This window comes from Daucus carota, chromosome 4 (assembly GCF_001625215.2).
Source record: "Daucus carota subsp. sativus chromosome 4, DH1 v3.0, whole genome shotgun sequence".
Lineage (NCBI taxonomy): Eukaryota > Viridiplantae > Streptophyta > Magnoliopsida > Apiales > Apiaceae > Daucus > Daucus carota.
Window position 1 is genome coordinate 33,267,068 of NC_030384.2, and position 130,256 is coordinate 33,397,323.

The following is a 130,256-nucleotide window of genomic DNA, read 5'->3' on the forward strand; positions in this document are numbered from 1 at the left end:
CGATAAAATGCCTCTACGCTCTCATATGGCTTTGAGAGGAGTAAGTATATTGTTATAAAAGATCATGAATTCCTGATGCAATCACTAATCCACTTCTGATGTGGCATGATATTTGAGTTAGCCCGAAACAGATAGGTCATGTACTAAGATTGTACCTCTCCGTTGTGTGAATAATATCGGCTAGTTCATGCAAACAGATTGCACCTCTCCTCTATGTGAATAATATAGACTAGTTTCGAGTCTATCTTGTACAGTTTAATGAATTAATCTTTCAAAATGTGACAATCCATATCAACTCTCAAAACAAAACAATCTAGAACCGATCAGATAGAAGACAAAATAAATCATTTTATCTTTTTTGAATAACAACAAATTATTTTAATAATATAAAAGCATTAACGAAAGATACAACAATTCATTTTAATACTAATTTGGTTACAACCCTAGCGAATACCATGGGCCATTCTAGCAAATACCATTGGCCATGGGGTAATCTTCCAACGGTATCCTACTGGGAATGGGATGGTGACTGACTGGTGCATGTATGATGCATGTTCATCTCCTCGCCAACAATTGCTCATATTATTCCATCCACGACTAAGAAAATTAAAGATCGGAAGCTAACATGTAGTATTAGTTTAGGATTTGGTAGCTTGTAATTTGTAAAATCCGACTAAAATGTACAAGATTTTGGAGGATTTGCGGAAAATCTTCCTTAATCGGTGAGACTCCACATCAATTCTACGAGATTTTATATCAATCATTTTCAATTCATTAAAATTTGCATATTTTCCTAAATTCATTAAAATATTTAACAATCTGAACCGAATACACCCGCTTAATATCTTGCTCCAACAAGGCCAGTGGAGAAAGTATAAAACTACTGGTGAAATTCTGGAAGCCTATTTTCAAAGAAGCAGTATTCTTTTCCAGTTGCAGCTACTGCGACCTCTCCGCTAAAAACAAGTTAGCTTATTATAAGTCTGAATCTAAACTACACCACTCACCACACTTGCCTAACTACTACTACACTTCTGTCATCTAACCACTACAAGCCCTGAGGTTCTTCGCAGAATGTATATTTTTGAGAAATGATCAATTGTTAGCTAAAGTTCAATTCCATGTTTGGGAATTAGCGGTTAGCGGTTAGCTGTTAGCGGATTGAATTGGATGTTTTGACTAGCCGATTGAATTAAATGTTTTGACCAGTGGATTGAATTAGTAGTTTCTTGTAAAACCATTTGGTAAATAGCTGATTGATTAGTTTTTTCTGACATAAACCAAAATCTCTAAACCAAAAAATTCCTCAAAGTAGCTTTTTCAAAATTGGCTTTTGATCCAAACCTCTAATTCAATCCGCTAACTACCAAACACTAATATTAGCGGATTCTAATGCCCAAAACCCCTAACTTCCTGCCTAAATCTTCTTGTGCAAGTCATGATCAACAATCTCAGCTTCTCTTTAATCATTGTACTTAATAATATTAATAACCTATCATTATCATGATGTTCTTTTTTTCTTGACAACTATTTTCTATTTACATCATGATGTTACTCCTTCACTATAACCATATTTATAATACTACTGCTGTGCTGTAGAATATGACTGAGCTTTGTAGATATATACCAAGGATGCATTTTATAGTTCCAGGTCAATTTTATTAACCCCAAAGTACAATTTCTTGCAAATTGCTGTTTTTATATTCATGAATTCGATCATTTGCTGCACATAACTCCTACCCATCACATGCGCAATTTATATAATGTATGCGGGTTGGAAGCATTAGGTGTCGAAAAGAGAACAACTAAAACAATAATTCAGTTCCTTGAATATATAATGCAAGAACAGAAGAAGTTTGGAAACGTGTAAATTTATTTATTTGAAGTCAACTGTAAGTGTTACTTGATCATTCTTTTTCTATTGAATAGAGCCTGTTTTTTGACAGCTCAATATAAGATATGAAAGTATTCAGTGGAGACGCTGAAATGATATGCAGAATCCAGAAGCGCTCTGCAATTGAATAACCTGAAATGAAATCTCCGGTTGAGACGCAAACAAGTGTTAAAGTACCAGGTTAGTAGATGTTATTTAATATTTATACGTAACAATGAGTATTATAATGAAGTTTTGTCTGGAACATGTTCGACCATTAAGCTAACAAACCGAACCTAATCACACTGGGATCGTGATAAACTGATCCATCCTCATATTATATCTTAAGAACCCCACATGGAGCTGTAGATTAAGTATATACAGTGACTTCATACGGATTTTAAATTATTGGACTGATCATGAGGCATTGCAATACACATCTGTAATGAAAACGATTGTTGATCTACTAATGTAGTTTATTCAGTCTATTTGTTTTCATATTTATATACATTAAAGTACTTGAGTAGGCTTTTGGGATCGAATCCGAGACATATTATTAGTATGTAGAAAACTGATCCTCGCTTGAACTTTATACGACAAAGTCTTTCAGAATCATCATAATCAGGGATAGTAGTTAGTTAAGTAGCCAAGCTGCCGGACCACTGAATAAAAGATGGTACCTGATATATATAGATCACAGAAAACTGATTGTCCTGCCTAATTTAGGTAATAGTTGGAATTTTTTAGCCTCTGATGTATATATGAAACAAATCCAGCCTTACTAATCTGAATCCTTTTAGCTGAATATATTTCTCAAGAATTTGTTTTTTTGCAATCATTATTTCCTGATGTCATAGTACATGTATATTTTAATACATAGCTTCCAGATTAGAATTTTCATTTGATAATGGTGCAGTAAACGTGGGTTTACGTGCATCGGCTGTGCAATACATAGTTGTTCTTCTCAAAGGACATTAGTATATAATCAAGAAAATTTTATACAATTTGTCTTTTCTGCGCCAACTCTGGCTATAAATATGAAGGTGCCATGTTCTGTAATGAACACCTACCTGTGAATCTCTCTCTCTCTCTCTCTCATTGCATTTTTTCTTGAGTCAAATTCTTAAAGCTGATTTGGAAGATGAAAGAGAACAGGGGAAATCCTTTACAATTGAAATCTCTGAACCATATCTCTGTAGTCTGTAGATCAGTTTCAGAATCCCTTGACTTCTACCAGAATGTTCTTGGTTTCTTTCCTATCCGACGGCCTGGATCATTCAATTTTGACGGAGCTTGGTACATTTATACGTTATCCTTTTGAACTGAAATTACATTCTGAGTTTATGCATATGTTTATAGTTTGTTTTAAATTTTTACACATGCTAAAAATTTGCATTTGTGTTTGCAGGTTGTTCAATTACAGTATTGGCATTCATCTGTTGCAATCTGAAGACCCCGGGAGGATGCCCAAGACCAGCCCTATAAATCCCAAAGACAATCACATCTCCTTCCAAGTATATACTCCTATCATACTTGATCAAACATAGACCGATTCAACTAAAATTTGAAACTAAACATAAGTGAGCTTGTCTTAAGTCGGAAAATGAATATTTAAATACAGAAAGAAATGGATTAACATTAAGGTTTATAATCATTTCTAGCTTAAGGCCTAGTATTTACCAATAACTGAACATTGATAGTTAAACTTTCAAGGAGACAGAGTATGTACTAAGGTGTGAGTATATATATTCATCTAGCTTATATTTAAAGTAATTAATTTTCTTATGCAGTGCGAAAGCATGTCGGCTGTTGAGAAAAAACTGACAGAAATGAAGATAGAGTACGTGAAGGCAAGGGTTGAAGAAGGTGGAGTTTACGTAGATCAACTCTTTTTCCATGATCCAGACGGTCTAATGATTGAAATCTGTAACTGCGACAACATACCAGTCGTACCCCTAGCTGGAGAATCCCTCCGTATGTGCTCTCTTGTTAGCTGTAGTGTGCAACAGAAGCAGCTACTTGATACTATCTCAGCACTTCATATTGAAGATGACCATTTCTTGCCTTAAATCCTAGTCGGATCATTATTGGCGATTAAGCAATCAACATCAGTATCATTATTGTATTAATTTTGTTAATCTGTATCTGTGAGCTGTGACATTACGTAGAGTTTTTACGTGAAAGAGAGAGGACAAGTTGGCAAATTTGATTTACCAATTTGTGAGATCATGTGCTTTATTTTAGTATTATTTTGTTTTTGTTGTTGTTCGATCATGCTTAGTTATTATATATCAATGATATTACGTTTCTGTAACTCGGCTTCCTTGTGGATAAAGACGTTCTTGCTTACTGATCCGCTTAAAATTGTAAGTAACTTAACAGCCCAATCGGATAATACTATTGTTTTGTTTACATGATGTTCGTTTTCTCTGAAAGCGCGAAAAGCATTGGATTATCTTCGTTAACTAACAACAGTAAATCGGACCTCGGAGCAATAATATCCTCAATAACAGAGTAATCAGAAATGAGATTGCATCCCAAGCTATCAGCTAGATACTTGAAGGAACTTCATCTATGGAGGAGAAATGCGTTACTGTTCTAGTACGAGTCTGCACTCTGAATATCACAGAGCTCAGTTCCGAAGTGGTATAAGATTTTCTTTTCGGTGGATAACATGTCTAATTATTAGGAAAAAAAGAAGACCTGAGAGCAGGAAAGGAAAGCTTCGAATAAACCACGGTTTTTTAAATTAGTCGAACCGAAACCGTAAACCTCATTTCGGTTTCGATTTGGATCGGATTAATATCGGATTGGTTTATGCGGATTTTGCGATTTAAACCGGACCGTGATCACCCTACTAGAAATTACAGGTAACAATATATTTTTAACAAAAATGACAAGAAGAAAGCCTCGACCAAGTCAGTCTAAATACAATGCTAGCATGTCAGACTCCGAAAGTGCCTAATATTTGATCAATGAACAATACTGACAGATACATCACAAATCACAAGTTTACAAGCGAGAATGCATACAAATTGTTTCAATCAATAAGTTAGAAGCACTCGGATCCAAATGGGTCACTGCATCTTTAGTACATATAAAGACCGGAGGACAACATCTCCCATGCCATTTGTCTATCTCCGATTGTTATAAAAATTCGCATTATTGCTGTAGAAATTTCTTCATGACAGAACTAAACACTAAGTTCTAATTATATTGCTTCAAATGTCATAATCATTCTTACAAGTCTCGCTTGCATCGAGTGTATTAATAATTACATATCAGTATTCGAGTATGCGATATTCGATAACCATGCCAAAATCCTCAGTGAGGCACTGAACTGTTGCAATATTAGTTTTCCGCTAATTTTTTAAAAAAAGAGCGGTGCTAGGGACCTGAAATGATTCATGAATGTCAAGTGACGTGATTTAATTTTATTGGAACAACTTTTGGGGTGTCTAGCACTTTCCTTGTAGAATTCGAACATCAATTTATATTAATAATTCTAGTAAAATCTTGTGCAACCCATTAAGTTATTTTGGGGATGACAGGCACTTGATGTCAAGGAGGTATCTATTTATGTGCAGTAATGCAGGGTGGGGAAAATAAAAATCAATCAAGAAAGCAAGTGGTTGCGGAATATAAAAGATATTCAGAAACAATAGATATGTAAGAAGGTTATTCTCTGACTACCAACCAAGAACTCTACCATGTGCCCCATTTGTCTTCTTCCACAAGGTTGGAATTCTGAAAGATGGTGATAAATGCTGTCTTACATTATTATGTTTCTGTTTTGATAGTTGGAGTATTCAACGGTAGGCATTAAAGCAACCAAAAAAGTGATAGCAGTGTGCAGCTGATGATCATGTTGTAGATTCCCCAAATATTACATGATTGAACATTCGGAGGTGTTTGGTTCATGGTTTATTAGCCCGGTTAACAAAAATCAAAATGTCAAACTCATGTGTTGGAGTTTGGATTAGTAATTTCGTGACATGAAATAGAAATCCTAAATATCACTTAGAGGGTAAATTATTACTTACATTCTTATCTTAGGATACTCATTCTCGTACCTTTCATTCTTATTACCGATTCTCATTCTCACTTACGGTACAAACGGCCCCTCTGTGTTGCCTACATACAATATTTTTGTTTATCACTTTATCTTATTTTTTGGTATTTTGGCTTTTTGTTTCTTCTGTAGAATGTTGGACAAAAGTACACTGTTATATAAGTAATCAGATCTTTTCCAAATTATAGAGTATACTCACTAAGCTCAGTATTTATTCAGTTCTCATCAAGATTTTAAAGTGGGAAATCACCCATTTTGAGGTGCTTTGGCTCCAGAAAAGAATATTGAGCTGCCAGCCTGCCACAGATGGGTTTGAGGGCCAAATACTCCTGAAGAAATTGTATGCAGAGGTCTCGAGCTTACTGAATAAGGCCACTGTTGGAAGAAGGCGAGTCAAGTGTTTAAATAATTTGTGTATCGTCTCGATGCAGAATTACTGGCTACACAAGTCACTAGGGATGTTTGATGGAGTAATGAGAAGCTCCTTCAACACCCTAAACTGCCCGCAAGTCCATGTAAGGAACGTAAACAAGAGAAGAGCTCTTCGCAAGACGAGAACAGACTCGTCTCTGGCTATACAAGTTTCTTCTACAGTGTTACAAACTGAAGAAGGCGGAGAATCCACAAAATTAAGTCAGGTTCCAGGTTCATTCTTGTCAGGAGAAAGATGCAGGATTCCAGTTGGTATCATTGGTGGAGTATCTGTGGTATCAACTCTCATCTTTTTGGAAAAGCTTGTTTGGTGGAGTTCAAGAAGTGGGGGTGAATCAGCCTCATTTATTGTCTGCAATGATCCCGCGATCACCAGACTTCGTCATCCCTCCACGGATTCTGACCAAAAAGGAATTGATCACTATGACCGTTACTCTGTCATTGAGAATTTGAGACAAAAAAGGGTGTTCCTCGAGCAATCAGGAGTGCGTTGTATTGTTATGCCATGCCATGTTTCGCATTTGTGGCACAGAGAGGTGTCACTAGGATGTTCCGTGCCTTTTCTTAATATAGGAGACTGTGTTGCCCGGGAGCTCAAAGAAGCTAAGTTTAGACCACTTGAAGCTGGGAGTTGTGTCCAAATCGGGGTCCTGGCAAATAGCTCAAGTTCAACAGCAGCCTTCTACAAGAAAAAACTACAGAGCCAGGTATGTTTCTTAACGTATGAAAATCTCAAACCTTTCGACAGACATAACACATGACATGTTATTGTGTAACTAGAAATGTTTCTCCAACTCATACAGAGAACACGTGTTTTTTGGGACAGGGATTTGAGGTTGTGTTACCAGACAATCCAACAATGGAGCACGCAGTGCTCCCAGCAATAGAAGCATTACAGAAGAAAGACGTCGAAGGAGCACAGAATCTGTTAAGAATTGCAATCCACTTACTTTTAATGAGCGCGGTGAACACCATAATCCTTGCTGCTGATGAGCTGAGAAATATTTTGCCGCCTAATGATCCACTTCTCAAGAGATGCGTCGACCCTATGGATGCTTTGGTGCGATCAACTATAAGCCGGGGAAGGACTTCTCAGAAAGCTGTATATCACAAGAAAAACTAATGTAAAAATCAAGAAATCAAGATTCACGAACGATAAGTAGCATTGCCTATGTTCAGATCACCTGCACCTCTTCCTGTGTTTCGTTGTCTGATGACCCGAAGAAACAACACAATTGCGCAGATAATGAACGTCTGTCAATATAGATTAGCATCTCTTCTTGTTTAAGAATCCCCCTGTTATATAAATGTAATATATATTGGCACAATAACTTATCCAGGCTAATGAATACTCATTATAACATATCTACCTAAATAAAACTGATAACTGGTGTTTATTAAATTGAATGCTTGTTCTAGACATTTTAAAATAGTTATTAATATTAGGTCTGCATTCAAGTGAAATTACAAGTCCAAAGCAGTGACAGTATGTTACCTCAACTGGAGCCTAGTTATAACATAAGTGATGTAGATGTCAATTATTAAGTTAAACATCCTTCATCTAATATCTTTCAGTTTTTTTTGTGCCTCTTAAAATTTTAATGGAAGTGATATGTTTTGGTGTGGACTAGGTCACAAGTCCCGCTAATCAGTGGAAACTTATAAACATCACAAATCCCTAATAGTTTTATATAGCAGCACTCAACTATACAGAGAATTACGAAGAAATACTCATTGTTCGTAGACACAAGATCGATAAGAGGGTAAAGATACTATGGTAAGAGGGCAATGACGCCATGGCACAAGGAGAAATTACAAGAATGGATTCTTAAAGACTTAGGTTTAGGGTTTTACTAGTATTTACGCCTGCCGAAATCTTAGGCCCGCCAGTAGATCTGTACATTTTTTGGACCAGAGCGCGCGCGCACACACATATATATTTCCATTAAAATCGATCTCTTGAGAATCTGTTTGTGCTGTCAAGTGAATCCTGATATCAAATTACACCCCAAAAATAATTATGGCAGGCAATGATTCTGCTTAAAGCATGAATCCTTTTCGATTAAACCCGATCTTCATTTAGTGTAGAATCCAGTGATTGTAATGCTATCTATGAAGTTGTTCATACATATAAACATATAAGTACACTTAAAGTAGCTAACCGGGCAAAGCATTAAAACTTGAAATTAAAGAGTAATATCAATCAAGTCAGTAACCCCTTCATTTGTTGAAAAAACATTAAGAGCATCCAGAAAGGCATTACTGTAGGTAGGGGTTATACCGCAACTGCCAGAGTTTGCCGGTCTAGAAGTATAGATGATACAAAGTAACATAGGAGGAATTGTTCCGTCCTCAACCAACTGGGAAATTTCTAATAACAACCACTTCTATAGAAAGTTCTTACAGTAACTGGGGTCTCTACAGCTCAGGAATCCTTTGTGTTTGGCTACTTATTATCCGGTAAACTGTAACCCTCAGGCCAATCACCATAGATTCCAGCAATCTTTCTGGGTGGTTTCCATTTCAAGGACTTTGTCTCAATAACCTCTGCAGGAGAACAATTTTCACGCGGACCACCACTGTTTGAAGGAAGTAGCATTTCCTTACCTCTAATAGAGCTATTGATCGTCAGACTGGACATTCTCCGGGAGCAAGGTGTCATTAACTCTGATAATAAAAATGGACAAATCATACCTTCACGAGTAAACAGAAAGAGACTACTAATATGACAATAATCTAAACTTAATAATTTAGCTCATGGAATAGTGATTCAGCAAAACGACAAATTCTGCAATGATGTAAAGATAAACATAAACGCCATTTTCTGACAGTATGTTAAGCAGCAACATCACAGGAGAAAGATTATTAGCATGATATTATTTTGACACCGGTGGTAGTAAGCAGACATATATTATCTACATACTGGAGCAAGAAAAGAACAGTGAGATAACAATGAAGTGGAGTAGAGTAAACAACAAACACATACCAGATTTCCCAGTATCATTTCTCATCTCCAACATTGGTACGGTGGCTTTAATGCTTAGTGTTCTTGGATGATTATCCGATGCCCGTTTGCTTTTAGCATGCACCAATTCTTCCCAATTGGGCGGTGGATCATGCAGCTCCTCCAAGCCATGGGCAAAGGTACATTTCTCCCCTTTCGGGCAATTACCCTGCATTTGTTTCCTGCACAACCGGGTCTTGTAAAAAATATTTCCAGTTTCTTTATTTATCAGAGGATTTTTTGGAGACTGGCTTATCCTTTGTTCGTCTTGGAACCTTGGTCTCTTAGAGGGAGAAGGCCCATGCTGAGATGCTGAACCAGAACCAGAACGTTCTTTGCCTGGTTGAAATAGAGGCTTGGAGCTATCCACATTTCTCACAGGGGAACTCATGACTCAGTTTTGATACTGTTTAAAAGGTGATTGTTTACTAGTACTTAAATTGTGCACTTGTGATCAGAATTATGAAGGTAACAATGAAGTTCTAATAAACAAGAGTAATAAAATCATTCACGGCATAACAAGAATAATCTACAGGCTAATCATGAGGATTGGCAGTTACCGAAACAAAGTTGGATCTGCTTGCGGAGGACTTTCTAAAAAATTGTACAATAAACCTTTTAGTATGAAATATATAGAAATTATAATAGGCCTCCAACCTTTGAAACAGTTGACAAAAAGAAAATTTTAAATTGAATGATATTTAAGCTTAAGTAGTATTTTCAGCATACATATACAGCATTGGCTATCTGATCTGCACAGGGAAAACTGATATTAATTGGAATTGTAGAGACAAGTCAGCCAAAAACCGGTGTCGACAGAATAATATAACAATGTTATAAACTTAAAGGGTTAAAATACATACATTACTTGTGTTCAAATGTATCAAGCGAGTCACTCGTTACAAATATGACTCAACAGTCACTAAGGTGAAAATTTCTATCAAATTAGCTATTAAAAAGTTGGAATTTTGTATCAATTTAGTCCTCTACAGATGGTGTCCTTCACTCAACTTTTCATAGTACTGACTAAATCAAGTCACTTTTGTAATGAATGACTCATTTGATATATTTGGATACAATGAGTGATGTATTTGATACTTAAATTTAAACTACATCCCACACCCTTCTGATGATTACTCAATTAATCACTAGAAGGTGTGAAAATTTCCCCAATTGGGGATTATCAGATCCAATGTGTTTTTCTGATAAATCCATTCCACATGAGAAAAAAAATGTAACAGATAGAAAATGTGTAATAATCAGACATCGGCCAGAAATGAGCCAAGGCAGAATTATTTATAAAATACTTTTAACAAATTAGAAATAAAAATTTACTTAATCCTAATTATCCATAAATTACAAGGAGGGCAAGAAGGTTTAAAAATGCATCGATTTGGAAATAATCGATCTCCAAGGTGTTGTCATGATAAATCAGATCTACACAAGAAAAGTAATCTGATATCTGACTTGATCAGACAAAACAGCCATAAGGTGTAGGTGGAATTAATAATCCAAAAAATATTTAAATCTTAAGAATCTTCCGATTTATTACCAAAAGTGCAAGAAGGTATAAATACCCTGATTCGGGAATAATCAGCTCTCACGTGTTTTTTCAAAGATCAGATTTTTGCAGGAAAAACTAAAATTAATCATTAATTTTAAAAAAAAGCCACTATTCACACAAATTTGACAATAATATAAAACTAAAAATGATACTACAGTACATTCGAATTATCCATCCAATGACCCAATTAATTAGTTGAAGGGTAAGAAGGTGCAACAATACCTTGTTTGGCGATGAACCAGGCTCCAAGGTGTGCTTTTTTGTTGAAAGGTCGAATCTGCGCGGGAAAAATTGCAATTGATTGAAAAATCGATATTAGTCACTCAAATTGGCCAAGAATCATACTAAAGAGAAGAAAAAATAAAATAATTTTACAAAATTAATGATCTAGTTATAGTAAATATGATTTATTCTTCGGATCACCCGATCAATCACTAAAAGGCTAAGGTGTAAAAAAATCCCTCTCCGACATTCTCCAAGGGGTTTTAGTTCTTTTAAATGATTAAATTTAAGCGAGAAATATTGCAATGAATTCTAAATCAGAATCAAGCACACAAATCAGCCAAATTCAGATAAAATATTGATGACAAAATCTTTTTAGAAATTCAGATTACATCTGATTCATCCTTCAAGTGACTCAATTAACCATAAATCTCAATCAAGGAAGATGAGAAGATCCGGTATCTTATTGGGAATACACAAACTAGAGATTTAGCAAGCAAAAGATAACGAACCTTATTGTTGATTAAAGTAATTCAAAGCTTAGTAGAGCCCTCAGATTGATAAGAAACTTAGTAATGCTTCACAAGAGCTTCTTGGAACAGAAATCAAGAATAACCATTAATACTAGAAGAAAAACATTTTGCAGCAGGGACTTGAGAGTGTGCCAACTGGAAGAGGGCCCACATAGAATTTTACTAAAAATAAAATTTAAGATACTATATAAAAATCCTTGACCGTCTATCTTTATGTAGAAATTAAACATTTTAATTTAAATGAAAATGTTAGACATCACACTATTGGTGTACCCTTACAAATAGATAAGTGATAAGTTACCATCATCCCGATTCACCTAATTTACATAATCACATTATATAAAACATATTGCTCGTTCTTGTTTTTTGATTCAATAACACAAAAATCAACATTTCTGATATTCCGATAACAAATGATACAATTTCCTTTCCCCAAATTGGTCAAAAGATATATTATCTACATAGATCATATTATGGTACGTTTTGTTTATTGAAAATGATTTCTTTTAAAATTAACCTTCTGCAAGAATCTTTTCAATCTGGTTGAGAACCGTGGATTTCACAGAGAAATAAATCTCCATGCTATTAGCTATACATATGAGTTGTAGCCCGATTTTATTAGGGAGTCCTGCGAGTCTTTCCACTTCAAAAATCTTGTCAAACTGGTTGGGAACCATGGAAATGTGAATTCACAGAGAAATAAATCTTCATGTTATTAGCTATACATCTGAGTTGTAATTTTATTAGGGAGTCCTGCGAGTCTTTCCACTTTATCTACACTTATTTCCTGACAGAAATGTTCATGAAGACTTTATACTAGTTGAATATTATACATGACATCAATTAGATAAGAGATATATTGTAAAGGTTAGTGGCCAAAACCAAGACTTGCTTACTAAAATAACAAGTTTTGAAGAGCCCGGACTTATAGCTTAGCTTCTTTAATACATGATAAACATCATCAAGATTCTTATAAACCCTTTGTAATATTTGAACTGTATAATAATAATCATCTAATAGCCAAAGAAAAAAAAGAAGAATAAGAATGTGCAACTGAAAGCAAAATATACATATCAAATCTAATGCATGCTTGCTCTCTCCAACCCATGACAAAACAGGTTAACAACTGTTGAGAAAGATAAGTCATGTATGATTATTCATCACTAATATTATTCTCACAGTGATATGTTTATGTTGTGTATAATCACTGAATTTTTAAAAGTTCCCTCAAAGAATAAAATGCAGGAAATTATTGAAAAAGCAGTTGATCCCCAAAGGAGCTTGAGCAGTTGATCCCCAAAGGAGCTTGTAGCATTTTATTTGTGATTATGTAGTTATCAACAGATAAGTTTGTCATAAGTTGTATATGACATGACCTTATATTCTAACACTATTTGGAAACCAAAATTATAAGTTACAATGAATCTAGAAGTCGATTGGTGTCTTTGCTAATAAACAAATTCTGACTTCTAACGAGACTCGGCAGTTTTCCGTACAACACGTTTTGAATTTCAGTACATGAAACTAGGGGTTTAAATGGATTAAACTCTTTGTAGCCAATTCAAATTCAGATTGTAAAATATTCAATTTGGACTTGACAAAAATTAAGCGGAACTCTAGCTCGAGGTCTTCGATTACTTTATCGAGCCAAGCTTACTCGGCTCATGAGCCTAATCAAGCCTTTAGTATTTGAATTTTTTTATATATATTGCAAATATATTATTATATGAATATCTAAAATCGTACATATTAAATCCAGCTCAGCTTAACATTCGAGCTTTTTTCAATAAAAGTGAATTCGTTTTGAGCTTTTGAGCCGAGTTTGAACCCATCAAGCTTTTGGGAGCCGATCTCCGAGCTTAAACATTATGGCTCAATCGATCTCGAGTGGAGCTAGATCCTAAACCATTTAGTCGAGCTCAGACTAACCAATATATATAAAATTTGATCACATTTTACTTATAGAACTTAACTCACTAATATATAATTATAATACACATAAAACTTCAATGAAGTAAGTGATATAGATTACTTATTGGAGACCTATGTAACAAGTTTGCATATAATATATTATTGACTATCTTATTTGGAGTGTGTGTATATATATCCACCCCGGGCCCACTAGAGCCTCACCAAGACTGTGGACTCCATGGTCCCACGAGGCCCCACCAAGACTTTACTAGGTCCCACCCCTATCTAGGCCCACTTCAGGGTCCATCCTGGGCTCCAAAACCCTTCACTTTATATTTAATTGTATTGGTTTTTATTTTGTTTTTATTTCAGTGGTATATGGGCAATTGCCTATATATATATGCCAATATTCCATGGAAGTCTTTTTTATATGGAATTCCATAGTGCACCTTTATAAATCATTAATTTTATTATAGAAAACATATAAAATATAATCTAGTGTAGAATACTAAATATCTATATTATATTATTAAAGCTAAAAATGCAAAAGTTTAGTTGTTGGTTTGTAGTTCGATACAGTGCATTATAACTGTTGGATCACAAAATCAAATTGATGCAAACCGTTGGATTTAATTTTTTATATTTCACAAAGATGCTAGTAGAACTCTAAGGTTCGAATCCCGCCAACAACATACTAAAATAAATTCTTAATTTGAACACATAAAAAATATTAACTATAAAAATACACTCGTGCATCGCACTAGTATATTATATATATAGAGTAAATAGCACTTTGGTGGCTTATACTATTTTGTTTTTGCACTTTGGTGGCCAAACAATAAAAGTCATCAATTGTGTGGCCACACAAATCTTTTTTTAACAATTGAAGGGCTCCGCTCGCTGAGACTGAACGGCGTTAACGGGCGTTAAGGTTAGTTTAGTCATTTCAACCTCTAACGTCTCTTTTTGGGCACTATATGTATAGCTTTTGTGTGCAGCAGTGGTTCTTCTAACCCTAGAAATTGAATCTTACTTTCCCAAACCACTTCAAAATCAGCAAGATGAATCAGCAATGTTCGTGTGGGAACTGGGCAGTGGAGAAGACGTCATGGACGGAATATAATCCGGGGCGACGATTCCTCACTTGTGTCAACGGTAGGTGTAACTTTTTCAGGTGGAATGAACCAGAGTTCGATGCGCGCAGTAAGAGTGTGATAAACGGACTACTCCGGCGGTTGAAGAACAAGGACGACGAGCATTTCGCTGAGATGATCAAGGCTAAAGATGAGTACCAACATTTCTACAAGGAGGAGCTCACAGAGACACAAAATGAAGCTGCCATTTACAAGGAGAAGATGTCTGAGTTGAAGAAAGAAGCGAGACAGTGGAAATTTGTGTGTGTGTTATTGTTGTTGTACGTTTTCCATTACTGGTTTGCACCAGTTGGTAGGGATGAAACCAATGTGTAAACCTGTATGTGCAATGCAGTGTAGACATTCCAGTAATGTGATGTAATGCAGTTGTGGTAATAAAATGCTAGTTCTTTTGTCGAAAGCAACAACAAAATGTGTCCAAAACAAACTCAAATTTCATACCATAGTGGATTTTAATCTTCCATACATAATCCAAAAGAGCATAATCGTTTCTAAATGTCATACATAGCATTGGTAGAAGATTACAAAAGGAAATTGTTCTTAAATAACAATCAGATGACATAACAAAGTCACTATATCCTTGGTAAGCAACTGGCTCTTTAGGTGTTGGTTCAACATACTGCACATCAGGTTCATCAAGGTTTGTCTCAGGAGGAGGTGCAGTATTTATATGTGGCATTGTGGACACATAAATCTCTATGAACTTAGATGGGGGTATAAGTTCACACATGGTCAACAACTCTGCATCACGGTCTATTGGAAACAATCCCTTGTCAAAATTAGTACCAGGAAGCTTATACCACAGTACATGAAATCCACCTTCTACCTCTATTTCTTTGAGCATACTAAATATCTCAATAAGACTAATCTGATCAGCATTACAGAAGTCAATGTAATCTATATCACCACCAACATAAGTCCTAGGCTCATCAGTCATTTTGCCACCATGAAATATTTTAAGTGTAAAGTCATCAGGTTCTGCAAGTAAGGCACACATTTGACAATAACCCACTTAGGGCACTGAATAAACAAAGACTAAATAGCAATTCAGTGGATCAATAAACAAGCATAGACATTTTAATAAACAAGCACATCTTGAAATGTGTAAAAGCCCTAAATATAAAATCCCTAATGTGAAGTTCCAAACTGTAAAGGCTACGCAATTAACAATAGAAAACGACTAATAATAGACAGCAAGTCGACAACATAGGTTATATACACAGATTTCACATGCAAGAAGTTAGGTTTAGAAGCTCACCAGAGTAATCGGGGCACTCGCGAGGGTGATACACAGCAGCATCCTCCTTAAGTCTTCGAATCCAACTCATTTTCCTTTAACAGCGAACTGATAGATTTCTTTCCTTGCTCGATCGCGCTTTGAGCTAAAATGGGGGTAATAGGTCTTGGATTTGGAGGGAAAGACGAATGGGTTTTTTATGTTATGTCTGTGTCAATACATTATTTGACTCACGGCGTTTGTTTCGTTTTGACGGAGAATGGGCGGAGCCCTTCAATTGTTAAAAAAAGATTTGTGTGGCCACACAATTGATGACTTTTATTGTTTGGCCACCAAAGTGCAAAAACAAAATAGTATAAGCCACCAAAGTGCTATTTACTCTATATATATAATTAACAAATAAAAATTTGAACTTAAAGGTAGATTTTCAAAATTGCTTCTATAGTAGAATAATTACGGATACTTATTATTCTGTTGTAGTTACATGTTGGAGTATTGCATAATTTTTAATAATTTTTGAAATAAAAAAGTTGAATGATTTCGTTTCTGATTTACTAATTAAACTTTGTAATTATAATTCATAAAAAATATGATAAATACATGTAATACATACATACATATATATATATATATATATATATATATATATATACATATGCACATATATATATATAAGCTAGTGATCAAATACAAACCAAAATTAAAATACAAACTACAAACTAATCTAAGCCATTAGATCAATCTAATCTAATGGCCCCCTAGAATTCACCACACAATAAACCTGTACCCTCCACAGAATCTCTCTGTTTTTAATTTGATTTTTCTCGTCCATCGGTTCATTTTTTTGAAATTCGACTTCACTGTATTTTTCCTCATCTCCTAACGAACAATTTCCATACCATATTTGATATATTTCGATGTGATTTTAAATTTTTTTTATTTTGGTTTTCAGTTTTTATTCTAGGAGAGGTTTGTAGTGGATTAAAACCCAATATATATATATATATATATATATATATATATATATGGTTAATTATCAAGTTAGTCACTAAAGTGGGCTTAATGTATCAAGTTGGTCACTGAACTCAAAACGTTATCAAAATGGTCACTAAAGTCACCATAAATATCAAACAAGTACCTTGAAATATGAATTCAAGTAGTAAAAATATTATTTATAAAGTTCTACACGTTATTTTTAAATGTTACCACAACCAACTAAAAGGTTATGACTTCTAGTATTTAAAATAATATATTTATTTTTTATCAAATTCATTTATTATTTATATTTTATTATATAGTTATTTTCTTTGTTAATTAAAAATAAATAATAAATAAACTTGATAAAATCTAAATATATTATCATAAATATTAGAAGTCATAACCTTTTACTTAGTTTTGGTAACATTCGAAAATAATGTGTAAAACTTTACAAATAATATTTTTACTGCTTGAACTTATATTTTTAGATACTTGTTTGATATATGGCCACTTCAGTGACCATCTTGATACTGTTTTGAGTTCAGTGACCAATTTGAAACATTAAGCCCACTTCAGTGACCAACTAGATAATTAACTATATATATATATATATATATATATCTTTATAATGATACACCACGGGACTCCATATAAGAGTGTATGCTCTAGAGTGCCACCTATATGTATGTGTGTGTGTGTGTTTCGCAACATTTTCAACACATAAAATATTGCAAAGCATATGCTCAACATTTGACTCGTATTGGTAATATTGTATCTGAATATATATTACTCATATAGGTAAAAAAAATATGATATTATACATATAAACATAGGGTGCCCTCAACTTAGAACCAATCCTTAAGACAGATGCTTAGAACCACTAAGGTTCTGCTGCAGAACCCTAATTTAAAATAGACTTTCAGGATCTAAATCTAAATACATGTTTTTTGCATCATTGTGGGTGTTCAAAATAATTTCAAAATATAATACATACACATGACATTTTGCATGTGCAGTTCTGCTCCAGAGCCCTAATTACTACTAAAAATAAGGCAAAACTTTACATGTAAACTCACTCTATGTAAATATCATATTAATACTACTATTATTATGCGAATTTTTCTACAAAATGTTAAGTTTAACACCTGAACCTTATGCAAATAACACATTAATACTACACAATAAAGTGAATTCTGCTGGAGAACCCTAATTAATACTACAAATAAGGCAAATATTGTTGCAGAATCCAAAATTTTGAATAGACTCTTTGAATTCAATTGTTAAAATATCTCATAATTTCAATACAAAATACAAAGTTCAATTGAAGAATACAAAACCACAAAACAAGGCTAGTTCTGTTGCAGAATCTTATTTAACTTACCTAAGAGGTATAAGTTCTAAGAGTTCTTAGGTTAAGGGTTATAAGGGGAACATGACTTTAATACTTATATAGTGTAATATAGTGTAATACTAAAGCACGCAACAAAAAGTACATCGAATCCATTTCGTGTCGTGAATACCCTTGATACTACAGAATTGATGATGATGAAAACAAAATACTGATGTACACAGAGAAACACAAAACATGATGTTGTCTACTCATAACTGACCAACTTATTAATAAGTTAAGAAAGTAAATATGAGAAACTTATTTTATACATATACATGCAATAAGTTTTTAATTGTAAATTGATAAAAACTTATATTACTCTTAGAAGCCTCTTCAACTTATGTTTTTAATCTTCTTTGAATTTAGTAGCATATGTAAACAAACAACAGTATCCAAACATATACGAGTAATAACTTTTAAAGTAAAAAAAATAATTTCACCTAGCAAGTTTGATTGTTTTTTTTAAGTAAGCTAAGCTAAACAGGTCCAACCAAATCTTAATCATATGAATTTTCGTTTTAGCATCTCATCATAAATATTGTCAAAGCCGAACAAAAATTTAACACTCCAACGGTATTTTGGAAGTTACTTAAATCTAAAACAAGATTTAGAACTAACCATTAGAGACATGGTGCTACCAAAATTACTTTTTAATGCAAAATTATAGCAATAATTTCATTTAATTTGGCACAACCATTGAACATGCCGTGAGTAATAATCATGTGTAAAATAAAATATCAACTATGAAACTTATATATCAGAAGAATTGGAGATAAAGCCAGATAAAAACAAGGCACTTACATGAACTAAATGCAGCCATTGTTGAGTGATCTTCCCACTAAAATAGATATATCTTCTTCTTCTTCGTCACCCAGTAAAATAGATATCTCTTCTTCTTCTCTTCTTCTTCTTCACCATCATCATCATCATCATCATCATAATATTCCGGGTTGAAACCCAAATATATACCCGGAGTGTGGAGTCGGGTCTAAGTTGGGTGGATCCAAATGGGTAGACATGGGCATGGAGATGAAGTTGCAGGTAGGCTTCATGATGCTCGGAGAACAGCATGTTTTGCATAGCTTTTCGTTTGATTTGTTAACTTTTTCAATCTACTTCAACCCTATCCTACCTTTATTACACTCATCTTTCTACTTTTAAGTTTTTGAAAAGAAACTTAAAAGCTGTACAATGTATTTTATTCGTCATTCTAAAATTTTGTGATCTGGATGGGGTAATCTGCGTTTTTAATCTAATTTTTAAAATCTGATTAATTATTATAAAATTTATTAGTAACATGTTACGTCATAAATTAAATTAATATATCAAATCAGGACCTTCAAAATATATTAGAACAGCTTCTGTTAAATTGTAATTCTACTGAACCAGAAGATTAGTATAATGTTTATTTGATTTTTAGTTTTCCTATGTTTCAACTCAGAAAAAGTTAACAATCAATCTGTAAAATAATTCATATTTTTTGTGCAACACAAAATATTTTACTTTTTCTAAAACATATTGTTATTTTAATATCTATATCACAGCTTCAACCCACTGCTGCAATCTTACCACCAGGCCAATGGTCTTCCATCTTAAAAGACTTGAGCACATTGAAATATGGTGAATATAAATGCGGAGAACTGGGAAAAATGAGGAGCTGCCGGAGCTAAACAGCAAGAAAGAAGAAAACAAGGGGGATGAAGTACCAAATTAAAATAAAGATGTGCAAGCAATAGCACATGTACCAAAAGTAACAGTCCGGCGGCACACACGCCAGTGTTTTTTTCATTCATTCTTCAGCTGGAAAACTCGATAGACAAATACAGATTCACATAAAATTCATACAACTCTCCACGAGAGAACACCATATCATCGTCATCAGCAGGCCAATCACCATAAATTAAACTAACATTCCCACGTAGCTTCGAAGCTGGTAAGACCCCCCTCCTCACTCTATTCTGCGTTGGAACCTCCGTTGTTGTAGACAATGCATCGCTTACCTTTTCTGAAGGTAAGATCCCACTATTCCCTCTTTCTTGCGTTGGGAGTTCTGCTTTTGTAGACGATGCATCGTTTACCACTTGTGGAAGTGCCTTTTTTGGGAATGAGGGGGCATCTTGTGACATCTCAGCCTTGCTGTGGGAACCGGGCCCCTGCAGTTCTGCTTAAAGAATATGGATGTCAGGCATTCAAGCTCTTCACAAGAAGGGCAGGTGATATACAACAACACACATCAGTTACCTGTTTGTAATACAATTTTGAAGAATGCTTAATTAAAAATAGTAGAAGAATAACAAAATATGTATTTATTCAAGAAATTAATTAATTACTTGTAGGTGTGTGTGGGAGCTGAACAAATAATAGGTCACAAGGGCTATCAAGTTCTTCATTGCGAGTTGGTCAGAGAAATATCAGTACATTTATACCAAGGGGAAAACACTTTTGGATGTCAGTTTTGATTACTATAGCTTTATAATTATAAAGAAGACACAAATCACACACTAGTACATGAGGCACAACATGTTGCAGACCCCTAATAACAAATCGAGGGGAATGTGGTACAGGACACTAACAGAATAGCATGTGAAGTTGTAAATTGAGTGCATAATTATGAATTATGATGGATATTAAGATAGCAATTAAGATGGAGGCAAAATTTAGTAAACATGTAAATCTTATACACTGTCACACTGTAGACATCATACAGTACAGAAGCAATATATTTATCTAACTATCCATGAGACTGGCAAATTCAGTCAAGGACTTCCACATTATACTTTATATACATGTCTCCGGGAGCCAGGTGGCATTATTCTGATAATAAAAATGGACAAATGAGACCCTGATGAGCAAATATAAACAGACTCCTAGTACAACAATAATCTAAACTTAATAATATAGCTCATGGAATAAGGATTCAGCAACCGATAAATTCCGCAATAACATAAACATAAAGGCCGTTTTCCGACAGTATGTTAAACAGCAACATGTCAGGAGATATATTATTAGCATGTTATTATTTTGGCACCAGCAGTAGTAGGCAGACATATATATCTACATACTGGAGCAAGAAAAGAAACTTAAAGTAAGAGCACACACCATACGTGCATGCTTTTCCATTAAAAAAATACATATATATAATAAAAATGGACAAATCAGACCCTTATAAGTACACTTCAAGTAGCTAACCCAGCAAAGCATTAAAACTTGAAATTAAAGAGTAAAACCCAACAATCAAGTCAGTACCCCCTTCATTTGTTGAAAAAACATTAAGAGCATCCGGAAAGGCATTACTGTAGGTTGGGGTTTACACCGCAACTTCCAGAGTTTGCCAGTCTAGAAGTATAGATGATACAAAGTAACATAGGAGGATATTGTTCCGTCCTCAACCAACTGGGGAAACTCTAATATCAACCACTTTTAGAGAAAGTTCCCATTTTTAAAGCACAATTATTCAGTTCTTACAGTAACTCGGGTCTCTACAGCTCAGGAATCCTTTGTGTTTGGCTACTTATTATCCGGTAAACTGTAACCCTCAGGCCAATCACCATAGATTCCAGCAATCTTTCTGGGTGGTTTCCATTTCAAGAACTTTGTCTCAGTAACCTCTGCAGGAGAAGAATTGTCACGAGGACCTCCGCTGTTTGAAGGAAGTTGCATTTCCTTACCTCTAATAGAGCTATTAATCGTCAGACTGGACATTCTCGGGGAGCAAGGTGTCATCAACTCTGATAATAAAAATGGACAAATCATACCTTCACGAGTAAACAGAAAGAGACTCCTAATATGACAATAATCTAAACTTAATAATTTAGCTCATGGAATAATGATTCAGCAAAACGACAAATTCAGCAATAATGTAAAGATAAACATAAACGCCATTTTCTGACAGTATTTTAAGCAGCAACATCACAGGAGATAGATTATTAGCATGATATTACTTTGACACCAGTGGTATTAAGCAGACATTTATTATCTAAATACTGGAGCAAGAAAAGAACAGCGAGATAACAATAAAGTGGAGTAGAGTAAACAACAAACACATACCTGATTTCCCCGTATCATTTCTCATCTCCAACATCATTCCAGTAGTTTTAATGCTTGCTGCAGATGAATCGATAGGCAGGGACCTTGCCATCTCAGTGATATTTGAACACTTATGCGGGTAACAGCACTTCTCTCCATACGGGCATGCTTTTCCATTAAAAAAATACCTGCAAACCATCATCCCACCCATTTTTGGATAATTAACCCATGCCCGTTTACTTTTAGCATGGACCAATTCTTGCCAATTGGGCGGTGGAACACGCAGCTCTTCCACGCCATGAGCAAAGGTACATTTCTCCCCATTTGGGCAATGATCCTGCATTTGTTTCCTACACAATCGGGTCTTGTAAAAGATATTTCCGATTTCTTCATTTACCAGAGGCTTTTCTGGAGACTGGCCTGTCCTTTGATTGTCTTGGAACCTTGGTCTCTTAAAGGGACGAGGAGGCCCATGCTGAGATCCTGATTCAGAACCAAAACATTCCTTGCCTGATTGATTTTGAGGCTTCGAGCAACTCATGACTCAGTTTGCTGCTGGTATACAAATAACAAGTAAAAGGTAACTGTTTATTTGTGCTAACACTTATATTGTGCACTTGTAATTAGAATCAAGAAGTTAACAATGAAGCTCTACAAAACAAGAGTAATGAAAATGACTCACGTCTTGACAAGAATAATCTGCAGGCTGATCATGAGGATTAGTATTTACTGACACAAAGTTAGATAGATCTCCTTGAGCAGGACTTCTCAAAAACAATGTAAACCTTTAAGTTTGAAATATATAGAAATTATGCTCGGCCTCCAACCTCTAAAACAGTTGACTAAAATAAATTTTTCATTAAATGATAATTAAGCTTAAGTAGTATTTTAGTGAGTTCAGCTCGAGCAAGAGCCAAGCCCATCTCCTTGAGAATTAACTCATAATTAAAAAGGTGGCATGTGAAAGCTATTGAGCAAAGGCTGTTATCGGGGATGGAGTTCATAGTTACAGAGAATGCAGATTAGTTTTGTTGATATTTGGCCGTATTTGAGATCAAAACTAAAAGCTAGTCTTGGCCGGTTTACACCCATAGTCGAGTTTAGCAAAATTTGAACATAGTAATTACCAACCTGCCATTTCTGTAGAATCTACTATACACATACATGCACAAGGATATCTGAACTAAACGAGAAAAATTATATTTGATTGGAATCACAGAGACAAGTCGGCCAAAACCAGTGTTGACTGAATAAGATAACAATTATATATAATCAAAATAAAATCACACTACATCCTACAAAGCCTTCTGATTGTTATCCAATTAATTAATCACAAAAAGGGTGACCTGTAAACATTTCTCCTTTTAGGGTTTGTCGGATTTAAGGTGTTTTCCTGATAAATCCGATCTACATGTGGGGGGGGGGGGGGGGGGGGGGGGGGGGGGGGGGTACTGATCGAAAATTCACAATAAGCAGACAAAAAAGGCCAAAGACGAGCAAAAGCATACTATTACTAAAATACTTTTAACAAATTAAAAATAAAATTAAGTCCATCCTGTTAATCCTTCTGATTATCCATTTAATTACGAGAAGGTCAAAAAGGTTTAAAAAGGAATGATTTGGAAATATTTGATCTCCGAGGTGTTTTTATGATAAATCATATCTTCGCAGGAAAAACAGGAACTAATCTGAAATCGGACTTGATCAGACATACCAGTCATAAGGCATAGGTGGAATTAATAAATTTGAAAAAAAAAAGATCTATATGAATCTGAAGAATCCTTCTGATTTATTACTAGAAGTGTAAGGAGGTATAAATATCCCAATTCGGGAATAACCAGATCCAAAATGTTTTTTCAAAGATTGTTTCTTTCCGGGAAAATTGAAATTAAGTGTAAATCATTAAAAATAGGCATTAATCAAAAAAAATTGGTTGTAAGCAGATTTGACAATAATAAAACTAAAGTACATACGAATTATCCTTCCCATGACCCCAATAATTGCTAGAAGGGTAAGAAGGTGCAACAGTACCTTGTTTGGCGATTAACCAGGCTCCAAGGTGTGCTTCTTTGTTGAGAAGTCGAATCTGCGGGAGAAAAATTGCAATTGATTGAAAAATCGAAATTAGTCACACCAATTGGCCTAAACAGAATTAAAAATAACATACTAACGATATTGTTATAGCAAATCTGATTTATTCTTCCGATTACCAGATCAATCACTAGAAGGGTAAGGTGTAGAAAATTCCCTATTCAAGATTCTTCAAGCTGTTTTTGTTCTTTTTAAATGATTAGATCTACGCGAGAATTATTGCAATTAATTCTAAATCAGAATCAATCACACAAATCAGCCAAAAATCAGTTTAGCCAAATTCAGATACAATATTGATTACAAAACCTTTTTAAAAAATCAGAGTACATCTGATCATCCTTCCAGTGACTCAATTACCACAGATCTCAGTCAAGTTAGATGAGAAGATCAGGTATCTTACTGGGAATGCACAAACTAGAGATTTAGCAAGCAAAAGATAACGAACCTTATTGTTGATTAAAGTAATTCAAGGCTTAGTAGAGCCCTCGGATTGATAAGAAACTTAGTAATGCTTCACAAGAGCTTCGTGGTACACAAATCAAGAATAACCATTAGTAATAAAACAAAAACATTTTGCAGCAGGAACTTGAGAGTGTACGAACTGGAGGGCCCACATAGAATGGTTTTCATTATAAAAAATAAAATTTAAGATAATATATAAAAATCCTTGACCGTCTATCTTATTGTAGAAATTAAACATTTTGATTTAAGTGAAGATTTTAGACATTACACTACTGGTATACTCTTACAAATAGTAATGTGATAAGTAACTATCATCCCGGTTTACTTAATTTACGTTATATAAAACATTTTGCTCGTTCTTGTTTTTTGATTCTATAACCCAAAATTCAACTTATCTGATATTCTGATTACGAAGAATACAATTTCTTTTCACCAAATTGGTCAAGAGATATATAAAACTAAAAATGATACTATAGTACATTCGAATTATCCTTCCAATGACCCAATTAATTAGTTGATGGGAAAGAAGGTGCAACAATACCTTGTTTGGCGATTAACCAGGCTCCAAGGTGTGCTTTTGGTTGAAAAATCGAATCTGCGCGGGAAAAATTGCAACTGATTGAAAAATCGAAATTAGTCACTCAAATTGGCCAAGCATCATACTGATAAGAAGTAAAAATAAAATAATTTTACAAAATTAAAGATCTAGTTATAGTAAATCTGATTTATTCTTCGGATCACCTGATCAATCACTAAAAGGCTAAGGTGTAAAAAATTCCCTATTCGAGATTCTCCAAGGGTTTTTTGTTCTTTTAAATGATTAGATCTAAGCGAGAAATATTGCAATGAATTCTAAATCAGAATCAAGCACACAAATCAGCCAAATTCAGATAAAATATTGATTACAAAATCTTTTTAGAAAATCAGATTACATCTGATTCATCCTTCTAGTGACTCAATTAACCATAGATCTTAGTCAAGGAAGATGAGAAGATCATGTATCTTATTGGGAATACACAAACTAGAGATTTAGCAAGCAAAAGATAACGAACCTTATTGTTGATGAAAGTAATTCAAGGCTTAGTAGAGCCCTCAGATTGATAAGAAACTTAGTAATGCTTCACAAGAGCTTCTTGGTACAGAAATCAAGAATAACCATTAATACTAAAAGAAAAACATTTTGCATCAGGGACTTGAGAGTGTACCAACTGGAGGAGGGCCCACAGAATTTTACTATAAAAAAAAAAATTAAGATACTATATAAAAATCATTGACTGTCTATCTTATGTAGAAATTAAACATTTTGATTTAAATGAAAATGTTGGACATTACACTACTGGTGCTCTTACAAATAGATAAGTGATAAGTAACTATCATCCGAATTCACCTAATTCACATAATCACATTATATATAACATATTGCTTGTTCTTGTTTATTGATTCAATAACACAAAAATCAACTCATCTGATATTCTGATAACAAATGATACAATTTCCTTTCACCAAATTGGTCAAAAGATATATTATCTACATAGATCAGATTATATTTGTAGGTACGTTTTGTTTTTTGAAAATGATTTCTTTTAAAATTAACCTTCTGCAAGAATCTTTTCAAACTGGTTGAGAACCCTGGATTTCACAGAGAAATAAATCTCCATGTTATTAGCTATTCATATGAGTTGTAGCCCGATTTTATTAGGGAGTCCTGCGAGTCTTTCCACTTCAAAAATCTTGTCAAACTGGTTGGGAATTATGGAAATGTGAATTCACGGAGAAATAGATCCTCATGTTATTAGCTATACATCTGAGTTGTAACCCGATTTTATTAGGGAGTCTCGTGAGTCTTTACACTTTATCTACACTTATTTCCTGATATAAATGTTCATGAAGACTTTATACTAGTTGAATATTATACATGCCATCAATCAAATAGGAAGTCATATATTGTAAAGGTTAGTGGCCTAAACCAGGACTTGCTTACTAAAAAAAAAGTTTTGAAGAGCCCGGATTTATAGCTTAGCTTCTTTAATACATGATACACATCATCAAGATTCTTATAAACCCTTTGTAATATTTAAACTGTATAATAATAATCAACTAATAGCCAAACAAAAAAAGAAGAATAAGAATGTGCAACTGAAAGCAAAATATACATATCAAATCTAATGCATGCTTGCTCTCTCCAAACCATGACAAAATAGGTTAACAACTGTTGAGAAAGATAAGTCATGTATGATTATTCATCGCTAACATTATTCTCACAGTGATATGTTTATGTTGTGTATAATCACTGAATTTTTAAAAGTTCCCTCAAAGAATAAAATGCAGGAAATCATTGAAAACGCAGTTGATGCCCAAAAGATTTTGTAGCATTTCATTTGTGATTATATAGTTACCACCAGATAAGTTTGTCATCAATTGTATATGACACGACCTTATAGTCTAACTCTATTTGGAAAGCAAATTTATAAGTTAAAGCGAATCTAGAAGTCGACTGGTGTCTTTGCTAATTAAAAAATTCTAACTTGTAACTAGACCCGGCAGTTTTCCGTAAACCACATTTTGAATTTCTGTACATGAAACTAGGGTTTAAATGGATTCGAATTCAGATTGTAAAATATTCAAATGGGTCTTGACAAAAATTAAGTCGAACTCTAGCTCAAGCTATTCGATTACTTTATCGGGCCAAGCTCCAGTTACTCGGCTCATGAGCCTGATCGAGCCTTTATTATCAATTTTTTTTATATATTTACAAATATATTATAATATGAATATCTAAAATTTTACATACTAAATCCAGCCCAACTTATTACATTCGAGCTTTTCCAATATAACTTGAATTCGTTTTGAGCTTTTGAGCCGAGTCTGAACCCATCAAGCTTTTGTCAAGCCGAGCTCCAAGCTTAAATATTATGGCACGATCGATCTCGAGTGGAGCTCGATCCTACACAATTTAGTTAAGCTCAAACTAACCCATATATATATCGCAAAATTCTATGGAGACCTTTTTATGAGAGACCATGCAAGTTTTTCGATTAAAATATTGAATAATGTATTCTTTCACTAAACATATTATATGAAGATTACTATTTCATCGAAAATCATAAAAATCATGCATGTTCTATGAGTAGAACATGTTTTGTAACTTGTAAAACATTTTTTGCAGAACAATACGTTTTGCAATATTTTGCTTGCAAAATTTACACAATTTTCAAGATATTTACAAATTAGTGGTCTTCTTAGCATATGATTTATATGATAATATATTTTATAATGTTTTTCACAAAGAACATACATGGTCTCCACGGTCTCTGATAAAATAGTGGTCTCGATATAAATTAACTCGCATATATATATATATATACATATATATATATATATAAATATATAATACACGTTAAACGTCAATAGAGTATATTATATGGAGTACTAACTGGAGACCTATATGCCTGTAACAGATCTGCATATAATATATTATTGAATATCTTATTTGGAGTACTTATTGAATATATATGTGTGTGTGTAGATATAGTCCTACTACAATACAAACCACTAAAATAAAAACTAAATATTGTACAATACAATTAAATAGAAAGAGAAAGGTTTTGGAGTCGGGGATGGACCCCGAAGTGGACCTAGATGAGGCCGGAGTGGGGCCTAGTAAGGTCGTGGTGGGGCCAAGTTTTGGCTCCTCTCCAAGACCTGTCCGGAGTCTTGGCAAAGCTCTAGTGGACCCAGGATGGACTAAGCGGAGGCAGGGTGGTTCCTATGTGAGTTATGTCATAGGGGGGGGGGGGTGATTAATGACATATAGAAGGGATACAGGAAATGTGATCTTAAATGCGGCTCCAACAATGTGCTAGTAATTTCCTAAATCACTAAGACATCCTCAATCGTCATCCCCTATTTCTTCTTTTGGAATAAACAATTCATTTCTCTCCCTTTCTACACTTTTGGTCCCCATTATTTTATACTTCCAACATTTTGTCCCCACTTCTCCTTTACTAGTTCAAATATATTATAGTAAGAATGAGGAATAAATATAGGGATTGTTGTTGGAATTGACATACAAATTAGTGATCGTGAATCACTAAGATCCTTTATTTTATAATATATATATATATATATATATATATATATATATATATTGTACTTGGACACGGTTAGGCTTGCTGTAAGTAGTAGTGCTAAAATAGAACAATGCTATTATTATAACCCGTGCTATATTTAGAACAAAAAATAAATAAAGCTATAACTTAGGCGAGAGAAATGGATGAAGAAAAGTACATAAAGGTGTGATATATTAAAAGTTAGTTAAATTTGTACTCTCTTCGTCCCACTTTCCTTATCTTCCGTCAAAATGCACGTTTTTCCCAATCATAATAAATAAGTTGTGAGTTGTCAGAAATTTGTATTATTTTTTCTAAACAATTAACGAATTTAACATATAATTTATCATATTAAGTTATTATGGACAACATTTTTTGGACAAAGAAATTAGGAAATGGGGATTAAAAAAGTGGAACGGAGTGAGTATTTAAAAATGCAATGTACTTGAAATTTATTTAAATTTAGAACCAGGGACGGAGACATGATGCTATTTTAGCACCAAATATCATTTTCTAATGCTATATTAGAGTAAAAGCTTCATTTATTTTAGTACAACAATCGGCATGCTCTGAGTAATAGTCATGTGTAAAATAGTAGGGTCTTGCTAGACTAGAAAGACCCTACTATTTCTAGAAAGACTAGAAATTCTAGTGTATGTCCCTGCCAACCACTTTGTATTTCAGATGAAAAATTTTGATTGGTAGGAATCTCCGTCACCTCAATCATTAAAAAATGGTTGTTAGTGTGAGCCCGTCACGAACGCGGAAAATCCGAAAATAGAATATCATTTATAAAACTTTCACAAGAATTGGACCCAGAACAAAACAAGGCACTTACATGACCTGAATGCAGCCATTGCAACCAGTGTTGAGTGATATGATGATATCCCAGGTAGAACAGATATATCTTCATAATCATCATCATCATCGCAATCTTCCGGGTTGAAACCCAAATATATAAACGGAGTTTGGAGCCGGGTCCAAGCTTGGTGGATCCAAATGGGTTCCTGGAACTGTGAGGTAGACATGGGCATGGAGATGAAGTTGCGGATGGGGTTGCGGATGCTCGGAGGACATGGTGTTTGCATAGGCTTCAGTTTGATTTGTGAACTTTTTCCAATCTAGTTCAGTTCAGCCCTATCTGCCTTTATTATTAAGCCATAGTCAATGATGTTTTCAGTTTAAATTAAAATTTTAATTTTTGAATGTTTTTTTTTTTTGAGCAATTAATTTTTGAATGTTGCTAACAAAATTTGGATCATATACTATTTTAGAATCTATATACCTATATAAAGTAAAATCTAGGGCGGCTGATGTGGCACTTCCTGCACTCTTCAAATAAAATCTCTCCTTCCTGCGCTTTCTGCTGATTATTTGATTTAATTTCATTAATTTTTAATTCATCTAAATCTAAACAGGCTGCTGTGTGTACCCTCATCAATCTTCTCTGTTCTTGAGCCTGCAAAGCATTGTTTAGCTCTGCCAATGTGATTTTTGACAGATCTTTGGTACTCTCCAAAGATGAAATAGTAGCATCAAATTTTTCTGGAAGCGTAACAAGAATTTTCTGTACTATTCTGGAATCTGAAAAATCGGAGCCAAGTATCCTTATTTTATTTGCTATGTTAACAAGTTTACCTGTGTACTCCTTTATTGTTTCTGACCCATTCATTTTCTTCATCTCGAATTCTCTGACCAAATTCAAGACTTGCATTCCTTTAACTCTTTCGTCTCCTTCATATTCAGTTTTGAGAAAATTCCAGATCTCAAATGCTGATTTTTTTGTCATAACCCTTGTAAAAATTTCTGCAGAAACCGCTGCAAGCAACGTACCTCTGGCCCTTGACTTCTTTGCTTTTCTCTCTCGTATATACCTAGCCTGAGACATGGTGGAAGCATCTGTTACTTGAGGAACTTCGTAGTCCTCCTCAACAGGTTCCCAGAGATCATTCGCCTCTAGATGTGCCTCCATTCTCGCTGCCCAGAGTTGATAATTCTCACCATTGAACACCGGTGGTGCTAGAGATGTGAATGGTTTTTCGAGATCCATAGAAAAAATAGAAGTAAGGTGTGTGTGTGGCTATTTTGATTTAGTCACAGGTCCCTCAAGAAGAGGCGCTCTGATACCAATTTACAAGTCAATCACAGTGACAAAGATAAGAAGAAGAAATTTCAAAAAAAGAATTTTCATCCTCGAGATTCTTTTACAAATGCAAGCAGCACTAAAGGAGAAAGATTCAAAGAATTCCCTCCATGTAAACACTGCGGAAAGAAAGGTCATCCTCCTTTCAAGTGTTGGAAAAGGCCTGATGTAAAATGTGGAAAGTGCAACAAGATGGGGCATGATGAAAAGATATGCAGAAGCGAGTATTACCGTAAAGAAAATGCTCAAATGGCAAACGAGCAGGAGGAGGAGCAGCTGTTCGTTGCATCTTGTTTTACAAGCAGCAGCTCTAGTGATTGTTGGCTAATTGATAGTGGTTGTACCAATCACATGACCGGAGATGAAGAACTTTTCAGAGAGCTGGACAGATCACAAGTTTCGAAGGTCAGAATTGGCAACGGCGCATATATTGCTGTAAAAGGAAAGGGAACAATCGCCATTGAAAGTTGTAGAGGTACAAAACTAATTTCTGATGTGTTGTTTGTACCTGAAATTGATCAAAATCTCTTAAGTGTTCGACAACTGACTAGCAAGGGATTTAAGGTTATATTTGAGAATGAGCAATGTTTGATCAAGGATGCAAATAACGTTGATGTTTTTAGAATCAAGATGAAAGGAAAAAGCTATTCATTTGATCCAATGGAGGAGGAACAAGCTGTATATTCAGCTAACACAACTACTGCAGAATTATGGCACAAAAGGATGGGCCATTTTCATCATGCAGCATTACTAAATATGCAGAGAAAAGATTTGGCTATTGGTTTGCCGCATATAGAGACTGAATTGCCAAATTGCAGGTCATGTCAATATGGTAAACAAGCCAGAACTCCTTTCCAACAAGCAACATGGAGAGCCACCTCAAAGTTGCAATTGATTCATACAGATTTGTGCGGACCTCAAAGAACTCCTTCTCTTAATGGTAGTAGATACTACATCATTTTTATTGATGATTTCACGAGAATGTGTTGGATCTATTTTCTCAGGTTCAAGTCAGAAGTTGCAAGTGTGTTCTTCAAATTCAAGCAATGGATCGAGAATCAAAGCGGCTGCAAGATTCAAGTTTTAAGGTCTGATAATGGCAAAGAGTACACCTCTAGTGAATTCAACAAATTTTGTGAGGATTCAGGCATTGAACACCATCTTACGGCTCCATATAGTCCACAACAAAATGGAGTCAGCGAGAGGAAGAACAGGACAATAATGGAGATGTCCAGGTGCATGCTTCATGAGAAGAATTTGCCTAAAGAATATTGGGCGGAGGCTGCCAACACATCTGTGTTTTTGCTAAACAGACTCCCGACAAAAGCCGTAAATGGGAAGACTCCTTATGAGGCATGGTATGGTTATAAGCCCTTAATTAAAAATCTTAAGGTGTTTGGATGTTTGTGTTTTACTCATGTGCCACAGATCAAGAGAGACAAGTTGGACAAGAAAGCGGAGGCTGGTGTATTTATTGGATATAGCTTGATATCCAAAGCTTATAGAGTTTTTCAGCCCGATACTAAAAAAATTATTATAAGCAGGGATGTAAGCTTCATGGAGAATGATGAGTGGAGCTGGAAAAACGAAAAAGATAACTCTGGTGCAGATTATCAGCAACCGATTAATTTAAATCAAGATGAATTGGTTGATGATCCCGCTGTTCGTGGCACCAGGTCACTTGCTGATATTTATCAAAGATGCAATGTTGCTATTCTTGAACCTGATGGGTATCTACAGGCTGAAAAGGATCCTCATTGGATGGCTGCAATGCAGGAGGAGCTCTCTATGATCGAGAAAAATCAGACCTGGGAATTAGTTGAAAGACCCAAGAATCGGAAGGTGATTGGAGTGAAATGGGTGTTCAGAAAAAAGGAGAATGCAGATGGAACAATCAACAAGTATAAAGCGAGGTTAGTAGCTAAAGGGTATGCTCAAATTTTTGGAGTAGACTATTTTGATACGTTTGCTCCTGTTGCAAGGCAAGACACCACCCGAATGTTACTAGCTATCGCAGCACAAAATAAGTGGAAAATTCATCAACTTGATGTCAAATCAGCCTTCTTAAATGGCTTTCTGGAAGAAGAAATATATGTTGATCAGCCTGAAGGCTTCGTTGTAAAAGGGCAGGAGCACAAAGTGTATCGATTGAAGAAGGCGTTGTACGGTTTAAAACAGGCGCCAAGGGCCTGGTACAAAAGAATTGATGAATATTTGCTGAGTTTAGGCTTTGTTAAAAGCCTTAGTGAGTCCACGTTATATGTTAAAGTTGAGCAAAATGATCTTATTGTTGTATCATTGTATGTTGATGATCTTTTAGTAACTGGCAGCAGCAATGAACTTGTTCAGAAGTTCAAGGAAAACATGGAGCACGAATTTGAAATGGCGGACCTTGGAGAGATGTCTTATTTTCTTGGAATTGAAATCAAGCAAAAGGAAGGTGAAATTTTTATGTGTCAACAGAAGTATGCCAAGGAGATCTTGAAAAAATTTAAAATGGATGGTTGTAAAAGTGTGAGCACTCCTATGTGTCCCAAGGTGAAGCTCTTTAAAGATGATGGAGAAAAGGTACATGAATCACATTACAGGAGCCTGATTGGGTGTCTAATGTATCTTACGGCAACAAGGCCAGATGTTCTATATGCTGTTAATGTTCTGTCCAGATTCATGAATTGTGCTACCGAGACTCATTTTAAGGCTGCTAAACGAGTTCTCCGATATATCAAAGGGACCTTAAGCTTTGGGATCAAATTTTGTTCTTCGCAGAACTTTGAGTTACAAGGTTACGCTGATAGTGATTGGGGAGGATCTCTGGATGACATGAAGAGCACCTCTGGATTCTGTTTCTGCTTTGGATCAGGAATTTTTACTTGGAGTTCTAAGAAACAAGAGATAGTTGCACAATCAACAGCTGAAGCAGAATTGATAGCAGCAACAGCAGCTGTTAATCATGCTTTGTGGCTCAGAAAAATTTTATTTGATCTAAATCTGGAGCAGAAGCTAAGTACTGAAGTTAAGGTTGATAATCAGGCTGCAATATCCATCTCAAACAATCCAGTTTTTCATGGAAAAACCAAGCATTTCAGCATTAAATTGTTCTTTGTGAGAGATGTTCAGAAGGATGGTGCAGTACGTTTGAAGTATTGTAGGACTGAAGATCAGCTGGCAGACATATTTACAAAACCCCTTGCTAAGGGTAGATTTGAAGAATTAAGAGAGAGACTTGGTATTTGCACCTACTGAAGCAAGGAGGAGTGTTTGAATATTGCCTCAGTAATTGCAAAGGCTGATCTTCTGGCATAAATCATTCTAGGAATAAATTCAGCACTGATTTTTGATATTCAAATTAGAATCTATGTTAGAATCAAAATGATTATGATTTAAAAAAACATTTATAAGAAATCGTTTAATTATTCCCTTATTAAGACACATATTATGCTTTACATTATATTGGGTAATAAATTATGTATCCTATTGCATTATTTCTGGAAATATATCACACATAATCTTCTATAATTAATTCACTAAATATTTTATTTTATTTGGCCAAAAAAATCCATCAGAAATAATAAAATTTTCAATCAGAATGTATCAATCAAAACTAAATCAACCCAAAATCAAGTCGGATAACTAATTAGGAACAGATGATGTATTTATCCTTTTCTTTAGACCTGGTAATTTTTCAACGAAACGAATATTTAGTGTTTGTATTTGTATTTTGAGTACACGACACGAAAAATACACGGACACGAAGCACACGACTGAGATTTACATGAGTGTATTAGATTGAGATTTTAAAGCATTTTTTTTCATTCATGAAATCCGAAGGTATTCGATTGGGATTGTTTGAAATCTATTAAAATCTTGGGGTATTCAATTAGTATTTAATTTTATGCTACAAAATCTGGTGGTATTCAATTGGGATTGTTTAAAATCCATTAAAATCTGATAGTATTTAATTGGGATTGTTTAAAATCCATTGAAATCTGATGGTATTCAAATCCTGATTATTTTTTTGAATTTCATAAAATGATGGATTTTGTGAGATTCTTTAGCGTATTTTAAGTTTTTTGAAATCCCACCAAAATCCATGGGATTTTGAAGTATTGTACTTAAATCCTATCAACTCTACGATATTTTATCAAGGCACAATATCAAAATCACATACAATTCATTAAAATCTATGGACTAAAAACAATTGATTAAAATCACAATCAAATACACCTCTTTAGTTCAGTTTTGTATCCACTCTTTGCGTACACAACACGACACGAGGTACATGAAATAAATATAATTTTATAATTAAATATTGATATTGATATATTCTTTTTTAAAATAATGCATAGTTTATAATATTGTAAGTATAAATGATTTAAATATATATGTGTCATATAATTTTGTAAAATTTTTACTTATAAATCTAATATTTCCATTAATTTATATATTTATTTATATTTGTAATGAAATTCGATTTTACACGAAACATGACACCAGAACAATACGAAAACGAAGGTACACGAACTCTAAATGGGTCGATTTTGTGTTTGGTTTTCGAGTACACGATACGAAAAAACGAATTGTCAAGTCTTCTTTTTTGACTTCTCTTCATGTAAATTGAACCAATTTTAGCTAAAATTTGTAAGAATTACTTTAAATCTAATTTTAAAATTTTGAAAATAAATTTTAAAAAACATATTTTTTAATATTATAATTTTAAAATTATTCATTTATATCAAATTACACTGAACTGTTGTAATCAGAGAAACTCAAACTGATCAAGTATTTAAAGGGAAAAAAATATACTAATTTTGAGTATTCGGTTACGGGGGCGTAAATGTTTTCATCGGCAAAACTGAAAGGTTTCAGGATGAAGACACGTGCTGCACAAAAAGATACTCCCTCCGTCCCATTTTACATGTCCATTTTGCTTTTCGAGAAGCCAAATTGACCAACTTTTGACTAAACATTACTCCCTCCGTCCCACAATACATGACACTTTGACTTTTTTCACGTAATTTGAGGTGCAAATAAAACATAAGTCCATATATTATTTTTCAAATTTTCTTTTTCAGAATAAAAATATGGATGTTATACTTTTATTCAGAAAAAAAAATTTGAGTATGTTTTATTTGCACATCAAATTACGTGCAAAAAGTCAAAGCGACGTGTATTTTGGGACGGAGGGAGTACAAGTTATCTATCCAGTATTTCTAAAATCTAAAAATTGCATATTAATATAGACTCAATATACTTTCTAATGATATAATTTTTATTATTTTTCTCAATTATCTAATATATGTAAAGTTCAATCAAAATGTAGTCAATTTGACTGGTCAAAAGTCAAAATGTATATGTAAAAGGGGACGGAGGGAGTACTGTACTGTTTCAGAATGTTACTCCCCCGTCCCACCCATTTGTATACAAATGGTTGGGACACGGAGACCAATAAATTGTGTAAGAAATGAGTAAAATTAGATGAAAAGTGGGTATAATGGTGGGACCCATTTATATTTTAGATTTGATATAGTGGAGGAAAGTAGTGGGTGTAATAGTATTTATATTATTATATGATGGAGATAGTGGAAGAAAGTAGTTGGTGTAATGATATTTTATATTATAAAAATTTACTACTTTTGGAACGTGTATAATTGATGGAACGTCCCAAAAAAGATAAAAGTTTACTATTTTTAAAACGTTTACAATTGATGAGACGTCCCAAAAAAGAAACTGTATAAAAGATACTCTAACTACATATTTTGCTTTTGCTTTTATATTTCTAACATGATTAACTTCTTTATATCCACCATTAGCTTGCTACTGTTGAAAACCAAAAAACCAGGTTAATAAATGGGAGATTGAATGCAGGAGTAGTGCTGTAACACCCTGCATCTCTGTTTTAAAAGGCATCAATATTGTTGACTATGCATTTTTTTTTGTATTGTTATTAGTGGATAATTACAATATTACATACTAGTGGAAAAATCGCGCTTCGCGCGAGTGAGAAAAATAAGAATATAAAATATTTTAAAAATTGCCTGTAAATAGTTTCTTAGTTAATCGTTTGAAACAGCTACTAAAATATGTTTTACATGAGCCCTGCAACAACCAAATATTATAATTAAATTTACGACATAATAAACCATGTTAGTTCCCAAGTTCAATGCTTTCAGTGGTTCATCAAGATGCTTGGATGGGAAACCTCCGACCGAATCAAATGCAGCAGCTTCTTCCTTGCTCAAACATACCAAACAAAAAGATACTCAATAAAGAGAGATAAGAATACATAAAGATTGCACTGAAAGGTGTTAGTTACTACAAAAAAGTGCGACTCAAAAGTGACACGAGGCATCCAAATGAGAAGTCACGTGATAAACAGATTGATCCTTGTTACTTTGAATTCTCTTCAAAATATTATTTATCCAATCTTTAATTGAATGTACTGTTAAGATCTGTGTTCATTTAGTTTTGTCCTCAACTTTCGTTTTGTTATTGTGAAGTCAGTCTAAAGCTCATTGGCCACCTGACAAGAGACTAGATTAGGTTCTTCCTGTCATTCTGTCAATGCTTGAACGAAATTGAGATGAGGGATCCATGTGATTTCGATTTCCGAGTTTATAACCCCTTCTAAAATGTAATGGATCAGACCTATAAAATTATGCACCTAATTGTGTTGCTTGGCTCTTAAATGCAATTTGACTCTATCCATCCTATTTTTCTGGAAGCGTAACAAGAATTTTCTGTACTATTCTGGAATCTGAAAAATCGGAGCCAAGTATCCTTATTTTATTTGCTATGTTAACAAGTTTACCTGTGTACTCCTTTATTGTTTCTGACCCATTCATTTTCTGCATCTCGAATTCTCTGACCAAATTCAAGACTTGCATTCCTTTAACTCTTTCGTCTCCTTCATATTCAGTTTTGAGAAAATTCCAGATCTCAAATGCTGATTTTTTTGTCATAACCCTTGTAAAAATTTCTGCAGAAACCGCTGCAAGTAACGTACCTCTGGCCCTTGACTTCTTTGCTTTTCTCTCTCGTATATACCTAGCCTGAGACATGGTGGAAGCATCTGTTACTTGAGGAACTTCGTAGTCCTCCTCAACAGGTTCCCAGAGATCATTCGCCTCTAGATGTGCCTCCATTCTCGCTGCCCAGAGTTGATAATTCTCACCATTGAACACCGGTGGTGCTAGAGATGTGAATGGTTTTTCGAGATCCATAGAAAAAATAGAAGTAAGGTGTGTGTGTGGCTATTTTGATTTAGTCACAGGTCCCTCAAGAAGAGGCGCTCTGATACCAAGTTACAAGTCAATCACAGTGACAAAGATAAGAAGAAGAAATTTCAAAAAAAGAATTTTCATCCTCGAGATTCTTTTACAAATGCAAGCAGCACCAAAGGAGAAAGATACAAAGAATTTCCTCCATGTAAACACTGCGGAAAGAAAGGTCATCCTCCTTTCAAGTGTTGGAAAAGGCCTGATGTAAAATGTGGAAAGTGCAACAAGATGGGGCATGATGAAAAGATATGCAGAAGCGAGTATTACCGTAAAGAAAATGCTCAAATGGCAAACGAGCAGGAGGAGGAGCAGCTGTTCGTTGCATCTTGTTTTACAAGCAGCAGCTCTAGTGATTGTTGGCTAATTGATAGTGGCTGTACCAATCACATGACCGGAGATGAAGAACTTTTCAGAGAGCTGGACAGATCACAAGTTTCGAAGGTCAGAATTGGCAACGGCGCATATATTGCTGTAAAAGGAAAGGGAACAATCGCCATTGAAAGTTGTAGAGGTACAAAACTAATTTCTGATGTGTTGTTTGTACCTGAAATTGATCAAAATCTCTTAAGTGTTCGACAACTGACTAGCAAGGGATTTAAGGTTATATTTGAGAATGAGCAATGTTTGATCAAGGATGCAAATAACGTTGATGTTTTTAGAATCAAGATGAAAGGAAAAAGCTATTCATTTGATCCAATGGAGGAGGAACAAGCTGTATATTCAGCTAACACAACTACTGCAGAATTATGGCACAAAAGGATGGGCCATTTTCATCATGCAGCATTACTAAATATGCAGAGAAAAGATTTGGCTATTGGTTTGCCGCATATAGAGACTGAATTGCCAAATTGCAGGTCATGTCAATATGGTAAACAAGCCAGAACTCCTTTCCAACAAGCAACATGGAGAGCCACCTCAAAGTTGCAATTGATTCATACAGATTTGTGCGGACCTCAAAGAACTCCTTCTCTTAATGGTAGTAAATACTACATCATTTTTATTGATGATTTCACGAGAATGTGTTGGATCTATTTTCTCAGGTTCAAGTCAGAAGTTGCAAGTGTGTTCTTTAAATTCAAGCAATGGATCGAGAATCAAAGTGGCTGCAAGATTCAAGTTTTAAGGTCTGATAATGGCAAAGAGTACACCTCTAGTGAATTCAACAAATTTTGTGAGGATTCAGGCATTGAACACCATCTTACGGCTCCGTATAGTCCACAACAAAATGGAGTCAGCGAGAGGAAGAACAGGACAATAATGGAGATGTCCAGGTGCATGCTTCATGAGAAGAATTTGCCTAAAGAATATTGGGCGGAGGCTGCCAACACATCTGTGTTTTTGCTAAACAGACTCCCGACAAAAGCCGTAAATGGGAAGACTCCTTATGAGGCATGGTATGGTTATAAGCCCTTAATTAAAAATCTTAAGGTGTTTGGATGTTTGTGTTTTACTCATGTGCCACAGATCAAGAGAGACAAGTTGGACAAGAAAGCGGAGGCTGGTGTATTTATTGGATATAGCTTGATATCCAAAGCTTATAGAGTTTTTCAGCCCGATACTAAAAAAATTATTATAAGCAGGGATGTAAGCTTCATGGAGAATGATGAGTGGAGCTGGAAAAACGAAAAAGATAACTCTGGTGCAGATTATCAGCAACCGATTAATTTAAATCAAGATGAATTGGTTGATGATCCCGCTGTTCGTGGCACCAGGTCACTTGCTGATATTTATCAAAGATGCAATGTTTCTATTCTTGAACCTGATGGGTATCTACAGGCTGAAAAGGATCCTCATTGGATGGCTGCAATGCAGGAGGAGCTCTCTATGATCGAGAAAAATCAGACCTGGGAATTAGTTGAAAGACCCAAGAATCGGAAGGTGATTGGAGTGAAATGGGTGTTCAGAAAAAAGGAGAATGCAGATGGAACAATCAACAAGTATAAAGCGAGGTTAGTAGCTAAAGGGTATGCTCAAATTTTTGGAGTAGACTATTTTGATACGTTTGCTCCTGTTGCAAGGCAAGACACCACCCGAATGTTACTAGCTATCGCAGCACAAAATAAGTGGAAAATTCATCAACTTGATGTCAAATCAGCCTTCTTAAATGGCTTTCTGGAAGAAGAAATATATGTTGATCAGCCTGAAGGCTTCGTTGTAAAAGGGCAGGAGCACAAAGTGTATCGATTGAAGAAGGCGTTGTACGGTTTAAAACAGGCGCCAAGGGCCTGGTACAAAAGAATTGATGAATATTTGCTGAGTTTAGGCTTTGTTAAAAGCCTTAGTGAGTCCACGTTATATGTTAAAGTTGAGCAAAATGATCTTATTGTTGTATCATTGTATGTTGATGATCTTTTAGTAACTGGCAGCAGCAATGAACTTGTTCAGAAGTTCAAGGAAAACATGGAGCAAGAATTTGAAATGGCGGACCTTGGAGAGATGTCTTATTTTCTTGGAATTGAAATCAAGCAAAAGGAAGGTGAAATTTTTATGTGTCAACAGAAGTATGCCAAGGAGATCTTGAAAAAATTTAAAATGGATGGTTGTAAAAGTGTGAGCACTCCTATGTGTCCCAAGGTGAAGCTCTTTAAAGATGATGGAGAAAAGGTACATGAATCACATTACAGGAGCCTGATTGGGTGTCTAATGTATCTTACGGCAACAAGGCCAGATGTTCTATATGCTGTTAATGTTCTGTCCAGATTCATGAATTGTGCTACTGTGACTCACTTTAAGGCTGCTAAACGAGTTCTCCGGTATATCAAAGGGACCTTAAGCTTTGGGATCAAATTTTGTTCTTCGCAGAACTTTGAGTTACAAGGTTACGCTGATAGTGATTGGGGAGGATCTCTGGATGACATGAAGAGCACCTCTGGATTCTGTTTCTGCTTTGGATCAGGAATTTTTACTTGGAGTTCTAAGAAACAAGAGATAGTTGCACAATCAACAGCTGAAGCAGAATTGATAGCAGCAACAGCAGCTGTTAATCATGCTTTGTGGCTCAGAAAAATTTTATTTGATCTAAATCTGGAGCAGAAGCTAAGTACTGAAGTTAAGGTTGATAATCAGGCTGCAATATCCATCTCAAACAATCCGGTTTTTCATGGAAAAACCAAGCATTTCAGCATTAAATTGTTCTTTGTGAGAGATGTTCAGAAGGATGGTGCAGTACGTTTGAAGTATTGTAGGACTGAAGATCAGCTGGCGGAGATATATATGGCCACTTCAGTGACGATTTTGATACCGTTTTGAGTTCAGTAACCAATTTGATACATTAAGCCCACTTCAATGACCAACTTGATAATTAACTAAATTTTGTCTATTAAATTTTTGTTAGTGTAGCACTGTATATGCAAAAATTCATTATTATTAAGAAATTCCGTTCTACAAGTCGGTGATTAACGATCAATCTATGTTTCCTTATTTGTTGAACTGATTAAATCTTAATTGGATTAATCTCGATCAATTTAATTATTTTCCGATTAATTCTTGTTCTGTTACTTGACCGATTACTTTCGATTTCGTCTGTTTACGTAGAATTTAAAAATTAGTCCATATAAATTAAATTTATAAAATTCTATATGTAGCATGTGATCATGATAACACTAGAAAAATTGTATTTTTTTTCTTACTATTGTTTCTATCCGTGTACTCTCTTATATTACATTTTATTTTTGCACTATTTTTTCTTTGTGTACTCCATAATATTACATTTTAAAATACTCTTCATGTTTTTATATGTTACTTTTATGTTTTTTTATTATTCAGAAAATAATAATTTAAATATGAGATCAAATTCCTTAAAAACACGTAGAAGTCTCCAACAAATAATTTTAATTGTTATAGTATCCAAATCTCTTCATTAGCAGAAAATCCGAATCGTGTATAAAAATATTTTTTCAAAATAAATATAATATGATAGAAAGTGTATGAATAATTTTGATTGATGATGTTGATTTTAGTTTGATACTGAGATTTAATTTGCACTCACATATTTTTTTCATCAATTTAACTTAATTTAACTTGAAGTACAAGGGCATGTCTGTAATTGGACAAGAATAGATAACTATGCTACATTTATATTTTTGTAAAAAGAGTATGCATTAATGAAGAGTGATCACACCTATTTTGGAAGAATATAATTCATGCATATGATACCCGCATTAAAGTGATCTAAGTAACTCATGCAAAACAAAGCTTGCGAAAATTCCAGGAAATTGCACTACTCTACCCGTTGTTACACATACAGTATTTATGTGACTATATAAACTGTGCTTCCCCTGCATATTCTGTTGTGATCATACAAATAAATTACACAAAAGATGGGCTCACAAGAAAATATTACATGGGATGTTGAAGAAGCTGGAGAGATCAGGGTTTCAAGCAGGGAGCATCATTACCGGTCGGCACAGACCTTATCGGCTTCATTGTTGCGAACGAAGTCCGACCCTGAGCTTGTTAACAAAGTTCGGTTTCGGTGTCTGAAGAATTTTGTAGCTAATTTGCAACAAGTGATATTTGGAACCAAGCTTATTGTGTTATTTCCGGCAATCCCAGCTGCAATTGCTGCCCAGTCTTATAATTTAGGAAGAGTGAGTGTTTAGATAACTGTATACTGTCACTTAACATTTTATTTATCCATTTTGCACTTAAATACATAGAATTTTAATTTGCGTTTTGAAATTTTTAAATGATTGTCAGCCTTGGATATTTGCTCTGAGTTTACTTGGACTCGCTCTACTTGCTGAACGTATTAGCTTTGTAACTGAGTGAGTTTGGTTCAGTTTGATTTCCGCCTTTGTTTTATACATATGATATGATTCTTGATAAGTTTCTCTCTTCTTTTCCGAATGCTGTAGGCAAGTTTCATTCTACACTGGTCCAACAGGTATGTTCAGCATATAACACTTAAGTAAAATTATGATGATAATTTTGATGGCTTATAACTTATAAGTTATACCTTTGCTGATATATAAGAAACATGCTTGCATGAGTATCTGTTCATCTGTTCATGTGATTGATATTTTCAAATTGTTATTTGTACTGTACTGATTCTGTTAATTTGAGTTTGGCATTCGACATGAGGTTTAAACTTTAACTTTGTAATATATTTGCAGTGGGGGGACTTTTGAATGCGACATGTGGTAATGCAACAGAGCTGATTATTGCTTTATTGGCAATACGCCAAGGGAAAATTGATGTGCTAAAGTATTCACTTTATGGTTCTGTTCTATCGAACCTTCTGCTTGTTCTTGGAAGCTCCCTTTTATGTGGAGGATTGGCAAACCTATACAAAGAGCAGAAATATGACCGAGTAAGATATATGTAGATTTTGAAGATAAAAGTGAGCCAATTGAGCTAAACTGGTTGTATACGTTTTTTAATTACTTATTCTGTTTGGAATTTAACAGAAGCAGGCTGATGTGAATTCATTGCTTTTGTTTCTGGGATTGATTTGCCATCTGCTGCCATTGATGTTCAAGTATGCTGTAAAGCCGTCTAGTGATATAGTGCAGGGATCAATTCTTCAGTTGTCTAGAGCAAGCAGCATTGTTATGCTTATAGCATATGTTGCATATCTCGTCTTCCAGTTAAAGACTCATCACCAGCTATTTGAAGCACAGGTGACTATTACGGCCCTACCATTGTCCTAATTCCTGAATTAGATAAGTAACGGGCTCTAATACCGAATTGTAGAATATTCAGTTAAATGTTTTAATATGGTATCATGAATCATGGTGGTTATTGCCAGGAAGACGAAGGTAACAAGGAAACAGAAGAGAAGCCTGAGATAGGAATCTCAAGCGGACTCGTTTGGTTGGTTGGTATGACAATTACGATTGCTCTGCTATCAGAGTATGTTGTGGGTACCATAGAGGTATATATACAATAAATTTAGCACTGATCAAAACTTCAGTGTTTCAACAAAATAAGTATACACGTGTCATCATTCATGGATATGTATTATACTTTCTTAATCAGGATGCTTCAGCTTCTTGGGGTATTTCTGTAAGCTTTATCAGCATTATATTGCTACCGATAGTTGGAAATGCAGCAGAACACGCTGGATCAGTCATATTTGCATTCAAGAACAAGCTGGTATCTTGCACATTCTTGACTTCAATTACTTCATTAAGCACCAGGTGTTTCATGACCCTGACATTGTAATCATACAGGATATATCTTTAGGTGTTTCTCTGGGGTCTTATAAATGACCTTCCCTGGTAACTATTTTACTTTGTATGTTGATTGATCGAGCGGGACTCTTCGGGTTGGTCGAGCAGGGCTCTTCGGGACGATGCTGATGGATCTCCTCACTTCGGATTCTACGTGGGTAACGCCTGTGCTTTAGCTTTGGACGATTGCACCAGAACTGTTTGATAGAGTGCCTCAATGAAGATTTGAATTAGCTTTCGACGATTTTTTTATTTTATTTTATACGGTAATCATACTGTTCTTGTGGTGTAGATTAAAAGTGATTTGAGGCTTTGGCACTCTCCTGGTCTAGAAGAAATTTTGAGTTCTTAGTTTCAGTTTATTATGGAGAGGAGGTCTAGGTAGAAATTGCAGTTTTAAAAAGTTTGTTTCGCGCCTGGTTTTATTATTCGATTATGTTGGCGGTGTTAGGACTTATACGCTGGTTTCAAGTGCCTCTGTACTTTTAGAGCGACTCCTAAGAGCTGCATTTCATGTGGGTAAAAAGGTTTTTGATATTGATGTTTGCAAACCTATTGTTTCTCTGTTTATGCTGCAGTGACTCGAATGATAGTAGGCAGGCCGCAGGAATAGGAATAGAATTTATTGTTAAGCAAAAGAAATTGAAAGGGAAAAGATTGTAAAGAGATTCTGGGTCAAATGACGGATTCAGCTAGATGATCAAAGCGGGTATGTATGTTATTCATCTCCACACTAGCAAATCACGTATGTACTTTTGCTAAAATTCAGGGTTGATTTATGTTATATGATCATGATCATGGGCAATTATCTGTTTTTCAAATTTTGAAGTTATAGCAGGGAATTACTGTGCAACGGGTTAAAGAGGAAAAAGTGTGATGAGAAACACAATCTTTTGGAGAGACTCCTAGGAGCTGCATTTCATGTGGGTAAAAAAGTTTTTGATATTGATGTTTGCAAACATACTGTTTCTCTGTTTTTGCTGCAGTGACTCGAATGATAGTAGGCAGGATTAGGAATAGAATTTATTTTTAAGCAAAAGGAATTGAAAGGGAAAAGATTGTGAAGAGACTCTGGATCAAATGACGGATTCAGCTAGAGGATCAAAGCAGGTATGTATGTTATTCATCTCCACGCTAGCAGCAAATCACGTATATACTTTTGCTAATTTTCAGGGTTGATTTGTGTTATATGATCATGATCGTGGGCAGTTATCTGTTTTTGATTTATCTGGAGAGCATAGCAGCAGATTTTTAGAATCAAAACATTCTCTGGTTTATAATTATGCATCTGTAAAGTTCATTAGAATAATGTATATAGATAAGCTTAGCTGCCGTTACTGTAACATACAAAGAACAGACTCATGACCTGCCTTTATGTCTCCACTTGAATCTTTTTATTACTCTAGAGTGTTCTACTGTAATTGTTATAGTTTTTATATGTGGTTATAGTTATGTAATTAAATCATGCATGGTTGCATCATGTTCCAGGATATGATGCTGCTGGAGTTGAAGAAATTTGGTTGACAAGAAGCTGCTTAACAAAATGCCCCCAGGTGACAACTCTGCTCCAGCAGAACTGCAGTCGCTGATGGGCAAGAAATATGTGTTGAAGTTGTCACAAAACAAGTATAATATTGTTGATGACAGATCGAGAGAATCATGGGTGCAAGAGAAAGCTCGCACCTGATCTCAGGTTGCTTCTTAGAGCCAGACCTTGCACAGCACTTAAGGCCTTATTAGCTTCATCCATGTTACAGTGCCAACTTTTATGACTCATGCATGCCATAAAACAAGGCATATGTAATTAGAACCTGGCTTCTCCTTTTATTTTTACCCTGTGACTGATGTTTCCCTTACCCTCTGCATTGTGGCTCTTCTAAAGTTGACTGCATGTTTGGTATAAAAATTAGCAAAAGCATTCTGCCGTTTATCAGCCTAGGAAATTAATGAGACTTTGTCCTTTGAGAGAAAAAAAAGGGTGATATTCCTAGATTTACTAAGATTTGTAAATAATAATTATGTAAATTTAATATCCAAGCAAAAAAGATTAATGATTACAGAAATATAAATATATTAGCCCAAAAAATTTATTATTAATAGAAAACTATTTTGGCCAAAATGATATGATAACCAAAAAAAGAATATAAAGATACTATCAAAATATCTAAATATATGTGTGAAGGGAGATATTCAAATTAGAATCTATGTTAGAATCAAAATGATTATGATTTAAAAAAACATTTATAAGAAATCGTTTAATTATTCCCTTATTAAGACACATATTATGCTTTACATTATATTGGGTAATAAATTATGTATCCTATTGCATTATTTCTGGAAATATATCACACATAATCTTCTATAATTAATTCACTAAATATTTTATTTTATTTGGCCAAAAAAATCCATCAGAAATAATAAAATTTTCAATCAGAATGTATCAATCAAAACTAAATCAACCCAAAATCAAGTCGGATAACTAATTAGGAACAGATGATGTATTTATCCTTTTCTTTAGACCTGGTAATTTTTCAACGAAACGAATATTTAGTGTTTGTATTTGTATTTTGAGTACACGACACGAAAAATACACGGACACGAAGCACACGACTGAGATTTACATGAGTGTATTAGATTGAGATTTTAAAGCATTTTTTTTCATTCATGAAATCCGAAGGTATTCGATTGGGATTGTTTGAAATCTATTAAAATCTTGGGGTATTCAATTAGTATTTAATTTTATGCTACAAAATCTGGTGGTATTCAATTGGGATTGTTTAAAATCCATTAAAATCTGATAGTATTTAATTGGGATTGTTTAAAATCCATTGAAATCTGATGGTATTCAAATCCTGATTATTTTTTTGAATTTCATAAAATGATGGATTTTGTGAGATTCTTTAGCGTATTTTAAGTTTTTTGAAATCCCACCAAAATCCATGGGATTTTGAAGTATTGTACTTAAATCCTATCAACTCTACGATATTTTATCAAGGCACAATATCAAAATCACATACAATTCATTAAAATCTATGGACTAAAAACAATTGATTAAAATCACAATCAAATACACCTCTTTAGTTCAGTTTTGTATCCACTCTTTGCGTACACAACACGACACGAGGTACATGAAATAAATATAATTTTATAATTAAATATTGATATTGATATATTCTTTTTTAAAATAATGCATAGTTTATAATATTGTAAGTATAAATGATTTAAATATATATGTGTCATATAATTTTGTAAAATTTTTACTTATAAATCTAATATTTCCATTAATTTATATATTTATTTATATTTGTAATGAAATTCGATTTTACACGAAACATGACACCAGAACAATACGAAAACGAAGGTACACGAACTCTAAATGGGTCGATTTTGTGTTTGGTTTTCGAGTACACGATACGAAAAAACGAATTGTCAAGTCTTCTTTTTTGACTTCTCTTCATGTAAATTGAACCAATTTTAGCTAAAATTTGTAAGAATTACTTTAAATCTAATTTTAAAATTTTGAAAATAAATTTTAAAAAACATATTTTTTAATATTATAATTTTAAAATTATTCATTTATATCAAATTACACTGAACTGTTGTAATCAGAGAAACTCAAACTGATCAAGTATTTAAAGGGAAAAAAATATACTAATTTTGAGTATTCGGTTACGGGGGCGTAAATGTTTTCATCGGCAAAACTGAAAGGTTTCAGGATGAAGACACGTGCTGCACAAAAAGATACTCCCTCCGTCCCATTTTACATGTCCATTTTGCTTTTCGAGAAGCCAAATTGACCAACTTTTGACTAAACATTACTCCCTCCGTCCCACAATACATGACACTTTGACTTTTTTCACGTAATTTGAGGTGCAAATAAAACATAAGTCCATATATTATTTTTCAAATTTTCTTTTTCAGAATAAAAATATGGATGTTATACTTTTATTCAGAAAAAAAAATTTGAGTATGTTTTATTTGCACATCAAATTACGTGCAAAAAGTCAAAGCGACGTGTATTTTGGGACGGAGGGAGTACAAGTTATCTATCCAGTATTTCTAAAATCTAAAAATTGCATATTAATATAGACTCAATATACTTTCTAATGATATAATTTTTATTATTTTTCTCAATTATCTAATATATGTAAAGTTCAATCAAAATGTAGTCAATTTGACTGGTCAAAAGTCAAAATGTATATGTAAAAGGGGACGGAGGGAGTACTGTACTGTTTCAGAATGTTACTCCCCCGTCCCACCCATTTGTATACAAATGGTTGGGACACGGAGACCAATAAATTGTGTAAGAAATGAGTAAAATTAGATGAAAAGTGGGTATAATGGTGGGACCCATTTATATTTTAGATTTGATATAGTGGAGGAAAGTAGTGGGTGTAATAGTATTTATATTATTATATGATGGAGATAGTGGAAGAAAGTAGTTGGTGTAATGATATTTTATATTATAAAAATTTACTACTTTTGGAACGTGTATAATTGATGGAACGTCCCAAAAAAGATAAAAGTTTACTATTTTTAAAACGTTTACAATTGATGAGACGTCCCAAAAAAGAAACTGTATAAAAGATACTCTAACTACATATTTTGCTTTTGCTTTTATATTTCTAACATGATTAACTTCTTTATATCCACCATTAGCTTGCTACTGTTGAAAACCAAAAAACCAGGTTAATAAATGGGAGATTGAATGCAGGAGTAGTGCTGTAACACCCTGCATCTCTGTTTTAAAAGGCATCAATATTGTTGACTATGCATTTTTTTTTGTATTGTTATTAGTGGATAATTACAATATTACATACTAGTGGAAAAATCGCGCTTCGCGCGAGTGAGAAAAATAAGAATATAAAATATTTTAAAAATTGCCTGTAAATAGTTTCTTAGTTAATCGTTTGAAACAGCTACTAAAATATGTTTTGAAAATTCCTGGAAAAATATTAAATGTTTTAAAAATATTCTCTCTTTTTTTGTCAAATATTAATTAACAATATTTGATTGATTTCACTCACATTCATAATAATTAGCTTTATGCCCGTGCTTCGCACACGGATACTAAAGCCTTGGTCAATAAAACTTAGAGACTACTATCATCTTTGCAAATCAATTCTGAGGCCTTGGCATACTCATTTCAGCTGGCTCGTGTTATGAATATACCTACCTTCCTTGTTGGACCAAGTGATAAAAGCAAATCCATGAATAAGATTTGAAGGTACTTTGAAACTCACGTGTATTAACCTGACAAAGAATGACTAAACCATAAGTATAAAATATGATGAGAAAATTGAGTTTTTTATAAGATTTTATATTAACATAACTTATACATAAACTTACCTGACCAAAAAAAGTTATACATTAATTTCATCCAAATCATAAATTTCATCCAAATCATGATAAGTTCTTATAAACTTTACAGCCCGAAATGAGATTCACTCAAAGTTAAGAGACAAATTTTCCTTTATACACATTGTTTCTGTATGAACTGCTATGTGCATAAGCACTTAACATTTATGTTACAGGAAGGTGCTCCACATATTTCATATTATTTTTCTTATTATAAAGAATGTTCTACATCTACTCAGGTCATACACTCTAAATAAAACATAGTCATTTGTCATAATCCAAGCTAGTCACTAATCTATCACAAAATATAATCTTAAGCTCCACCAGTTTAAGCCCTTCCAGTGATTTAATAAGTTTATCTTTTTCTTACCGCAAAGAATTGGCCCCAAGCCCATAAGACTCCACCTTATTTCTTAAACTGTTTTTACTTTTTTGTCAACCTCATCGGTTCGATTTGTTGGTTACAGTCGCTACACGAATTCACAATTCAGTATCAGTTTTGTATTACATAAAACTATATCAAATGGTGTCATTGTGAATTTGAAATCTTTACTTGAAAAATACTCACCATTAGAAACACACTATTGGATACATCTGAGTTTGCATTTGATAATGTCGTACAAAGCTCGTTACTCGATGCGGAAAATTTACCTGAATTAAGAAAAAGACGGTATACAATTAAATTTTCCAGAGTTTTATGTTATGCCAAATAAATTAAGAGTTGTCCAAGAACTCTTAGATACATGAAGTATAGCTTAGTTTATTTTTTATGTTATGCCAAATAAATTAAGAGTTGTCCAAGAACTCTTACATACATGCTTTATAAAATGCAATTTATGAAACCCGGCTTCAGGAATTAGAAAAATGACAATCAATACACACAAAATATCACCATGTGTTTTTCTTCTTTTAATGCATTCTAATAATATTTACAACTTTTTAAAAGAAAACATTGTGTAAGAACCGATCATTAAAAATCATCTTCGCACACGGAAATTCTTAATGTTTCATCCAATTTTTATAAATTTCAACAGGTTATCGATGATGACAAAAAAATATATCACTAACATTATTAATTTTCGAACAGAAATTACTTCTTTTAGTAACATGTAAATAAATAATTTTCGAACATCAAAGGTATACAACTCAAAACATTGTGATCTTCACACACCAATGCAAATAGGATAACAAACCAATGCGAATAGGATAGAACGATGTACAATAAATACTATACTGAATTCTTGACGCCAAAATTCGAGAGAATATTAAATACTGTACTGAAATATAATAAATATTTTTTCAGGAGTAAAATTAAGGTCTCTTTAATTTTTCCATTTTATTTTTAAAAAATAAGCATATAGTTTTTCCCGTTAAATAACTCATTTCTACAAAATAAGTAATACTAAGAATTTTAAATACTTATTTATGAAAAAATATATTTAAATATGTATTTTTTTCAGAAATAGTTACTTATTTTTCTTATATAGGTTTTTTTTTGTCTTAACTCGATATTAAGTTAAAATTTCTTTGTTCATGTAGTAACCCTAGAAAATTCATTTCATTCTTATTAGTTTATATAATAAAAATTCTCATCAACACGAATAAGCTATCAAATTTATATATATTATTATATATTTAACATTTCATAAATTATTTTTAATAGAAAAATTATAAATCACTATTTTAGATATAGACTCTGCCATATTTGCCAAACATGCTCCAAGTCTCAATAAGTCTTATTATGCATAAGAAATTTATAAAATGAATAAATCAATTATTATATATATAAGAAAAATTGATTTTTCATATATAATTTTAAATATTTTTTCATTAAAAATCCAAATTGAGAAAAGAATATATAAAATGTGATAATCTAATTCTGAACATTATATTTTTTTTGGAAAGGATCTAATTTTAAACACTTTATATTAACATGAATTTTTTTATTGTCATACATTAAATAACACCGGTTGATATGCCAGTGCTCCGCCGCGATTAATTATAGTTGTAGATTAATTCTAATTTTTTAATTATAGCTGTCAAATAGATATATTTTACAACCTTTAACATGAGATGACTTGTAAAACAAATTAAAAACGGTGAAACATGAAGTAATATCATTACAGACATTGAAATGCAGAATCCAAATGCTGCTTCAGTTCAGAAGTTCAGAAAATCAGAAGATATAGTTTTATTCATGAGTGGAAACAGTCCAAACAAACCAACAAAAAACATCAAAGAAAAACTTATGCGGACCATCGCAAAGCCATTAAGAACTCCGTTGAAAAGAAAAACACAAAACACAACCAACACCCTCTTGTTCTGCTCAAACGACCTGATAAGTACTTTTGTGATGCTTGTGGTCAGCGTGTCAAGTTCTCTTACGCATGCGATGATTGTCAATTTGATGTGTGTCTGATTTGTGATTTTCAAGAAAAAGTGCTTCATCATCAAGGTCACCCTGAGCACCCACTCACATTGATGCCCAGGAAATTCTCTTTTACTTGTGATGCTTGTTATGAAAAAGCCGAAGACTATGTATGCACCACCTGAGACTTTTGCATCCACAAGGAATGTGCTCTTTCTCCATTCACTATCCCAGCTCCTGCTTTTCACCATCATCTTCTCCATCTTCTTCTTTTCTTCTTCTTGCTGATGCTCACCTTTTCTTCTTGCTGATGCCAAAGTCTCCAAGATGCGTGGATCAGTTTGAGTTTGATAATGTGTATACTTATATGTTGAAAGATCTTCTCATCCTATATCAAATAATAAAAGATAGGTTATGAAGGCAATGTATTTAGGATAATGTTTTGTATGATAGGATAATGTATTGTGATTTCTATTATGTATGTTAATACAAAATTATCTTACTACTTAACTATCTCAACTAAAACACATTAGACCCAAGAGGCAAATAGACAAAATACTTTTTGCTCATTCTGTTAAGAACTAAACTTAGTTGCCAGAGTTTTTGACAATCTACCTTAACCTCCAAGTTGATAACTGCAAGAGGCTTCATTCGTTCATCTTCCTGACTCGCCATGTCCCATGTCCTGGTTTTAAATCTGGGCAAAGTACCCTGTAAATGAATCAAGATGAGAGAATATTTAAACTTAGTGCATCAAGTACTTGTTTCTTGATAGAAATATTTTCAGAAGACAATAACTTACCCATTTTTACTGAATATCTTCCCGCCACTCACTGTGGAATTTTTGCAAAAGAAGTGTCAATAGCTTCTGCATTTCAGGCGAGACTTCGGCAGGAAACAACTTTCGAATCTCATCCTTATAAATATTCCCATAAACACATCACCTTATCGACATGCTCAAACAAACTAAAAGCTGAAATCATAAAAAGTTCAGACACCTCAGTCAAGTTAAACTGCAATCAAACTTAATTTCTGCTCATATTTTACAAAATTACAAATACCAATCAATCAAATTGGCATACATTTAATGTAACAACAATGACAACATGTAACAACATAAACTACAAAGAAATAGGAATAAAACTTCATAAAAGCACTTGATTCCAGCCTTAAACATATTTACCCTGCCAACCTTAAGAGCTCATTTCTTGCTTAAAGAAAAACTCGAATCATTTTTTAAGTTACCTTTCTATATAGAGAGCATGCTGAGATCAAAGTAGGTTTCTAATATATTAATATGATTTTAAAAGTCATTAACCTTGATTAATAGCTGCACTCTTTGCAATATGCAATACATATATTAGAATCATTAGCAACATATATTAAAATAGAATAAAATAGGTAATCAGGTTAATGACTTTTCTAATTATTCATAAAATAGGCATAGATAGAAATAACTTTCAACTTTTCTGGAACATGACTGATATATTAAAATAGAATAGACAAAGGCCAGAATATTAGAATCATTAGCAGCTAATCATAAGATACAACATCAGGGCATGGACAAAAGAAAAAGATGAACAAAATAGGGAAAAATGAGAATTACACAAAAAATGGTTCGAGGAAGCAAAAGCACTTTCAAAAAAACAACAGACATGCTCTCAGAGTCTCAGTACTGTTCCCGTCAACTAAAAATAGTGACAAAAGCAATCACAGGAATCTTATAGAATGTCAAAACTAATTCACAACACAAATGCCTAGACAAAGAGATCATGAATGTTTATACAATATATCAGAACTTGTATGACATGCAGAGAATATATAGTATACCTTTTTTCCGAAACTGGATAACTTGCTTGGCATTTCGCAGTACACTTGAATTTTCCTTCTACAGTATAAGCTTCTTCTCCGCAGCCAATGCAACTAAAAAACCACCATGCACTTGTCTCCTCCACAACCTTCACTTTCACTTTGCAGAGGAAAAATGCATGTCTCAAAATATTGGTGTAAATATGGATATATATAAGTTAGTAGTAAAAGAATAAAAAAGAAAGTTGCTATCAGAACCAAAAGGACTCACGTCAAGCATTTCAGTACTTGTCTTCTCGCTGAGTTCTTTGAGTGAAAGAGTTTTAATAGGCGTAGCCATAGTGGAAGAGTATGTGTGTGTTGACAGACTCCTTTCAGGAGCAACATAGCCATCAGAATATAGCCTGAATAATTCGTAGATAATTACACATAAAGCAGGATAAAGTATAAACATCATATGAATCTATTCGACATTACAACGACATAATAAACAAAAGCCAGTTTTCTGATATGTTAACCTTTGCCACATTGCAGCTACAATATCAGTGTCCAAGTTCATGTAAACCCTTGATGAAGGCAGTGTACTAATCTGGACAGAATCTGGTAGTATATTTCAAGAAGCCAAAACTGTTAGATCACATAAATTTAAATATGTACAGCTATAAAAATGTTTGGACTTGACAATATTAACCCGTACGCACTATTAAAAATCTTCAGTTTGGTGCTTGACAGTATAGCTAACTTCAACCCTGAATATTGCTAGAACCAGTGAGAAATTGTTGTCCATAGCCTGTTTGTGTGGAAGATCAAATAGAACAAAACTGAGTGAAAGCAGTAATAAATAAAAGATCAGAAGACAGTAATAAAAAAACACAATCATCATGGGTTGTTGATACGTTATTATAGATCCTATTAACCATTCTATTACGCCAAAATGCATCAAAAGCATTGCCAGATTTGTACTTGGCTCACCTAATACATAGATATATTTAAAGACTTAATAGACACTCTATTGATAACCATACTTTACTGTATTATAAATTTAAGCCAAATATAGGGTGCCAAGTGAGAAGTATTACCATCACTAAAATCCTGCATATCAAATTTAAAGAGCAAAAACCAACAAAAGCACGACCAGAATCCCGTAAAGGTTAAAATCAGATATTTGAAATTATCAGAAAAACGTCACCACAAAAAAAAAAAGATGAGAAGCAATAGGGAATAATAAGTAGAAGTGAAACTGGTAATCCAACAATGTTACTTTGACCGACCACTACTGCCTTCATTCCCTTAATGCTAATACCACTTCTTGACAAAAGTTCAAGACATCCCTGCCAAAGCAAAGAAATTGTGTAAATCGGGAAAGACAAAAAACGCATCTAGTTGTGGCCATGGCCTTTCTCCAATACACAAAATTAATTTATCTGTTTCTTTGCTGCTAATACAAACATTTAAATACAACTAATCTCTATAATCCCAATCAAACTCAAAGCTAAAGAAAAGTCGGTAAATAGAGAAATTTGCAGGCAAAGAAACCCACCTTGATCAATAATACCGCAGCAAAATCCGACTGAGAAGACTAACCAGTTCGAAAGCCAAGCAAGACCCGTCGACGTTATAGGCGTGGAATAAGGAATAGATTATGAGCAAAGTTGCAATTATCTGCTGACTGATAACAATATCCTAGGCAAGACGATGGAAAAATAAATGCAAAACAAAAGATATTACACACGATGAAGCACACATGGCGAAGATTGAGTACTTACCACCATCCATGGTATCTCTGCTGAGTTTCGTATCGAATTGAGAAAATAAAGAGCATAATTATCTGCTTGAGACTCACAGGCAACTCCATAACTGTAAAGCGGTGGAGGAAACGGCTCCTGAAATCATGGGCAGACATAACCAACCAAGAATTTTAAGAAAAAACTGATGGAGCGAGCGCCCGTATTATCATGGATCATGGAAAAACTGATGTACCTGTCGGGTAATATCCATGCTAAATGGGTCAACCCAAATAAGTGAAAAAAGACAATATTAGACATGAATAGTGGGCAGTTATGTTAGCAAGAATTTAGAATATATTGAATATTGATTGATTGATATTGATGATAAGATATCTTGTATGTATATAAATCATCCGATTAAATACAATGAAATTAAATTATATAATCCAACGATTATATGTACTGTTTTATAATATTAAATTATAGTAATGTTTTATAGTATGAATATTGAACATGCTCTAACAACTGCACGTACTTAATATTAAAATCATTTTATATAAAGAAAATTAGAATCATGCAATATTGAACATGTTCTAAAAGTTGCACATATTTATTTCTTATGAAAAAAATTAGAATCATTAGCGCTAAATTGTGATTATAAATGTAGTAATATTTGCTAGGGACTAATGCAAGTTGATTGGAGCATCCTGGTGGTTTTCATCTGGTTCTCGCATTAAATACATCCAAAATTCAGGAAGTTTTTCTGATATAGATAGAAATATAGACAATTTTTTGAAAAATTGAATGTTAGGAACCGTTTTTCATATCTATGGGATTTCTATTTTTCATTCTAATTATATTCGTTTGCCCATTCGAGACCTATAATATACTATTATATATTTATATATGATTATTTAATGCTTATGCATAAATTTCTAATCTTTTTTGCATGTGCTCAAAACGTAATGAAAATCTTGATTTATTTTAGATTTTATGATAATTGACTGTTGTTGCTATCTTTTGTGTTTCAATTTTCATATTTTCATATTGCAAAAATAATTATTTAATATAATTTGTAATTTACACAAAATGGTTGTCATTTTTAACGTCATTTGATTTTTACTCTTTTTCTATAAGCTGGTCAAAAGACTTATTTACTATGTCCCGCTTTATTTTAACTATTTTTCTTTAATGTTCCAAAAAAAATTAACCTTCCACTTATAAATAATATTACAATCACATATTAATGAAGTACATTTATTTAACATCTGTCAATTTTATTTATGTAATTTAAATTAGGTCAACGATTTATTTTTTCAAATGTGTTAGTCAAAAAAAGCCGTTCAAAGTTGGATGGAGAAATATTAAGAAATAGACGATGATATTTAAATATAATTTCGGTTATAATAATAAAAATTAGTTTAAACATGTTAAGTATCTGACCAGCTAAATTTTTTAATATTTAAATTTTATAATACAATAATCTTGAATATCATAGTTCTTATATCTAATATTACATATTACATTACGTATATAAAAGATTATTTTTAATTCTAATCTTTTAATATTTGAATTATGATAAATTTTAATAATTCATGTTCTTTCCATCCCAAATTTTTTTTGGTCTGTGCTTTAATAAATTTGTTTGACCAACAAAATGTTTGAGCTATTAATTTTATATAATTTAAAATATTAATAAAAAATTATCACAACATTTTTCTATATTATTAATTTAATTTTATATTAAATAATCCATCTAATTACCTAAACAAATATAAAACTATAAAAAATAAAATTGATTGACATCTCAGGTGCCCTCCCCCGCGATAATAAACATATGTTTCCGAGTAAACTCGTACCAAGTGATTCCAGAAAAAACTTGAATAAGGGATTTCAGCGGTCGCCACCAAGTTCCATTACCCCCGTAACCAGGTACCCAAATCGTGGTATATGCATTATTTTATATATTGTAAGTTTTTGCTTCTCCTTAGCTAACTGTTCATCTGTTGTTGCTTGATGTTTAATTTTACCATACACATGTCTAGTTTTTTGTGATCATAAGAACAAGAAAATAGTGTTAGTCTTGCAATAATACAGACCACTTCTGGGCCTCTGGCCTTCCTAGCAGTATAGTTTTGGACTTTATATATAGCTTTAGACAAGAATTGAGGCTATTAGAAAAAATTTATGCAACTAAATGAAGCTGGAAGTCTAGATATATAGATGTTTCCTCTGGTGTCTAGGGAGTTGCGATTGTGAATTTTTGATTTATCTTCTGAAGCTGTAACTCTTTTCCGCGATTATTTAATAATGTGTCAAGTGTCATGCAACATTAATGCTGGACATATGCGGATTTCTATAAATACAAGTAATAAGATGATGACATGCAATTGATCTAGCTTGGTTTAGTAGGGGATTGTGTTCATGAACTGAAAGACAGTGATAGAAGCAAGTGTCCAAGCATATCAATATACTATAGTAACGGCTAATTTTTGACTAATACATCGGAATGAATATTTGTATACTAAAATTGCTGTTAAAGAAGCAGCCAGCTGTACACCGGCAATATGCTATGGGGTAATGGAGACATGTAGTTTAAGTTGAACTTGTATACTTTCCTAACATAAAATAGCATATTATGAAAACAGGAAACAAGAATCTCTTAAAAGTTATGTGGCGTAGTTTAGAGAAGACATCATGTTTCTTTCATAGCACTTTAGACTAATAATTAGCAAACTTTTTAGATTCACATCATGGCCATAAAGCCAATGAAGGTAACGTAAATACGTCAACTAAACGTCTTAGATTGAGTTAATATTTACATCCTTTTCTTAAAAGTCAAAATCAGAGGTCTTCTGGGCAATAGTCCAATGGTGTTCCTTAAGGGTGATCTTTTTACTTATAAGTTGTAAGAATCGATTCATTTTAACCCGGTGTTGGCTCGTGTGCTCATAAAGCAGCGGATCTGGTTCTTATCTTTGCTATTGTTGGGAATTTTGATAGACATGATGCTAAAAGGAATTAAAATTATTGCTCCAAGACAAGGCTAAACTGGAAACTTGTATCTTTTTTATTTTTTCTAGTTATCCTGTAATAAGTTTTTTGAGATATGCTATAATGGTGGTCCACAGCTTTGTTATTGAATTGCTATGTAGTCTTTTGAAAGCTTTGATGACAGTCATATAAATCAGAAAGCACTAGAAAAAATTGGACCACACCACACAAGTAGAACTGAATCATAATTTTTCTTACACACTCTTTGTATGTTGTGTGTAAAGAAAAGGAATGCTGTTATAAATGTGCAAAAAGTTGAGGCATTTCATTAGCTTCATGTAGAATAAGATTGCACCATACAATACACTAGGAAACCCTTTTTAGGGGAGACATGGACATGATAGTGGAACTGAAACTGAAAACCGACTATGAACTTTTAAATTAACTGGCAAGGGACATGGGGAAAAAAGATAAGTTTTTTATTTTTTTTGTTTGGGGAGAGGGGGGGGGGGGGGGGGGGGGGGGGGGTCAGAAGTCGCTGCTTATAGTAGATATCTTTCGTAGTTCATTTTCTTCACACTGCACCACCTGAAAGAAAAGGTTATGAATGTTTAAGAAGATGAATATGTAATTCAGATTGTAAATAGATAGAGGATGAGTAATGTTGGATGCTAACCATATTCCTTTGGTGTTTTGCATTTATAACATTCCATCCTACTGGCATAATTGTGTACGCCACATCCATATCTGATCCAAGCACCAAATTGTTGATATTAGATGTTAAACTCATGTAGGATGATTACATATTTTCAGGATATCATAAAAAGTTGCAACTATAATAACTGTGTGTTATTGTTGTAATCATTTGAAGTCTGCATGACATAATTTTATGCATTTTCTGCAAAATCTAGAGAGAAATAACTATATGTTCTGCATTATTAAGCTATGCAGATTGATTTAGAAAACAATGATCCCACCTGTTGCAAATCCAGTCACCACATTTCCAACCAGGAGGAACGGTATTTTCACATGCATACCCTCCTGATGCCATTACGCCAGCACCATACCCGTAAAAATCTTCTTTTGAGGCAGCACATCTAAAGCAATTTGTTCTGCTAGCATAATTATGTGCTCCACAGTTCATGACATTGCAGTACCAGTCCCCAGCCAAGACTTCTTCCCTGTTGATCCCATAGGATGCCATATCAGCCTCACTGCCAAATTTAGGGAATCTACAACGATGGCATGAATCTCGTTTCTTGAAATTCAAATGCTGGCACGAGCCACACAACCAATCTCCGCTGCTCATTTCTTTTTCTTTATATACTGAAATAAAAATTATACAATTTAAGTTAGTTTATATTTACAGATATATAAGCTGATAAACATGAACTTTATTAATGAGAAATGCATATCGCAATTTATATGCTTAAAGTTAAGACAGAGCTGATTATTCTGTGTTAAACATATATTGTGTATAAATCCATATTGATTATTTCATGAAAGATTTTGGTTCAATGGCTGACAGATGCTAGGATAGAAACCTTCATCATGCATCATTCATTCAAGGAGATTCATTCAACAGACTTTGGAACACCTTCTTACTTCTTACTATGATAATAAGAGTAGAAAAGTTGATGTGGAAGCTACATTAAGCATAGAAGAATCATCTATACAAAGAAAACAAGCTTAAATGAAAAGGACTCACCTCAAGAACTTGAAAAATGGTTCAGAAGTAGTTGATAGTATGACTGGAACAAGCTGAACAGATATGCTATGGAATTGATGATTTTAATGGACGCTTGGAATGGTTTATATACTCGCTGAGACCTTAAGCATGGGGATAAAAGTGGACCCATTCATGTCATGTGAGTTGTGAATTGACTCCTTAGTATTGGATTCTAACATTAAAAATTTAAAATTTCTGAATGTTTTAGATAAACCTTCACTTCTATGCAGCCTTGTCTTACAGAGGTAGGCTGTGAAATTAAGGGTTTGTAAATGTGCAAAATAATTAAGTTGCATGCACAGAAACACATATCTAGTTTTTTCTGATAATGCCCCCTCTTTACATGATTCCTCAGGCATTATTTGAAAGGAAGTGAAGTATTATTCTCCTTTTTACTATATCCATTTGTGGAGGTGTTATGAGGGGCAAGTGTTATTTGAGTGTTTGGAAACAGGGATATATTACCTCCATTCTTCCTCACATGGATGGCCCCACTTATGTCAGGGTGACATGGATGCTTACATGGATTCAGAGTAACCTGCATACAGACTTTCTGATTACTTGTTTTTTATTGTTTTAGTTGACATGGTTCAAGTTGGAAGGCTAGGTTACTAATAAAGGTTCTCGCAAGGAATCAGTTCTTCGTGATGCACATCCATTGTCAAATTCTATTTTTCTTATCGGTTCATTATTTCTGCAGTAATCAAAAAATCATTTCAAGATTCATAATTAGTGGCTCCCTTTAGTATTTCATATCTTATTTACTTTTTGCCTGATGGGTAGACATATGCACAGTAAAATTCTTTTCTAGACCGAAGGTATTGTAACATTTGTATGACTTATATGCTAGTTATCCCTTAATGTAGTAAATTGGTATTTTAGTCTTTCGTATCATTCAATTGCAAACTATATGAGGAAATGACCTGGCCACTTAAAAAAAAAAGATATGTTATCTTCATCTTTACCAGCCTGTGTTTAAAACAATATATAATCTGTTGAGTTTACATGGTTCCTTTTAAGAGTCTCTTTTATTCACATGCAATTTCAAGTTCTACGAGCTTTAAAGGATTTATCTGACAATTTCAGGAGACTTTTGCAAAGGAGTATAAGTTGTTCCACATCTTCAGAGTTTGCCATGTCATTATTCTCCATCTAATATCAAATTAGGCATGTTTATTTTCCTTACAACTTGCATAGACATGCTTAAAATCACAAGAATTACACTATAATAATAGTATATTATCAAAAAAGCACAAGGCTTATGCCAATCACACATTATACTTGCGCCTAATATGTAACATGGTGCATGCATCTCTACTTTGATTTATTATAACTCTGGCAGCCTAAGCTTTATGCAGATGCTGGTGGCTATGATATTAATCCCTGGAAAAATTTCGCTTAGAATGGTCATCAACAAATGCATTCTGCAACTTTCAAGGTATATATTGTTTCTTCTTCTTTCTTTCAGATAGGCTGTGTAATTTTATGTTTTAAGTTTCTCTTTTTTTTTTTGCTGTTATGAAGAACTTTGATTCGGTGGATAAATCACTTAATTTATTTATGTAGATATGTGTGCCAATTCTAATTTTTAAAAGCTCCCTCTAAAATTACTGCATATGTAGTTCTCACTGTTCACACTGTCAGCTGGGAATTCATGGCACTAGCATACTTCCTAGCAAAAATGTAGAACCCTGTAAATTATACTGCACGATATGGGGTGTGTTTTAATTTATCCCTTCTCTTTTTGGCTAAAGTCTACACTATATACACATAGCGACATCGCAATGCATATTTCCAAAGCACATCAAAAGTATGTTCTAAATGTAAGATGTTGCATACCCATGTAGGACGCCTTTTTAGTTGTCAGTAGTCAAGTTAGTGTTAATAATGTATTAGGTATTTAATCAAAATTTTATGGAATATCTTTGCTCCAAAGATATTAGAAAGAAGTGGTCCCACCTTTAGTACTCTGTTTAAACTTCAGAACAAAAATCCTATAGCCGATAGGCTATGGCTTATTCCTTCTTCAGGTTAGTACTGGACCACAAAGTCTGAATTTTGCTCAAAGATAGGGCTATGTTTGGCGGCCAGGGTTGCTATTCGACTAGACTGGAACTCACACTTAAGTTTATATTTAGATAAGTCAATTTGTTAAATGGGCTGATTATTATACTTCTGGCTGATAATTGTTTACTAACCTAAGTGAGCTAAAACAATTATGATTAGTATAGGTGGAGAAGTGATATTTATATGCATCCAGGTTTAAGTCAGTACAATATCTTAAGGTGACAATAATTCTATTTGAATTTGATTTGCTGAAAAATCTAAGATGAACCTCAGTAAACAGACCTTAAACTTCCAGAGGCCCTATGACAAACATAGTAATATTTAACATAGGTTAGCTTGGTGGGCACCAAAGAAAACCATTAATAATGAAGTCTGCATTAGGAAACAACAACTCTCCTCAGAATATACTGAAAGCTGGAACAGTTTTGGACTTCCATTGACCGTTTGCTGGCTGGGGCCGCATTTTCTGATGTGTCAAGCATAGTATATTCCACATAAGCGCTTTGGTGTTGATCTATGATTTTCTGATGAGGAATCCTAATCATCAATATTGATATTTTTGAAGTTTTATTCCCATTTGAAGAAAACCTTAGGCAAAGCATTTCTCCAAGGCTCTTTATTCTGGACATGTGACTATTCTTAATGGGGGATAATTCTCCTCAATAATACTGATGAGAATCCACATCCTATCTGTGATGCGAAAAATAGCCGCTTCTTTTGATTTTGAATATTCTCTTTTCTGCGATGCCTGTTTTAGTGTTCTTCCTGTTAATGCTACAACTGTAAACATAAATTAACATTGTTGGACACTGATTTATAAACATTTCATCTCAGCTTTTCTATATAAATAGTTCTTTAATATTTCTCTTTAAATTGATAGTTTTTACAAATAATAAATCAGGAATTATTTAGTCCTTTTCTGGTATTTCAATATTGTATAAGTAAGGGAGGTGAAAATTAAGGAGCATAAGGAGCATCTTTAATGCGACTCAGCACTGGTTCTTTTGTTTCAGCCTAATTTGGTCAATAATCAGCGCTCTAACCAACTCAGCTACATGCCCTGAGGCTTTTTCAGCCTAGTTTTATGTAATATAAGTTGGTATCTGGCATCGTTAGAAAACTACATCTTTAGATGGCACCATTAGAAAAACGAGAACTTCTTCTTTAGATGGCACCAATAAGAAAAGGAACATATAGTACAAACTGTTCGTAGATATAATTCACAATAATGTTTTAATAAATTAATATAGAATATAAAACTAATTAAAAGGTATAATGATACAGATTATGCAGATCAGACCTTCTACAGGGAATATAATATTATTACCTGTCACGAAGGATGTTCAGAGCGTTGAGGAACTGGGGATATGTTGGAGAACATGTGTGACTAAAATAACTGTAACATCTGGGTCAATCTGTATGAACCAGGCTTTTCCTTCCTCTAATTATATACTTTGGACAATTTTTGAATGTAAGTTTAGATTGCTATATACTATTGGAGTCCTTAAGTTGGGCTTCCTGTAGTTTTGGTTGTATCGGTGTATCGAGTCATTAATTGTATTTTATTTCATATCAGTAATGTTCAAAAAATAGCTAATTGGCACCACGTCCCTCTAGTGATTATCAGAGCTTATCCTGTCGCCTATACTATTTATTTTCTCTTGGTGTTCTATCTGCTGTAAGGTTTATATGTGATGGTTTAATTGTTCTTGGCTGGTCCAAGATTATGACATTATCCCAATATTACAAGAATATCAGATACCCAATATTTATCTAGCAGGCGGAGATGGGTTGTTTCGGGAAGCTGAGACTCTTATTACAACTACAGAAATGATGCCAGATGGTGTTATCGTTGTGTAGGCTTATGTGTATTATCTTTGTTGATAAAACAGGGTTGTGAATCAAGATTAATATTTATATTTCAAGGGAAACATAGCCAACGCAACTGATTACTTTTTTGCAATGTGGTTTGGTTTCTGTAGATTTACGACTGACAATCGGTTACTAGTTCAGTTGCTTGTGTTCTTATTGCAGTTAGTTTGTATATGAAAAGTAGAAATCCAGCACATCTGGTTCAGATACACACAAAAAGGATATTTGCATCCCATGCTTGGTCTATACGGTAAAACATTCAAACTTCGTTTTATTGATGCTTGATTACACTAGTACAAGCTGTTTTTTTCTATTTACACGAGCTTGCTAATTTTTAGCATCATTGTCGAACAATGTAATTTCTTAATTTCATCCTTCAATGTCAGAACCCTGGCTCTGCTTGAAGGAGTTTTGCCTCGCTGTTGCCAGAACGGTCTTGTCTGCAACTATGAAATACGCAGCACCAGCCACTGCAATAACAAGAAATAGACAACATCACATTATTACCAGACGATGAAGACCAAATCACGAAAGGTAAAGTTTCTCTGTATATTTATATCAACCTGTGGAGATAATGAGAGCCTGAGCAGTGTGGTTAAGGTAGGTTCTCCCCCACGGCAGCATCCTGGCAGTCGCAACCTGCGTGTGTTTAAATGAAACCAGGTGTCAAATTTTAGTTTCCGTAGCTGGAAAAAAATGGATATAAGATTAAAATGTTCTTCGTTGCCTTACAGTAGGAATAGCGGTTGCAATAGTAGCAACCACAGCAGCTTTTGCACCAGCAACGACGCCTTCTGCACACACAAAGAGTAGCCATTTTTAGCAATGCTGTACAGAAAAATAACGCATATTTGTAATTATACAAAATGGTAAGCAAATGTGAGAAAACGTTACGATGAGAACAATGCTTGGCCATGGCTAGCCTCTGGTCCAAGGACACCATGTTGTTTCTTTCGAGAGGCGACTGAGCCATATCTTTAGCCATTGCAGATTGAAAGGAAATGTAGATAAGTTGAGTAACTAATGAATTGATGTTGGTTTGTATTGAGGAGTAATGAAGTTGCAGGGGGGGTACTTATAGTCCAGATGGTCAGTTTTAAAGGTGAAACAGTTTGAGATGTGGCCAAAATGTAGTTGATGGTTTCAGAAAATACTAACGTCTGAGGCACTTGTTTATTGTAGATTTCCTCTTGTTTTGGTCTGCTGATGATTTTTGCCTTCTGTTGCACCTTATTCATGCTCCTCATTTCAGGTAGATTTATAAGTTTATATATTACTCCCCTCGTCTCATTATCGGGGAAGATTTTTATAAAATACAGATTTCTAAAATATTTTTAAAGAAGAAATTCTGAATAAAAATTTAATATATAAATTTTAGTCATAAATAAAATTGTAGAACTATATTTTTTAAAAATCTTAAAATACGTGTCAAGGAATAAAAAAACTGTAGATTTCATTTGATTTCAGAAATCTCAGCTCGTTGATAGATTTAGTTTGACAAAGTTACTGATATTCTGTACAGGGCTGGTTTGTTTCGTAGAAGCACTTCTGACTTATGCTTGACCGATTTATGTAAATAAGTAGAAGCACATTTAAAAAGTTAAGAATGCCATCTTTTTTTTCTTTAAAAAAAAAGAATGTTATCTTTTCTCTCACAGTTTCTGCTTTCTTTCCAATCATTTTATTAACTTATTTACTTCTCACTCCTGCTTCATTTTTTCAGTTTAAAAAAGAAATCATTTCCATTAAGCTAACTCAAACGGAACAGTTACATCCCATGAACTGATTACACTAAAATACACGTATTTATTAAAATTTTATAAAAACATTAGTATAGGAGTGCACATGTGATGTACTATGATATATCTGTTGGGAACAGAAACCGCCTCTGAAATTCTTAAACCGTGGTCTGCATTGGATGAAGTAGCAGAAACTTTGCGACGCGTGTCCCAAAAAAGATGCATAACGCTTATGCATGGGCCGGGTGATCTGAATCTGGGCTCACGGTTTTATTTAACATTGGAGGGGGTAGCTACTAACCGCTGTTGCTAGCCAGTGGTAATTGGGTGGGTAGCAGCTGCTGGACCTACATTCGTTCATTATTTTAGCTGTTTTTTCAGTTTTTGTCTTTTACTGCATCACCGGGACGTATATTTATTTTAAATTTTGATACATGGCAGGCAGCAGAAACTATACTTTGACAGGATCGTTTACTTTTACGTTCATTATTTGCACTATTTTAGTATTTTTATAAAATATAATTTCATAATTTTTATTTTTATTTTATTTTGTTGAAATTTTTTTTAAACAGTCATACTTTTGTTTAGAGAAAAGAATTTTTAAAATATTATAAAATATTAATTTATAGAAGTTTTTTTTTTTTGAAACAAAGGTGTTAATTTTAATAATAAAAAGCCATACGGCATCTACACCAATGATCGAGTCGAACAAACAGTAATTTGCAATCGCATGTTCTCATAAAGAGACAGTTAAACGATATTTTGAAGAAAATGTATATACAAATACAAGTACCCGCTTCATGCATCCTCGTTGAATTACTGGTACCCTCTTCATCATGCCCTAACAGAGCTATCGTTTGAGCTATCGACCAAAATGGCGATTCCATACAAACTTTCATCATCAAATCAAGACCCCGCTTACAATTAAGAAGCGAAAAACAAAACTCTCACCAGGGAGAGAAAACAACCTTAGATCTGAGCAGAACCACAGAAACAAGAGAAATCGGACTGAAAATCCACCCGCTTTAAACAAAGAAGAAAGACAACGAAATCTCCGATGGTTTTAGATCTAAGAATTCTTCCGAGAATAGATCCGAAATAGAACCACAAAAACAAGAGAAATCAGACCGAAACTCACCCGCTTGGAAGAGAGACAGCGAAATCTCCGATGGTTTTAGATCTAAGTTTTTCGAGAAGATGTATTATTCAAAAACTAGAAAGAAAAACAAAGCAATCAAGTGATTTGGGGCTTTCCACCGGTGAAAACCGATGGAAGCCCCAGGCGGCTACGACAAGAGAGGGGCTAGAGAGAATTAGGGTTAGGAGAGCTTTCGAGAGATGAGACTTAATTTATAGAAGTTTTAAAATGCATATCAAAAAATAATGTAAAAATCCCGGAAAAGGGAGCAGGTGGTTCGTAGTTGGGTTTAAAAGTTGATCATTCGTGTAGCTAAACGAAGTGTTTATTGGCTATTTGGCTTAACTAGACAAACTTTTATTGTTTATTCACATACTCTTTTCAAAAAATAGTAATTTTCTAATAAACAAGACAAGCCAATCGAGGTTATTGATGAACATTTAAACATATAAAACTCTCTAATAAACTCAGTGTCAAAATAAATTTTGATAAATATTATTAACATTTTGGTTGTATAACAAAAGATGTCCAAAATCAGTTGAGCCACCATTTAAACTTCTTTCTGTGATATAAGTTAATAGGGGCCCATAAATACTGATTTTTTCTCAATTATTGCCTTGAGATTATTGGACAGTATGATAGATAATACTTCAACGTAAAACTTTGAAAAAATTATGAATAGTTTAGACTAAAAATAGATGACTAACTGGACAGTAGGATAGATAATACTTCACTCGAGTCTGCATTAAATATTGCTAGTGTAATTACAGCGATGATTGGAATTCAAGGATAAGTGATCATGAAAAACAAAAAACAAAGGGTGCCGCAGATGGTAAATATCAACTCTTTTCGTTCCGTCATTCAGAAAACAAGAGTAAATAGTGACGAAAGTGGAGAATCACCACTTAAAAGTTGTATGACAAGGTCCTGATGGAACCGAAAGGGGAAAATGCACACGAGTTAACACGACAAAGAATGAGCAAGGGCGAAAATTTTAAGTTATAAGGATTCCAGTACTGCAGTAATAAAATGAAATGAGGATGGCTAGTTCAAAGGTCTACATCACCAGCAAGTTGGGTGGGAGGGTTTGGGTTAAGTGGTAAGGAGGGACTCTACGAAATAATCCCCAAGTCCTCCCGTGATTCATTAATATCTTCATACGTACACAATACCTAGCAGCAGCGAACTTATGTACTATGCATTTATGCACCAAAAGGTACCAAACAAACAGATCTCATCCAAAATACTACAAATGAGTTCACAACCAAAGGCAAAGTTGAACCACACTTTAGCAAATTGTATACATTACTTGCCATTTTATCATTTCAATACTAGATGTCCTCCTTAAGTCCATGCTGAATTATGACTGCGGCCCCTCAAGACTTAATTTTGAAGATAACCATGCACCCACATCATTTAACTCTTCTGGCAGTGTATAGTGGCCAAGTCTGCAATCCAAAAACAGAAGGAAACTTCATTTTCAATATATCTAAAAGTAGAGAAAGTCATCGCTGACAATAATTTACTCCGGGTTGGTTAAGTTTGCCTGATAGACAATGATATATAGATTACATACGCAGTGTAGGCTTTGAACGTGCAATCTTGAAAGCCACATGAACTCAGTTTCTGCGAGGACTTCTCACCAAAATTAAAACGAACAACATCATCACCTGCACCAAGTCCATACACATTATTGGTGAATTTTATAACCAGATCAGAATATCATATAAAATGCGACACAGTAAGGTGTGTGTTGATAGTAAACCATAAGCTGTGCGTTGGCAATAAACCATAAGATGTGCGTTTAGCTCATTGCATCTTAAACTTATGTGTGCGTGTGTGTGCAACACAAAAGAAAAATGCCTAGTTATAGTAGATATTATGAAATCATACAAAATTATATTTGATTTGAAATCATAACGGGCACCAAAATAACTCCCAAAAGACACATGGCACGTTTTAATTAGTGAAATGAATGTGTATACCATAGTTACATAGGTCGAGGTTCGATTCGAAACGGGGGACGAAATCGGGTACGCGAAACATTAGTTTCAGTGAATCCGGTACGACGGAACATTTGGGTACGATGGAACGTACGGGTACGATGGGTTATTTTGAAAAAAAATAATTATATGTTTAAAATATTTTTATGATAAATATACAGTTTAATCAATAATTTACACATTAATTAATATATTTTTAAAATTATATTAAATAAAATTGTTTTGAAATAAAATCGTTTTTAAATTATTATGTGCTTTATGAAGTGATTGGGCCCAAAAATGGGCTAGTTCATCAAACTCCATGTATTTGAAACAGCAAGTTAATTCGTTTAAAACTTTATTGGGCTTAATGATTTAAGGCCCAAACCTGTATATTTTAGTATCCTTTTATGTTGGTGGCCGCGTGCGTAACATATACACACAAATATCCACGCAGCGTGGCTTTTCTTCTTCACTCCTTTTCTTCTTCTTTTCCGCGTACAATCACATCAGACGAAAAGCCAGTATCATCTGAATCATAGATCCATTTATTCTCAACAAGAACTATGGTGCATACATCAAATCTGATGTTTTTCTTTTTAAAAGACTTGGTCGCCGGAGTTCGCCGGAATTGACGAACCGGATGCGAATTATGGCGACTTGGGTCGGAAACGAACCGTGTTTTGGGTCGAACGAACTTGTACGGGATACGTGGCAGCGTACCCGTTTCCTTGTAACTATGGTGTATACACCCATTATATTTTATAAGGGGGGAGTAACCAACATAGTTGCACGATTCGTGGGTCGCCCTATGGATCCGCGTACCAGATCGGACGTTCCCGAATGCGGGTCGACATCAACCCAGTTCCTTGCGGTTCGCGCTCCAGTTCGGCAAATCCGGAGAACCACTTCAACTCCGACGAATTGGTAAAATCGAAAGAAAGGAGGAAAAATAGACGAGAAGACAGGCTGACAGCAGATATGCATCTTTATACAAAGTGAAGAAGAAGTGAAGAAGACAAGAAGATGAAGTGAAGAAGACGACGACTTTTGAGTTTTGTTTCCGTACTCTGTGGTCTGTTGTCTGTAGTGTGTACGGGGTTCTGTGCCTACCTTGCTTGAGTAATGACCAAAGTTATATTTTATTATAATAAATTAGAATAAAAACTGGGCACTTCTAGTTCGGTTAGTTCTAAAAATCCCGATTTAACCAATTAATCCCACAAGATGATCGACCGATTCAATTTTTGAAATTCGATTATTTCTTATAAAATTTTTCAATCAAAGTATATATAATAAATTATTAAAATTGAATATTATATTTTTTAAAATATGACCAATCATAAAATTTATGATATAATAAATATATTTGTTATTAGATAAATAATATAATAATAACTAAATATTAAAAATAATATTTCGATTTCAAAGAAAAAATTAATATTTTAATATTTAAATACAACCGCGCACATCATAAATTTATATTTTCAAATTTAATATTTCAAACAAATTTAAATTTTTAAATTTAAAATTTAATACAAATTTAAATTTTCAAATTTTCCACAAATTTTTTTGGTCTTATTTCAAACTTTATGTATAAAATATTATTTAAAAATAATTAAAATTGGGATCCTCATTTCGACCCGCGAACCCGATTCACGACTCAACGTACCCGATTCACACAAACTGACGTTCCACGTAACAGTATTCGTACCACGCTCCGGATCGAACCAAGATCCATGCAACTATGGTAACCAATAACAACTTAACACATCACTTTTTGGGATATTTTTTTGGGACCTATTGTATTTCCCTTCTTTGATACTTATGTCTTTAACTATTAGTAGAGAATAATATATGTCACGCCATGATTTCCAAATTTGGTCGACGGAATCCGTTCCTTAGATCTAATTATTGATATATATTTTAACTGCTAGTTGGTTTTATTTTGTTGATTTTAAATTGAAAAATTAATTCGCTTTCTATGTGGTTTGGTGACTTTGGTCCAAACTTGCCCCCGTACGTAAGTACAGTAGTAAACTCGTGCACTTGTGGTACTTTTGTTATTTTTCAAAGTTTTTTCTCAATTATGCAACCACAACACTTATAGCTTAACTATGCACTATGAATTATCATAGAATAATTACCTTAAAGCTTAAGGCACAGAAACCCAATACCAATACTTTGGGAGTGATATAGAGTTATCGTATAGGTCAAGTATCCGGTTAAAAGCATCACACAATCACCAGTCATTGATACTATATTATATTAAGTCTGAACTAAGGATATACTAAAGATCTGTTGGTACATTTAATCGTCGCTATGGTCTTTCTATAGTACGGATTATTTATCTTATATATACTTTAATATCAATAATATATACCTTTCAATTAAAAAACTATTAATTACACGGTAATATGTATAATATAATACAATATATGATAGTATTAATTATTTATCCATAATTGTATATTATACTACTAGTAAATTATACTCTACCTAACCGGCAATTAGAAAGTCTAACAATATTACTGAATACTTACCACATATGATTAGTTACATGTCGGAGAGATATGATAAAGGGTTTTCCTAATAGGGCATGAATTCAGTTCTTGTATTTATGCACAATGAAGAAACTTGAAAACTCACAAGTATAACAGGTGTGTGTTTAGTGTTTACTGCCTCTAGACCTTTGGCCAGGAAGATATTGTGATACAGCGGTGAAAAGCCATATGATTGTATTTACTTGTGTTCAGAGTAGGAAAGATAACCATCTTTAGCTAAATTTAAAACATAAAACAAACACACACACACACATATTACTAAGCAGCTAACTCCCAAGAATATCACTATATAAAGTGGGGTTATATATCAAATCAGCTACCAATTGGAACGAGATATCTCAAGTAGATCACTCATTTTAACGGGTCTCATTTAAAACCCTAAAATCAAAATTACATATCGTGTCGTTAACTCTAGTTTGATAAATAATTGAAAAACATTAAAAATATTCACTCTATTTTAACAAGGATTATCAGTAAAAACATAGTGAGAGTGGGATACTGAGAATAATAGATCTCATCACTCTACTTTAATATCAGAGCCATCGCTAACCATTGCCGTCAAGACGTATTTTCAAAATACCTATATCGACGGCTGTAGCAAGTGATTTGGTAATAAACCAATTTGACGTTTTCCGTCTATTATTTAAACCGGAATTAGCAGCACGATATAAAACTTAATTTTAGTGTTTTAAATGAGACCTCGTTAGAATGGGTGGTCTGGTCTACTTGACATATTTGATTATAACAGGTGGCTGGTTTGATATAAAACCCATTTGAAATGGGAGATCAAATGGCTCTATGCCTTGTGCAGATCATTCTTAAAAATAAATGCAGCCGATACTGAGCACTTGAGAGATGTTGGTAATACCTCTACCATGACAGAGCAAAATAGGCAAGGATGTAGCACGCTGTGCAGCCTCATCCCCTTCTACTTTGTTACTCAGGCTCCTACATTAATATAGACAACACACTAGATAATATGCACCATGGTTAAGGCCAAAAATAGAAGTTTTCAATATATTACATCCCCTGAAATTTTAATAGGGATTAGGGAATGATGAAAGAATCCTCACTTTGAACAAGGCAGCCAGCCACTAAGTCCAACAACTACACTTATATTGGCAGGGTACGGGTCCCCATTCCCAAATTTTCCATGTACAAAACAAGTTGCAGAGTAAAGGGCAGATGCTGCACCCATACTGAAGCCTCCAACGCCCAGTTTGACTGCAGAATGAATAGAGAATTAGTGAGAAGCTGCAGTCATATAAATATCCTCCTTGTATATGTAGAGTAATCTGACTTATAGGTATGAATTTAATATAATCGACAGCCAGTCAAGTTAAGATCCCGCTCTCTATGACACTACAGCAACGTCATCGGCGCTATTACAACAGGTTTAGGAAAATAGAATACACATGATCTTTCATGGAGAACATTTTACAACTCCAACTCCTATTTTAAAAGATTTTGGGAAGCCCATACTTGCACAGAAAGACAGACAATGAATTCACAATAGTGAATATACAGTAGTATTCTTGGATGTAGTGGTAGAACTGAAATTGATCAATGTATCAGCCCTTTGAGCAAAATGCGGAAAAAGTTCCATAAGTAGAGTAAATATATATTTGAATTAAATAACTCGTAAAGGAAATACACATTGAGCAGCCAGTTAATGTCTGCATAAGACCATTAACAAAATAAAAAATAAAAAAAAGCAAGCTAGTTAAAACATAAATGAAAGAACAAGATCTGTAATGTCCCAACATAACCCTAAGCAATAAGCTACCACAAAAACAAATTGAACACAACTACACAAGTTATATAATGCACTTATAGTAGCATTAAAATTTATCTTGCCTAAAAAAACCACACTTCCTTTGTTACATAATACTTTATACAAATTCAAAAACATCAATCACATAAACTAAGATAGGCTACTGTGCATACCTATATTACTTACAAAGTCATTGGTGCACGCTTAATACTTGTCTCAAAATTAGGCTACCTAAGTTTACCTTACTAGTACGCACATAATATACAAGCACACTAAGCATATGTTACAACTTAATCCGACTCGGTGGTGGAGGGCGGGGCTTACTAGTGCCAGGTGTAGTTGTAGTTCTCTTACAAATAGTGACGTGAAGTATGGGTTTTCTCGGGGGGAATTCGGGACCGCAGGTGATCTTAGAAATACCTAACCCAACTCACACAAGAACTCTCTCCCCTCTTGAATTCCGTCAGGGGTGTCGTTGAGTCTCTCGTGGAGCATTAACAACTCATGTTGTCGATCCTCACCTAGGAAGCATGAGTGCGGGTACGGGGGTGCGCGGTACGGGGATACGGGAATTCGGCAAATCTAAAATTATGGGGATTCGGGTGCGGAGGGATTCGGCAAATATTAATGTATTAAAAATATATTTTATAAATGTATTTGAAGAGTTATGTACATATTTAAACCAAATAATTGAATAAATAAGTTCAATATCCTTAACAATATACAATATAATTATTTAATAACATAATTATCACATTATAAGGTAGTTAAGTGATAGAGTATTCAACTAATCACAGAATTAATCATATGAAAAGAATCCCCAAGAATCCCCAAGTATCGAAGAATCCCCAAGAATCGAGTGCGCGGTGCGGCGGGTGAGTGAAGTATCCCTGCTTTCTAGATCCTCACTCGTTTGGGAATTAAAACCTACAATGTCACTCATAAGCTCAGCTATAAATTTGTTTTGCCTCCTTTAAAAACATTTTTGTGCCTCCGGGATTTGAATCTTGTCGTAGAGAACTCTAGCTACATTCTGGCTACACTTATTCTTTTCATACCACCGATTCCGATCTACTCGATTAACTCGACTGCTGTTGATGATATATACGTACTGGTATACTCTTAGCAGAGAGGGGTGGGGAATGAGCTCCAGGACCACTGCTAATGCTCTGGATCTCAGGAGAATGGTACGAACAGCCAAAAAGTCACTAGAGGTCTCTACCGCAAGCTTCAAATCACAAAGGCAAAAAATGTGGTAATGTTGAAGGTAACGAAGGAATATAAGCTCAACATATGAGTGACCTTGAAGGTTTTAAAGCCCAAACGAGTGAGGATCCACGACGTGAGTTCCTAATGCTTCATGACAGATTCAATAGCAACCCTGCCCGTGCCCGAATTGAAGAAGGGAGAGATTTGTCAGAGATTTCGAGATCACCCTCAATCATGAATCCTCCCTATTAGAACCCCATAGGTCACCCATACTCCGCGTCGTCACTGCTTGTAAGAGAACTACCCCTGGCAATGGTAGACCTCACCCTCTAACACCGGGTCAGATTAACTAATGATGTATAGCTAGTATGCTTGTAATTTATGTGTGTACTACTTATCAGATAAATTTTGGTAATCGGAGATTAGTGTGCACCAGTGACTTTGTAACATAGGTATGCACCAATAGGCTATCTTAGTTTATGCAATTGATGTTTTTAGATCTGTATAAATTACCACGCAACAAAGAAATTGCGGTTTTATCTATGTAAGGTATGGTTTGATGTAACTATGAAAGCATTTATAATCGTGTAGTTGTGTTTAACTTGTTTTTGTGGTAGCACATGCATTGATTCGGATTCTTGTGACCCGGATTGGGCATTACAAGATCTAAAAAATGTTAAAAGTGTTAACAATGTCAAGACGAATATCTAAAACAAAAATAATCAGAGAGTATTGTTACTACTAATATTCCATATATGAAGATGCTATCAAACAATGAAATCCATACGTTAATATGCCCTAATCTAACTGGCTAGTAAAAAATATATAATTCTTTCCAGGTTGAATTAGTCATCAGAACTTCCAACAACGGATTGTTTCAGAATACAAAGCAATTATGTGTCACATACCAATACATTTCTAGTATATATTTAACAGCTCATTTTTTGAATTGTAATAAAAATCTTACTGCCAGGGGGTTCTGCAGACAACAAACTTGCAACATATGTTGCTGTAGCATCCAACCCTTCTAGATCTTCATTAGCATCTTCTGAGAGGTCGCTCACATCACACCCTAAAAGAACAATATGTACAGCAAGGGCAGAGTTAGAAACAATAAAACATTGCACATGCAACAGCATAAACCCCTGCATAAAATCATTAAAAAGTCGTGCTGTGAATTTGCAAAAAAAAATGCTGTTAATATATTCAGGTTATATAGCTGCAGTGATCGCTTTAACATTTCATTCATAGTCACGTCAACTACTACAAGCACTAATATCTCTTTAACATATTAAATTCGGTAAATTGTGGCAGACTTCTATATCAACATTAGTTCAACTTGACTAAAAAAAGATCAAGCGCCCATCCCACTTGTCATTACCTTGGTATCATTGAAAGCGCCTGTATATCCTAACAAACTTAAACTAAATGGCTGGCTGTTGGGAAAAGGTTTTACATGTTTAGTAACTACATCTGATAGTCACCTATTGACAAAAAATCCAAATTTGGAAATTGGAAAGAAATTACCTATTAAGAAGGCAACAAAGTAAATGACTTAGTTTAACCAAAATCTGCCTAATTCACAACCATGAGTACAAAGGAGTGACTTACAAGCGGTTGAAGGAAAACCACCAAATAAGGTAATTGGTTGGGAAGGGGCAGTTGGGCAGATCCACTTAATCTGCAGAATAATCATCAAGCAAACGCAGACTGTTTATCAAATAAATGGCGCACAAAAAAATTGTTTGTGTGTATAAACATGAAAAATGCAATCAAAATTTGAATGTGATTGCATATAATAAATGCACTATCCTTACATTTGGAAGAGGAAGTGTGTCCAAGAGCTCAGCCCAGCTAAAACCAAAAGCAGCATAAATGAGGAAACATAAGAACAGAATTTATAAGGAAGCTGTAGTGACAAATACATTACCTCGAACCTTCATCGCCAAGGCCATGTAGCCAGACTATAGTGGCCTGATGTCTACCTTTTGGTCCAACCACATGTGTTTTCCCATACTGAAATGCTCTTCTAGCATTTTTAGCACCTATTATGCATTATAAACGTAACAACCACATTCAACAGTAGAATAAAATGACAGAGATACGAATAAATCCCCTAAATGTTTCGGTCAATCATATACAACTTAGGAATATTATCAACAAACTTGAGATCATAATATACTATTTTTAACAAATTCCTATCAACCTAACTATATAGCCATAAACAGAAAAATCATGACACAAGTAACTCGCGGAACGGATAACTAACCGGAACCAGTAGAAGATCCACTCATAATTATACTAGTGAAGACACCGCAAGCTGCAATGATCAAGAAAACCACCTGAAAATTAAACCCCTAACTGAATTAAATATCTACATATGGTCTAAGCGAAAGCAATTACAAATTAAACCTAGCTCAGAAATGCTTATCACTAAACTTAGTAATTATTGATTAATTATAAACACAAACAAGATTAACATCGCCGGTGGAAACATTGAACTAAAGCAACAGGAAATTTACTATTAATGAACATTAATTACGAGATTGGGTAGGGTTTGAGCACTTACAGACAAGGGATGTCGGAGACGCCGATCGTCCACCTCTCTCTCTTTCGTCAAATCTATATTTTTTATTTGTGCGTTCGTCAAAATACTAGTATAAGTTTATCTTTCCGTTGAGAATTCTTTTAATTTCTGGAAGAATCTGTCCTCCATCCCGACTCCAACAATAGTCTTGTTTCTTTTTTTAGTCGATCAATTTTTATTTTAGATAAATATTAATTCTTGTATATAGATTAAATTAACAATTATATTTTCAAAATGAAAAATTTTACATTTTATTAATACGTTTTTTTCTATTTTTAATTATATAATATATATAATTATTGGTCAAGATATGATTAATTATATAATTTTTTAATATTAAAAATGAATTAAATAATGTTTATCTATTACTTATAAATAAAGAATGAAAATGAGAGGAGGATCATAATTTTGTAGGAAATGTTTTAATCATCTAAAATCTTACACTGAGATTTAATAAATTATGGGAATATTTATAAAAATATCATTTTTTTATAAATTATTTATAAAAATACTGGGAAGTTGATTTTTTTTTCTTAAATGTCATTTTCTTGCAAATTATTTACAAATATACAATTCGCAACTTCTGCAACATCCTCTTTTGCAACATCAGTTTACAATTGTTGCAAATGAGATTCTTTTTGATGAAAGAGCTAATTTAATAATAAAAAATATACGGCATCTATATAAACAGTCGCGTCGAACAAACAAAATACAGAAATAATCGCTGATTAATCCATTCTTCTTGGGGATAAAATCACGTGATTTGTGGATAAAATCACGTGATTTGTTGAAGATGATATATACACATGATTCGCCCTTTCGCTTCCACCATAACCAGTTTGAGCTATCGACTGAGAATGCAATCGCCTAACAACTTTTAATACTAAATCAAGCACCATACCCACACAAACGGTAAGAAAATAACAAAACTCACAAAAACAGTGAGACAACAAGAAAATCAAAACCAAACGTGACAAACTAGCGACCATAGATTTGCAATTACGAAAATAAAATACTAACTAAACTAAAGCAATCTCTAGATCTGAGGAACAAACTCACAAAAACAAGATAACTCAGACCACTTTCGAGAATAAAATCACTGGTAAGAACGAGAAATCTGTAACTCCGTGGAATTGAGATCTAAGAAAAAGAATGGCAAATTGGAAAAAGTTTTAAATTTTTAGATCCGAAAAAACAAACTAATGTCAAAAACTTTAGGGAAAAAAAAAGGCTAATTTTACCCAACAAAGAAGATTTGAGGGGGATCAACAAGTTTTGTCGAAGAAAAAAAAAGTTTTGAGGCTTTCCAAATTCATTATATGTAGGTTCTAAATTTCATGAAATTACTTGAAGGGTCACTTGAAATTATTTTAAGGGTCAAATGCAAAGTTACTGTTTGGGTGGGGTGGGGTGGACGCATGTGAGACGAACGTTGGATTGCTCGAACAACCATTATTTTCATTTTTAATTTTCAGAATATTTATATTCAATTAATTAAATAATTTGGAAACAAAGCAGCTAATTATTTAACTCATTTATTTGTTTTTCAACTTAGTTGCATGATCAGTAAGGGTTTTTCGATCGAGTCTCTTTCAAAATATTAATAAAATCCGTTCTAAATTTAGAGAAAAAAATGTGTAAGGAAAAAAGTAACACAGACATATCACTATTTTTACTTCCTTTGTCATTTTTTAATTGTCACTTTGACTTTTTGAATGTAATCTAAGATGATTAAAGAATATACTTCCACTCATTATTTTCAATTTTTTATAAATAAAAATATAAACTATAAATTTTAATTCATAAAAATAAAATTTTAAAAATAATAAATAAATAAATATTTTTTTAATCGTATTACGCATAAAAAATTAGAATGACAATTAAAAATGCACGGAGGAAGTACTTAGAAATTTGGTTTCGTGCCGCGGACAAAAGAGCTGCCAGCCCATTGACATATCGTGCAGATCAATGAAGATAAGCCCATTAAGCTGACGTCAGCCTGAGGTCAGTGAACCTAATATCTTCGATTTCGATTTTTTAACAAATAATTTAATTATTTGAAGAATATTGGTTTCAGTTATATATATAGTCGTGTCTCCGTGGTCCGTTGAAGAAACAACTTGCATGTTTTGTCAGTTGAAAATGTCAGTGTTATTTATTCATAATCTCATGTTAGAATTTCAATCAGCTTGTAATTTATTTATTTTTGCTATGTTATTGGGCTTTCGCGAATCAGTTCCAATCAAACAAATACTGTTGAGTTCAGTAGGTCTCAGTTATAATCTTAAGTTAAATTTACCCATCAATTTGTGTACAGGATTCTTAATACGGTTTTTGTAACGTGTGTTCATGGAAAGACACTATTTTTACTTGGATGAGAGATTTTTATTGCTCGAGATTTTTGTGTATGCAGGAATCATTATTAGTGAGACCGGAGCCAATAGAACCACCGCCTATCTAAGAAGTGGTGGGTAGAGTACGCACTACAAAATCCATTCTTAATTATGCGGGTTTGGACACAAATGGGAAGGCAACATGCGAAGTGCATTGAGAGTTCAGAATGTAGATTTTTAGGTTTCATTAAACCCTAATCAGATAAGAACTGTCTGCTAGAATATGTTCTGCCAAGCCCTCCTAACCAGGTACGGATCCAGAAATTGGTAATTGGGGGGGGGGGGGGGGGGGTATAAAACATATAACTGGTGGGATTTTATATCAATTGAAAAAATTGGGCCACAAAAGCAAGCAAAATGATAATTAGTATTTTGAGGAAAAAACATATTACGCTCCTGGGTGTCAATTTTAGGTCATTTATTATGGGGAGAATAACTAATATTTTCACAATAGAAGATATATCATACAATATATAGAATTGAGTGGGGCAAGTTCCCTCACTGGCCCCACTTTGAATCCGTCCCGCTGTCTCGGCTCCTAACGCACCTGAAGTTTTAAGAGAATTGATCACTTAACATAATATTGGTATCAGAGCTTGGACTCGTGGAGACTCGGGTTTGACTCCCCTCGACCAAAAAATTCACGATTTTGATTAACAGAACTGTTAGTGTTCTCAGAGCTTTAAAGAAGGGGTTTTAATAGGTATTTCGTCTTGAGGTACCCTATAATTCTATTCCTTTTATCAGAAACGAGGGTCATTGTATTGAGGCTGAATCTCTCTGTCCATTAGGATGTGAGGAACCTTGCCTTTCTCACTTAAAGAGGGATTGGCAGAAGAAATCCATAGACTAGAAATGCAAGCATATGGCATCACTATAAAAGCGTTGCATGCATCCGGACCATTAAGTTGGGAACAAGAAACATTAGTGACAAACCTTCAAATGCACTGTATATCAAATGACTAGCATTTGATTGAGTTGAGGAACTTAGTTTCCACTGCCATGGGGATGTAAAGTTAACACAAGTAAAGCGTCATGGTAGACATTGCACAATCAGGATTAAGTATTTTTTCTGTGGCAATTTTAGAGAAATTTTAGTGCTTGGCATGTTGATATCAAATCGTTCAGAGAGTGTCCTTACCGAATATGCGGGAACTAGCTTTCTCTTCTTGCCTCTCATTTTCTATGCTAACACTGAAGCAGATTTGAAGTTACATAATGTTTACACCTTCGAACAACTTGTGAATCACCACAACATCATCGCAAGGAAATTTGCAGCAGGGTTAGGTCTCTCCCTGTAAAATTTCTTAAAAATGTCCAGAAATGCTTTCTTCTTCTTCTTTTTATATGGGGTTTTCATGCTGCCGCCAAAAAAACCTGTTATGTGCTTTTTATATTAATAGGAATCCCACGTGAGGTCATTATTAAAGCAGTTTGCTGATGTCCATATCATTTATAGCATAATTAAGAATTACTGCCTGGCTTTGATGGTTCTGCCAATTGCCCTTCAGACTTTCTTTTTAACATAAAACGGTGGTGCTGAGTCCTCCTTCTTTTCTTTCTTTTAAGAAATGGGGAAATTCCAGCATCAAATTTTCGATGAGCGGGATGGCTTAAGGTAATCTTTCAATATTTATTGCACTTGATTGCTGCAGGCTTCTATCGTGGGCTGTTCGGGGTTTGATGTGTTTTAGAATAGTATGTAGGACTAGTTTTGGATGCTATGAATTGTGGTAATATGATTTTCCTGTCTGCCTTTTCTTTATTTTCCATATTTCTTTAATGTTCTTGAATATTAATTTCTTTTTGGTATGTTGCTGTATATAGATTATACATCTATTGCAATTCCTATTTAAAGTTCCAAAGTCTGCAAGTCATATGCAACCTAATCATTTTTACAGAGTTTAGTGCTCAATATTTGCATCATGTAGGAGATTTGAGGGTTCACATTCTTCTTTCCAGTTAATTCTGAATTTATCTGTACCTTATTACTCCTATCAGCTAAGATTTCCCAAGGTGTCTAGGGTTCATCGAGTAATTCATGTATGTGAAAGTAGCCGACTATCATTAACCTGCCCATTTTGGTTAATTCTGAATTTTATCATCTCTGTAAACCTGCCTATTCTCTTGGGGCAAATGCTAATGGCAGAGAGGGGAATAGAGATAGATAATTTATAGGTTATTGTCATGAATATTATTTAAGACAATGAATAAATAACTTTTTTGAGACATAATTGTAAGTATATATGAGTCCAGTCATGATTTGTACTTGGAAGGTTCATGTAGGGTAAGATGTGGAAATAGGAATGATTAGGTTGTTCTGGTCTGTTTATGTGATTAATTTAGCTCTTCCCTGCAGTCAAGTAAGAGTATTTTTAAAAGAAGACTTTACCAGATCAGAAGCATCCTAAAATGACAGCTTGTATTGTGTAAATAAAACTACGATTGAGTTTTCATTAATAATGGTGTTTTGCTAAAAGATTCTCACTTTTAAGCAAGGTCTGAAGAAGGTAAGGTGATGTTTTTGCAACATTAGCTTTAAATCTAAGAGCCCTTACCCGTAAATCTAATAGACTAAGGCCCAGTAACAAGCTGGATTATTGATGATCCCCCGGGTTTTAAAAATAGAAAAAAAGTAAGAATGCTTTTAAATGACATCGTTTGCTACACTTGAAAATCATAAATTGTTCATTGCTGTGGTTCCACTGGATCCCCTGTTATAGTCTTATATGCACATATAATGATTAGTGTTCCCATGTGACTATGTCTCCTTGAAGGTAAAGAGACAAAGAGATTACTGTACAACTTCTAGTTGGTCTGTCTGATCTTCTTGATCTGCATCCTGTCTTTATTGTCGATGTTTAGACTGTTTTAATAATTAAGTCAAGCACACAAACAGACACAAACACATTTACTTCCTATGTAAGAGTTAAAATATGGCTGACTCATTGCAATATTTTTCGAGCAGGCTAGGCTGAAGCAAGTGACGATAAGAATGTCATTGCTCCGATACTTGCAGCGCAGCAACAAGACCACAAGACATCCTTGGTATTTTGTTAGGCTTAGTAGTGGTACTCTAGTACTATACTTTTTCATATGTCCGTATCATCTTATTGCTCTATTATCAATTATCATTATTGACCAAGCTGAAACTTATCTGTTAGTAGTATAGTATTTGTATCCTAAGCAACTAAGCTAGCTTCCAATGGCTAAATTATGAAATAAGATGAAATCACTGGCTTTATCAACCAAATTTCATGCTTAGGATAAATTTTAATAATTGACTCACATATAAAAATATTTTATTCAGCTTTTGTGTAGCCAAATCAGTATCAGCTCGTTTGAAATAGCGTGGGAGCGGAAAATATATTGTAATTCTTTATTAACACAAGACCCTGAAATTTGGGGCTAGTCCTATTTAGCCTAATGGTTGAGACGATCATGATTTACAAAAATTCATGGATCCATTTCAAAGGAACATAAAAAAATAAACTCACCCTCTTTCTGCTAGACTGACAATGTCTTCAACAATTATATGGAGGTTCTTAGTATAAAAGGTCAGTAACTAAACTACAGTATGATGTATGGTTACAAAAATCAGTATGTACATAGATGGATGATTATAGCAGCCAATCATGGAGAGAGTGTCCTAAAAAAATCCCATTGGTTCCTGAAGAATTTAGTAATATAAAACAAATATTTGCCAGCTCAATTCTTAAATTTCAGAGGGACAGTGAGATAAATTAATTACTAGCTTGCAAACTTTTATAGTAATGTTATAACTTCTGCAACAACCCTATATAATTCTTTAGCATTTACTTGGGATCTGAATTTAATTTTTAGTCACGAGCTGGCCACTTGAATTAATAATCAAAATATTATGTCTGGCCTACCTGGTTGTCCTCTTCTTCTTCCTTCATCCATTCTTCTCAAGGATTTTTTCATGGAAACCTTGCATCATATAGTCCAAATTTGCATAAAGCTTCTCAACTTTTATGGTCACATAATTGATGCATCTGCTACCTTAGATTTTGTCAGTTATTGGCTTTTAGTTGAACAACTGTAGAAGGTATTCCTTGTACAGAACTGAATACTGCAGACAACTTTTCTGTAGTTATTCTCACTTTCCTCTCATATATAAGGAACTTGATCATCTGTATATGGATTTAAAACTGTTCTTTATTTGCACATATTAGCCCCACCAAATGTTATTAACCTTAATTAATGCATAAACATCAGTCTGATATGCTCAAAAATCTGAGGGGACATCACCAGGATGGTTGCTAGGGGCATGCTCAACGATTGTGTTCTGAATTGTAGTATAAAACTACTTCAGAAGGTATAATTAATAATTGCCAATCAAAGTAATTACTGAACTTTTTATCATTAAGAAAACTCTATGGCACAATCTTAAGCATGCTTTAACCATATATACGTGTGCGACTGTGTGTGGCTGTAACAATTTAAAGCAATAGCGTGAGAAGATCCCAAAATGTAATGGAAACAAATCAAAAGAAAGCTGCTCTCTCAAATCTTACTTTTAGTTACATTACAACTGAAGGCCTTAACCCCCATAATATATTTTCTTCAAATTAAACAAGAAAAATGTTAGAACTATATATATATATTCAAGACATGCTGGGTTAGATTTAGCTTTGCTTAAAAGAACATTAGATGATCTTGGATTCTGTAAATGTTTTAGATTTGTAGTAACACAGGAGTACATAAATGTACGAAAGATGCCGGGTTTTGGTACAAGTTACCTCGAGAAAGGCGAAACTCAACCTTCAAGAACAGCCCCAACTACATGTATTGATAGTTTGTAGTGGTATAGGGGAGTGATTTTTGGGTACTTCTGATACAAAAATACACACACTTCACGAAGTGAAACAAGCACATTAATTCGGTCCTTAAATCACACATTCACCAAGATCTAGGAGAATTGTAGTGAACACATGAGGACAGCTCTGTATTAGTTATTGGAAACTAATCATAATTACTTTGTTGCCATTTAAGCCCCACCCAGCATTCTTCTATTCACGGGAGTAAGAAAGCGACAAATGAAGCCATTTATTTCTGATAGACCAAAAACGTCTGGGAAGTTAGGTGTCTAAGTTAATCTTTGGAAGGGGGTGTATACACCTCCATAGATCCCTAAATCAGTTGATTTAATTGCGAGGAGAGTGCGGATGACCTGAAGTTTGACTAAGAGATTTAGACCTCAACTGAAGCTTATTTGTTTTTACACAATCATATCTTAAGAATTATGTCAATTCACAATAAAAAAACCAATAAATGAAAGCTTATAGAATACATACATCCAGAACAGGCTCTAGGCACTTTCTTGACTTATTGTCCAAGGGTGTATCCTTTGGAGTTTGGCCAGCCTCTCCTGCTTTCAAGCATAAGGTCTGTATACATTATTGATTATGCATGCTTTGTTTTTCCTTGATTTTAGATAATCATCTAGGTAAGTAGCTGAGGTATCAGGTATCTAGTTTCAGTTCACCAAATAAGTTGAATCCTAACTTCAATATATACCTGGCTTTTGGCTTGTAAAGAAAATATGTAGTACTATTTCTCCCCTAAATTGCAATTCATATATACAATTATACAATTTACATCAAAAGAAAGCATAGCATAGATGCACAAGTAGGTATCAAGATTTTTATGATTACTGATAATGAGTAATCCCGGACTGTGACAAACGTTGGAAGATGATCGGTGCCCCGTATTGAGGATATAGCAACATCAACACCGTTGGTGCGTGTTTATATTGTGGGGACAACCTAAATGTGAATTTTTGTAGGATTATTGCGAGGGTCAGCTTAGCTTGTAGGATTGCTAGGTTTTGACCGATACATGTTCTGACCCCAATGCTAAATGGCATGAATGCAACAGGGTGATTAGCGGCTCGGGATACCCCATCCAAAAATCGACCAGGGTTGAACTCATTTGCATCGTTACCCCATATTGCTTGATCATGATGAACTGCTAAGATCGGTATCAATAGTTCTGTCCCATGTGGGACCTTACAGCTTCCGAGCTCCAAGTCAACTTTGGGTCGTCGGATGGTTGCCACCACTGGAGGGTAAAGTCGTAAAGTCTCATTCAGAATCATGTTGAGCTGCAGATTACAAGATACAACCTAACATTAGCACTCATAGAATGAAGGGAAAACAAAATATCTAATGTTCAGGCTACTATCATGAGAGATGAACAGAAACAAATATAGCAACTTTATCCCTTGTAAATTACTTGATGAATGGGGAAACCATTCAAGAATTACCATTTTAAGCTTTGACACATTATCTTTGGTGGGGGGATCATGTGATCCGCACACCTCGAGGACCTCGTCACGTGCCATCACCTGCCACTGGGGGTGCATTGCTAGCAGAACAGTGGTCCACGTCAGCAAATTGGAGGTGGTTTGCTCGCCAGCAAAGAAAAAGCTCTTGCACTCCTCCACAATATCATGGACTGTTATAGGACTGTCATAGGATTCCTTCTCCTCTTTGATGCTGGCCTGAATCATGAGGCCTAGCAAATCCTTGGGGCCATTTTTTAGCATTTCATCCTCCCAATTCACTCTCCTTGATTCAATAACTTCCACTAGAGACTTCTTGATTTCTTTCTCCAATTTCCAAGACTTCAAGTTTCTCCTTGTCGGTAGAAATCTGATAATAAAATAGAAATAAAAATATTCATATGCATCTTGCATGGATATATATATATCTGATGTTATCCATTCCTTTTTATTTGATTAATATTTTAAATCTGTGTAGGTGGCTTACCTGTAGCCAGGAATGAACACTTTTTGAAAAGCTTGGGATGCTAATGCTGTCTGCTGAGCTTGTAGTTTAAAAATGGCTGTGCCCTCTTTATGACTCGAGCCAAATATGCTTCTGGTGACTATCTTTTCGTTCAATGTCTGATACTGCTTTGATACTTCTATTTCCACCTCAGCAGACTTGGACGATGCTGGTAGCCAATTATCCAACATTTCCATCACACTACTTGACACTGCCGGTATCAGGAGCTACAAAATTCCAAGCCCAGATAAGTAACAACTATATAACTATTGCTAGTAAATAATTATTCATATAAAGGAATTTATATTCACCAGTACAAAGTAGTGCAAACTAAGTTACTAGAAATATAACTAGATGATGGAACACCTTGAGATTATCCATATAGAAAGTGGGCGCGATGATTTTTCTGTGGTGAGCCCATTTATCGCCATTGAGGCTTAGCAAGCCTTCACCTTCAACCTGTTTCATAAGAGGGTGAGCCTCTATTTTTTCATAAAGTTCCGACTTTGAGCAGAATATTTCTCTAATAAATTCTGGATCAGCTACTGTCAGCCGAACTGTCGAACCAAACCACACCAGGAATGTTGGTCCTGCAGTTTTTTATGCACATGTATATATTAATTCAGTTAATTTATAAAATTCTATCATGCAAAAAAGCTATTACCAGAATAGAGTGTCGAGTAGAAGTTACTTTATAAAATTAGCTGAAGAACATAGAGGTAGACTAGGACAAGCAGTTAACTTGGTGAAAGACTGCCTGATAGTGTGGACCCTACAATTTAGAATGCTGACAAACAATAATATAAGAGGAGAGAAAAGAAATCAAAGAAACTGAGAAGAAGACAACCCAAAACCAAATCCCACCATCATTTGCAAATGACTCAACTGTGAACAGAAAGTCTTAAAATCCTGGAGTAAAGTTGATGATAACTCTATCATACAATGTAGCTCCAAATTTTGTTTACTTTCCGGAAAGCTGATGATGGTGATGGTTATATTTACAAAAGTGAAAGCCAGAAATTGTGAAAAAAGAGAAAATGAGGAAGTTTTGAAAAAAGTGAAGAGTAGTGGAGTTGCTGTGTGAACTTCCAGAGGGATTTTAACATCAAGTCTGATAAGAATCCTAGCTCAAAACAAAAGCCTAAACAAAGAACAGATAACTTTGTTTTATACAAACATGTTATTCAAAAATAAGTTGATAAATCATGTTTTCTGGAACTAAAAAGAAACACAGACAAATTAAGCTCATGATCCAGGATACAATCATTGATAACTCTTGATAATAAGAAAGAGCATCAATGATAACTATCAGAATGATAAAGAGTAGATAACTAAGAAGTACCGTATATTTTCTTCCAGTGGTGGTAGAAAGAGAGAACTCTTGGGAGAATATTGTGAGAGAAAGGAGGGAAAGACATGGAAGAGGCCTCGAACATAAGGCTTCCAATTTCCTTTGCATTGCCTATGAAGAAGTGATATGGGGGACCTCTTATTCCTTGTTTACTAAAATGTTGTTCTATCTTTCTTGGTCTCCACCACAGCCTTATAACCATAATCTTGACCACAAAATATATCACCATAACACACACAATCGACGAGCACCAGCTGTTCATCATATTCTTCTTCTTCTTCCCTGCCCAAACCGGCCTTCTAAATGCTTTTATGTTGACTTATGTAGATATCACACATATTCTTGTGCTCTTTTTATATTTTATATCTTTGATATATAACTAATTGCTTTGGTGAGGTGTTTCTTCTCCTATATATAGTGCAACAAGCAGCAACTAGTATATCAGTATATTGTTAAGAGAGAGAAGAAAAGTTTGTTTGACACGCCAATAGCAAACATAAGTTAAATTTTGCTCTCCATGACATGGTCCATATATCCTTTTAGTATCTGTTAAGAAAAAGAATACGACATAATTAAATGTCTAGTTCGAATATGATAAAAAAAAAAGTTAATATCTGTATAATGAACAATGAGGTTGATAAATGTAAGGAGAGGTTAGTATATTTAAAAATAATAACAAATACACATTTCATCGGATACTGCAATAAATCTAACGCCAAAGTCTCCCAACATGCAAACTTAGAGGAAATCTTTTTATCCAATTGATTATTATTGTAGTTACAACTGAAAATTAAATATAGTTGACTGCAATGTCATGAATGAAAGTTTAGAAGTCTTATACAAACTCTGCACCTTATGTCAACCTTCATTTCTATCTTAGTGGGGATGACCTATTATGTTGAAAATTCTCACAAGTATAATTGTATATTGCATCATGCCTCATGCTTTGAACCAGTATAGAGTCAAGGATGAAGGATATATCCAACAAGACTGGTCAATTGTCAAGATAGTTGAAAACTTAAATTCAAAGAGTGTACTAGGAATGAGATTTTTGATTTAGAGTTCAATGCTTTTATTTTTGGGAAAGAGAAACGCACCTGTACTCAAAGTACTGCTCTACTCTAAACAGGATTAGTGTTGTGATCTGGTGTTCATATGATTGTTCTTACAATTAATTTAAGAGTGGAGAATTATTTATTACACAATAAGTAAGATCACCAAGTAATAAAAATATATGGTAGAGAGTGTGAGAGCTGCCCCAGTGGAAACGGGTCCTTGCCTTGATCCAAAGGATCACAGTTCTGAATCCAGGAGGCCCAGTAACAGTCAAATTTTATACACTTTGCAAAAATGCCTTGCAACATTAAAAATCACATGTCGGTGCTACTGTCAAACAAATATTGTGTATCTGCTTCAGAAAAAAAAAATCTATTTTAAAAGTTAAAATAAGCAACTCCTGTGATACACATACATGATACATTCATATACCAAACTTATGCGTGTCGCATACCATATTTTTTTGTTTTTGTTCCTAAGAGAAGATGGTTTAAAGATTAGAGGTGGGGGATAAAGTGAAATTTGTTGACATTTTGGAATTTAGCTCTTAAAGAAAAGGCACATGGGATTAAAGTTTGTTTATTTCCGTGCTTTCTGGTGGGGGATATATATTATGTGTTGACCCCAGCAATGAGGTGCCTGGCAGCCTCCCTTATTCTTTGTCTTAATATTCCAAGGACATGTTTCACACTTTCAATCATGCCCCCTTCATCGACCCTACCTAAATCTGTTTTAATATGTACTCGGAGCTTGCAAGTTGGATCTTTCCTATGCTCCTATATATAAGAGGATCTATGCTAGATTATGAATTTCTTATGGGGTGGAATGTACGCAGGCTACTTAATATCTTCATCCTAAGGATTGTTTACATGAGGATTCCGTAGCAGTAAAATAAATTCATTAAAAAAAACTTAAGAAGAAGACGCATTTGAAAAACATATAATCCATATGGATATCCATATTTTCTGAATCTGCTTTAGCTCTCATTGAATGTTAAATGCTTCAGAGAAGATATGTGATGGTCCTGAAATCCCTACTTCCCTACTTGCTGACTAGAACTACTGTTCCGCAGAAACATTAAAGCAAACAATTTTATTTTAAGCGAAAAAGGAAAGTCCCCACTGATTACAAAATGAGATCAGTTGGCAGAAGATACAAGGAAAAGTACATGAGGACAAGTTAAGATATGCCACAATAAAAGATGTGGAGTTTTCCGAAATGTCCAAATGTCAATTTATTTGATAGATATATCTATCTCTCTCTTTTTCTAATGCCTAATATTTAAAATTTTAATTTCAAGGACAACTGATATATATTTTATATATCATAATAATATCTATTTATAGTGAGTGAATTTTATGTTTTTTTATCTCCCAAATAGTAGCTTTTAATTTTTATAATGATACAGTACATAAGATTAGATAATAACAGAAAAAGGCTGCCGAAAACAGTTTTCCCTTTGGCAGTGTTTTAAAACCAAGGTATGTGGCTGTGGCAGGTGGTTTGTAGAACAAGGGGGGACATTTGCATCAGGTCAGGTATGTTATGATTACCTCTTTTATGAAACTTCAATTCATTATGGATGGGGTTAATGTGCTAATATATGATCTAGAAAGAACTATTTTTGCGCATCAGCTTATCATGTTAATTTATCATCAGATTTATAATGTTTGTATTTTGTAATGGTTGAAACCTATATGATAATTTTTGAGTCAAAATAGTTGGCTCTATCATAATCTTGACACGTGTTTGTTAAATTCTCTTGTTCGAAGTATCTAACGGTGGTCATTTTTTCAACCGGTGCTCATATTTGGAAGTAATAAAGTACGAGTGAAGCTACTAGCCACAAGTCTAGCTTTATATCCATCTAAAGTGCCATGGGATATATGCTTTGTACAGCCACTTACATATTGTTCAGACGTAATAGAGATTAATGATACAGAGCAGGTATAATAACATATAATCTCCTTCTATAGTTCTATGCATTTTATATGGATTTATGAGCATATTGTCTTCTTTATCTACTCTTTGCAGTAAGAAAGCAGTTGTATTATTTATTTACTTTTACTCCTGTCAACTTTTCGACGCCGGCAAGTTTTCTTTTATTTCAACAAAGTGTTACTTTATAAAATTCATCCTTCTTTATAATACTAGGATTTCCGCATAATTTTTGTATATTCTGTAAAAACTCTGTTTCCTGGATCTCTTTTATATCAAAGAACATATTCAAGCAACGCAAATGAACTTAATTTTTTAAAAACACATATTAGTTAGTTGGGTAATATAGGTTTATGTCTTTTCAGATCAAGCTATACTATTTAGTTGTTGATTCCGGGTAAAAGATAATGCTCTCAACTTCACAAAATATCGGTAATGAGGGAGTCTAAATCTAATAGGTTGCTCATCTTCTCAATGTACTCTTGTAGTCTCCTATTGCTGGACTGATGCCTGCCTTCTCATATTCTGTTCTGGGAAAAGATTGCAGAGTCTTAGTGTGATTATTATTATTATTATTCTTAAGTATTATTATTATTATTATTATTATTATTATTATTATTATTATTATTATTATTATTATTATTATTATTATATTATTATTATTATGATTATTATTATTATTATTATTATATTATTATTATTATTATTTATTATTTATTATTATTAGTTATTATTATTTTTATTATTATTATTAGTATTAGTATATATTATTATTATTATTATTATTCTTATGATTATTTTATTATTATTATTATTATATTATTATTATTATTATTTTAGGATTAGGATTATTATTATTATTATTATTATGAATTATTATTAGTATTATTATTCTTTATTATTATAGTATTATTATTATTATTATTATTTTATGGTTATTGTTATTGTTATTATTATTATATTATTAGTATGATATTATTCTTATTATTATTATTATTATTATTATTATTATTATTATTATTCTTATTATTATTATTATTCTTATTTATCTTATTATTATTCTTATTCTTATTATTATTCTTATTATTATTATTATTAGTATTATTAGTATTATTATATTATTATTATTATTATTCTTATTATTATATTATTATTATTCTTATTATTATTATTATTATTATTATTCTTATTATTATTATTCTTCTGATTAGTATTATTATTATTATTATTATTATCTTATTATTATTATTATTATTATTATTATTATTATTATTATTATTATTATTATATTATATTATTATATTATTATTATTATTATTATTATTATTATTATTATATTATTATTATTATTATTCTTATTCTTATTATTATTATTATTATTATTATTATTATTATTATATTATTATTATTATTTCTTATTATTATTATTATTATTATTATTATTATTATTATTATTATTATTATATTATTATTATATTATTATATATATTCTTATTATTATTATTATTATTATTATTATTATTATTTTGAGTCTAGAGATTCTGGTTTCTTCATATTCTTGTCATTGTAAAGCAAAATTCGGGATGTGTTTGTGTTTTGGTGGTCTTTTTTGTTTATAAAAAAATCTTTAACATAGCTAAGTGCAAATGTGGAAGAAGAAATTTTATAATCATAGTTTTGATTAAAATATAGTATTAGGAAGGAGAAAGGGAGAGCGGAGAAGTTGAAGAGTGAGAAGCAGTAAAAGATGGCTGGTAATATTCTGGAGAGGCAGATTGGTAAGAGAAAAGAAAAAGCAGCTTGTGAGGCCTGTGTTTGAAGATGGGGATAAGTGAGGTGTAAATATCAATACATCGTAATATTATTCATTCAATAAACATTGAAGATAAAAAAACATTAGTATGATACTCTGATGACTGATATCATTCAAAATTATTGTTAAAGACGAATTTAGTGTCAAAAAATGTTGAAATTTTGCAACGTGTAGAGCTGCATTCCTAATATTTCAAGGAATATAGACGACCAAAACTGAGAAATTATTAATAAGTGGCTTATTACATTTTCTTTTATATAAAGTCGAATAGACGTCTCTATGTCCTAATGTGATTAGAGCTTGTTTTTGTATTAATCTATGTTATCGGGATATTTCATGCAGGTAGCTCACTTGGATCATACAGGACACTATTGTACTGTCAAAAATGACCAAGTAGTTCATCCACACCCATCAAACTGCCCTGATCACAGACTAGAACAGGTATTTATGTCTTGACAAGTAGGAATTCTATCCCTACTGGCGGTACTGCGGTACTGTAACAGATGTTCGTGGTGAATGGTTGATTGATATTGCTCCACGCTACTCCGATCTTTTAAAGTTTCCCCAATGTGAAGCTAAGAGCGTTCTTGAAAAGATGCAGAGGAAGATGGAGGGAGATGTTATTACCAAAAACACTTGTTAGTTGTTACAGCTTAAGCAGGACAATAATTTGCAAGACGCCCAATCACATAAACCCCAAATTTTAAAGGGCTCTCAAAATTTCTAGGCTCATTAAAAAGGTATGATTTTAGTTTTTGGTATTGCTGCAACAAAACTTGTGATAAATTTGCTTCATTGATTCGAACAAGGTTCTTTAAATAAAATTGATTATTTCTAGACGGTGTTTTAAAAAAATAGTGCTTCTGTGCAGAAATGACCCAAATTTTAGATTTAGCATGTGGTGTCCAAAATAGATGGGAACTGGGATGAGCCTGAGCCTGTGACATGCAGAGGTTCTACATAGTGAACTAAGAAGAAACTCCAAAAATTTTAACCAACAAGCTCGAGTATAATTGGAGAGTGAACCAATAAGCTGCATTTGTTTTAATGTACTGAAAATATGTAAAACTAAAACATCTATGTAGAGTGCAAATTGTAGACATATGTTCTTGAATCATTGAAATTCTTACCGAGTACATGTAAAATGAATCTAAAATTATTTTTATAAAAAAAATTGTATATTTGATATAAAACCGAAGAAATAGTTTAAACTGGTAAATTATCATGCACCTATGAGAACTTTTTTACTAAATTAATTTAAAAAGAAAATATTTGAGAAAACAACCTTTATATGATAATTTAGAGAATTAGTGATCTAAATATCATACACATTCGTTTATGATTGTCTCAAATATCATAATAAGTATCGTATGGAGTAAGACGTTATAGTATATAATATTATTATGTATGTGAATTTACTATCTTTTTTTGGCTTCAAAATGTTGTCTCCTAGAATTAGGATTCAAGAATTTCTAGTTATTATTCCGTGGATATCTTTATTTGGGCCAAAAAAAAGTTCATTTCAAAAATTATAAATTTTTACGATATAATAATAAAATAATATTTTGGATCAAACTCTAAGAATGATATTTAAGATCCTATTTTTCTGAATTGCGATGGCAACGGACTTAAGAGATGTTTTACTGCTATTTTTATCGCCTTGGACAGTTTGGTCCGATAACTCTATTGGGCTTTAAGCTTTTCATGTGAACAGAAAAGAGTACGGATTTTTATCACATTTATAATACCGTATTTTTTTGAAAAAAAATGATAAATTTTTAAGTTTTAAATCGATAAACGATTCTCAAAGGAAAAAAAATAAAAATACTGCGAGGTGGTTTTGTATGTTCGCAGGTTCCGCCCACAATATAACGCGAGCGATTAACAAATCGTAAGTTCGTAACACAAGATTACACACACATACACACGGTTTCTCTCCAGCCATGGATTCTTCCTCATCATCGGATCAATACAACCGGTATGTATGCTCTCTCTCTCCCCATCTCTCTCTCCCTCTCTCCCATACATTGAAATAAGCTGCATCGCAGTATGTGAGATTGTTATTGTTGTTTTATTCAAGGGAGCAGATTGCACTGAGACAACAGAAAAGAGCTGCCCCTATCAAGTTTCTCATACCTCTCATCTATGCACCTGTTCTTCCTCTCAGTATATTCCTCCCTCCCTATCTTTTTTTATGATTATTATTATGTTTATGTTTATATATTGTTCTGATTAAACTATTTTCTGTAGTTCGGTTGACGTTGAGGCATAAACCGGTTTTAAGGGATCGGTTGTTTACAGGGGTGTTGATTGGGGCTTTTGCTCACGGAGCTTACCTGGTGTATCCTTTTTCTCCTTTTTTGTGATTTTTTTATATTCAGGTTCTGTTAGATTTTGTTTACTGCTGAATCGAGTTTTATATGTCTATGTACTGCCAACAATGCTATGAAGTTACGAGGATCGTAAAGAATAATTTTCATTCATATGGGGATATGATGAGTAATAAGTTTCCTAATTAAGCTCTACACACGACGGAATTTTTAGTAATCTGGTCTGGTAATTGCATTTTGTTTTAGTTGTCGGTTCACCTTATAGTTGGTTATTACTAGCATATAAACATCAAAGTTACTAATACTTGAATCTATGACACTTCAAGTTTGACAAGATGTATTTTCACAATCTCAAACAAGACTAGTAAAGCTATAACTTACAGTGTTGTAGGAGAATTTGTGACTTTTGAAGACTTGTAGATAGTATCGATCTTTATTTTATCCTGAGAATAACTCTTCTCGTTCATGCCTACATCTTTTTGTTGATCTACCTTACCTTTTCCACTACAACATTCATCATTTTGGTTCTCCACAACATTAACTCGATTAAAGTCATCATTCAACCCTCTATTGTCACCAATCGTGTGAACTAACACATCCTCCTCATTGTCTACCAAAAACACATTAGCTCTTTCATCCCCATGAAACATTCTAGACCTGTTTCAACAGATCGATGACCAACATCACTTCTTCCAGTCACATTTTCGGTCTTAACAACTCCTACACCTTTCCCTTTCGCATCTAATATCTTGGACAAATTTTTCTCCTCCAAAACATCTTATCCATCTTATCCTTAGTTAGAGCAAATCTTTGAGAAGCCCGTTTACATAGACAATACGGACACCAAGAATTCCCCATCTCATCAAACTCAGCTTCACACCCCAGACAGTCCTTATGAACAACAACCGGACAACCACTTTCATGGCAAACCAACAATTTCCCACCACCCTTATCACATTTAATACACAAATTCATCCAATGAAACTTCTTGATAGTAAGGCATAAACGAGTAAAGTTATTCTGGGGATAAAATAAAGATCGATACTACCTACAAGTCTTCAAAAGTCGCATATCCTCCTACAACACTGTAAGTGATAGCTTTACTAGTCTTGTTTGAGATTGTGAAAAGACATGTAGATTTTGTCAAACTTGAAGTATGTTAGATTCAAGTATTATTAACTTTGATGTTTTATGCTAGTAATAACCAACTGTTCTCAGATTAGTAACTTTAGTTTTTAGTATGGCCGTCACCTAAGACCATTGTAAATATCTAGGATAGTTGCTATATGCAATCCACCTAAGAATTTCATATAATACTCTGACATCGTGGAGTCTTGTTAAGTTGCTGCTCCCTGCAGTTCACAAACTCGTCAGAATAAGCCTGATTTTTTTACGCCCTTTCAAATCTATCAAAAAAATTAGCTTAGAATTAAATTAATATAATCTGCTCATAAAGGCCTTAGATTTATTACAATAGGTGATCTCCACTTCATATAAGGTGAAGTGTTTCACACAGTCTTGCAGCCGTTGCCTTCTTTCAAATGCAGTGCAGAACTTAGGTTTTAAGTGCTTTATACTCCCTCGTACTATGTGTCTTTCTCCTCCTTTTTATCCCTTTTGTTCATTTATGTTTAGAACCTCTAATATGTTAGCCTTCGTTGCTGCTAGGCATGTACAGGATTTCTGTTCATGCCTTTGATAGAGATTCATAAGCGTTCGTATGTAGTCATTAATTCATTCATTGATATGTTCCAAATGGCATCTCCGTTTCCTATAAAGCTTATGAATCTTCTCCTCATTAGACTCCATATGACCGTATTTGTCAGCTGATGTTGTATTATAGCAAGAGTTCTTTGCTGCACTCTTGAGGTCCTGTCTGTCTGCCAACTTATATGTCATACAAGCTTATTTGTGATTCTGAATGTGTGTGTAATAGGTAAAATAACTAGTAAATGACTTGCAGCTTGGATTCTATAAAAATAGAAGTGTGCACTTATTTTTATCTTTTTGGCAATTGGACTTCATAAAAATGCATACACTCCCTTTAAATTTTTTTTAATCTCATGTTTTTTTATAATACTTATTTGGGATCAGTACAAGGATGATAGTCCTTTAAAATACTAATTCCATATTTGTTTTGTGGATAAGGGATAGGATAATAATTTTCTCTGATATTGTGTTGGAGGAGACATTCTTTAATTATTTCTATCAAGTAATTTTAAAAGAATCATAATTCCTATATTATAATCCCATGTAAAATAAACACGAGCTTTAAAAAATTTAAAGAATAATAGTCCAAATCCATATATTATCCTTGAAAAAAAAACATATAAATTTAAAGGATCATAATCTGATCATAAACTTATTCCTTCAAAACAATCAGGACAATGTAAGGATAATAAACCTTAGAAAAAAAATGACTAATGAAGTGATAATAATGTATAAATCGTAATCCTGGGATTATTATCCCTCAACAAACATAGCCTAACTGCATTTATGGTATATGACAGATCTGAATACGAGTCCGGCTTCTACTCTTAGTGAGCCTAGACTTGTATCCTATAATTCCCAACTAAGGTTTTATATGCGTCTTATAGTTTCATTACCATTATAATCCATGATTTATATGGACTCTCTATAATATATTCAGAGTACTGAAAACCTGTAAGACTTTATTTAACTGTATCTGTATGTGTTTCCAGTAACTATTTTAATTCATGAAATTACCAGTGATAGTAAATTTTAACATCTGTTTGAGTGATCTTTTTGTGTGTCATCGATAATGCTCCTGATCCAGCGTTCAGAATATTGATGAAATATTGTACTCTCAATCAATCTTTTTTTTTTTTTTTAAAGAATGCTTTTGGTTAAAGGTTATATTTGCCCTGAGTATTTCTGATATCAAAAAGTGAATATTTGAGTCGGGCAAATAATACTGGGACTTTCAAAGATATGGGCACGCACCAAGTCTTTCTGTATGTGTGTTCAGAGCACATTATCATTCTAGTATGGTATACTGTTGCTTTTCCTTAATTGACATGTTCAGAGGGGATCTGTATGACGCTGAGAGCAAATGAATTTTGTCAGTCGTGGGCTGAAGAATCTTCTATATGCTAACGACATCAACTATCAATTTCCTTCCATGACATCAAATTGTTTGTAGATCAGATTTATATTCTGGCAAGCACCAATTGTGGTTATACCATCCGGCATGCACTCTTTTAAATTTTGGACTGGATTGATTCTAGTTGCATAATATTCCTGAGATGAGTAGATAATTCTACTTCTTATTTCTGACATTTATCTTATATTGTTATTTGTGGATTTGCTACTTGAGCACTGCATTAGAGTTTGAAACTTCATTATTATTCGTGAATTTGCTACTTGAGCAGTACTGCAAATTGCTAAAAGAATGTAGCACAGCACTTCCAAGCCATGACGAGCAGCAGAAAGCGTTTTTTCATCATAGTCAAGCATGTGAATAGCTTCCTCAGCCATTTGTTTGATTGATTCCCTCTTTGAAGAAGACAACGATCTGAACACTCATTGAAGGTCTCTACCAATTTATCCCATAATTTTGAATTTCCTAAATCCAGGCCTATAAATAACATAATTGGCCTACACATACTAAAATGATGTGAATTGCAATTTGTCAACACCTTAGTACCTTGCACTGCAGTTTACAAGGGTTTCCGTCATCAGGAAAATGTTAGGATGTGCAAATTAATACGTATAGCGACAGTGTGCAAAAACTAACATATAATAGAAAAAAATGTACTTAAACAAGTACAAAATGCATCATTCTATTATAGATGTAAAACAATATTCTGGAAGGTGAATAATTTCTCAACATGAAAAATGTCTGAGCTTGCTGAGATTTGGTAAAATATCTCACCGGTGCACTCTAAGATCATTCTATAAAAACACTGTGAAGCTCTTACATCAAAAATCTTAAAATTTTTTGAACAACACAGTTATCCTACTTCTCATCATGCAACTATCTAACAAAAATAAATTAAACTTTTCCAACTTGCCTAAAAGAAGTCAGTTACTTGCATTACTGCTGGGAGGATGTCTTCTTCTTCCTCCTCTTGTGCTTAGGCTTTATAGCGTCCTTTAAAGTCTTCTCTTCGTTTGTTTGTAATCCAGTATCAGCTACTTCATTTGGCAACGTAAGTGAATTGTTACCAGCAGCTGGTGATGCTAATTCCATATCACTGGGCTGGTCGAGTTTGATGTCTTCTAGCTTCTTAGTGGGTGCTACAACTACTGCACATCATATAACAATAATAAAATTTCAACAATCTGTACATTATGGGCTAGAACCAAGTACATTACAGATGGGGGACACCAAGTACTACATTGATAAATGAAGATTATTCAATTAATAGTGAATAACATGATTGCCGATACGCGAAACCAAAGTAGAAAATTTTCCAGCACCTTACTCTCTGAACATGTATACATTAGAGACCATTTAATATTATTAAGTTGATCGCGCAAGTATAACCTTACAAAAGAGATGGTACTATATCCTAAACTAAAAACATCAGCCAGTATGAAGGTATAAACCATGTTTGAAGAGATTGCAAGCAGCATATTAATCTTTTCTGGGTACAAGTAGCATACCTTGTGAAGCAGGGGGAGCTCTCAGTGCATCAGAATCGATGCCCTTCGAATATGGGTCCCTAGAAGGATATACAAAACGCCAATTACAAAATACAAAAGGCCAATTACAAAGTAAAAACCGCCAAAAGTTACTATTAAAAACAATCAGGAGACCAATAAGGAATTTTACTTTTACTACTTTCACTTGGCTTTATTCTGAGGAATAATAATAACAGCCCAGACATGGATGCACACAGAGAGAATCAAACTCACATGGATGTACACAGAGAGAACCAAACTCAAAATATAAAGATACAACAATATAATTCCATCAGCCTTTGACTGAAACATCCTCATTACCTTATTTAAATTATCACAACTGAAAGGGTGTATATTATTAATATCCTCCACATACTCCACTTTTCCTTGAAGACAAAAATAATACATTTGAACATGCATGTTACTATTATTTACAGATAAAATCAATTGTAATTATTACATGGTTCCATAAAAAAAAGTGAATAAATTATAAATAATATCTTGAAACCGAGTATTATAGGCATGAGAGTGACCTAAGGTTATAAGCTTTTCTAGTATGTACTTACTACAATGTATGTATAATTTCGGTGTTATTCAAGTTCAACTGCATAATTAGAAGTCTAAGACTGTAATCTTTTACTAGAAAAGTTCATAACCTTAGGTAATTACCTAAGGTCACCCACGAGCTCAGCATTCTCTTTGAAACTCGATTAAAATCATACGTGGAGTATTTCATTTATTAATGTAGTGGATTATCATTAGGATATATGAAGCAGATATCAATAAAGGTCAAGGTTCAATGATTTTACTTGGTGGTTAGATTGTAGGGTCTCTGCTTTAAAACATTAAGATCTTCATAATTTAACAGAGTTGACTATTATAGTTTCATCATTATTCTAGAGTAAACCAATGGGTTTTTGAATTCTCACCAATTATCAGCAGAGATACACTTAACTCAACTGTTTCTTATCTGTCCCAACCCCCAATTGCCAAATCACATGGCAAATTCTCCCTCAATCATCAGCAATATTAATAGAGTAGAGTCCCGTCCATGCATACACATACACAAACCCAAACCTAGCGTACAAGCATACAACATCTTGATACCGTCCCCTTCGAATGAAACTACCTCGTTAACCTCTATAATCATATGGAACTTTAAGATAACCATTGATGCAAGAGGCATGTGTCCTTTAATTTCTCATGCAGATTCTTCATTGTTTTTAAATTATAGGTAAAGAAATAAAGCTGTACTCTATCTACTCTCAGCAACTAACCAGTCTATTGACACCTATTTACATTTTGTGGCTGAAACTTCTGAAATCACTTTTGCATCCAGTCTACTGACCCAGCAATGATGCGAGGGAGAAGCTAGAAAAGTATCTGTGCACAAATAGAGTGAAACCAACAGATATAGCACTAAGATCAAATCTCAATCGAATAGTTCAAATTAACTATCAAATGAGTCATTAATACTTGTATTGACCCATGCCGACTCTCACTCGATATAGTTATTTACTTACGTTCCATGACATCCTAATTTTCCCCAACTTCACACAACAAATAAAATCTGATAGATAGTTTGCCTAAATTTTATGCCAAAAAGCTTAGCAGTTAACAATATCTGTAAATCCTTACCAACTAGAGGGCCCACCAATGAAGCTCTGAGCACCACTGTCTCTCCTACTAGTTTCTTGTTGCAATATCTTGCCATCAACTTCCATGCCATTGCTCTGGCCAACCCCACTTTCCTCGGGCGTTGAATTTAGTCTACCCACATGAGTCCTAGATAACTCAGTGCCTCCCTTCTGAGCTGGTTCACTCACTTCAACAGCAGAAGAGGAACTATGACGTTTGATCTTCCGTAGTGCTCTTTCTGTATTGAAAGATTCAACCTGCAGATATTCACAGAATCAAGCAACTGAGAAAACTCATCTGTCTATAAGTAGATGGATCTTAAACATTGACCTCTTAACATATAAAGTAATAGTCCAACTACTCACAGCATTCTTTATTTTACTTGATATGTCGCCAGCCTTCACAGAAGCAATACGCAAACACTGCATGATGACACTCTGCAATATACCATCTCCTCCCGCTTTCTGGATAGCACAAACATCCCCATTTGTATTAAGCGTAACAGTCATTCTACCACCCATAACAGCCTCCTCAAGGTGAGTTGGATCAATTACCTAAAAAGAACATTGCATTATTAGCTTTCAATCAGCAGTAATTCCTAGAAGAAACTGTTTGTGGACCTTGGAGCAGCATTATAGAGAAAAGATAAAGAAAAAATTTAAGGATACTAAACCTACCATGATACTCTCTTTCCCAATAAAACCAAAGGTTACTGCTACAGGAAGATGGTGTATTATTAGTGGAATTGGATCTCTTACCTGCCAAAATCGAAATAAAAGAAAATTTGATTTAATCAGATCAATGACTTGATTATATAGATTGTAACCTCCAATAGCAAAGAAAATGATACTGAATTATGATAGAATAAGGAAATTGATATTTCACCAATTCAACATAATCACCACTGAGATACTGAAATTAATAAAGCAAACGATTGTCCCCAATCCGAATAAATGGCCATATACAAAAGACATTTTTAATCAAGCAGTTGTAGGACCAGCTTAGCTTATTATGAAATAAAGTTCATCCAAAACACTAAATATAATCTACTGCACTTTTGATAAATTCTAAAGATACAAGTTTCCAAATTAATTTTAAAATCCAAGTCTTACGGAATGTATGGAAGACTATTCTCAAACAGTATGCAATAGGAATTGATTTGTCAGGTTGACAGGACAATAGCAATATCTCCATGATTTGCAAATATAATAAAATTGACGTCATTGTTGAAACAACAATATAAAATATTTAATACTCTGCCTTTCACCTGTATAAAATGATATCAATATTGACATTGAGCTTTACATGATTAACTTTAACATCTTATAGAAATTTTTTAGTGATGTGGGCATACACTGATTTCACGTATATAATAATATGGAGATTCAGGTGTGTGGAACCGTTGATCAGAATGCATAGATTTGACATGTATGATATTGTGGGGATTCAAGTGCAGGTGTCTGTGAATACCACATACATATAAAAAAAATGATGTTACGTATGACAAGCCAATAAGATGCGGATGGCATTAAATGCATAAGCTATCATTTTAAGTTGGAACTTCCATTTTTGCAAAAGTAAATACAAAATCGCTACATATAAATTTGCTAATTAACATTGATAGCTTGCTTTTTTGAAAGTAATTATTTAACACTAATTTCGAGCATGATTGTTAAAATAAAAATAAAACTGGAATTGTTATCTGATACAAGTGTCTGAGTATGGGGCACGGGATATTTAGGGTAACCCAAGCATCCCAGCTTCCCAATTAACTAAACAAACAGACCTCTTCCCATGGTTGGCGCACTTGCAAATGAACCCATGGAGGATGAGAACAGTAGTTACCGGTTCGTAGTTGAGTGTAAGCAAGATATTCTATATTAAATGCCAGGTAGTAGTATTACTACATTGATACAGAATTTCTTCCACCAAAAATAAATTCCTAGTAAGTTAAGAGCACCTCATGGGCTCATATAAATCATTTCTTATTGGGACATGAATGTAATGGCATGTCAGACCATAATTGATCACTCGCGCACTCCATTGTCTAGACAACCCTGTGAAATCCTAGAATATATCTTAAATCTGTCACCTATCTATATGCAAAGGCAAATATCTTCGAGAACCAACCTCAGGCGGATGTACTATCAATTCCTGACCATCTTCGCCTCCTAGAGTACATTCAGGCCTCCGGAATGTTGACAAAGCAGCCAGAGCAGCGATATTGGCAGCATCAACAAGATTTCTGTCGCATTACAAAAACAGAAAATGGAGGTTACTTGAAAAAAACTATAGAAAAGGCTAAATACAAAATAAATACAAGAAATAAAAGAAAACGTCTTTAAAAACCACATACCCTCCATTGTCCAGAATGTGAACATCAATGCGAATAGCCCACACTAACTTTCCAGAAATTACACAAAGTGATTCTGTGTCTACGGCCTTGCTTTCCCTGCAAGATAATATAATCTTATTTGCTATAGATACAGACTAAACAACAGCATGTTATTGAATTTACTAGATTAAAGATTTGGCGCACCAAATTAATTAGAGACAAGACTCTGGCCATTCAGATAATAATTAAATTTATTCAATTCCAGAACAGAGTGAGGCTAAAATAACATGATACCTCAGACCCCGATCTATGATGCGTCCCAACTCCACAGCAAACTCTCCAGGACGACCAGCCTCAAACGAAGGATCAGCCATCGGGGAGAACTCAGTATAGAAAGACAGTGTCCCTTCATTAGGCCTGTCTCGATAAGGCTGAACAAGTTGGGAAGTCACAAAAGCCATAACATGAGTATTCCCAAGCTGAACCTCGGACGAGCCATCTTCTCTGAAAAAATTAATTACAAAATAAAACACATCCATTAACAAATTTACATCCGGCCAATCAAAGAACACTATAAAATTTGTTAAATTCAAGAAACATCTTTCGATTCCCATTGCAACTAAACCAAACACATCATATGCTAAAAGGTTCCGCCACGAAGAAAACCGAAATCAACCAACATCAAAATTCAAGAAATTAAAAAAATGTATGAGCTCGTACCTCCCAAACTTGATAGTTAGGCGTCTATAGTCAAAAGGGCGGCGACCATCGGCTCTCAAGTCAGAAAGCAAAGAGCTTTCGATAAATTTCTTCTCATTAACACTCATTCGCCATGTACTAGCCAATCTTTGCTCCATTACTCTGCTGCACAACTACTATATATAGGACCTGTTTTGATACAGATTAAAATGGTGGTAATTTGAAAATTGGGGATAAATAATTGAGATACAATAAACCCTAATTGGGTTTTGTTTATTTTAGTTTGTGGAGTGTTGAATTAGGATGGGGGTTTTAGAGAAAGGAATTAGGGTTCAGGGTTTAGTGGTGCTTGGTAGCAACTAGCAACCGGCAAAGACAGTGATGGGCATGGACCGGTTTTTTATATTAGCTCGGTTGACTGCAATATCAGCAATAACACCTTTTTTTTCCCCTGGCAGATTAGTTGTATTTCGATGAAAAATTTTGAAAAAAAATATTAAATAAAATAATATGTAGAGAATCCACTTTGGAAAAATGACACTCACACTAAATTAAAATAATATATTACTAATAAAAGATCACCTAGTTATTACCAATCTTCGGTCAGCAATGGACTTGTTTTTATGCGGTATTAATATTCGGATCATAGAACATAAAATAATTTATTCATGTTAAATATTTTTTAATACTAATAACCGGAGACTTTAAGAAAACTAGAAACCATAACAAAATCAAACTACGACACGATTTTTATTCGATTTGGTTATTAATTGACACGGTTTTATTCAATACAATTATATATGTTTTCAATTCGGTTTTGCTCATCGCTACCACCTGCCGTCCACAAATACAAACATCATTTTTGAACTCTTTAACTTAAAATATCATAAAGATTATTGAGAAACTTATCTTGATCACTTCAATTTAATAGTTAAATATTTGATTTTTGATGATTGATGTACCTTTTTGTGATTGCTTGTAATAAGTTAGGAAGAAAGTAGAAAAAAATGTACATTAAAGGCTTTGAATTTAAAAAATTCAGATTATGATATTAGTATAGGTTTTCTAAACTTTTTTCTGAAAGCAATGGGAAATTTTCATTAATAAGAGTGCTATGAGCGACTCGGTTTGCTTGCTTTTTGATATTAGAAAGAGAGAGAAATTAGATCTGTGCCTGAGGTTTTTTAAACTTAACCATCAAGTTCTATTCTAAACTGTACAAGATGAGAGTATTTAATTTTAAAAGATAGTATCCAGCTATAATTGTAGAACCGAACTGATGCAAAGGACTTGAACTCTTTCCTTTGAGCTTATATATAAGACTTTACTAATATAATTATGCCATGGCAAAATTAATCACATTGCATGTCTGGAGATGGATAAAATATGAATCCACGTTGTCCATTATGAAAATAACTCCACAGTTCAGCCCAGAAATGCTGCTATATGTCAACAACGATAATATACATGTATAGTATTTACTCATACGGTCTGTTATGCAATTCTCCTGGAGGATATACACATGCATACATATTTTTAAATTTGAATCCACAAACCACATTCAACCCAGAGGGTGATGGAAATGACAGCACTTTCTAGGTCACAAATTTCGCACAGCAGTTGGCACATGTCCTCAAGTTACAACCACAGTCTACATACCATTGCCCAAAAGAAATTTCAGCATGAACAAGAAAAAACTATGCTATCTAACAGTAAAACTTAAATTGTCAGATGCAAATAGATAAAGAAGATCTAATGGTCTGCTAATCAATAAGAACTATCATATCGGAAGGTAATAAATTCATCTTTAAATCAACAAAAGCTAATTCATATTTTTTCCTCTCAAGTGATTGCAGGAAAAATGTATTGGGTAATACAAGAACCAAAATCAGGAGGCAGCTCAAAGAATATATGCACCAAAAAAAAACTGGGGAACCACTAATACCAAGGCCTTAACTAATCAAAGGTTTTGTCTTTGTTTATCTATGGTTTAGGTAAAAACCCTCAACTCACTCTGTAGAACCACTAATACCAATCCTCATTCCTTCTTTTCCACCAGGCAACCTTATACATGAAAACAATATAAATCCATTTAATAGCTACTACAAAACCTGACTATCTGACTAACAATAAATGGTCATATCAAAACCACAACCATAGGCTTTCCGCATAGGCACACACAACCCAAAATTGAGGTCTGTCCTGCAATAGTCAATTATAGATTGGTCAGATCGATTATACTTCGTGAATAGTGGCTGATCATATGTTGATTAAAAAAAATAAGTTCGTTATAACATCTAACTAACCTCTTAGCACCACACTCAATTACTTCTGTTTCCCAATGTCGAGCAAGAATAAACATGACTTTCTTAACATGTGCTTATGAGTGGGGGTCCTAAAAATTTAAAAGAAACGTAATGGCATCCTTTCTTTCAGCACAAAAATTGTTTTATAAGCTGACTAAAGACACACAATCACTAATTCATCAAATAGTTTTTACCAAGATGACACATTCCTGTCTAAGAAAATTAGGCCATTTGGAATTTAAAATAAATCTCTGTAGAGGATTTAAAGCATGAGACAGAAGCAAAGCCATGTATCAGTTAATGAACACGACTAAGATGCAATTATCAATCTTGTAAAGTACCCTATAAACATACAAATATAGGTAAATAGGACTTGGTTTCACTGATGACAATTATTGCAAGTAACTACCTCAATGCTTCAAGTTACAAAAGTTTGCAACAATAACCATATATCTCATGCAACTGTCTACTAAATCCCACAGGTCAAATATATATTATGATACAAAAATTTAAAGCAAAATTTCAGAAATTAGATATAACAGGAACAGTCTTATATAAAGGGGCATGAGAATATCCTGATAGAAGAGCAGCTTTTTCACACACCAGTGAGTATCATTCTGGTTGTGCAGAACCCGAAAGGGTGATGCTTATCTTCACAGATTGTTCAAAAGGACCCTCGATACATAAGTAAAGTTTTCTTCCCCGCCCTGAGCACATAGAAGCATATAAATATAGTTAAATAGGACTCTTGGTTTCACTAATGACAATTAAATCAAACAAGCACAATGCTTCTAGTTACAAAATTTTGCAACAAAACCATATACTAATGCAGCCGTCTACTTAATCCCAGAGGTCAATATATGATTGATAAACGAATATACAGCAAAATTCCAAAAATCAGATATAAGAGGAACAACCTTGTAGAAAGGGGTATGAGAACATCCTCACAACGGAGCAGCTTTTTCTCACACCAGTGAGTATCGTCCTGGTTGTGCAGAACCCGGAAGGGATGATGCTTGGCTTGTGATATCCTCCAGTGTTCTTTTCAATTCTGCTTTAGCTTTCTTCACAGATTGTTCAGAAGGACCCTCGATAAACAAGTAAAGTTTTCTTTCCCCTGGCCCTGGGTTTTTACCATGAGGAAAATGCTGCCCCCTAGTTGTGATGGCAGCCCCATACCATTCAGAGATTGGACCCAAAGTTTCCTTGTGTGTCACCTTCCACCTGGCATTTTGAGGGAAATCATTGATCTCCAACTCCGCTTCATAATGCTCCGGTAGTGCATCAGCTTGAATCTTAGCTAGGTTATGCTGCAAATTAATGGCAGCTGCCAACGCTGCTGCCCTGGCAGCACCATCTGCTGCAGTTGGCAGAAGTGTGGAGGGACCAGCTGGTATTGCACCAGGAAGAACTATATTTGGCCCAACAGGAATAGGCAGCCCATTATGCAGTGGGCCTGGTGTCGGAAGTGAGGATTTACGCACTCCATCATTATCATCGTCTGAATCTGACTTATCTTCCTCAAACCCATATTCTTTTGCCTGTGCTTTCTTTGCTGCTTTTCTAACTTCATCCTCTTCTTCATTAAACTTAAAACCACTTCCTCCATACCCAGTTCCGTGCGCTTGTTCAGTACCCTGGTTGACCTTTGCCATGAAACCATCAGCAAGAGCTTTCAGGTCATCAGGTACAACTTGTTCAGAGAGTTCCAAGGCTTTCACAAGATCTGGTGCATACCTTGCATCTTCTTCGGATATAAATGTAATAGCAGCACCTTTACGGCCAGCTCGCCCTGTCCGCCCAACACGATGGACATAGTCTTCATAATGGTTTGGAACATCATAGTTAATCACCAACTCAAGCTCCTTTACATCTAGACCTCTTGCGGCAATACTAGTGGCAATCAACAAACTGCATACATTACTCTTAAAGTCAGAAATTGTGGACTCACGGTCAGTCTGATCCTTAGCCCCATGTAGTGAGAGACAAGGATAACCGTGCTTAAGCAAATCCCTGAACAGAGAATCACATTTATCTTGCGATTGGACAAATATTAATATCTTTCCTTTCTCATACCATTCTCCAAGCAGTTCAAGAAGCCTGAGAAACCTATCACTTTCTGATCTCATCTCCACCAACTGTGTTATGTCTTTGTTTACAACACTTCTTCCACCCACCTGTATTTCTACGGGTTTATTCAGCACCTTGCGAGCCAGAACCTCAACCTGGCGAGGGAAAGTAGCAGAGAACAGTACAGTCTGGCGGTCTGGTCTAGTATTTTGAACAATTCTGGTAATCTGAGGTTCAAAACCCATATCAAACATTCGGTCAGCTTCATCCATGACTAAATAAGTGACCCTCCGCAGATTTGTAATCTTTCCACTACTTGTACAAAGTATATCAATCATCCTACCTGGAGTACATACCACGATTTCAGTCCCACGTTTCAATTCGCTGATCTGTTGTGCAACGCCAGAACCACCATATACAGGCACACAACTGATACCAACTACTTTGGCAAACTTCTTTATGTCACCATGGATCTGTTGGACAAGTTCTCTGGTGGGTGCCATTATAAGCCCAATCGGACCATCTCCTGACATCAATGGTGGTTGATCCTTAATATGCCTTAGCATTGGAAGCACAAATGCTAATGTCTTTCCAGATCCTGTCTTAGCAACACCTATGCAATCTCGGCCACTCATAATAATGGGAAGTGCCTGAGCTTGAATTGACATTGGCCTTTCATAGTTAAGCTTTTTTATTGTGTCTAATATTTTAGTTGATAATCCAGTTTGGTGCCATGTTTTAATAGGTTTTGGAACATCCTTTCCATGGATTTTCAGTTCTAGCTGCGTCCTGTAAGCAGTAACCTCTTCAGCAGTCATTCTTGAGATTTCTTTCACTTCAATATAGAAATTTTTCCGAAATGGAATATAATCAATCTTCGAATGGTCAACAATAGATAGTTTCTCGGCCTTTGTCTTCTTCACCCTTTTAATAAATTCATCATCATCTTCATCATCGTCTTCCACAGGCATGTCTTCTTCATCAGCATCACTATAACCGGAATCTGAATCCTCGCCAGGAATGATTCTTCCCATAGATTTATTCGGACCCTTTCGTGGCTGCTTCGTATTAGGATGTAAATCCTTATCCTTTTTCATGCTAGAGTTATCATCAGCAACAGAAGCGCCAGTAAGCTTTTCAACTTCAGGCAACACCATCTGATTCATAAAAGCATCTAATGGATCAATCTCCTCATCCTCGTCAGCATTATCATTTCCATTGGAACTAGGAGGTGCAGCAACATCAGTTTCAGCATCGACTTTCATATCTTCTCCAGTGTCATCCATGGGCTTAACATCTTCATCCATTTCCACGCCCTTTTCAGGTTTGTCATCAAGTCCAGCTTCCTCATCATCAGACTCCCCTTCTAGTGTCCATGTCTTGCCAGACTTCTGTTTGTCAACATCTACATTTACTCCAAGCTTCTCTCTCTCAGATTCCTCCGTCTTCCTTTTCAACTCTTGCCATTCCTGAACTCTCCTCCTCCTCTTCTCCATCTCCTCGTCCAACTTCCGCTGTTCTTCCTCAATGACATCTTCTCGACTTTTTTCATCTGCTTTATCCATAGGAACGTCATCGCTTCTTTTTCTAGGGCTACTCCCTACACTACCATCTCTGTGCCTACTTGACTTGCTTCTTTCACGTTCTTTATCCCTGTCCTTGTAATCATCGTCTCTTCTACGTCGCTTCCCTTCACGGTCTCTACCATCATCACCATCACTGTGCTCCACATCTCGGTGCTTCCCCTTCCTCTTCCTGTCCCCCTCATCTCTCTCCCTTTCCCTCCTTTCTTTTTCCCGCTCCTTTTCCCTCCTTTCTTTTTCCCGTTCCCTTTCCCTCCTTTCTTTTTCCCGTTCCCTTTCCCTCTCTTCTCTGTCTCTTTCCCTCTTCTCCCTTTCTCTCTCCTTCTCCCTTATTACTCTCTCCCTCTCTATCTCCCTGTCTTCCCGCTCTCTCTCCCTAGCCCGTTCCTTTTCTCTCTTCGCCTTCTCCTTCTCCTCCCTAATCCTCTCCTTTTCCTTCTCATTCTCCCTGTCCTTCTCTCTATGCCTATCCTTATGCTTTTCCCTTTCTTTATACTTATCATCAACACTCCTCTCTCTTTCCTTCTCTGGAGAACCACGACGCCGCTCCTTCTCCTTACTGTCCCGACCCTTATCCCTCTCCCTATCCTTGTGCTTTTCCCTCACTTTATACTTCTCCTCAACACTATTCTCTCTTTCATCATCAGGCGAACCAGCACGTCGCCTTTCCTTCTCCTTTCTGTCTCGACTCTTATCTCTATCCCTTTCCCTGTGCTTGTCACCATTCCTATCTCGATGACTATTCTTCGACTCCTCCCTCTTTTCAACATCTTCCCTCCTGGACTTATGCTTAGTCACCTCCGCAGTCGTCATTATCCAATCAAACTCTCTTCTATCAGCAACAACTATTTCGCAACCTAACATAACAATCCAATAAAACGCATCAGTAATTCATAAACTTACAGTAAACCCTACCGATACATTAAAACACAATTCAAATCCCAATTCAAATCGTTTATTTAACTCAATGCGATATGAAAGTATGAGCGACTCGTAAACTACTAATTTAAAACCTAAATATATATTTCAAGTCACAGGCTCAAATCAAAATTCTAATTAATGCGATAATATCGGAAAATTACGCACAGAAATCGCAAATAATTATACACATCCGAATGCAGAAACAATTTATAATAAATTGGAACGAGTTAATGGAAGTAAATTGGATGCAGTAATCTCTTACCGATAAAAGAACAGATCCAAACGCCTCGAGGAGAGAGTGAGATCGAATCGCCGGCGAGGAGGAATAAAGACAACAAAATTGAAATTGGGTGTGTTTTTGAGTTTCGACCTAAAACAAATATCTAGGTTTCCTCTTTGCAGGGAAAAAAAGAAGCTCCGAACGGGGCGTCACCGCACCAAATATATAATGCTATGCTCAAGTAGAGAACTAGAAATTAAACCTTTTTTTTAAGGGAAAAAAGGAAAAAACCTATAACCATATATTTTTGTCAAAATTAAATTAAAGAAACAAATCAGAAATACATATTGAAACATTTATTTAGTGAAAAATAGTACTCGTCTTTTATTAGAACTAACGTTTTGTATATAATATTTTTGTTTTATTACATTTATTGATGGTATATTATCGATGATATGTTTATGTTTTTACTATAAGATTATTTTGTATATATCTCAAAACTTCAGTTCAAAATATAATATAATATAAATTTTGAATATATATATATATATATGTATGTATGCACTTGCTCAAATGAGAATTTTCTTAAAACACTTCCACAAAAAATGTATATCATTAAGGGCTCGACCCAGCTAGCCGGAAAAAAAAAATCACTGATGATGTGGTAGTGGACTTTTTTTTTTGAATTTTTTTTGGAATTTTTTTTTTGACTAGCTAGGGAGAGACTAGTTTTATATACGTTTTTTATATTGGATACCCACTAGTTTGATGTTTAGATTAGTCAAAATATGATAAATTAAGGAAGTTCTCACGGTTCTTATTTTAAGAAGTTCTCACCGGAGTAACCCTGTATATATATATATATATATAGAGAGAGAGAGAGAGAGTCAAGTTCTATGGAGTACAAAAAATATTGGAGTATTGGAGTACAAGATTCATACGATATAATCTAGTCATTTAAATCTTCATTTTTTTGTTATACAATATTTGTAAACATCCGACAACCTGCATATTATGTTCTACAACATAAACATTGTAATCAAAATATAGAACAATTATTTTTATAAATCGTAGGACATTATGTTTTGCAATATAACTTATAAGCAGAACAACAATCTTAATGTTTGTTAAAGTTGAAAGATATTAATGATTAATTGATAATTGTGTTTAATACTACTTATAAATGATAAATTATATACAAATTTGGATAATCAAAGATATTATTTATGATTAAACTAAAAAATGAAGTTCTGTACTCCAATACTCCAATATTTTTATGTACTCCATAGAACTTAACTATATATATATATATATATATATATATATATATATGAAAATGACAAATAATATGAGACCAGATTCTTATACTACAAATTATTTCTATTTTATCATGACATGATATAATATAAATTTTGAATATATATATATATATATATATTAATTTATTAATTAATTTATATTTATTATTATCATAAGAATTATATATATATATATATAAAATATTTCGAGCTGATTTGAATTTTTGTTGTTTACTATTTTATAACCATAATCAAACTATTTAAAATTATTTATTTTCTTATTTTAATTTGATTTCATTTTAAATAATTTAATTTTAATAAATTTATTACGAATTTTACTCGTTTTTAAGTCCATCTTGAGGGGTGTATTCAATTAGATTTTAAAGGACTTTTTTTTCATCCATGAAATTTGAAGGTATTAAACTTGGATTTTAAAAAAATTAATAGCATCTTTGTGTGTTCATTTGAGATTTTAAATTATATTACCAAATGTGAAGGTATTCAATTAGGATTTTGAGCTATATTTTAACATCTAATAGTATTTAATTGGGATTTTTTAAAAATCTATTAAAATATAATGACATTCAAATACTGATGAATTTTTTTTGGACTTCATGAAATGATGGGTTTTATCATTTATGGAATAGTTCGGTGTATTTTAAGTTTGGTGAAATTCCATCAAAATCCATGAGATTTTGAAATATTGTTCTTAATTGTTAAAGAATCTACATCAATTATGCGGCATTTTACCAAAGGGTGTATTTAATTGGGATTTTAAAGAATTTTTAGTCAATTTGGATTTTAAAAAATATAACAGGATTTTAGGATATTCAATATCAATTGGGATTCAAATTTTGCTGCAAAATCTAGTGGTATTGAATAAGAATTTTAAATTATATTTAAAAATCCGATGATATTCAATTGAGATTGTTTAAAAAATTTATTAAAATTTGATGGTATTGAAATACTGATGGATTTTTTTAGACTTCGTGAAATGATGAATTTTTTGGGGTATTGTTCAATATATTTTAAAATTTTTGAAATCCCAGTAAAATTCATGAGATTTTGAAGCATTGTACTTCAATTTTGAAGACTCTTATCAACTCTGCAATATTTTATCAGGATTCCACACAAAATCAAAATAAAATTCATCACTAAAAGAAAATTTGTTAATATCCGTGTTGAATATATATCAAAAATTCTCACAAAACCAAAATAAAATATAATTTATTAAAATTTATAAAAATAAATATATTAAAATGTATGTTGGATACACCTTACTATCCCGGAAAAAAAAGGAGTCCATTTTTATGTCCTCAGGCATGACCCATGATCGGCCTCGGGATTATAAAAGAAGTCCTTTTTTGCTTTGCTTTAGCGATCGTAAGTCCAGCCCAGGTAAGCCCAGTTCTCTTCTGAGGCAAATACTCCATAATCTTTGTTTGGACACGCAGAGGGGTTTCCCGGCCGATTAATTATCAACTATGTCACTTTTTATATTAGAAAATATTGAGAGGATCACTTAAAAAAGTTTAGTCTCATTTGAATCATTAAAATCATAAAAATATCAAATAGATACTTTTAATATCTTTCGAGAAATAAATTTTATTTTTCATTAAATTCCACACATTTTTCTTGGTTGTTAGTATAATAAAAAAAGATTATGAATTCTAGTATTTATGATAATATATTTAGATTTTAAGAAATTTATTTGATATAAATTAAACGAAATAATTGTAAAATTAAAAATAAATAGTAAATAAATTTCTTAATATCTGAATATATTGTCACAAAGGGTTAAATATCAAGGTGTTCATTGAAGTCGAGGTCATATATCACTTTGCTCACTAATCTTAACGGGGTCTAATTTCAATCATTAAAATCACAATAAATATCAATCAAGTACCTCCAAATTATAGTCCAAGGAATAAAAAAATTATTTATAGAGTTTAACACATTATTTTTGAATACCTAGAGCATCTCCAAGAGCCTCCTTGTTGGCTCCTAAATATAATATAAAAAATGTGGCTCTTAACAATTTAGGACAAAGTTAAGAGTGTAAACTCCAACAATACTCTCTACATCTCTTCTCTATTTCATATTTTATTCATATATTGGGCTCCACTATAACAAAAGAGATGGAAAGATGGAGTGAATTGGAGGTAAGGATTTTTTTATTGTGAAAAAATAAGTTAGGAGCAATGTGGTGGCTCTTAACTTTGAGGAGAGAGGAGAGAGAAACCAGAGGCTCTTAGTGATTTAAGAGCCACTTAAGAGTCTCTTGGAGCAACATTTTTCCTCTCCCTCCTCAAATCTCAAGTTAGGAGCTTAAATGAAGAGTCTCTTGGAGAAGTAAAATGTTATTACTTCTAGTATTTATGATAATATATTTAGATTTTATAAAGTCTATTTACTATTTATTTTTTATTATATTAATATTTTCTTTGTTTTAATTAAAAATAAATAGTAAATAAAATTGATAAAATCTAAATATATTGTTTTAAATACCAACGGGCATAACTTTTTAATTGGTTGTGGTAGTTATCAAAAGTAACGTGTCAAATTCTGTAAATAATATTTTTACTCTTGCACTGGAATTTGGAGGTACTTGATTGATGTTTATTATGACTTTAATTATTGAAATGAGACACCGTTAAGATTAGTGAGCAAAGTGATATATGACCTCCACTTCAGTAAGCACTTTGATATTCAACCCTTATCATAAATATTAGATTGTACATCCTTCACGGGTTTACACTTTCGACATGTCTATAACTGGTATCCGACGTGTAGATAGCTAGGCTGACTTCGACAGGTCTATAGCTGGTGTGTGCATGTAGATAATTGTGGTGCCGCTTCTCCAATCTCAATTTATGAGTTCTCCAATCTCAATTTATGAGACTAGACTGGTGTTTCTGAACATTGGGCTCACAATGGTTTTAATGTGATATGGTCAATTGCGATCTTACTATTTCCAAAGATGTTGGTGCAATTTAGATCGCTTGGGATGTCTTTGATTTCCTTTTTTTTTTTTGCTAATTGATTACACACGCACACGTGGGGAGTCGAACTCCCGACCTCCCGCAAAGGGGTACAAGAGCTCTACCACCACACCAACACCTTGTTGGCGGATGTCTTTGATTTCGTTTTTAGCTTAAAGAAATTTAAAAATTCTATGTGTTAAACGATTACGAAACAAATCATCTAATTGTTTTTAGTATGTTATTTGTTTTACTACCTGGTTGCATCGACAGTTGGGGACTTGTCCCGGCTGTATTATATTCAAGTTAATGAAATCTTATTGCATTTGTAAAAAAAAGTTAATTTTAATTTTAAACTCACAATTAACTGTTTGTTTATTAAATCAGAAACTGACTTAAAGTCAGAAATTAGATTGAGATATTTTTTTCAATGACTTAATTTTTTTGAACATTATTTTGATAAAAAATATTTATAAGTCATAAGTTACCAAAAGATCATTTTTATTTTTCATTATATTTATAATGACCCATAAGTCATTAATAAGTTAAAATCACCCAAACAGACATTTAAATCCCAACTTATCAGATCGATAACATTAATTAAGTCATGAGTCACGTTAAGTAATAAACCACAAACTCAATCAAACTAGTCATAGTATTTTTTCGTATTGTGACTTTTATTACTTTCCGATATTTTTAAAAACCATTTGCTCTTTTAATATGCCAAGAAATTTAGTTAAAATTTTCCACACATTTAAATTTTACCTACACCCCATTTATATACGGTTTTTCTGAAAAGATTAATCAAAAACTAATAAGATATTAGTTTCTTGCCTACTTCTAATAATTAGAGTGAACTAAAATGAGTTGTAATTTTATGTACATAAATTAGGTATTCAAATATAATTTGAAGGATATTCTTTAGAAAAATATTCGGGAATTTTTTTTTTTAAAGAAAAGTGACAAGTATTTTTGGATCATTTTCTTTTTAAGAAAAGAACATATAAAAAGAGCGTTACGTTTTCCAGACACTTAAACATAATTTATAAACCATAACGAACTTATCAATCAATATACTTATATAAAGGAGAAGCGAGGGGCGTGTAGGTGGCGCCTCTCACATCGCTCCGTTTTATTTTTCTAATTTTCTGGAATTTTTGAATGAAAATCAATATACTTATATAAAGGAGAAGCGAGGGGCGTGTAGGTGGCGCCTCTCACATCGCTCCGTTTTATTTTTCTAATTTTCTGGAATTTTTGAATGAAAAACATCAAAAATTAAAACTACCTTTTTTAGTTTCGGGTATATTGGAAGCAAGTTTCAGAATCTGATTTTGTTTCAGATTATTTATGGAATATAGTAGCTTGAAAATTTTAATCTGATTTTGTTTCAGATTATTTAATTATGAGAATGAGTAGCACACAAGTCTCTCTGCACATATAAATACCTCTATAGATGATAGGTTTTTGGATCATCTAAACACAAACTCTTCTCTTTCAATACCACAACCGTACCTCTCTCTGGGTGTGTAGGTGGCGCCTCTCACATCGCTCCGTTCTATTTTCTAATTTTCTGGAATTTTTGGATGAAAAATATCAAAAATTAGAACTACCTTTTTTAGTTTCGGGTATATTAGAAGCAAGTTTCAGAATCTGATTTTGTTTCAGTTTATTTATGGAATATAGTAGCTTGAAAGTTTTAATCTGATTTTGTTTCAGATTATTTAATTATGGGAAAGAGTAGCACACAAGTCTCTCTGCACCTATAAATACCCCTATAGATTGTAGGTTTTGGATATCTAAACACAACCTCCTCTCTTTCAATACCACAACCCTACCTCTCTGTGGTAATAGTTCTCTTGCTCGATTTCTAACTCGATCGGTGGTGCCGTTCTTCGATAAGTGAAGGCTGTTTATACAGTATTAAAAATAAAGGTTGTTGCAAGCAAATGTAGTTATAGACCGCTACGTGGGAGTCGACAAATCCAAACATGGGAAAAGAATATACTCTTGACATGATATTGATAGATGATGATATTGATAGATGATATCAATAAATTAACTATTAGTGATGTATGTTTGTTCGCTATTATTTTATAATAATATTTGTTTTGTTAATCGGACATATTTGTTGTTGTTAATTTTTATATGATTTACTTTGTATATAGGAAAAAATTATTCATGTATAATCTGTTTGCTCCGTTCAAGAGTAAAGACTGTTTATACAGTATTAAAAAATAAAGATTGTTACAAGTAAGAGTAGTTATAGACCGCTATCTCACGGATTTAAGTTAGATGTTTTTGTGCACAATCAATCAAAAAAATTGGAGGAAGGTGACAATGTAACAACATGATTACTTTTAAAAAACACACAAATAAAATTAAGATTCGTCGTGTTTTAAATTGTTAATTACGTGCATAAATTTGTTTTTATTTTTTCACCATGAATTATTGTCCAATTTTGCAATTTTATATATCAGTATTGGCATTACATCAAGATTTTCATAAAAGAAAATTTATTTTATCCTACAAATATTAATTTTGAAACATTAATATACATTTTATAGACAGTCACAAAATTATTTTATATACAAATATTAATATTGAATCATTAATATAATTTTTATAGGCCGCCACAACGCGCGGTTTCTCAACTAGTTATTGTTAATTCGTTCACATTAAATAATAAGTTTTTATTTTAAATTTAGTCAAATATCATAAATACACAAGTTGAAGATAAAATTGAGTACTATTTTCTAATAAATAAATAAATATAATAATGACTTATATTTGAGAATTAAACTAGCCCTAAACAAGTTCCAATTTAAAGATAAAGCTAAAGGTATTTTGAGTTATATTAAACAATATTATTTATTTATAAATAAATACAATGCAAATTCTCAATTTAAACTTTTACTAATTTGTTTAATTTATTAATAATTATAACTTATAATAAATAAAACTAACAATATAAATAAGAAAATGATAATATATTACCTTTTCAAAAATTAGTGTTTAAATCTGTAAAGTCAAATTGTGAAAAAATTCGAAAAATGAATGAAACAAGTAAACACATCTCCATAAATTATTAATAAATTCTTTTCACTTATTACTCAAAAACAATTAAGCTGACCGTTTAAACACAAGTAAGCTAATAATTTAATATTTATCGACCATTTACCAACACACTATTTTAGCTACTCATATTTAATTCAATCATAAATTTAGTCACTTTTACATCTGCTTCAAACATATATGTTGTACCATATTGAGAGAAACATAAGATCTAATCCTAGGCTAAGAAAAAAAAGGTTTACTTGTTGAAATCCAGAACGACCGTGGATTCGTTAAGCAACTGAAGCGCGAGTATGTTATTTTTGTCAAATCGGCACATCGCGAGATCAGGATTGTTTACCTTTCTTTTTAAAAAAAATAAAAATAAATTTAACATATTATTATAACAAATAAAAGAGTTAACTTGATCAATATTGGTCAATTTGATCAATCAAAACTCAAACAAGAGGATTAACTTGGATCGGAGCCAAAATCCATTTTTATGTGTTGATTCCAAAAATAAAAATTGTTATGTTTACCCGACGTTAAGTACTAATTCCACTGAGTTCAACAGTTGGAAGAATATTTCGCCAAATCCCATTTTTAATGTAACTGTTCACAAATAATATTGATTATTCTTATAGGGTATCAACTGTTAACCTCACTACCTCCATTTCTTGAAATATATTGCACCAAATTCAATTCTTGTATATGAGTCTAAAATTTGATATGCTTACGTATTGATCGCATTTAATTCGTTAATAGATTTACACAGCTATACATCTACTTCCAACATATATACTATACCCTGCTGAAAGGAATAAAAGAGCTAAACTAAGAAAAAGAGGGTTGCTAGTTGAAATCCACAACCATCATGGATTCAGTTAAGCAACTAAGGTGCGAGTATGCTGATTTGATAAAAGTAACATACTCGTGTCTCAGTTGCTTAACTGAATCCATGGCGGTTCTGGACTTCAACTGGCAACCCTCTTTTTTTAAGCTTAGTTCTTATATTTCTCTTAGTAGGGTACAATATATATGCTGGAATTAGATGTATACCTGTTTAGATTTATTAATGAATCAAATGCGACCAGCACGTAAGCATAACAAATTTTGGACTCATATACAAAATTGAATTTTGTGAAATATATTCCAAGAAATGGAGTAGTGGTTAACAGTTGATACCCTATAAAAAAAAAAAATATTGTTTGTGGACCGTTACATTAAAAATGGGATTTGGTGAAGTATTTTCCAATTGTTGAACTCAATGGAAGTAGTAGTTAACGCCATGTAAGCATAACAATTTTTATATTTGGACTCGCACATAAAACTGGATTTTGGCTCAATTCCAAGTTAGCCATCTTGTTTGAGTTTTGATTGATCAAATTGACCAATATTGATCAAGTTGACCCTCTTATTTGTTAAAATAATATGTTAAAGCAATATTTTTTTTTGAAAAAGAGAGGTAAAGAATTCTGACCTCGCGATGTGCCGATTTGACAAAAATAACATATACATGCCTCAATTGCTTAACCAAATCCATGGCAATTCTGGATTTCAATAAGTAAGCCTCTTTTTCTTAGTTTTTTTTTTTGTCAAGATCTACATGCTCGTAGATGAGTTGTATCATAGATACAATAGCCGCATCAGAGATTACTTTCATTTAATAAAGTTTCTCATCTGATCGAAAGATACGCAAAGATATTCTCCGAATGTTTAGATAATAAGACTTTAAAGTCTGGTAAGAGAACCCGTAAATCTCTTTCCAAGATCCTGAAAATCAAAGCAAGCAAAAAATATAAAGATGATAAATTAAGAAGAAAAAGTATAAACTAAAACCAATTATGACATATAATTCTTAACAAAAATATAATAATATTTTAGATCTTATATTTCCCTTGCCATGGTACAACATCTATGTTTGAAGTAGATGTAAAAGTGACTAAATTTATTATTGAATTAAATGCAAGTAGCATGTCAGCATAACAAATTTTGGACTCATATTCAATCAATCTATAATCCAATAATCCAATCAATCAAACTTGGATATTCAAACATTCGCTGTTGAGCGATACCTAAATCTACATCTTGAGCACTTCTATCAAACACAATATGTCTATGTATGTATAGTCATTTCAAACTTACTTATATCAAAATCTAATTCTGAAATAACTAACTCCAACTGGAATCCAATTCTGAAATATAACTCAAATCAAAATCCAATTCGTACTGGGTTAATACCCAACAATCCTTCTCATACTTTATGAATAAGACATACCTCTTATAATAATTATTCAAACATATCATTTCATATATATATTTTGGACCACCCAAACTCATGTTATCATTGTAATGGATAGAGATGGCAATTTCGGGTAATGGGTCGGGTTCGTGTCGGGTTGAACTTATCTGGATTTTTTTTAACTGGATCCGAACACGACCCGACCCGAATCGGATATAGAAAATTAGACACGAACCCAACCTGTTGTAGGTTTATTTTACCCGAACCCGACCTGTGTCAAAACGGGTCGTGTCTGACCCGAAACGACCCGACTACTTCCAAGGCACTGCATCAGACCATCAATATGTGTTTACGACCAAAATTCATACAAAATATAACAGAACTGTCCATTTGAAATGTGAATGCTATAGAGTACACACAAATTATACAGAATTACAAAAGATCAGATTAACAAGCTCCTATTTACCAAGTTAAGGGTTATAAAGTCTGGGTTTGGGGGGCGATCCATGATTGTTATGTTGATTTTCACTTCCAATTTCCATGTAACCTCATCTAACACCTTATGTGCGACTCTCAAAGATTGATCGAGAGAGAGAGAGAGAGAGAGATTTACCCGATTCTGAATCCAGTTAAGAAAACCGCTTAGCTAGAAGATTGAGAGCCGAATTTAGAAGATCTGATGGCCGATCAAATTTAGAAAATCTGAGTGGTGGAGAGTGTTTGAGATGTTGGGCGTAGTCTGTGCAGAGGAGGATGAGGCTATAGATTATTGATTTAGATTTTAGGGTTAGATTGCTGATAAAATCAAAAGTAGGGTTGGGTGAAGTGGGCTGCTTAGGATTGGGCCCAAAATGAAACATGTATTTGTATATCACTGCTGTTATTATATATTATATATATTATATAGTTATATAAAATGATAAAAATAAAACAGGTCGGGTTCGGGTAATTCTGGTATACCCGAAAATGACCCGAAAATTTTTGGGTACAAATTTACCCGACCCGAACCTGACCCGGATTACAAAAACCCCGACCCTAATTTGTATTTTTTCGAGTCAGATTCATGTCGGGTTTCGGGCCGTGTTAGTTTTTACCACCCCTAGTAATGGACTGATTCCCAACAACCACGCATATATATAAATGTGTGTGTGTGTGTGTAAAATGATCATATAAATTAACATGATATATACAAATAGCTAAACTGATAGGACAATCCCTCATGTAATATGTTGGGCCAATAAAAATTTATATTTATTAATTTTTTAACTTTCCTAATTTTGATTGGATCGGGTTGGATTGAGTCAGTTTGGAAAAATAAAATCCATATCCAACCAATTAAAATCGGGATGACATATTTTTATCTACAAAGATAGGCAAGAACTGGTTTATAGAAATGCCCACTTGGGGATCCCACCAAGTTATAAAAAAATCCGGGTTGTTATGATTTTCTTGCACACTTGCCACTATCTGTAATATCTTTAGATTGCTTGATACAGTCAAGCCACCCCCCAACAATTTCAGCAATACACAAGCATCACAATCCATTATCTGTATTCTACATTCTAAGATATAATGAACATATGTATTTCAGTTGAGGGTTATTACCTGAGCAAGGAAACCAGTGATCAATACTCCAAGCAAGTGGTGAAGCTGGATTAGCATGATAATGTAACGCATTGTCATATTGATCCACTCTAAAAGTTGCTCGACCAAAGCCAGCATTCCTGAGAAATCAAAATATCAACAAAATTACGAAAAAATTCCACTTAAGTATGAATCAAAACCTCACAGGCAAAATACAATCAATAATTACCTAAGGTGGTTGAGTTGTTTCCATAATAAACCGGCAACATTACTGGGCTTTGTCGTCAGCTTTGCTTTTTAGTCACTAATAGGGACCATCTCATCTAAATACTTCAGTCTCAACACATATTTCAAATTCACAACAATCACTACATATAAACATACATAAAGAGCTTCAAGACACAATTTTGGGCAAAACCCATTTCATTCTTTAAAGCTTCCATACATGATAATGAGAAAAATAGGGAAGTGAATATACGCCATTCCAAATCTACAAAGTTTATATTAAACAGATGAACTCATTAATGAATAAACTGTACAATATCAGAATTCAGACTATAGATATGAGGACAACAAGATTGACACCAACCTTGATAATCTCCAAGAGATCGACATGATAAGATATCTGTTTTGAAGTTATTTTTCTAGAATACAATCATCTAGATACATCGATAAATACATGTACATATCTTGACAATCAGAATATTGAATAATCTTTCCATCCATAAGTGTATTCTGATTGATTTGAATGAAATCAGGCGTGATACAAGTTTCTTGGATAGATTACTTGCATATAAGTAATAATTAACCTTATTTAATTGGCAGCTTGAATTCCGGAAAATACCAACAATAGAGGATATTTAAGGGCCGTTTGGTTCATGGGTATTTGGAATCAGGTATGGGGTTTGTCCATTACAAACCCATACTTTGTGTTTGGTTGGAAAAAATAAAATCTGAAACTCATACCTTAAACCCCCAAGGTATGGGTTTTGATACCCAAGTAGGGGTGTTAACGAAACGAATATTTAATGAAATATTCGGTATTCGAATTCGTTTAACATTATTCGTATTCGTTTGTTAACAAATACAAATACGAATTCAAATCTTAAAAAATATTCGGTTTGTTAACGAATACAAATTCGAATAGATAAATATTTGTATTCGCTATTCGTTTAATTATTCGGAAATTAAATTATATATATATATATATATATATATATTATTTTATATTATATAGAAAAATATTATATTTTTATTTAATAAGATTATGTACTGGTAAGGGGAGCTCTTCTAGTTATAGCCACAGACCGACAAATCAGAAACAAAATGTCACACCTTCTGGTTTATCCAGATTTGTTCAATCAGTAATATGAATTTTATATTATTTGAGTTGGATGACTGTAGTCTGTATTATTAGTACTTTTTATAGTTTGCTTGAATTGGTGAAGTATGGGAGTTTATAACTTTTGTCACGTGTCAGCAGTTTAGTTATTTTTTTTATTTTCTTTTAAATGAGTGCCTTAAACGAATATGAATAGTTCGTGAACTTAACCGAATACGAATACGAATACAAATAGCTATTCGGATAATAAACGAATACAAATCCGAATATGTATATTTAAACCGAATACAAATACAAAAACTATAGTATTCGTTTCGAATTCGTTTCGTTAACACCCCTATACCCAAGTGGAGAGGTGGATATGAGATGGAGGTATGAGATGCATTCATTTTTTAATTTTTTTTTGTCATTATTTAAGTGATGAAATATTAATATTTGATACAAAATTAAATCAATAATGCAAAAATATATAACAATAATAATTTTATTAATTTTTTAATTAATATAAATTAATAACTTATTTTTTTTACAAAAATTGTATATATTGATTCCAACACTCAACCAAACAAATGATATCAGATTTGATACCTCAAACCCCATACCAACTTAAGCGATTTCTCATTCCAACCTCATACCATTATGTTAAGTATCAGCCCATTACAATAGTAGAATGGACTTTGGTGATCCAAAATATATAATAAAAATTATTTTATATTTAGACAATTATTATAAAAGATATGTTTTGATCACAAAGTTGGAAGCCCCAGTTGGAATTGGATTCTGATTTGAGTTAGAAATCAGAATTAGATCAGGATTATGTTTAGGTGTTTTAGAATTAGATTCTGGCTTGTCTTAGTTTGAGATGGCTATATATACAATCATATTTTATACAGTCATATTTTGTTTGATAGTTTGAGATGACTTGGGTATGGCTTACGGGCGGATACTTGAGTAGTGGGCTCGAGTATCTAGGTTAGTTTGATTGTATTATTGATAACGGTTTTGATTAATAATACAAGTTGGACTTGAGTTTTCCGCGTCAAATATATTGTTACAGAGTTTCAACCTTCAAATGTGGCAGCGAAGAGCTATAATAGGATGATTGCAGTTTGCAAATGACTAATTGCTAACAAGACTGGTAAATATTGGCGGATATAATTAGTAGCTTGGCTACCAGGCACTAGCTACGGTCATAGAAGCATATCACATTGTGATCGCAATGTTTATGGGCTAAAATTCATTAATTTAAGACAAATCTCACAACTTAGTCCCTTATTATATCCGCTGCGCATATATATTTCCACAAGGATGAGGTCTAGCTCCCAATCAATTTTGTCATCGTATTGCTTATCACTTAGCTTCATGTGAATGATTTCTCTTGTATATATCCTAATTCCTAGCTATATATAGTAGTTCTAAGCTTCTAGTCACTTTTTGTCAAACCATGGTCGTGTTAAATCCACTTGATTAGCTGTGGTTGGATTAGCAACATGCAGGGAGGAAGCACCGAAGACTAAGAGCTAGCTAGCTAACAAAGCAGTTAAGTAAAATTGACTACTTTAAAGGCCAGGACCATCTTTTTGACATTGTATAAACTGGACCAAAATGGCAAGTAGGAGTGTAGCTATTGTATTGCTCAATTATTGAGTTCAAGAAAATGGTCCTGTTTTAGATTCTGATCCTCTCCTAAACAGGAGCATCTTTGCAACCTTACGTTTGTGTTTCACCAAGAGGTAGGCCAATTCACGGGATATAGAGATAGGATCGCAGGAAGTTCAATCAAAAATTATCTATGAATAATTCAAGAAATATATAGTTTCAACAAATTTATCTCACAAATAGAAATATAATTTAATGATTTGACGTTTTGATAAATCAGATTTTATGTGTGCTCATTGACACACAATAACAACTTTTTAGATAAGTATTGTATTTCTATTGATTCCATTCCAAAAAAAAAACGGTTTTTCTAATGTGTCCATGTACACATGCTAAGCACTAAAAATTATAAGTTTGACTCATTTTGATTGGTTTCGTGTTTTTTAATAACGGTGACCCTCTTACAAATACAACAACCACACTAACCAAAATGTTCCAAACCTATAAAATTTAGTGTTTAGCATGTGCTAATGGGCACATGGTAGACAAACCCCGAAAATAATAATGGCCTCTTTGCATCCAAAAAAATTCACACTAATCAAAATTCTCCGCCCAATTAAAAAGTTGTTGTTAGTGTGTGTATCTTTTAACATACATTTTGACCTCCTTTAAGGTATAGTTTCATAATATTTTTTCAATTTTTTTTCTGAATAAAAATTTGACGTTTAAACTTTTATCCAAAAAAAATATTTAAAAAAAAATTAATAAAATTATACTGTATAAGAGATTGTGCAAACAGTAAAATTAGGGATGGCAAAATTATCCGATCCGACGGATATCCATCCGAAACCCGAAATTTTGGATATACCGAACCCGATTTTTTGGATTTGGATTTGGATATGGATTTAATTTTTAAACCCGAAAATTTTTGGATTTGGATTTGGATATTAGGTATACCGATCCGAAATCCGAAATCCAATTCAAACCCGATCCGAACCCGAAACCCGAAAAATACACGAATATATATATATATATATAATATTATATTATAAATATTACTAGTATTGTTTTTAAAGATAATTGAATATATTAAAATCTTATAGAATCTGATCTTAATATCTTATTTCCAAAAATCTTAACAAAAGAAAGGCAGTCAAACTGTCAAAGCGACCCATCTTCTCTCCATTTCAAAATCCCCACTGCATAGGACAACCCCCTTCGTCCCGTCGTCTTTCTACATCATCAGTTCATCACGCACATGTATAAATACGTACAGCTTATTATACACGCTCGGTTCATTTCTTTACAAACTGATAACTATCGGATCTAAAACCGAGTCAAACCTACTCAACACAACTCGTTCCTCGACTCAGTACCAAAAAACACTTATTTTCTCAACACAGATCTGATCTCTAATAGTGAATGTCTTGGGCGACGGCGTCTTATTGGTGTTATCGGTTTTCGGGTATTACCCGAATCCGATCCGAAATCCATTGGATCGGGTTCGGGTATTCATTTTCGGGTATTTTTCGGGTTCGGATCGGGTTCGGGTATGGATAAAAAATTCGGGTTTGGATATGGATTTTGTCATACCCGATCCGATCCGACCCGATTGCCATCCCTAAGTAAAATCAACGACCTGCGAAGGAGGGAGTGATTACACTTAATTACATCCTTCATAATATTATTATAACCTTAAACTATTCAGAGTCAAATATTATTAACAATTGATCAACTATACTCCCTCCGTCCCAGTAGGTTGTTTACGTTTGTTATTTACATGTATAGTTACATTTTTAAATTTTTAAATAAAATTTTATACGTCAAACTTTTATTTAGCAAAATAAAATTAAAAAATTATTATGAAATTATATTTTATAAGAGTTTCGAAATACGTGGCAAAAAATAACGTAAAAAACTCGTAGGAGGGAGGGAGTACTTCTTAATATTTCAAATATTAGTAAATATAACTTCAATATTAAGATAATATTATAAATAGATTTTGAATTATTCACTATCAAAATATTTAGTTAACAGTCTTGTCGTCATAATTGAATTTTAAAAGTCTAAAATCTACTACATGCTAAGAGAATTTGTATTTGGAATTCCTCTTTTCTGTATAAGTATATGATCATTGTCATACAGTCCATTCAACCAGGCTGGACTATGGTAATTCGCCACACCCTAAGATATTTTTTAGCAGCTACTTCACATTAATGTACAGCTGAAGCATTTGATTCTCTCCGATATCTTGTTAGTCGCTTTTGATTGGCTCGGTGTTTAGTTAGTTTTACCGAAATTCCATTATGATCAAATCGAACTAAACCAAATTGAACTATCATGCAGCTTTAAACCCAACCACATCGAATTGGTTGTATGAAGGGGTCGTTTGGATGAGCTTAAAATAAGTGTTTCTAGCTTAAAATAAAAAGATAAAATAGAAGTTAGAAGTTAATTAAGATTTATAAATTATAAGTGATTAAAGTGTTTGGAAAAAAGTAGAAGTCATGAAACAAAAGTTAGGAACGTAGCTTTAAATAATCAGCAAAGCGAAACGAACTTTAAATAATTTAAAATTTTACATTTAATTAATAATCAAAATCGGAATAAAGCGAAAATCACTGATTTATATTGCCTCTTGTTTCTGGTGGTTGGCTCTAAATGTCATTATTTAACATCAAAAATCACTATTGTCATTTTCTGAAAAAACGTCTTAACTATCATTTCAAGACATGATTTCTTGTTGTTTTTACAAAAGTGCAACTTGAAGTCGTGTTTTGAGCAGCAAATGCAACTTAAAGTCATGTTTTCAGTTGAAAAAGGAATTTGAAGTCATGTTTTGAGTTGAAAACGCAACTTCAAATCGTGTTTTTCTAAAAAAATTGGAACACAACTTCAAGTCATGTCATAAAGTGATAGTCGGGGTCATGCTATTAGAAATTAACATTGATGTTGTGGCACAGCAGTGCAAAGATAAAAATGGATTGGCTAGCAATTAAAACTTACTAGAACGTTTGATACTCGGACCTCGGTGTTCTTCGGAAGGGTCAACTCCAGAGAAACCAACATTTTTACACGTTGTAATTAAACGTTGACTTATTTTCTCATGAATGCTCTAACACAATCAATGTGCATGCCCCTCCATGACCATAAGTTGTCCATTGAGTAAGATTTTTACAGTTGGGAAGCCAACGCGGAACTCTCCCTTCCGAGAACTAGGCGAAAACGAACTCATTTTTAACATCCAAAATTCCATATTATTAAAAAAAAAAAATGTACACATTTTGCTTCCTTAATTCCACGTCGTCATTAGACTTTGGAATAACAATGTGTACAACTATAAATTTTAAGGAAAACAATTAAAATAAACTACATGTTAAATTTATGAGTATTAAAATTGCAGAGCCAGGTTATATCTTTATGCAAGAAAATGGCGGCACATCCTAGACGTTGGGCTAGTTAACATCGACTTATGGGCTGATATCGATGGTGAGTTGGTGACGGTGACATCTCCTAATTAGACCAGAGTTCCGATATTTTTTTTATATTAATTTTGATGGTTAAAATTTGTTTGTTAGTGTGATTGTAAAAAAGCCATTATTGTTTTTAATTAAAATTGATTAAAATTTCAAAAAAACACTAAATTAAAATACAACATGCACTTTACAGATTATATATATTTCTACTGAATATTTTTGGAATGTTTGGCTCACGGAGGCTTTGCGAATTCATTTTGCAATTCCCCTTGAAACACATGAAATGGGTGTGCTACATCGTCCCTTTGATACCTTTTCGACTGATTATAATTTATCTAAAAGTTTATATATTATTTGATAAAAATAGAAGAAGTTGTATGCTTGTAATGTTTTAAAAAAATTCAATTCATTTTTAAAGAAAATTTACTGATTTAGTAATTACACTTTTATTTCATTAAAAATCCCCGATTTATCCAAAAAATCTCCGATAAATCTCTTATAAATCATAACTTTAGATCAACCAATTATTTATGATTCTCGGTTTCTACAAGTATGATTATAAGATATATAGTCTGTTTTAATATGTAGGTTTCCTCTTTTTATAATAATAAATTTAATATCTTATTAATATTTTAAAAATTAGTCAAATTAACTTTAAAAAAATGTTAGATTTATGAAAAATTGAATAGACATGTAATATGAAACCAAAAAATATTTCCTACTTCCTCCGTTCCCTTTTACATGTTCTTTTAAGGAAAAAAAAAAAGCCAGATACTTGTCTCATTTCTTTGTTCAAAGTAATTTTTGAATGTTTTCCAAAAAAAAAAAAACACTCTTTGAATACAAATTTTCATGTTTGACTATCACACGTATACAAATAAATTAATTTAATTTAATGCATTTATTAGAGGTAGACAAGGAAATCAAATATCTAACGAATTTTTTTTTTAAAATACGTATTTTTTTAAAAGAGACATATAAAATGGAATGTCGAAAGAGA

General features: G+C 33.5%; 12 protein-coding genes and 4 long non-coding RNA genes across 51 annotated transcripts; 8 read left to right on the top strand and 8 right to left on the bottom strand.

Annotated features, from left to right (window-relative positions):
- The first annotated feature begins 2,772 nt into the window (after positions 1-2,772).
- Positions 2,773-4,187, top strand: LOC108216274 (glyoxylase I 4). The gene is made up of 3 exons (XM_017388986.2): positions 2,773-3,169; positions 3,282-3,387; positions 3,664-4,187. The coding sequence occupies exons 1-3, from the start codon at positions 3,015-3,017 to the stop codon at positions 3,940-3,942; spliced, it is 540 nt and encodes a 179-aa protein (XP_017244475.1). The 5' UTR covers positions 2,773-3,014; the 3' UTR covers positions 3,943-4,187.
- A 1,929-nt stretch (positions 4,188-6,116) lies between these two features.
- On the top strand, positions 6,117-7,740 carry LOC108218677 (uncharacterized). The gene is made up of 2 exons (XM_017391726.2): positions 6,117-7,084; positions 7,204-7,740. Exons 1-2 carry the CDS (start codon positions 6,371-6,373, stop codon positions 7,498-7,500), a joined length of 1,011 nt encoding a protein of 336 aa, XP_017247215.1. The 5' UTR covers positions 6,117-6,370; the 3' UTR covers positions 7,501-7,740.
- Positions 7,741-8,550: 810 nt separating this feature from the next.
- Positions 8,551-30,218, bottom strand: LOC108219332 (zinc finger CCCH domain-containing protein 39). 20 transcript variants are annotated; one of them, XM_064091564.1, is made up of 8 exons: positions 29,897-30,218; positions 25,491-25,544; positions 24,933-25,009; positions 24,428-24,482; positions 22,418-22,948; positions 19,172-20,531; positions 9,364-11,222; positions 8,551-9,044 (listed from the first exon to the last, which is right to left on the bottom strand). In XM_064091564.1, the coding sequence occupies exons 5-6, from the start codon at positions 22,935-22,937 to the stop codon at positions 20,167-20,169; spliced, it is 885 nt and encodes a 294-aa protein (XP_063947634.1). In that variant the 5' UTR covers positions 22,938-22,948; positions 24,428-24,482; positions 24,933-25,009; positions 25,491-25,544; positions 29,897-30,218; the 3' UTR covers positions 8,551-9,044; positions 9,364-11,222; positions 19,172-20,166. The 20 variants fall into 20 exon arrangements, with proteins under 20 accessions (XP_063947634.1, XP_063947636.1, XP_063947637.1 ...); XM_064091566.1 differs by having other exon boundaries at positions 22,418-22,951; XM_064091567.1 differs by lacking the exon at positions 24,933-25,009 and adding an exon at positions 26,002-26,182 and having other exon boundaries at positions 22,418-22,951.
- On the top strand, positions 14,673-15,080 carry LOC108217270 (uncharacterized). The gene has a single exon (XM_017390108.1). The coding sequence runs from the start codon at positions 14,673-14,675 to the stop codon at positions 15,078-15,080; it is 408 nt and encodes a 135-aa protein (XP_017245597.1).
- Positions 30,219-42,785: 12,567 nt separating the features above from the next.
- On the top strand, positions 42,786-44,129 carry LOC108217908 (vacuolar cation/proton exchanger 3). The gene is made up of 5 exons (XM_017390819.2): positions 42,786-43,067; positions 43,177-43,244; positions 43,335-43,363; positions 43,593-43,789; positions 43,887-44,129. The coding sequence occupies exons 1-5, from the start codon at positions 42,798-42,800 to the stop codon at positions 44,127-44,129; spliced, it is 807 nt and encodes a 268-aa protein (XP_017246308.2). The 5' UTR covers positions 42,786-42,797.
- Positions 44,130-44,226: 97 nt separating this feature from the next.
- Positions 44,227-46,569, top strand: LOC135152015 (uncharacterized). Of its 3 annotated transcripts, none has more exons than XR_010291078.1 (4): positions 44,227-44,353; positions 44,458-44,574; positions 44,652-45,761; positions 46,140-46,569. It is a non-coding gene; the product is annotated as an uncharacterized LOC135152015 (long non-coding RNA). The 3 variants fall into 3 exon arrangements; XR_010291079.1 differs by lacking the exon at positions 44,227-44,353 and having other exon boundaries at positions 44,398-44,574; positions 44,652-45,360; positions 45,481-45,761; XR_010291077.1 differs by lacking the exon at positions 44,227-44,353 and having other exon boundaries at positions 44,398-44,574.
- A 5,530-nt stretch (positions 46,570-52,099) lies between these two features.
- LOC108215775 (uncharacterized) lies at positions 52,100-56,152 on the bottom strand. Of its 5 annotated transcripts, none has more exons than XR_010291497.1 (10): positions 55,953-56,152; positions 55,727-55,869; positions 55,266-55,517; positions 54,888-54,976; positions 54,705-54,786; positions 54,458-54,590; positions 54,208-54,346; positions 53,180-53,350; positions 52,993-53,088; positions 52,100-52,765 (listed from the first exon to the last, which is right to left on the bottom strand). It is a non-coding gene; the product is annotated as an uncharacterized LOC108215775 (long non-coding RNA). The 5 variants fall into 5 exon arrangements; XR_010291499.1 differs by having other exon boundaries at positions 55,458-55,517; positions 55,953-56,151; XR_010291498.1 differs by having other exon boundaries at positions 55,448-55,517; positions 55,953-56,151.
- A 1,613-nt stretch (positions 56,153-57,765) lies between these two features.
- Positions 57,766-65,782, top strand: LOC135151923 (uncharacterized). Of its 2 annotated transcripts, none has more exons than XR_010290887.1 (5): positions 57,766-57,845; positions 59,859-60,775; positions 60,992-61,803; positions 61,995-62,074; positions 64,738-65,782. It is a non-coding gene; the product is annotated as an uncharacterized LOC135151923 (long non-coding RNA). The 2 variants fall into 2 exon arrangements; XR_010290888.1 differs by lacking the exon at positions 57,766-57,845 and adding an exon at positions 58,292-58,490 and having other exon boundaries at positions 60,436-60,775.
- On the bottom strand, positions 59,195-60,707 carry LOC108218226 (uncharacterized). 2 transcript variants are annotated; one of them, XM_017391136.2, is made up of 4 exons: positions 60,616-60,707; positions 59,885-60,233; positions 59,584-59,654; positions 59,195-59,495 (listed from the first exon to the last, which is right to left on the bottom strand). In XM_017391136.2, exons 2-4 carry the CDS (start codon positions 60,214-60,216, stop codon positions 59,482-59,484), a joined length of 417 nt encoding a protein of 138 aa, XP_017246625.1. In that variant the 5' UTR covers positions 60,217-60,233; positions 60,616-60,707; the 3' UTR covers positions 59,195-59,481. The 2 variants fall into 2 exon arrangements, with proteins under 2 accessions (XP_017246625.1, XP_017246626.1); XM_017391137.2 differs by lacking the exon at positions 59,195-59,495 and having other exon boundaries at positions 59,579-59,654.
- Positions 64,822-65,631, bottom strand: LOC108217837 (early nodulin-93). The gene is made up of 4 exons (XM_017390727.2): positions 65,470-65,631; positions 65,308-65,369; positions 65,139-65,214; positions 64,822-65,045 (listed from the first exon to the last, which is right to left on the bottom strand). The coding sequence occupies exons 1-4, from the start codon at positions 65,558-65,560 to the stop codon at positions 64,945-64,947; spliced, it is 330 nt and encodes a 109-aa protein (XP_017246216.1). The 5' UTR covers positions 65,561-65,631; the 3' UTR covers positions 64,822-64,944.
- A 2,843-nt stretch (positions 65,783-68,625) lies between the features above and the next one.
- Positions 68,626-77,699, bottom strand: LOC108215611 (uncharacterized). Of its 3 annotated transcripts, none has more exons than XM_017388124.2 (10): positions 77,551-77,699; positions 77,251-77,323; positions 76,912-77,026; positions 76,799-76,835; positions 76,593-76,662; positions 75,949-76,053; positions 73,072-73,222; positions 72,867-72,946; positions 69,029-69,122; positions 68,626-68,900 (listed from the first exon to the last, which is right to left on the bottom strand). In XM_017388124.2, the coding sequence occupies exons 2-10, from the start codon at positions 77,273-77,275 to the stop codon at positions 68,813-68,815; spliced, it is 765 nt and encodes a 254-aa protein (XP_017243613.1). In that variant the 5' UTR covers positions 77,276-77,323; positions 77,551-77,699; the 3' UTR covers positions 68,626-68,812. The 3 variants fall into 3 exon arrangements, with proteins under 3 accessions (XP_017243613.1, XP_063948429.1, XP_017243614.1); XM_064092359.1 differs by having other exon boundaries at positions 69,025-69,122; positions 77,551-77,690; XM_017388125.2 differs by having other exon boundaries at positions 77,251-77,301; positions 77,551-77,675.
- A 3,706-nt stretch (positions 77,700-81,405) lies between these two features.
- On the top strand, positions 81,406-94,156 carry LOC108218552 (uncharacterized). 4 transcript variants are annotated; one of them, XR_010291523.1, is made up of 5 exons: positions 81,406-81,694; positions 82,930-83,009; positions 86,747-91,127; positions 93,274-93,671; positions 93,803-94,156. It is a non-coding gene; the product is annotated as an uncharacterized LOC108218552 (long non-coding RNA). The 4 variants fall into 4 exon arrangements; XR_010291524.1 differs by having other exon boundaries at positions 81,406-81,579; XR_010291525.1 differs by lacking the exons at positions 81,406-81,694; positions 82,930-83,009 and adding an exon at positions 84,710-85,370.
- LOC108218550 (cytochrome P450 734A1) lies at positions 85,477-88,389 on the bottom strand. Its single transcript, XM_017391535.2, has 5 exons — positions 88,116-88,389; positions 87,140-87,363; positions 86,756-87,000; positions 86,251-86,638; positions 85,477-86,088 (listed from the first exon to the last, which is right to left on the bottom strand). Exons 1-5 carry the CDS (start codon positions 88,387-88,389, stop codon positions 85,636-85,638), a joined length of 1,584 nt encoding a protein of 527 aa, XP_017247024.1. The 3' UTR covers positions 85,477-85,635.
- Positions 94,157-94,749: 593 nt separating the features above from the next.
- LOC108218551 (uncharacterized) lies at positions 94,750-98,637 on the top strand. The gene is made up of 4 exons (XM_017391536.2): positions 94,750-94,909; positions 95,012-95,097; positions 95,182-95,272; positions 98,308-98,637. Exons 1-4 carry the CDS (start codon positions 94,875-94,877, stop codon positions 98,336-98,338), a joined length of 243 nt encoding a protein of 80 aa, XP_017247025.1. The 5' UTR covers positions 94,750-94,874; the 3' UTR covers positions 98,339-98,637.
- A 387-nt stretch (positions 98,638-99,024) lies between these two features.
- LOC108218554 (exosome complex component RRP45A) lies at positions 99,025-104,987 on the bottom strand. Of its 2 annotated transcripts, none has more exons than XM_064092659.1 (9): positions 104,602-104,987; positions 104,176-104,385; positions 103,903-103,998; positions 103,677-103,791; positions 102,224-102,304; positions 101,912-102,100; positions 101,547-101,803; positions 99,891-99,949; positions 99,025-99,527 (listed from the first exon to the last, which is right to left on the bottom strand). In XM_064092659.1, the coding sequence occupies exons 1-9, from the start codon at positions 104,736-104,738 to the stop codon at positions 99,319-99,321; spliced, it is 1,353 nt and encodes a 450-aa protein (XP_063948729.1). In that variant the 5' UTR covers positions 104,739-104,987; the 3' UTR covers positions 99,025-99,318. The 2 variants fall into 2 exon arrangements, with proteins under 2 accessions (XP_063948729.1, XP_017247026.1); XM_017391537.2 differs by having other exon boundaries at positions 99,025-99,530; positions 104,602-104,984.
- A 1,381-nt stretch (positions 104,988-106,368) lies between these two features.
- LOC108218534 (DEAD-box ATP-dependent RNA helicase 42) lies at positions 106,369-111,863 on the bottom strand. Of its 3 annotated transcripts, XR_010291379.1 has the most exons (5): positions 111,723-111,863; positions 107,804-111,396; positions 107,490-107,593; positions 106,887-106,975; positions 106,369-106,782 (listed from the first exon to the last, which is right to left on the bottom strand). XR_010291379.1 is itself a non-coding variant. In XM_064092348.1 (3 exons), the coding sequence occupies exon 2, from the start codon at positions 111,350-111,352 to the stop codon at positions 107,852-107,854; it is 3,501 nt and encodes a 1,166-aa protein (XP_063948418.1). In that variant the 5' UTR covers positions 111,353-111,396; positions 111,723-111,863; the 3' UTR covers positions 107,310-107,593; positions 107,804-107,851. The 3 variants fall into 3 exon arrangements, 1 of the variants encoding a protein (XP_063948418.1); XR_010291380.1 differs by lacking the exon at positions 106,887-106,975 and having other exon boundaries at positions 106,600-106,782; XM_064092348.1 differs by lacking the exons at positions 106,369-106,782; positions 106,887-106,975 and having other exon boundaries at positions 107,310-107,593.
- Between the last annotated feature and the right edge of the window lie 18,393 nt (positions 111,864-130,256).

What these genes read in the sequence shown, in the direction of transcription:
- LOC108218534 (XM_064092348.1), bottom strand. Translation starts at nt 111,352, where the DNA reads ATGACGACTGCGGAGGTGACTAAGCATAAGTCCAGGAGGGAAGATGTT.
- LOC108219332 (XM_017392722.2), bottom strand. Translation starts at nt 22,937, where the DNA reads ATGAGTTGCTCGAAGCCTCAAAATCAATCAGGCAAGGAATGTTTTGGT. An exon ending in AAATGATACGGGGAAATCAG is followed by an intron (nt 20,532 to 22,417) that starts GTATGTGTTTGT and finishes TTCTTTAAGCAG; the next exon opens with AACTGCAGGGGCCCGGTTCC.
- LOC108218551 (XM_017391536.2), top strand. Translation starts at nt 94,875, where the DNA reads ATGGATTCTTCCTCATCATCGGATCAATACAACCG. An exon ending in TCATCGGATCAATACAACCG is followed by an intron (nt 94,910 to 95,011) that starts GTATGTATGCTC and finishes GTTTTATTCAAG; the next exon opens with GGAGCAGATTGCACTGAGAC. An exon ending in GCTCACGGAGCTTACCTGGT is followed by an intron (nt 95,273 to 98,307) that starts GTATCCTTTTTC and finishes TGACATGTTCAG; the next exon opens with AGGGGATCTGTATGACGCTG.
- LOC108218677 (XM_017391726.2), top strand. Translation starts at nt 6,371, where the DNA reads ATGCAGAATTACTGGCTACACAAGTCACTAGGGATGTTTGATGGAGTA. An exon ending in AGAAAAAACTACAGAGCCAG is followed by an intron (nt 7,085 to 7,203) that starts GTATGTTTCTTA and finishes TTTTTGGGACAG; the next exon opens with GGATTTGAGGTTGTGTTACC.
- LOC108217908 (XM_017390819.2), top strand. Translation starts at nt 42,798, where the DNA reads ATGGGCTCACAAGAAAATATTACATGGGATGTTGAAGAAGCTGGAGAG. An exon ending in CGTATTAGCTTTGTAACTGA is followed by an intron (nt 43,245 to 43,334) that starts GTGAGTTTGGTT and finishes CGAATGCTGTAG; the next exon opens with GCAAGTTTCATTCTACACTG. An exon ending in ATTCTACACTGGTCCAACAG is followed by an intron (nt 43,364 to 43,592) that starts GTATGTTCAGCA and finishes ATATATTTGCAG; the next exon opens with TGGGGGGACTTTTGAATGCG.
- LOC108218554 (XM_017391537.2), bottom strand. Translation starts at nt 104,738, where the DNA reads ATGGAGCAAAGATTGGCTAGTACATGGCGAATGAGTGTTAATGAGAAG. An exon ending in TTGGGAAAGAGAGTATCATG is followed by an intron (nt 102,101 to 102,223) that starts GTAGGTTTAGTA and finishes TGTTCTTTTTAG; the next exon opens with GTAATTGATCCAACTCACCT. An exon ending in AGCTCCCCCTGCTTCACAAG is followed by an intron (nt 99,531 to 99,890) that starts GTATGCTACTTG and finishes TATGATGTGCAG; the next exon opens with TAGTTGTAGCACCCACTAAG.
- LOC108216274 (XM_017388986.2), top strand. Translation starts at nt 3,015, where the DNA reads ATGAAAGAGAACAGGGGAAATCCTTTACAATTGAAATCTCTGAACCAT. An exon ending in TTCAATTTTGACGGAGCTTG is followed by an intron (nt 3,170 to 3,281) that starts GTACATTTATAC and finishes TTGTGTTTGCAG; the next exon opens with GTTGTTCAATTACAGTATTG. An exon ending in ACAATCACATCTCCTTCCAA is followed by an intron (nt 3,388 to 3,663) that starts GTATATACTCCT and finishes TTTCTTATGCAG; the next exon opens with TGCGAAAGCATGTCGGCTGT.
- LOC108215611 (XM_017388124.2), bottom strand. Translation starts at nt 77,275, where the DNA reads ATGAGTGGATCTTCTACTGGTTCCG. An exon ending in TGGATCTTCTACTGGTTCCG is followed by an intron (nt 77,027 to 77,250) that starts GTTAGTTATCCG and finishes AATGCATAATAG; the next exon opens with GTGCTAAAAATGCTAGAAGA. An exon ending in ACACACTTCCTCTTCCAAAT is followed by an intron (nt 76,663 to 76,798) that starts GTAAGGATAGTG and finishes ATTATTCTGCAG; the next exon opens with ATTAAGTGGATCTGCCCAAC.
- LOC108217837 (XM_017390727.2), bottom strand. Translation starts at nt 65,560, where the DNA reads ATGGCTAAAGATATGGCTCAGTCGCCTCTCGAAAGAAACAACATGGTG. An exon ending in TTGCAACCGCTATTCCTACT is followed by an intron (nt 65,215 to 65,307) that starts GTAAGGCAACGA and finishes AAACACACGCAG; the next exon opens with GTTGCGACTGCCAGGATGCT. An exon ending in GGCTCTCATTATCTCCACAG is followed by an intron (nt 65,046 to 65,138) that starts GTTGATATAAAT and finishes TTGTTATTGCAG; the next exon opens with TGGCTGGTGCTGCGTATTTC.
- LOC108217270 (XM_017390108.1), top strand. Translation starts at nt 14,673, where the DNA reads ATGAATCAGCAATGTTCGTGTGGGAACTGGGCAGTGGAGAAGACGTCA.
- LOC108218550 (XM_017391535.2), bottom strand. Translation starts at nt 88,389, where the DNA reads ATGATGAACAGCTGGTGCTCGTCGATTGTGTGTGTTATGGTGATATAT. An exon ending in GTGTTCATTCCTGGCTACAG is followed by an intron (nt 86,639 to 86,755) that starts GTAAGCCACCTA and finishes TTTTATTATCAG; the next exon opens with ATTTCTACCGACAAGGAGAA. An exon ending in ATGTGTCAAAGCTTAAAATG is followed by an intron (nt 86,089 to 86,250) that starts GTAATTCTTGAA and finishes TGTAATCTGCAG; the next exon opens with CTCAACATGATTCTGAATGA.
- LOC108218226 (XM_017391136.2), bottom strand. Translation starts at nt 60,216, where the DNA reads ATGAGCAGCGGAGATTGGTTGTGTGGCTCGTGCCAGCATTTGAATTTC. An exon ending in GGTGACTGGATTTGCAACAG is followed by an intron (nt 59,655 to 59,884) that starts GTGGGATCATTG and finishes TGCTTGGATCAG; the next exon opens with ATATGGATGTGGCGTACACA.